Source organism: Lagenorhynchus albirostris, chromosome 7 (assembly GCF_949774975.1).
Source record: "Lagenorhynchus albirostris chromosome 7, mLagAlb1.1, whole genome shotgun sequence".
In the NCBI taxonomy this organism is placed as follows: Eukaryota; Metazoa; Chordata; class Mammalia; order Artiodactyla; family Delphinidae; genus Lagenorhynchus; species Lagenorhynchus albirostris.
The window spans coordinates 28456209-28600387 of NC_083101.1; the positions used below are offsets into that span (position 1 = coordinate 28456209).

General features: G+C 37.3%; 1 pseudogene; it reads left to right on the forward strand.

The window, feature by feature from the left end:
• The first annotated feature begins 8966 nt into the window (after positions 1-8966).
• LOC132522602 (WD repeat domain phosphoinositide-interacting protein 3-like) lies at positions 8967-105115 on the forward strand (annotated as a pseudogene).
• The last annotated feature ends 39064 nt before the right edge of the window (positions 105116-144179 follow it).

The window sequence follows — 144179 nt, forward strand, 5'->3', positions numbered from 1 at the left end:
TTTTTAATCACAGTTTTAATTTCAGTGCTTGTGATTGGTCTATTTATATTTTCTATTTCTTCTTGATTCCATCAGAAGGTTGTTCTTTTCTAAGAATTTGTCCATTTCTTCCAGGTTGTCCATTTTATTGGCATATAGTTGCTTGTAGTAATCTCTCATGATCCTCTGTATTTCTGCAGTTTTGGTTGTTACTTCTTTTTCATTTCAAATTCTATTGATTTGAGTCTTCTCCCTTTTTTTCTTGATGAGTCTGGCTAATGGTTTATCAATTTTATTTATCTTCTCAAAGAACCAGCTTTTAGTTTCATTGATCTTTGCTATTGTTTCCTTCATTTCTTTTTCATTTATTTCTGATCTGATCTTTATGATTTGTTTCCTTCTGCTAACTTTAGGGGGTTTTTTGTTCTTATTTCTCTAATTGCTTTAGTTGTAAGGTTAGGTTGTTCATTTGAGATGTTTCTTGTTTCTTGAGGTAGGATTGTATTGCTATAAACTTCCCTCTTAGAACTGCTTTTGCTGCATCCCATAGGTTTTGAGTCGTCGTGTTTTCATTGTCATTTGTTTCTAGGTATTTTTTGATTTCCTCTTTGATTTCTTCAGTGATCTCTTAGCTATTTAGTAGTTTATTGTTTAGCCTGCATGTGTTTGTATTTTTTATAGATTTTTTCCTGTAATTGATATCTAGTCTCATAGTGTTGTGGTCGGAAAAGACACTTGATATGATTTCAATTTTCTTAAATTTACCAAGGCTTGATTTGTGACCCAAGATATGATCTAGCCTGGAGAATGTTCCATGAGCACTTGAGAAGAAAGTGTATTCTGTTGTTTTGGGATGGAATGTCCTATAAACATCAATTAAGTCTCATTCAGTTTTAAGTAAAAATAAGACACATTTTTCATTTTCACCAAGAATTTTATTGAGCAATGTATTCACTAACCAAATCAACTTTTTGGCCAATGCAATATGTTGTTGCAAATGGCAAATTTTCATTGTTTTTTATGGCTGAATAGTATTCCATTGTATAGATATACCACTGCTTCTCAATCCATTCATCTGTTGATGGATACTTAGGTTGCTTCTATATCTTGGCAATTGTAGATAATGCTGCTATGAACATTGGAGTGGTGGGGGCCTGTATCTTTTTGAATTAGTGTTTCTGTTTTTTTCAGATATATATCCAGGAGTGGAATTGCTGGGTCATATGGTAGTTCTGTTTTTTAGTTTTTTGAGAAACCTTCGTATTGTTTTCTACAGTGGCTTCCCCAATTTGCATTCCCACCAACATTGTGTGAGGGTTCCTTTTTCTCCACATCCTCTCCAACATTGTTATTTGTGTTCTTTTTGATGATAGCCATTCCAACAAGTGTGAGGTCATATATCATTGTGGTTTTAATTTTCATTTCTCTGATGATTAACAATGTTGAGCATCTTTTCATGTGTCTGTTGGCCATCTGTATGTCTTCTTTGAAAAAATGTCTACTCAGGTCTTCTGCCCATTTTTTAGTTGGGTTGTTTGGTTTTTTGATGTTAAGTTAAATGAGCTGTTTATATATGTTGGATATTAACCCCTTATCAGTCATATCATTTGCACATATTTCTTCCATTCAGTAGGTTGTCTTTTTGTTTGGTCAGTGGTTTCCTTTGGTTTTATCTCCTATCATATGCACTCATGGAATGTGGAAAATTTTATTAGAACATTTAGCAGTAAGGTTTCTTCGAAGATTTGATGTTGGTTATGTGTGCTTTCATTCAATAAATGCCTTTTGATGACCCTGCTAAGTATAATCCAATGTAATTCCTGTTGGCAATAAAAGGATGAATCAAGTTATCTTTAATTTACTCATATTCTAATTGTAGAGGCACACAAGCAACCAGGAAAATACAATAGAGGGCATGAAGATAGATATGCACAGACAGAGGATGGCAGTAGGGAGTGAGAGCTTTAACCCAAGTTGAAGAGGGGAATTTCTCAGAGCAAATTAAGCCAAATCTTGAAAAATGATTACATAGCTAAGATAACTTGGAGTTGTCTATAAGAGCATATTTCATTCAGAATTGATCTGGTAAAAAGGTCATGAAACAGCTGGGGTAACCACGAGTACTTAATATATCACTTTTTAGTATACTTGTGGATATACTTAATTAGTACCAATTAAATATAGTAATTAAGTATACACAGAGTAATAGTTGTGGAAGAAGTGCAAATAATGGAAAGGAGCAGATCATGACAGTCCTGTTCAGTAAAATTAGAAATTTAAATTTTATCCTGTAAACAAAGAACTACTGAAGGATTTTTAAAAACCAAAGTGAAAAGACCAGATTTGCATATTTGAAAGCCCCTTCTGCCGTTCTGATCAAATTATGAAGGAGATTAAAGGTGCAGTAATGCAATTGAGGTCTGAGAAAATATTACGGTAATCTGGGCAAATGACAGTGATAGAGTTGGGAATGGATATGAAAGATATTAAAAAGACAATAAACAGAACTTGCAGACTTAATGTGAGTCGATTGTGAGTAAATAAATGCATGCAAAATCAACATTTGATCTGCAGAAATACTTCACTGCTGAATGTTTTAATAAAATACCCATTCCCCATAAAATGTGGGATTTGGAGAGAAAACTAAAGTGGACTTGATGCTCTTGGAATCCAGAAACACTGCCCTGTCCTCTGAGGTATGGGGGTGGCAAGAACTGTGGAATTTGATAGACATGTCTTGTTTATTGTCTTCTTAATATTTTCTTAATTGGAAAATGACCTGGTAAGTGTTTTAAAAATACTAAATTTAGATCAATAGGAGATCAATAATCAAAATACTAAATTTAGATCAATACTAAATTTAGATATATAGGTTTTCTCTTAATCAATATTTTAAATATTCTGGTGTTAAGGTGGTTAACCTAGGGTCAACAGCATCTGTCGAGCACTCAACAATATTTTTGTTTAATTTAAAAAAATTTTTCCAGTTTTACTGAGATGTAATTGACTCGGGTATATTTAATAGTCCGAATCATCAGGGTTTGCTTATGGATGGGGGTAAAGTGAAAGGAGAGAGTCTGGGGTGGTAAGTGGATGAATGGCAACACCATCAACTCAAGTAGTGGAGAGAGACAGGTGTTTGGGGAGGATCATGATCTCCGTTCAGCTACGTGGATTTGAGGGGACCATGGGACATCCAAATGCAGGTACTGGACAAGCTGTTGTACAGGTGGTGCTGAAGCTCAGGGAATGAGTCTGGGCTGGTGAAAGGAATTCGGAAATCATCACTTATTATAATGGAATCAAGAGAGGACGTGTGATGAGCATTCAAAAATATTAATTACGCAATTAATATTAAGCAGCTACTGTATTCCATGAACTTAGGAGATTGAGTGAAGGACTCTGTTCTTAGGGCGTATATTGTAGTGTCAATGTAGGACACAACAAATCATGGTCTACACGCCAGATCTTTTCAGGAGTGTTGTGTGAGATGGAGGGAAGAGTAGTCACCTGGGACACATCATGGTATGGATGAGACTCAAATTTGCTTTAAAAAAATATGGTATTTTTGCTTTCCACAATGGCACAGAAAGACACCAGGCAGAAACATATTCATGAAGTAAAAGTGTAGATACATTTAAAGGAATTAATAACATTTACTTTTCTGATTAATTGTAAGAAGAAGAGGAAAGGAAGGGGAAGAGAAGAAAGAGGAGGAGGAGGAGAAAAAAGAGGAAGAAAGAAAATGAGAAGAAAACTATTGAAAAAAATTACCTGTGGGGCTTCCTTCGTGGCACAGTGGTTGAGAGTCCGCCTGCCGATGCAGGGGACACGGGTTCGTGCCCTGGTCCAGGAGGATCCCACATGCCACGGAGCGGCTGGGCCCGTGAGCCATGGCCGTTGAGCCTGCGCATCCGGAGCCTGTGCTCCGCAACAGGAGAGGCCACAACAGTGAGAGGCCCACATACCGAAAAAAAAGAAAAATTACCTGTAACACTTCCATCCAGAGATAAGCTTCATTAACAGTTTTCTGAATAACATTAAAGTCTGTTTTAAAAGTACATATTGCACAGTTGTTGCAGCTGTTTTTTGCTTTAACTTGTTATCATTTTACATAAAGTAATTATGAGACAAATACATAAAAAGATATAAGAATTAGATGAGAATACTAATCATAGCACTGTTTACGCTTGTCTGCCCAGCTCTTTACATTTAGTCTTTTAGTGTCATTATATTTATTGTTTTAGAATGCTAACAAACACAATAGCAAACAAAATTCTGCTATGATAAAATAGTAGCATTAATATTTTGGTATTTTTTATATCTCTGTATATTTCTTTAATAAATATTTGAACCACACTATATAGACAATTTAATATTCTTCTTTTCCTCCTTACAGTTTAACTTTATCCTAAGCTCTTTAAATATTTATTTAAAAACTTATTCAAAATGACTGCATGGTATTTTATCATATGAGCCATATTTTTAAAAAATATTATTAAACGTTCTGGTTATACATAAATATATACGTGTATATGTATTTTCTTAGTACACCCTGGCAATATGGTAATAAGAAATAGGTTTTATTTTACTGGTTCATGCTTCACCTGCTAGTGCAGAATCCCGCCTTCCCTTTGTTCCATCATCATTTCTGTAACCTCCTGGACATATGTATCAGATGTGCTTATTGCCAAGTCTGGCCTGCTGTCACATGGCATCTGTCATTTTCCTTGTTCTCTTGCCTGCCTGGACTCCAATGGTCCTGCCTCTGCCCCCTAAGCCAGGCTAGTTTGCTTTCTCTCACCCTCCAGTACTCACAGGTGAGCTATGTCCCCTCTGGTGCCATACTAATGTTGGGTACCACCTAACTTTTTGTCTCTTTCTTCTGGCTATGAGCTCACTTCCACAATGTGCTACCTCTTCTGGAGGGACACTGTAATTACTGCCTCAAGCCTTCTGCACTGCTGGTCTTTTCTTGGGGGATTCTCCTACTATGGTGAGGTCAAGGTGACAAAACAGCTTTGGGTACTCTGAGCAAAAAAAAAAAAAAAAAAAAAACCCAAAAAGCAAACAACAAAGTAAGAGAGGATGTTCCCCCTTCAGAAGCAAAAGCTTTCATAAAAGTACATTTTCAAGTTCATAAAGTGTAACATGTGCCCTAATTATTTACAGGGATTTTTATAAACTAGCTCTTTCAGCTTTTATTTATTGCTTTCTCATGGAATTTAGATTTACTTACAGTAGGAACTGGGCTAGAAAATACATTTAGAATGGGAAATGTTATATTTGGAATCTCTCTGCCTTTTCAGTGACTGTGGCTTTATTAAGTCAACCTCCTTGTGCGTTTTTTTTTAATCTTTATAATTCTTTGGGCATATATACTTTTTTCACATCTTTATTGGAATATAAATGCTTTACAATGTTGTGTTAGTTTCTACTGTACAGCAGGCGTATATACTTTCAAGAAAGGATGATTAGGTTTAAACTGGTACTTCTGCTTACTTTTTATTTAGTTAAGTTCTCAAAATTCTTTGAAAAGATCCTTACTAATATTCAATAATCCATTCGGGATGTAGCATGGGATAGAAATATTTTTAGTAGAGTCACCCTGTCTCTTCCCTTTGGGCAGGCTATTAGAGATGAAGATTTGCCAACCATTGCTAAAAGGTGAATGAAATTCCCAATCTAGACCTATGTCAGCGAATTTTGGCACTAGTCATTTTTCTCTGGCTTTGTCTTGGGAATCTCAACCTCTAACTAGGCCTTTTCCATCCTTGGGTTTTCTCTTAGGCGTGCTTGCCATTTTCTCAGGCAGGATGACCTATTGGTGGAAGGCTATTTCATACCTAGTGTGGTGTAGGAACTGATGCAGAATCCTTGTCTCAAAGACAATAGAGCTGGATTTGGCAAGCCTCATAACCCTCCTCTCTTCCCTTGCAGACTTTCTCTAGCTTCTGCTTCAGACTCTGCTGGCAATCAACCAATTATCAGAGATCTGAATGATCTACCTCTGAGAACCATGAAATACTCTATATGCTTCTGTATAGGTTGGCATGGTGCCTGCTATTGGCCCCTTTCTCTGCCCTCATTCTTTTCTCTAGTGTTCTTTTCTAATACATCAGCAAAGTAAAAGAAGAATTGCTCATAAGCTTCTGATTTCTGAAATTAATCCATCTGGGTCAAACATAAAAGTCAGAAAAGGGTATAGTCGACAAGAACAGAAGGCACCAATAAACATATGAAAAGCTGTTTGACCTTTTCATATAAAAAGAAATGCAATACATTAAAACAACTATAGAATCTCATTTTTTTTCATGTTGACAAAAATTACAAGGTTTGATAATATCTTGAGCTGGTGAGGACAGAATTATGCAGAAGCATGTATTGGTGCTAAGAGGATAGACATGGACCTCATTAGTATCAACTTGGTAACACACATATAAATTAAAACTGCCCATACCTTTTGTTGTGGGAATTATACCACCTAAAATATACCTCCTAGATACCCTCACACAATTGTGCCAAGATATATGTATAGGAATATTCATTTAATGTTGTGATATAGAAAAATAATCAATAACCACAAACAGAGAAATAAAAAGACATCCAAAAGATCTGGATACAACCAGAACCTCAATCAACAGAGAACTGAACAACATGTTATTGAAGAGAATAAGGTATATACTGAAAAGGAAGGATTTCTAATATATACTACAGGAAAACAACAATGTAAAGAACACAATGTATAGTGTAATTCTGGTCTGTGGAAATAAAAATGAATCTATCCATGTGGTATTAAAATTTTTCTAGAAGATAAAAGTAAATACTAATAGTTATTACCTTTGGGAAGATAAATCAGTTGGAGAAGAGCAGCTTTCACATTTCATTTGGAATCCTCTGTGTCTTATAATGCAACTTTTATTTATTAATTATAAATGTATATGGGAGATATGTGGACTGAGTTTTTAGATGAAGATTTTTTTATATAAAAGATTTTATTTATACATTTTGACACAAAACCAAATGTGTATGTCTATACGTATTTAAATTTTTGTAATTTAAATTTTTAATTTTGAGATCATTGTATGTCTGCATGCCATTGCAAGAAATAACATAGGAAGTGTTTTTTAGCATCTCTTTGTATAGCCTTTTAGTGTTGCTAAATGAGTAGTAAAGCTGTTTTAATGTTTAAATGCTTACTGATTACAGAGATGAAGTTTTAAAAGTATTACTGTGTTAAAGCATGACTGGAGTGGGAAAAAGACTCTCAAACATGGCAGCACATAAGAATCACCTGGGAGCTTTTACAAACTAGTAAAGCTCAGACCTCATAGCATACTAATTAGATTAGAATCTTTTGCGAAGGCAAGGATTGGACACATAAATTTTTACAAGTTCTCCAATTTTTACAAGTAAGTCTAATGTGCAGCCAGAGTAGAGAACTATTGGCTATACCAATGCTTCTCACACTTTAATGTACCTAAGAATCACTTGGGAGTCCTGTTAAAATGCAGATCTGGTTCCATGTGTCTGGGGTGGGATCTGAGATTCTGCATATCTAACAAGCTTCAGGGCAGCTTGACAAGGCAGATCATTCATGGACTGCACCTGGAGTAGCAAGGGACTGTAGTATTTGTTGTAGTATTTGCTGAGACCTTGGATTTTGAAATTCATAGAGCTCTATGTGTGAATATAGAGGCTGCAGACATAGAAAAAAATGTGAGTAGGGGAATAGAGGGTAGAAGGAAGGAAGAGAGGGTAAGTGTGATGGGAAAGAAGAGAAAGTGCAGGTGAATAGATAATGGGTAGATGGATGGTTTCGGGGGTAGCACCTTTCCTTCTGTCTTTCCCTTATAAGAAAATCATTGTTCTTTGGAGGAATTTTGTCTAAATTTCACCATTATCTTAAGCAGTCCTTGTACCCATGAATAGTTACAATTTTGAAGAAGAGTTTTGGATTTGTTCCTTGGAAAAATATGAACGCCTCAGTGAATTTATAGCTCAGTTCAGCCTTGTCTGAGTAAGGACTTTAATGTTATAATGGCTCTAAATATGTCAGAAGCAATGTTAAGGGCAATGAGAGCTCACAACTAAATGGTAACAAATATTTATTGAGCACTCGATGTATGCCTGGAACTTTCACTTATACTATCTAATTTAATTTCAAAACAACTCTATGAGCTAAGTACATGTTTGTAATTTTATTTTTGATGTCAGAAAACTGAATCTAAGGCATTGAAGCATTTAAGATATTTCCCAAGGTCACATAAATATAAAATAACAGAACTAATATCTATACTCAGATGCTTTTACTCCAAGTTCAGTGTTCTTTCCATTTAAAGTAGAAGAGTTTAAAAATACAGAAATAGTAGATAGATTGAAAAATAAAGAAAAGTTTTATTGCATAATATATAGGTCATCAAAAGATGGAGACTAGTCTGTAGATTATAGAAACAGTTATGAAGAGAGCACTGAATCTATAGAACATAATAAAAAAAGTTCAGAATATAGTCTTGAAAATTGTGAATGGTTTTGCTATTGGACTACTCCAGTAAAAGACTGAACTATTAAGAAGTAAATGTAAGAGTCATTTAGGAACCCAATACTATGTTTAGTAAGTTCTTTGCTCTAATGATTCTCTAATAGTAAAAATAATCCTTAGTTTTTCTCAGCTCATTTGCTCAGAACTGCATGATACATCGATGCTCTTGTGCAAAGCTGTAAGTACGTCTATGAGAGAACTGTACATAATACTACCCTAGGAGTAGAGAAGATATATGCGTGTGTGTGTATGTTAGAAGAAACTTGTTTAAAAAAGTAATGAAGACATTTTACCATCAAGGATGTTATAGGCTCAAGACCACCATCATCTATAGCAGTGGTCCCCAACCTTTTTGGCACCAGGGACTGATTTTGTCGAAGACAGTTTTTCCACAGTGGGAGGGTGGGGGTGGGCGCAGGGGGTGGTTCAGGTGGTAGTGCAAGTGATGGGGAGCGAAGGAGAACGGCAGATGAAGCTTTCCTCGCTCACCCGCTGCTCACCTCCTGCTGTGCGGTCTGGTACCTAAACAGACCGTGGACCAGTACCAGTCTGTGGCCTGGGGGTTAGGGACCCCTGATCTATAGAGAATATGTAAAATGAGTTTTAGATTAATGCTGAGATAGATACACTCTCATGCTAAAGGCAGTTCAAAACCCTCATGCACTTACTGTATACCCACCTGTAGTATGTTAGCAGTGGCTGCCATTAGATTCTTCTCAGCCATTACCCCAGACTCTCTGCCTTTCTGTCTGATGCACAACATCACTCTCAAGTTGCTTCTCTATTTCTCCTCCTGGCTTTTGAACTTGTTGTGGCATGATAAGGACTTGATATCCCTTGCGATTAATTTTCAGCTCTGGGAAGATGCTCCTCTCTGATACAATCTCTCAGAACTTGTCCTCTAGCATCAGGTTTTAACTAGCTCTTTGTAATGTCCTCCCTTCCTTCATGAGCAAAAAGGCTCAGGTAAATGTATTGCAATTACAGTTGTGTTGAAGATATTCCCAACATACCTGATGCTGACGTGCAAAGAGCTATTAAGTGGTAAAAATATCAAGGCTAATATTCTCATCACTACTTTCCAGAAATACATACTGACAATGTGATCTAAGGAAAACAGCAGCAAAAGGAAGCCTATTCTAGCCCATTTGTAAATTTTGCTTTACAAGTAAACCTGATCAATCTTTGTTATTGTTAAATAATGAGTTATTGCTGAGGATGTGAAAAACCAAATGAGAGGGAATCTGCCAAGAAAGATTCAAGCCAAACATACGATTGCCCACTATTTAATTCTCTTGTTTCTGTACTAGTTTCAGATTCAGGCATTTCATGAAACTCTGGACAAATGCCAAGGATAAAATTCAGTATGTTGTGCCTGACTTGGAAAACTAAATTACAGGAAAAGTCCTTCTCAGGTCTATTCCTTAAATGTCAGTGATGCAAAAGCATACTAAAATAAAGTCTGCATGTATTATTATTGCAATTAGTACTTTCATTATTTAAATTTTCATTTTTATTAATTTAAAGGAAAATTCTGGCTTTATATATGTGTTCCTATATAAATAAATGTATATTAAATGAATGAAGTAGGAATGATGGTCTCTTCCATATCTTCTTATGGAGTGAATTTTAAGACTCTTATAAAGCCATAAAACATTTGTATTCTTTTTCTTAAAAAAATGAAGGCGAATCCTTATCACCTTCAGATATGTTACAGCTCTTGATAGTGTCCCACAGTTCTTGAATGTTTTATTCTGTTTTTCTTTTCTTTTCCATTATTGTCCTTTTTGAGTTTCAGGTTGGAAAATTTCTATTGACCTAACTTCAAATTCACTGATTCTTTCTTCATCTATGTTGAGTCTAATGATGAGCCTGTAGGAGGCATTCTTCATTTCTGTTACTGTTTTTAATTTTTTTTCTTATAATTTCCATTTCTCTTTTGGCATTACCCATTTTCATCTTCAGATATGACATCAAACACTTAACATAGTAGGCAAACTTTCACAAATTTTTGTCCCTTTTTGCTTCACATTTTACACTATAGGTGCACCAAATTACCTCATATATTTCGATACAAACCCTTTTCAATTCCATGTTTAGTGAAATTCTTATCTTTCAATACCAAGCTCAAATATAACTCTGTGAAACCTATCTGGTCTGACTTCACCACTCTTTGGCATGATTATTAATAGCTTCTTCCTATGTTTTGTCAGAATATTTTCTATATAACTTTATATATTCAATACATATTATACATATTGCTATTATGTTATATTATACCTATTATATTATATTGTTATTACATCTATTGCTGGATATCTATTTCCTTTATAAGACTATAGCATCCTCAACAACAGGGAAGGCATTTTATCCATATTTACAATTCCTGGCACATAGTAATTGTTCAATATTTTATTACTTATACTCTGTCTTATTCTTAAAAGCATGGGAAAGCTTAGAATAAAACATAAGCAGAAAAAAAAGAGTGATAAATTATAAATAGAAATATAGAATCCAAATAAGTAGAAGTGCATATAAAATTTAAAACTTGAAACCCTTTCATATAAATGTCCACATATTCAGACTACTTAAGGACACAACTGAGTTTTAAACCTGGCTCTGAGCTTCCTAGAAGGGAAATAAGTAAAATGAGATACATGGTATATTAGGAAGCAAATTGCCACAACAATGAGAGATAACAAAGACCCACAACATCTCAGCGGTCCATACCATTTATTTATCATGCATCTCCAGGTCAACTTGAACAATTCTGTTGATCTCAGCTGGGCTGAGAGCTGGGGATTAGATGGGTATTGGCTGATCTAGATTGCAGTGACATATATTCTGCTTCAGGGTGCAGCTATGAGGGTCTGCTCCAGTGTCTCTCAACTTTCTTGAGCCAGTGGGCTAGCCAGATCATGTTCTTAGGGAGATTTGGGGATCAAAAAGACAGGACCAATATTGAAGTCACTTTCCAAGCCTTTGGCTCTGTCATGTCCACTAGGATTCCATTGCCCAAAGTAAGTCAGATCCAATGTCAAGAGGCAGGAAAATACCCTGTTTCCAAGTAAGTGGCACCAATGAGGCACTGAATAACTCTGAATCATAATCTAATCATACATCATAAATACTGAATATATTTTAAAAGAATATTATTTAATAAGGGGAAACAAAACAAAACAAAACTTGATGTACCAGTCTAGTACACCAGTAAATATTTCTCAAGTGCTATTTTTTGTGGGAGGTCCTTAGTGATACATTATCACTGATAATATTTTCTAAGCCTATCTGGTTTTAAATTTGTATCACTGTTTCCTTAGCTTCACCTAATACAAATAGGCGTTTATGATATGGTTATTGTTTCACATGCATTATTTAATAATACCTCTATAAACATGTCAGAAAGGGAAGGCACTGTCTTTATTTCCATTTTATAGATGAGGAAACATTACTCAGGGATATTAAGTAATATTTCTAGTACCAAAGATTTAATAAATGACATAATTTAGGTATCACAAAATCCTAGTTCATTCCATAATGTCATGTCATTTTTCCAAGGACTGGAACTGCTTTACTTCTGAAATTGATAATGATAATGTAAATAGGAACTATATTCATACACAAGGCTAATAGTTGTTTGCAGTATTAAAAGGGCTTGCCACTGCCTATTTTTCTAGCCTCATCAATATTCACAGTGGTGTTTATATTCATTTTTGCACGTGGATGTCCATTTGTTCCAGCACAATTTGTTGAAAAGACTATCTTTTTCCATTGAATTACCTTTTCTCCTTTGTCAAAGATTCAGTTGGCTGTGTTTGGCCGGTCTACTTCTGGCTCTCTGTTCTGTTCTAATGATCTATTTGTCTATTCCTTCACCAAAACCACCCTGTTTCGGTTATTGTAGCTTTATTTTAAGGCTTAAAGTCATGTAGTATCAGTCTTTTCACTTTGTTCTTCTTCAATATCACTTTCTAGGTCTTTCACATATAGATCCTGAACATATTTTTATTAGATTTGTTCCTAAGTACTTCATTTTCATGACAATATAAATGGTAGTTTTTAATAGACAATTTTTTAGAGCAGCTTGAGGTTCACAGCAAAATTGAGTGGAGGGTACAGAGAGTTCCCATATACCTCCTGCCCCAAAATATATACCTCCTCCCTCATTATCAACATGCCCCACCAGAGTGGTACATTTGTTACAACTGATGAAGCTACATTGTCACATCATTATCACCCAGAGTCCATAGCTTATGCTGGGGTTCACTCTTGCTATGGTACATTCTGTAGGTTTAGATACATATATAATGATATGTATACACCATTGTACTATCATACAGAGTAGTTCCACTGCCCTAAAAATTCTCTGTGCTCTGCCTATTTGTCTCCAATTTTGCCTTTCCCAGAATGTCATACAGTAGGAATCATACTGTATGCAGCCTTTTCGGATTGGCTTCTTTCACTTAGTAATATGCATTTAAGTTTCCTCCATTTCTTTTCATGGCTCGTTTCTTTTTAGTGCTGGATAATATTTTATTTTCTGAATGTACCACAGTTTGTTTATCTGTTTACCTACTGAAGGACATCTGGTTGCTTCCAAGTTTTGACAATTATGAATAAGTTTCTATAAACATCTATGTGCAGGTTTTTGTTTAGACATAAGTTTTCAGCTCCTTTTAAATATCAAGGAGCGTGATTGTGGGATCATATAGTAAAAGTATGTTTAGTTTTATAAGAAACTGCCAATCTGTCTTCCAAAGTGACTGTACCATTTTTCGTTTCCACTAACAATGAGTAAGAGCTCCTGTTGCCGCACATCTCGCTAGCATTTAGTGTAGCCAGTGCTCTGGATTTTGGCCATTGTGTTGTGTTTTTCATTTCAAGTTTCAGTTTTCCATGGTTGATATCTAGGAAAGCAATGAACTTCTGTGTATTAACGTTGTATCTTAAACGTCGCTATAATTGCTTATATGATTTTGTTGTTGTTGACTATTTGGGATTTTCTACATAGATATCATGCCATTTGCAAGAAACGCCCCCCCAAAAAAAACCCCACAAAAAAACAGCCCCCAAATAGCCAGTTTTATTCTTAAATCCCAATTTGTATATTTTTAATTTCTATTCTTATCTTATTTCATTAGCTAGGACTTCTGGTACAATGTTGAAAAGGAGTGGTGAAAGAAACATTTCTGTGTCCTCACATGGTCTTTCCTCTGTGCACGCATATCCCTGGTATCTCTTTTGTGTGTCCTAATTTTCTCTTCTTATAAGGACACCAGTCAGATTTGATTAGGGCCAATCCATATGACTTCATTTAAACTTAATTACCTTTTTAATCGTCCCATTTCCAACATAGTCACATTATGAAATAGTGGGGGGGTGATGGCGTCAACATATCAATTTTGAGGGACAAAATTCAACCCATAAGAAACACTATAAGCATAAGTCTTGCTGAGAGCAGCCTCCAGTAAACTAAGTTTTGACCAAGAAGGACACAGCTGCTATTGCCTTCCTTCTCCCTTTGTTTTCTGTTTGACTGAAGATGTGACAGATGGAGCTAGAGCAGCCATCATGTGATCCTGAAATAAAGGCTGAGTCAAGGATATATCAGAGTGTACACTGTGGAGTCTAAAATGAATATCAGTAGCCATTTAGCTCCAGACTTCTTCTTATATAAAAATTTTTTTAAAAACCCTGATTAATTTAAGGCTTTTGAACCAAGTGTTTTATTATTTCCTGCCAGATATAATTATACTTAATATACTTTCTATGTTAGAGATGTCATAAATTTCAATGATTAAATTTTGATTATTAGCACAAACTAAAGACAATGTGTCTGTTTCAATCAGGGTCCTGTTAGGAAAACAGAATTCATCCCAAGTATTCCAAATGAAGAGACTTTAATGAAAAAGTTACATATACTGGGTAAGACGAAGAAAAGGAGCAGACTAAGATAGACTAAGAAAAGGAGCAGTGAAGAAATACTGCGGTCTTGACTTCAGAATACCTGCCTCTGCTACTAGTGTCCAAACGCAACTGGAAGACCTTTGGCAGGGGAGTCTAGTAGATAGCGTCCAGGTATGTCAGCCTCCTAGGGAAAGTGAAGGGCAGAGAAAGGCAGAGAATAAATCTTGGAGAGGTATAGGGGAAATGCAAAATAATCAGCACAGCTTCCTAGAAAATTTTAGCCTTATATTAACCATTCTTCATTTCAGTTACTCTTTGACATAATACAGTCAGTAGCTCTTCTCTAATATCAGATATCCACACTTTAACATGAATGTACAAACCTATGAATTAAATTCAACCATCTCTGGGAAATGAGATTTGACTAAAAAGTATATGAGTGAAAAATCTGTGATAATGTAAGTTGAGAAACTGCAGCTTGTAATCAGTTATAATTCATCAGAAAATAATAATAATAAAAAAGAATCCATAGCTGTATCCTAGGTATACCTTGGTTTTAATCCAATAATGATGAAAAAGTGCTGCTTAAAAGCAATTAGAAGGTTTGGGAGGAAGTCTCAGTTTCTTTATCTATAAAAGGAAAGGAAGCAATCTCATCAATTATATTACAGGTCTCTAAGAATAAGACAAAATATCAGTGATCAAGTACACATTTTTAGACTAGAGCTTGATAAATATTTTTATAATGTATATGGTAATTAGGTTAGAGGAAAGCCTATATGTTAATGATAGCCCAAATTTATTAAGCACCTCTGATGTGTGAGATGAGTTATTCTTCTTTTCTTCCTTCTTTCTTTCCTTCTTGCTTGCCTGCCTGCCTGCATTCCTCCCTTCTTAGCTACTTTTAACAAACATTTCATGCTTTATGGTAGTTATTGAGAATACAGAAAGCTATGGTATTACTAGAAGAATTACATAACCTAAGCTGGGGGCAGGATAGAACCCATTCTGAAATTTGAAGATCATACAGAAGCTAGCTGTGGGAAGAAGTAGGGAAGTATACAGACCGTGTGCAAAGACACTGAAAGCAGAACACATAATGCATAATACTACTGCATTTTCTAAGCATGCCAGGAAAATATAGGGTGGAGGGTGGAGGCAATCAAGGGTGGAAGAATGTAGGTCTCAGAGTGACTCATATGACTTGCTGAAGAGTGTGGTTTTAAAAGTGTTAGAGTTGCTATGTGTTATCATTCAAACTAGGAAAATTTTGAGAGTGAGAGTTGGTGCTATTAATAATTACCCTGGGATAAAAGTTATAAACTGAGAATGGGCAAACCAGGATTTATGGTTGCTCTAAATATTAGAGATACATTGAATGGTTTTAAGGAGAGATGTGGTGTGACAAAAATTCCCTTTGAGGTAAAACAAGTTTGGACCCTATTTAAAAAATTAGTGAGACAGATTCTGAGACCTTGGGCCAAGCCAGCAGCAGTGGGGTTGAATACAAGAAGTTATATTTTAAAAATATAAAGCAAGTAGTACAGGATTAGACATGGATGGTGAAGAAGTACAAGTATCTCTTATGTCACTTGAGCAAGACAGCTGTCTCATATTCTTCATCAATAGTAATTGTTAGATATCCATATCTGCTACAAGTAGATTTTTAAATTATAAATCAGATATTTTTCTTGCTTAAAATTCCTAAAGGATTTCCCATTGTTTTTAGAATAAAACTCAAACTCTATACAGCCCAAAGTCCCTGTGGGGTCTGCCTGTCTCTCAGCTAAACACAGTGTCTGCTCCATTGAGTCAGGAAAGTTGTCTATTTATTGCCCAGTGCTTACTTGCATGGCACATGGTAGGTGATTAATGAATATTTATTGAACAAATAGATTAACCCATGGATTCTCCACACAGAGTCTTCTTAGGCTAGGCTTTGATTGGAAGAAGGTTAAAAATTATATAACATGTTTTATAGCTAGATGAGACCAAGAGAAGTCATTAAATCACTAGCCTTCCTACAGACGGACATTTTCTGGGAAGCAGCCACAAAAATCAAGGCACCAGACATGTGTAAAGGTCCCTTCTGGGAGATACTGGTGCTGTGGAGCACAGCAAAGGGAGAATGCAAATATGGCGCCTGCCAGTCTCCTTCCCTGGACAGTGTTCCAGCAGGCTCCTAGATGTATGTGTTAAATTAGATGCCTGCCCCTCAGTTTGAGGTTTTAATATAAGCAGGTGAGCCTCTTTCACTTTAAGTCTGGGCACGACTGACTGTTCTGAGCTGGGCCCTGGGGCTGGTGAATTTGAGAGCCCTGTGAGAGGTGTTTCTTACATCACTGCCATCTTGTGGGTCTCAGGACACATTGGTTTTCAAAATTAGATGTTTTAGAGGTTCATCTCTCAAGAGCATGTCTTAAAAGTTAGAGTGCCCAATGTAAGTTTTGAATCCTCCACTCCTCAGGGAGAAGCTCCAGGTTTTGAGTTCCCTCCTAGGTTTTGAATGAGTTGCTGCTCTAGAGGTGGGATTTATGGTGAGATTGTGTCCCACTCTTTCCTACCAACTCTGATGTGGTTTTCTTCTCATTTGCCTGATGTGTAGTCACCACTTAGCCAGTTTTTAGGGGTTGTTTTTAAGAGGATGTTCCATATGTAGGTGTAGACTCGGATTCATTGTGTCCATAAAAGGAGGTGAGCTCCTCACCACTAAACCAACATTATAAGGAATGTTAAAGGGGCTTCTTTAAGCTGAACATCTCCATCTTGAACCGGAACTCAAGATAAAACCTCAGAAAAACCTTAATGAAATGGAGATAAGTAATTTACCTAATAAAGTGTTCAAAGTCATGGTAATAAAGATGTCCATTGAACTGGGGAGAAGAATGGATGAACACAGTGAGAACTTCAACAAAGAGACAGAAAATATAAGAAAGTACCAAATGGAAGTCACAGAGTTGAAGAATATTATAATTGAACTAAAAAATACACTAGAAAGGGTTCAACATCAGACTAGATGAAGCAGAAGAAAGGATCAATCAACTTGAAGACAAGGCAGTGGAACTCACCAAATCAAAGGAGCAGGAAGAAAAGAGAATGAAAACAAAGTGAAGATAGATTAAAGAACTTATGGGACAACATAAAACAAATTAACATTCACATTACAGGGCTCTCAGAAGGAGAAGAGAGAGAGAAAGGAGCAGAAATTTTATTTGAGGAAATAATGGCTGAAAACTTCCCTAACCTGGAGAAGGAAACACATGCAGATCCAGGAGACCCAGAGAGTTCTAAATAAGATGAACCCCAAAATACCCACAAAAAGCTACATTATAATTAAAATGTCAAAAGTAAAGGCAAGGAGAGAAGATTAAAAGCAACAAGAGAAAAACTTGTTATGTATAAGGAAGGCCCCATCAGGCTCTCAGAAGATCTTTAGGCACAAAATTTGCAGACCATAAGGAAGTGACACAATATAATTCAAAGTTCCAAAAGAAAAAAAAAAAAAACTTACACCAAGAATACTCTACCCAGCAAATTTACCATTCAGAATTGAAGGAGAAATAAGGAGTTTTCCAGACAAACAAAAGCTAAAGGAGCTCCTCACCACTAAACCAACATTATAAGGAATGTTAAAGGGGCTTCTTTAAGCTGAAAAAAAAAATAGTGCTAATTAGTAAATAAGAACACATATGAAAGAATAAATCTTACTGGAAAAATAAATATATAGTAAAGGTAGGGGACTAATTACTTATAAATTTAATGTGAAGGTTAAAAGAAGAAAGTAGTAAAAATAGCTATGTTTACAATAATTAAAGTAAACACAAGATGAAATATTTAAAATATCAAAAACATAAAATGTGCAGAGAGAGTAAACATGCTGAGTAGAATGGGATCAAATTAAGTTGTCATCAACTTAAAATAGGCTGTTATAGATATACATTGTTATACATAAGCCTTATGCTAACCACAAAGCAAAAACCTATAGTAAATACACAAAAGATAAAGAGAGAGGAATAGATAAGCAGATCACTAAAGACAGCTGTCAAACCACAAAGTAAGAGAGCAAGAAAAGAAGAAAGGATCAGAGAGGGAACTACAAAAACAGCTAGAAAACAATTAATAAAATGGCAATAAGCACACACCTATCAATCTTTACTTTACATGTAAGTGGACTGAATTCTCTCATCAAAAGACATAAAGTGGCTGAATGGATTAAAAAATCGAGACCCATCTATCTGTTGCCTACAAGGCACACACTTTATTTTTTTTTTAAACATCTTTATTGGGGTATAATTGCTTTACAATGGTGTGTTAGTTTCTGCTTTATAACAAAGTGAATCAGTTATACATATACATATGTTCCCATATCTCTTCCCTCTTGCGTCTCCCTCCCTTCCACCCTCCCTATCCCACCCCTCCAGGCGTCACAAAGCACCGAGCTGATCTCCCTGTGCTATGCGGCTGCTTCCCACTAGCTATCTACCTTACGTTTGGTAGTGTATATATGTCCATGCCTCTCTCTCACTTTGTCACAGCTCACCCTTCCCCGTCCCCATATCCTCAAGTCTGTTCTCCAGTAGGTCTGTGTCTTTATTCCTGTCTTACCCCTAGGTTCTTCATGACATTTTTTTTTCTTGAATTCCATATATATGTGTTAGCATACGGTATTTGTCTTTCTCTTTCTGACTTACTTCACTCTGTATGACAGACTCTAGGTCTATCCACTTCATTACAAATAGCTCAATTTCGTTTCTTCTTATCGCTGAGTAATATTCCATTGTATATATGTGCAACATCTTCTTTATCCATTCATCTGATGATGGGCACTTAAGTTGTTTCCATCTCCGAGCTATTGTAAATAGAGCTGCAATGAACATTTTGGTACATGACTCTTTTTGAACTATGGTTTCCTCAGGGTATATGCCCAGTAGTGGAATTGCTGGGTCATATGGTAGTTCTATTTGTAGTTTTTTAAGGAACCTCCATACTGTTCTCCATAGTGGCTGTACCAATTCACATTCCCACAAGCAGTGCAGGTGTGTTCCCTTTTCTCCACACCCTCTCCAGCATTTATTGTTTCTAGATTTTTTGATGATAGCCATTCTGACTGGTGTGAGATGATATCTCATTGTACTTTTGATTTGCATTTCCCTAATGATTAATGATGTTGAGCATTCTTTCATGTGTTTGTTGGCAGTCTGTATATCTTCTTTGGAGAAATGTCTATTTAGGTCTTCTGCCCATTTTTGGATTGGGTTGTTTGTTTTTTTGTTATTGAGCTGCATGAGCTGCTTGTAAATTTTGGAGATTAATCCTTTGTCAGTTGCTTCATTTGCAAATACTTTCTCCCATTCTGAGGGTTGTCTTTGGTCTTGTTTATGGTTTCCTTTGCTGTGCAAAAGCTTTGAAGTTTCATTAGGTCCCATTTGTTTATTTTTGTTTTTATTTCCATTTCTCTAGGAGGTGGGTCAAAAAGGATCTTGCTGTGATTTATGTCATAGAGTGTTCCAAGGCACACACTTTAGATGTAAGGACACACACAGACTGAAAGTGAAGGGATAGAAAAGGATATTCCATGCAAATGGAAACCAAAAGAAATATGGACTAGCTATACTTAGATCAGACAAAATAGACTTCAAAGCAAAGACTGTATGAGACAAAGAAGGACATCACATAAAGATAAAGGAATCAATTCAACAAGAGGATATAACATTCATAAATATTTATGCACCAAACATAGGAGCACCTAAATATATGAAGCAAATGTTAACAGGCCCAAAGGGAGAAACAGGCAACAATACAATAATATAGGAAATAATACAATAATAGAGGGAATTTTAATACCCCACTTACATCAATGGATAGATCATCCAGACAGAAAATCAATAAGGAATCATTGGCCTTAAATGACATGTTAGACCAGATAAACTTAATGGATAATTACAGAATATTTTATCCAAAAGTAGCAAGATAACATTCTTCTCAAGTGCACAGGGAACATTTTCCAAGACAGGTCATATGTTAGGCCACAAAAGAAGTCTTAATAAATTTAAGAAAACTGCAATCATAACAAGCATTTTCTTCTGACCACAATGGTATAGAACTAAAAATTAATTACACGAAGAAAACTGGAAAATTCACAAATATGTGGTGAGTAAACAAAATGCTACTGAATAACCAATAGGTTAAGGAAGAAATAAAAAGATAAATTAAAAAATTCCTGATACAGATGAAAATGGAAATGTAACATAACAAAACTTATGGGCTGCAGCAAAAGGAGTTTTCATGAGGAAGTTCATAGCAATAAATGCCTACCTCAAATAAACAACCTAACTTTACATCTCAAAGAATAGAAAAAGAACAGTTGAAGCCCTAAATGAGTACAAGAAAGAAAATAACAAAAGTTACAGCAGAAATAAATGAAATAGAGACTAAAAAGACGATAGAAAAGATCAATGAAATGAAGAGCTTGTTCTTTGAAGAGATGAACAAAATTGACAAATCTTTAGCTAGAGTCACCAATGAAAAAAGAGAGAGGGCTCAAATAAATAAAATCAGAAATGAAAGAGAAGTTACAACTGATATCACAGAAATACAAAATATCATAAGAGACTGCTATGAACAATTATAAGCCAGTAAATTGGACAACCTAGAAGAAAGGGATAAATTCCTAAAAACATACCACCTACCAAGACTGAATCATGATGAAATAGAAACTATGAACAGACCAATTACTAGTAAGGAGATGAATCAATAATAAAAACCTCCCCAAAGCCAGCACCTAATGGATTTGCTGGTAAATTCTACCATATATTCAAAGAAGAATTAATAAGAATCCTTCTCAAACTCTTCCAAAAAAATGGAAGAGGGGTAAACTCATCCAAACAAATTTTATGAGTCCAGCATTACCTTGATACCAAAACCAGACAAGGATGCCACAAAAAAGGAAAATTATAGGCCAATATTGCAGATGAAGATGGATGTAAAAATCTTCAACAAAGTATTAACAAATTGAATTCAGCAATACATTAAAGGAATCATAAAAAATGATCAAGTGGGATTTATTCTAGGAATGCAAGGATGTCTAATCATCTGCAAATCAGTCAATGTGATGTACCATATTAACAAAAGGATAAAAATCATGTGATCACCTTAATAGATGCAGAAAAAGCTTTTGACAAAATTCAATATTGATTTATGATAAAAACTTTCAACAAAGTGGGCACAGAGGGAACATACCTCAATGTAATAAAAGTCAGATATGACAAGCTTATAGCTAACATCATACTCAATAATGAGAAGCTGGAGGCTTTTCCTCTAAGATCAGGAACAAGACAAGGATGTTATTTTAACCACTTTTATTCAAAATAGTATTGAAAGTCCTAGCCAGAGCATTTAGGCAAGAAAAAGAAATAAAAAGAATCAAAATTGGAAAAGAAGAAGTAAAACTGTCACTATTTGTAGATGACATATTATATATAGAAAAGCCTAAAGACTCCATCAAAAGACTATTAGAACTAATAAAGGAATTCAGTAAAGTTGTAGGATACAAAATCAATACCCCTAAATCTGTTGCATTTCTTTACACTAATAACAAACTATCATAAAGAGAAATTAATAAAATAATTTCATTTACAATCACATCAAAAAGAATAAAATATCTAGGAAATAAACTAAGGAAGTGAAAGACCTGTATATTAAAAACTATGAAACAATGATAAAGAAACTGAAGAAGACCCAAATAAATGGAAAGATATTTCATGCTCATGGATTGGAAGAATTAATATTGTTAAATGTCCATACTACCCAAAGCAATATACAGATTCAATGTATTTTTCAATGGTATTTTTCACAAAAATATAACAAACAATGCTAAGTATGGAACCAAAAAAGAACCCTGAATAGCTAAATCAATAGTGAGAAAGAAGAACAAAGCCAGAGGCATCATGCTTTCTGATTTCAAACTATATTACAAAACTATTGTAATTAAAGCAATATGGTATTGGCATAAAAACAGACACATATTGTAGATCAATGGAACAGAAGAGAGAGCCCATGAATAAACCTATGCATATATGGTCAATTAATGTATGACAGAGGAATCAAGAATATACAGTTGGCCAAAGAAAGTCTCTTCAATAAATGGTGTTAAGAAAATTGAATGAAACGGGGACATTAACTTATATCATACCCCAAAATTGACTCAAATGGATTATTGAATGTAAGACCTGAAACCATAAAACTCTTAGAGGAAAACATAGGCAGTAAACTCCTTAACATAGATCTTGGTGATTTTTTGAATCTGACGCAAAAAGCAAAAGCAACAAAAGCAAAAATAAATAAGTGGGACAATATCAAACTAAAAATCTCCTGCAGAGCAAAGGAAACCATCAAGAAAATGAAAAGGCAATCTACTGAAAGAGAGAAAATATTTGCAAATCATATATCTAATAATGTGTTAATATCAAAAGTATATAAAGTACTCATAAAACTCAATAGTAAAAAACCCAACAATCCAATCAAAAAATGGGCAGAATATCTGAATAGACATTTTTCCAAAAACGACATGCAGGTGGCCAACAGGTATATGAAAAGATGTTCAACATTGTTAATCATCAGGGAAATGCAAATCAAAACCACAATAAGATCACCTCACACCTGTTAGAATGGCTATTATCAAAAAGACAAGAAATAATAAGTCATAGTGAGGTTGTGGAGAAAAGAGAACCCTTTTGCACTGTTGGTGGGAATGTAAATTGGTGCAACCACTATTGAAGACAGTATGGAATTTTCTCAGAAAATTAGTAATGTTGATCATATTTTGATGTGCTTTTTTGGCCATCTGTATGTCTTCTTTGTAGAAATGTCTGTTTTAGATCTTCTGCCCAGTTTTTGATTGGGTTTTTTTTTTTTTTGGTATTGAGCTGCATGAGCTGTTTGTATATTTTGGAGATTAATCCCTTATTAGTCACTTTGTTTGCAAATATTTTCTCCCATTCTGTGGGTTTTCTTTTCATTTTGTTTATGGTTTTCCTCTCCGTTTATTTTTTTCCTGGAAAATAGATTTAATCCTATTCAAATTAGAAATGTTCTGTGTTTTTCTTCCAAACCCCCTCCAAACAAAAGTCTCCTTTTTTTTCCCCCAGTAGTGAGTTGTTTAAATTTTTTAAAATAAAAAAATTGTATATATTTAAGGTGTACAAAGTGATGTTTTAATATATTTACTTCAGAAAGTTTGTAATTAAGTTCTTTCTCTGTCTTTTTGAGATGCATATAAGTCTTTTAAAAATGAAATAAGCCTTTTTGCAGCTTTATGGTCCAGGAAGCTCTTTTTCAAGGACCTGGAAACTCTCTCTTTGAAACATAATCATCAAGGAACATGGTGCCTCTATCTTCCACTTTCTGAGGGAGAGTAAGAGCCTAACTTCAGTCAGCCAGTCCCTTGCTCCAAGTTGCAAAACTACCTTTTGTTATAAATATATCAGAAAATTACATTCCTTTGGATGAAGCCAATTAGCTAACATAGATGGTCACCCCAATTATCAAATGAAATTAGGATAGACTATGTGACAAATGGTGCTGTCAAGTCTGCTTACTTGAGGACCAATTATTGTTTACTTTGAGAACATGTATGTAAATGGGTACTTGGCTATATATAAGGATGAGATTTATTTCTGTTTTTGCAGTCTCTTAGCAAATTGCCTGGTTTAGTGTTTACTTAATAATAAAATTGTTTCCTTTCTCTTCTACCTTTATGGAGAAGTTTTCTGGATTAGGAGGAAATTTTGTTTTTAATTCTATTTCTCCAACATATGGAAGGACTTAAGGTTAAGTAGTAAAGAGTTAAATAAATGCTTAGAATGATTTATTCAATCACAATGCTCACATCAATCTGTGCTTATATACATGACTTTTTGCTTCCAAAAGTATGTTTAATATTACTCCCTTCCCTTGTACCTGAACATTTAATGACCAGAAAGCTGCAGCTTTGTTGAAGAAAAGGTGGTGAGTTGATCCATGGAGCATAGAGTTGGTATTGATGTGTGCTAAACTAATATTTCAGGTACGCCAGCTGCTGTGTCATTGCCAAGATTCTAAATTTGAAACTAAGAATTCTGCAGTGAGGTTCTTGAAGAGATTAGTACCATGATAGATGCTTGTGAAGGGCTGAGCTCCACCTTCAACCAACTTATGTCAAGAAAACCTCATCCTACCTTTACCCCTGGAGAGTGAAGCTCTTGCCCTGGACTGGAGCATAGCCCCTGGGACCTTGAAATCTGTAGATAGACTAACTTGAGGTTGCCTGCCTGCTTGGAATTCAGACTTTGGAATATTATCCATCCATTCATTCTCTTTTACCTCTAGCTACCACTGGTCAGACCACAATACATTTCATTCTGAACTGTCCCTGAAGAGTGAAGGAATGAATCCCTGATTGGGAAGGAGCAGTCTCAGACAATAGCCAAGATTCTGGAAGCAATTGAGGGGGTGGTAGGTAAAGAAAAATGCCACATGGGAAATGCCAGCAGGGAAGAAAAGATAAAGAAGTTATTGTAACGATGCTAATACAGTGTTATACCATGCAGGTAATTCTGAAATATGTATGTGTGAGCATGTGTGTGTGTACTTATATATATCAATTCAATTACCTTTAACTATAGTAATTCAAGCCAAAAAAGTTCAGTTATTTATTATAGCTATAGTTTGTATATGGCTTTATGGGACAGTATTCATAATCTTTTTTGTTTTCAAACCAAGCTTGTGCCTTTTACATGCCTAAGCTGTCCAGATGCCAGTTAGCCAGCACACAGAAGTAGAGAGCTCTGGACAGGGCAGCCCTGTTTATAATTGAAGTCTTCCTCCTTTGCTCCCTGTTAGAGCACTTATTCTTGCCTGGCTCTTCTGTTCATCAAGCTCTTGAACTCTTGCCTTGCCTACAGTTAGGATCCTAGTGCTTTCTCTTCAGAAGTAATTGATGACAAACACACATCAACTTGTCTTCAACCCAGACTATCCTTCTGAGATATAGCCTTGTTTTCTGGTCCCTCAGAGTAGCTATCTTTCCTTATCTAGACTCCACTAAAAAATAATTTGTAATGTTTTATATGAATTGAATTATTCTAAATTGCTAGAAGGTTGGTTCTTCAGTATTTTAACAATTATTCCACCACAGACTCCAAATTTATTTATAATATCTGCTGATTGCATTTGGAAATACTGAATATGGAAAGCAACAAGAGTGTATTCTGGGCCCACATAGAATTAATGAGGTTTTATGATGTGCATTTTAGTCTCTTAATCTGTTATGTATTCATCATTAACAAAAAAGAGCCACATAACCAATGTAGGCCTAGGGAAATCTAGAGTAAAATATTAGTTCTGAAGTACAAATTAGAGGTCAGAAGAGGCAAAGGTCAACATCTAAGAAGTGTGTGTTATTAAAGAGTCATGTTCCAATTTTCACACTGCAAAAGTAGTAAAAAAGGTAAAATCAAAAGGAATGGTCCAGCATGTTGGATCAGTTGCCTAGAGAATTAATGGTCAGAAAAAGGGGATTAGGACAGTTCAAGGGGTCTGTGAGGGAACAGAGAATGAATAAGAAATATTTCCATTTCTTTTCAAGGCAAAGGTGCCATTAGCTTGACAGATGGCTAGTTCATGGTTGTGCTGTTGATCACATACATTTATAGTGTTAAAGATGTGGTGTGATGATGAGAAATAGGGTAGTTTGAAATTATGGATAGCAAAACAAAGATGAAAATAAAAGAAAAATTGTCTTAAAAGAAAAATTGTCTTAAAAGTCTCCAAGATAATGGGGAATAAAGACCCCATGAACATTTGCCATTGCCTAAAACTCCCTACCCTTTGAATATCAAAATCAAAATAATTAAATTTATCTAAAAATCCCATCAGCACCAAAAGTCATTCATTTCTAAGGGAAGTTCTGGGAACTTATATTCATTAAAAAGGTTATACCAAGGGCTTTTGATAAATACTTCCCCAGACCCAAAATATATTAACTTATGCTAGAGATTGGGGGGAATAATATAGCAGGCAAAGAAGGTTGGAGGATCCTAGAAGGAGGGAAACTGAAAGAGTGTTAGGAATGTGGCAAGATCTGAGATAGAAATGAATGTACCGACATAGGCAGATGGACCATGCATAATCTTGTAGCAAGTTTCCATGTCATTAGCATGAAACTAAAGTAGCAAAAAAAAAAAAAAAAAAAAAGAGCAAAAGGCTCCTGTGTGAGCATTGTTTGAGTACCTAACAGCTGCATAGGAACTGAGTCAGCCACAGCTGACTATCTGGTCTTTGCTGAATAGACCCAGGGTCTATGATATTTGCTGTGTCAATTTTTGATGTGGCTTATAATAACCAGCAACTAGAATCTAGCTTAGAGACCTCCTAGCAAAGACTTAATGCTCGACTATGCCCTGAGACTTGGTCTAGTCCCCATCTGACTTAAGCTATGTGGATACCCAGTACCTGTACATACAATCTCCAGTGATACCCACAAGCTCAGGAAGTGACGCAGACCCTCCCTCCTGGATAAAGTTGAGGGAAGTACTTGTTTTGGGGGAAAGGCTGAAAAAGCATCCTCATCAGTTACATTTTTTATTGAATCAAACACATGGTAGGTACTCCATACATTTCATTCAATGTATGTTATTTATCATTTTGGGGAAAATAATTTAAAAATAACTCCTTAAGGTATTATAATAGAGAAATACAAAAATAAGTTGAACTCATAGTCAACACGCTGGTGCTCAAAAACCAGTCTTCCTTAAAATGTCATACTGGAACAGGACTTGTTTCTGGCTGGCTGTTTAGCATATTATGTATCTAATATGTAAAAATTCATTTTCCTGGGCTTGATTAATATTTGCCTTGTAATTCTGAGAAACATTTTGTATAAGAGTTGGCCACAACTTATTTCTTCATATGTACTTTAGTCTCTTTTCATCTTTATGAATATAATAGTGATCTAACTGCCATATCTGTCACCCCATTTTTACCCTAAGATTGATTCAGATGATCTATCTGGCTAGCAGGAGCCCACTTTATCTTATAGCCATCCAAATGTTTCTTCCTAAAGTTGCTTTCTTAACTAAAGAGATAATCTTCTTCCTTCATTCAACTATAATATTTATTACATCCCTGGTCTCATAGAATGTAGACTCTACTGGAGGGGAGAAAGAGATTAATCAATTTATTTTTATGCAATTTAAAAATTATATAATCTAATGTAAAAAATTTTTAAATGTGATAAACTATATGAAGGAAGATTCTCAGAACTTTAAGAGGACATAATGCAGGACCTTTCATCCAGTGGTGGTGGTCTTCTTTAAATGCTTCTCTGAGAAATGGTATCTGTGCTGAGATTGAAAGGATGAGTAAGAATTTAATAGACCAGAGGAGGAGAAGGGAATGATGGGTTAGAGAAGACCATGTGAGGACAAATATTTTGCTAGACTGTAGCATGATTTGCTACCAATAAAAGGGGGAATTCCTCTACTGTTAATTTTCATTATTTCATTCAGCATAGTTTTTTTAAGCATTTATCATATGCTAGACACTTTACAATATGTTGGAAATACAGTGGTGAGTAAGTAGTTATTTACTTGGCTGTTTGTCCATGCAATAAATTATTTATTTAGCTTGTAGTCTAGTGGGGTAGAGAATTAACAAAATGATCACAAAATAAGTATAAAATTTCACATGCCACAGTGCTGTAACAGATGCTTTATGTAACAAGATGCTTTATAATCTGTAATAGGGGAAAATCTTCCCTGAAAATAATATCCTTATGTTGAGAGCTGAAAGATCAATAGATATTAAATAGAAGGAGACAGGAGAGAATTAGCTTCAACATGAAACAGTAGAAGGCCAGTGTTGTCAAAGAAGACAGTATCAGAGGACGTGCCTTACAAGATGAAGATGGAGAAATAGGCAGAGGCTAAGCTGTACAGGGCCTGTTGGAGGACAGAAGGAACAAAAAGTGCACAGTAAACTGAGAGGACATCTTTTTTTAAAATATCTTAACATTTATTTAGTATCTCATAGTTTACAATACATTTTCACATTCACTATCTAATGTAAATGAGGAGGCAAATTCTACGGAAGAACTAATGGCTTATTCCATCACAGTCATCATTTCAAGTGGAGAGAAAGTGGTAACTTTTATTATTGTGTTATTTAGTTATTTATTTTTGTTGAGGCATAGTTGATTTACAATATTATATAAGTTTCAGTTGTACAACATAGTGATTCACAATTTTTAACGGTTATACTCCATTTATGGTTATTATAAAATATTGGCTATATTCCCTGTGCTGTATAATATATCCCTGCTTATTTACTTTACACACGGTAGTTTGTACTTCGTAATCTGCTGCCCCTGTCTTGCCCTTCTCCCTTACCTCTCCCCATTGGTAACCACTAATTTGTTCTTTATATCTGTGAGTCTGGTATTTTTTTCTTATATTCAGTAGTTTGTTTCATTTTTTAGATTCCACATATAAGTGATATCATACAGTATTTGTCTTTCTCTGACTTATTTCACTAAGCATAATACCCTCCAAGGCATCTTGAGACTAAAAAACAAGGCAGATAGCTCCATATACTCAATGGATCAGTTTATTATAGGGTAACTTACTCACAGGGTGGGATTGGGATCGGGGGGACAGCCATCCAGAAGCTAGATGGTTAGTTAGACTCAAAAGGACTTGAATAGTTCGATGTATCAATTGAGGAAGGGCAGAATTTTTTCATAGACTTTCTCAAGTTTTTTAGACTTTGTAAGTTACAAAAAAAAGTGTGTAATCATTCATTTGTGTAAGACATAAAGGTGGATAAAGATACTTCTGGCAGGGGAAGTAATAGTTATGTTTTTAGATAGGTTGAATTTGAAGGGCTTGGAGGTAATCTAGGGAAGCGAGTTCAACATTTAAATCTGAAGTTCACGAGTTAGATTAGATATAAAATGTCCCTTAAGGAATCACCAACATATAGGCAATAGAAATGATAATTGAGTTTATGTGAATTGATGATTTCAAAGAGTGTATATATGGAAAAGATAAAAAGGCCAATAACAGACCCCCAGGGAACAGCAACAGGTTGAAAGATAAATAGAGTAGACTGAAAAGAAACACAAGGAGAGAGAATAAAAGCATTATGATAGTGTCGCATGATAGAAACCCAGGAAGGACAGTATTTCTAACAGCAGGAAGTGACGATTACTGTCAGATACCTCAGAGTATTTTCACAAAGTAAGGAATGAAAAGAGATCACCTATTGGAAATACAAAATTGGAAATAAGTTGGAAAACTTAGCAAGAATGTTTCAAGAGTTTTACTGATGAGTACCAAGTTCCCAGTCAGTGATTGAGCACAGGGGCTTGGAATTTTTGACTAACATTTGTCTCCTCTAATAGGCCATCTTTGCTCCAGAGCTGCCTCCTGGGTTAAGCTGCCTATTGCCTATTCAGAAACAAATCATTTCCCCCTCCCGCCAGAAAACTTAGCCCAGGAATTAGAAAAGACACTACCCTAAAGGATTTCTTATATTCTTATGTTTACTAAACTAATTTTACTACATTTCGTAGTATTAAGACTCTTTCTGCACCTTTAGTCATTTTACAATCTTTAATTCAAAGTGTTTGGGTAATAAAACCACTTCATAAGCTTGGGAAAAAATAATAAGTATCACTAAAGAACATAAAAGCAGACAAAGACCTTCATCTACAACATACTCCATTCTTGGTCTTCTTCCTGGAAGTAACCACTTTTCAATATTTAAGACAATATCTAGGAATTCTCTGCTGTTTAAAACAGTTTAGTGCGCTTGCACAACCTCTTATCTTCCTTCCCAATTCTTCTCCCATTAGAAAAAATAAATTTTGTGTGTTTGTCCTATCAGTAATCTAACTTGAAATTATATACTTAAGCTTAAATGATTGACTTTACAAGATGAGGGATTTAGGAGAAGTGCATTTTCATTTCTTTTTACCTCTGATGACCCTTTCCTTTGTCAATCTTCTATCAGATGAGCTTAAAAATTGTCATTATTTATAACATTTTCATTGAGTTCTGAAGTATAAAAACATTTTCTTTTTAGCCTATGGATTTACTCTAAAATTTGAGAAAAAAATAATGCTTATTATGACCATAAAAATATGAATCATTGTAGAACCAAATAGTGTTACTAACTTATAGAAAGAGAAATGTAATTGTAAGTTAATACCTTGTCAGCTGAAGAAGAATCAAAGTGAATAAATTCTTTTTTCACATACTTCATCAATTATTCACAATTGTGCCACATTTAGTTTTCATTCTTGTATAGCTTTTTGTCTTCTCTGTAATTTCTACTTATTTTTCTTTTTGCCATTGTTGATAGATGAGATATGTATTATCTACATTTTATCATTAAGATTTTCCAAGTTCTTATTTATATATTACTATAAATTTTGTGCATCTACTTTCTTATTAAACTTTCTGACTTCCTGTTCTAATTTAAACCATTTGTTTTCTTTGCCTGCTGTACAACAGACTGTTTATTGCATTTCTGGTTTAGTTTCATTGTTGGTGGGTTTCTATGTCTTTTTCTTTTTTTAGATGCCTTTTTTATTCTGCTGGAGTGTGTCCTGAATGAATTTTAGGGGCAGAGAAGATAAATTTCTAAACCTTTATGTGTCTGAAATGGTATCTTTAATTTGCCTTCACATTTATTTGCCAGTTTGGTGAGGTAGAGAATTAAGAGCCAAATTCATTTGATTTTCAAACTTTGAAGACATTTCCCCCAACTGCTTCACCTTCTTGTATCCAATGTTGTTGATGAGAAGTCAGGTACCTTCCATAATGGATGCTCCTTTTCTTTTATCAGTTTTCTGCTGGATGAACTTTTATTTTTATTTATTTTTTCGTATATGTCTTAAAATTTTTTTTAATTAAAAAATGTATTAGAGTATAGTTGATTTACAATGTTGTGTTAGTTTCAGATGTACGGCAAAATGATTCAGTTATACATATACATATATTCATTCTTTTTCAGATGCTTTTCCCATACAAGTTACTACAGAATATTGAGAGAGTTCCCTGTGCTATACAGTAGGTCCTTGTTGGTTATCTATTTTATGTATAGTAGTGAGTGTATGTTAATCCCAAGCTCCTAATTTATCCCTTCCCCCCACATTTCCCCTTTGGTAACCATAAGTTTGTTTTCAAAATCTGTGAGTCTATTTCTGTTTTGTAAATAAGTTCATTTATATCAATTTTTAAAATTAGATTCCACACATGAGTGATATCATATGATATTTGGCCTTCTCTGTCTGACTTACTTTGCTTAGTATGATAATAGATGAACTTTTAGATTGTCATGGTGGACTGGCCTGACCATTGCCCCACAACCAACTCTGCACTTTAAGCCTTCCACTGCTTATCCTGGAAGAGCATGTCTGTCTCCATCACTGCCTCTCCCAAGGTGTATTCAGAGCGAGTCTTCTTCATACATATGACTATGATGCTGCCCAATCTCCATCTTCTAGAAATTCATAAAAATGTATTTTATTCATGGAAATTTATATTGTCTTAAGTTGCATATATATTTAAACTTTTTTTTACAGTCATTCCAGTAGGATCTTGGGAGGTGGAAAAAATGTGTGTTCTATCTGTCACTTGGAACAGGAAACACCTCATTGTTGCTGTCTATAGATCCTCAATAAAGGAGCCTATATATTTTCTTGAACCAAGTGGACACAATTATTAGTTGTGGTTAATAGTAGACTAAATAAGGAAGATAAAATTATCATGCGTGGTCCTCTCATTTAAGAGACAGCAGGGCAAAGTTAAACTATGTCTAAGATCTGATTTGATATAAAGTATCATAGAAAAGTATCAAGGTTTTTATTCAGCTGATGACAAAGCAAACTCACTTTCACAATCATTGTTCCTTTACACTAATTTTTTATATTTGTACTAATTAAAGTGGTTCTGTTTTTTGACTGTAAGGAACAGAATTTAATCCTGATTTGCTTACTGAAAGAAGTAGAATTTTCAAATAAGATTTTGGGGTGTTAGTAAATCTAAAGAAAGGTTAAATAGTCCACAAGGAAATGGCAGAAATCAGGGAAGCTCTAGGAGCCCCAGCAGTCAGTATTCATGAACCCTCTTTCAGGGTAGGAAATCTCCAGCTTTATTGACTCCCATTCACTATACCCATTCCAAATTCTTGGTTGAGAGCTACTGATTGGCTCAAATTTGTTAGGAATCCTCCCCTCAATCAGCGCTAGAGTTACATCATATAAACAGAGCCAAAAATCAGCCCTGAAAGAAAAATGCCTGTGCTTTGAGTGGTGCTTGTGGCTCTCACTTCACTCAAAGAAACAACATTTCAGAGTACAGTGTCACAGTGAACTCATTAGCCACTGAATTCAAAGATCAAAACATCCTTACAGTAAAACTTACTGGCTGCTATCACTAAATAGGAAATTCAGTAGCTCATGTTGGCAACAAAACCAACCCTTCTTTCTATATGTCTTTCATAGTTTCAGATGCAAAAAATATTAGGGCCTCAAAAAGCAGAAGGCATTTTTACACTGTATTATTTACACATATTTATATCTCTTCCTAACAAATAAGCAAACAAAACACAACAAAACTGAGAGTGGAAAATAAAATTAGTCAAGCAATGAAAGGAAACAGAATAAATGATTAATCCTAAGGAGGCATTTCATGAATAAGTCGGTTGGCTCCAAGAATCACCATGTTGTAGCTTTCCTCTTTTAAGTTAATATACAATCCTAGATTAGAGACTATGACATCCATGCTTAAAATAATAGAAATGTAAGTCAAGAAGTTAACATAAGAAAATTGCCTCATTTTATAGACAGTAAAACAGTCTCAGAAAAAAGAATTGGTCTTCTAAGACTAAGAGCTTACTATTGCAAGAGGAAGACTCCAGTCCAGGCCCTCTCATTCTAAATTCAGGGCTCTTTGAACTAGTTTCTAAAATTGGTATTACAGTATTCCAAGAGGCTTCTATTCTGTTGGCTATTGGAATCTTTTGGTAATAATTGGGGTTATTCTACTGGGAAAACATATTACTGCATTCTATAAAAGAATGATTTTTCACCAAACTCATTCTCTATTTTATTTTTAGGGTTAGTCTTTGCCTAGAAAGGTTAAAATTGTCAGTGGTATCATTTTGGTTAGTTTCAGACTTGCATTTGAGGACAGTTTATAAAGCTAAGTGTTACAACTAAGCTTATTGCTCTGAGATATTAATGAATAATTAATTTAAACATTTTTTCTGATGACTTCTGAATATCTAGTTTCACTTGCTCAAAGTGCCTTTATGAATTTCCATATTAAATTTCTAATCCAAATGCTAATTTACACAGAAAAATGAGCTACTTTTGAATATGGAGATATACAGCTAGATAATACGTTTTCTACTTTTGAGGAATTCATAGGATAGATAACAGAGAGCTACAATAAAATAAGTATAATGCAATGTAATAGGTGACATAGAGAAAAATCAGTGTTATGAAAACATATACTATTTGTCGCAGGGAATGTGTATGTGTGAAATGTTATAGTTCCTTTCCTCAAGGATTTCACAATTCAGGACCTCCAGTAATAATATTCTCTATCCAATGAGGCAAATGCCTTATTATGACCACAATTTGCACGACCATTTTTTTTGAAAATAGATGTTAAAGGACATGGAACTTTGGTAGAATCTTTGGAGTTAAAAAAAAAATGTAAGACCCCACAGTCTTAAGCTTTTGAGTCTCAATTTTATCATTTTAAAAATGGGGATATTATCTACTGATTGTTGATAATTATTAAGTGAGAAAAGGAATGTCTTGGAACATTAGTATTTATTATGCACTCAGTAAATATTGCTTGAATAGTAGATGGTTGAGAAGTGGAACATGGAGGATAGTGACAACTAATGGCAGGCAACAAGAGGTTTTGGTGGATGGTATAAATGAAAATAAGTGAAAGGGAAAATAATGCGTTCCACCATGTTTTTAAATCTAAATTAAATGAAAAGGCAATTTCCCATGCCTCCTTGGGATTTTGCCCAGAGACAAATTCCTCTAAAACCCCCAAGTTCCTTTGCTGCATTGCTTTAATGATGTTCTTCTATTAAAATGCCTATGAAAAATTAGAAAAATAAGACAGTGCTTATTTATACTTATAAAAACAAGTAAAAAAGATAAACATTTGTAACTCCAATGCACAGTATAGTTGTCTGTCTCTCTTTCCTTCACCACAGTCTGCTGAGCAGTTTGAAGAAAATCTGTGATCTGCAGTGCACCCTGCAGAGACTTAGCATCATCCTGCTGTTTCTTCATGAGTAAACTGTAAACTCTGCTTGGGTTTCCCAAACAATTATGAGACAATTAAGCTTTGCTCTTTAAGGATGAGTTCAGGACTAGAACTGACCTCTTCTTGGCTAAATAGTGCTCTGAGGGCAAAACACTTAATTATGGAAGATCATTTTAAACACACAAACACAGAGTAATCTAAGTCCTTTGTAATAGCATCTGTAGACAATACTGCCATTTTTTTCATGGATTTAAATGTTTTGCAGACCAAAAGGTTTTCTAATTACAAATGAGCAGAAACAGAAATAAGCTTCTTGAGACATGGTGACACACATGAAACCTCTCACTGAGTAAAATCAGAACATTAGAAGCCAGCAGAAAATTTCCAAACTCTAGTCACCTTAAGAACATACAAGAAACCAGTAGTTGAAGAAAAGAAAAAGGTCTCCAGAGACCCCCAAATCATTCCATCCCTATAATCACTTCTGCTTCTTTGGCTCTGTGCTTTGGTAAACAGGAAGTAAATGGAAGAACTTGCCCTCATATACCTCTTCTAAAAGAAGTAAAATAAGATGCTCTGGATTGATGCACATGCATGACTTCTAGAAGAGATTACTTGTTAATCTCTCCTTACTTGCCTACCCTAGGGAGTTGGCTGGACTTTATAGAAAAATAAAACCTGAATTTTGTCTCCCAACCTGTTTTTTACATCTGTAAAGTGAGGCCAATATCGTTCTCATAGGAATTTGTAAGGATTAAAGACATGTATCTAAAAATGTTTATTGAATTTCTGGGGATAAAGTAAGTATTTGAAATGTGTTGAACAAATCAGTTCTATCAGTAAATTTTTAAAAATATCTGTGGAAGTTAGGATTAAGACATGGTACACATGGTCCCTGTTATATCCTGGTACTGAATCTTGAATTTTGATTCCAAGATAAATTTGAAGCTATTGAAGAGTTTCAAGTGGGGAAGAGGGGTAAGATGATTTGACTTACATTTTTTTTTTTTTTTTTTTTGCGGTATGTGGGCCTCTCGCTGTTGTGGCCTCTCCCGCCGCGGAGCACAAGCTCCGGACGCGCAGGCTCAGCGGCCATGGCTCACGGGCCCAGCCGCTCCGCGGCATGTGGGATCTTCCCAGACCGGGGCACGAGCCCGCGTCCCCCGCATCGGGAGGCGGACTCTCAACCACTGCGCCACCCGGGAAGCCCTGACTTACATTTTTAAAAGATCACCTTGATGGATCTCTGGGAAACGCTTTGGAGAACAGCAAGAAAGTGACAGGAAACAATTCAATCAGTGAGGCTTTTGCAACTGTCAGATGAGAAGTGATGATTACTTGGGCCAACTGGGATTGGAGGAGACAAAGTGACGTTTAAACAGAGTACTTAGTTATGGATTGGGTGGGAGTTTTTGGAAGGATGCTGGGTAAAAGGAAACAATTTAGAATGAAATTCTAATTTTGCCATTAGCAACTGGGAGGATACAGAAATGGCATTTTAAAACCATTAAATGGAGAAGATGAAGTAGATTCTATAAGAAATGTGCTGGCACATTATAGGAATGGCTGAGGAAAACCTGAGAACCAAATTTAATAGAATAAAATATAGATAAAATTATCTTATTTTTATTTGAGGAATGTCTTTCTAATCTCAGAAGACGTAAAGGAACAAATAAATTGGGAAAATGGAAAGATTTGACTATGAATATTTAAAAACTTTTCAACACCAAAATAAATGGTGAATAATATATGATAATAATATAATTAGCTTAAAAAATACAAATGAGAAGAGGGAAAAATTAGCAATGTAATTCTTGAAAAAGGATTGCTATTCCATATTTATCAAGGGTAAGTTGGAAGGGTAAATCAGATAATTTAAATAATGCTAAAGACTAAGTATACAGGAGGGAAGAACTAACATAAAGCCTTTTAAATAATAGCTCCAAATGAATATTGGAAGACTGCATTGACCATAAATAAGAATATTGGTTAGAATCATGCAGGAACCAGATTATTTTAAAAGGTTGTAAAAATAATGGAATATAATCACTTGGTGGAATAAGGGGTGCTATTACAAATGACTTCTAGGAAATTGTGCCATCCCTGAGATTTAATTTATACTTCATTTATATCTAGAAAGTAGTTCTGTTCTCTACATATATAGACATCTACAAAAACCTTCTCTTTTATGATACAGTTTTCAAGTTATCTGTGTCATGTTCTCCCCCTGCTCCCACCCTCTCTATATCTAGCCAAATGTCTTTCTAGCTAAAGTGCTTTAGGTTTTATGCTTCATTTTACGATTGTGAAATTAAAACTGCTGGCTTTTATAGATATTGTGCCTATATTTGATTCTAGTTGTTAAAAAATTTGGGTCAATCCTTTGACTAGAAAGCTCTTTTGTGGGACTTTATCATACTTAAATAATCCAAAAGCAGATAAAGAAGAATACCTGCAACAAGAGAATTATAAATGATTAATGAGTAATGTGCTCTATATCACAATAAAATAATATGTAGCCATTAAAAATGACTATTATAAAGACTATAGCAACAAGAATATTCTGAAGAATCTTTTTTTTTTTTTTTTCGGTTCGCGGTCCTCTCACTGCTGTGGCCTCTCCCGTTGCGGAGCACAGGCTCCGGACGCGCAGGCTCGGCGGCCATGGCTCACGGGGCCAGCCGCTCCGCGGCATGTGGGATCTTCCCGCACCGGGGCACGAACCTGTGTCCCCTGCATCGGCAGGTGGACTCTCAACCACTGTGCCACCAGGGAAGTCCTGATGAATCATTTTTAGCAGAGTATAAATGCGTATCTACACTATGGTTAAAACATTGTAAAAATGATATGTATTCGGGGGCCAGGTCTGGAAAGGAGCAATAAAAATGAAAACAGTTTGATTCACAGAGGTGATCAGATAGTGGTTCTCAAGCTATAGTGTGCAAATGAATCATCTAAAATACTTCTTAAAAATTCACATTCCAGGCCCACCCTAAGAGATTTGTACTTAATTTGTCTGAAGAGAGACTTCAGAAAAAGCATTCCAAAGTAATTCTGAGGTCATAAGTAGTTTGCTGTTGGGGGCACTGTGACAGGATCAGGGGTGATTTAAAGGATTATAACCACAGTATTAAAATCCACTAATGTGGGTATGCTGTTGCCCCATCAGTATGAAATATACTGCACTTGAGTGTATCACCCCTAGTCAAAATGTGGTAGACTAAATTTTACACGGTCAATGTATAATATTATGATATATGCATATTTCTGACCCACATTAATCATTTTTTTATTGCCTGTGTCTGTGGGACTCTATTTTCCCTATCTACTCTCTGGGAAGAGACTGGCTCCATTTGCTAACTTTCTTCTATTCAGTTCTCAGTATTGAATAGGGCAAACAATAGATTTACATAAGTTCTTTGGTTGATGAAGACCTTAAATGATAGTTCTCTAATGGTGGAGGATTGGAGTTTAGCCTGCTATCATGGATTCAGTATCCATATTTCTGGGTGAACCTACATTTGCTGTATGTTGACTATCCTCCTGCCTCCTCAATCCTGGTTTCCTTTACCGTATTGAAGCAGATCCCATCTATGACCCAATGCCCATCATGCCCCACTGTATTCTTGCTAGCACTGTCCCTAGTGTGCTGAATTGCCTCTCTTGGCAGTTACTCATTAGCTTTCTGCTTTGAAGGTACTTATCCGTAGGAAGCACATGGCTGTAGCCTACTATGATTTAATTAATGATTGCTACCTAAATGGCTACTGTACTTAGACTGTGACTGGCATATAGTTAGAAAGTATACAACAAAAGTTAGGGATTATCCACTCCATCTGTTGGTCTGCGTACCTTTAGATATCAACATTGACACTAACCCTAACCATCTCCGTGTCTATGTTGGATACTTGAATTGGACTTTAAAGAAGTTAACCACCATGGCTTCATGAATATCCCACACCTCCAACTTCTTTCCGGTACCAGTTTTGTCTTTCATTTCATGGGGATGAAGTTTCAGCAAGAGTGATGTCCAATCTTATCATATTTGTAATGATTACATTAGAAAATATATGTAATTTCTAATGTAGACAGAGACAGTCACATTAATAGTTATCTTCCCAAAGTATAATATACAAACTAACTCTGTATTGAGAAGAAGGAAAAGGATGCAATACTATGTCAAGTACTTGGCACACATAATTAAGTTCACTTCACAACAGTTCCATATTACATGAGGAAACTGAAGTTTGGAGATAATAGAGGTTTTTTGTTTTTTTTTTTCCTACATCTTTATTGGAGTATAATTGCTTTACAATGGTGTGTTAGTTTCTGCTTTATAACAAAGTGAATCAGTTATACATATACATATGTTGTCATATCTCTTCCCTCTTGCGTCTCCCTCCCTCCCACCCTCCCTATCCCACCCCTCTAGGTGGTCACAAAGCACCGAGTTGAACTCCATGTGCTATGTGGCTGCTTCCCACTAGCTATCTATTTTACATTTGGTAGTGTATATATATCCATGCCACTCTCTCACTTTGTCCCAGCTTACCCTTCCCCCGCCCCATATCCTCAAGTCCATTCTCTACTAGATTTGTGTCTTTATTCCTGTCTTACCCCTAGGTTCTTCATGACATTTTTTTTTTCTTAGATTCCATATATATGTGTTAGCATACTGTATTTGTCTTTCTCTTTCTGACTTACTTTACTCTTTATGACAGACTCTAGGTCCATCCATCTCACTAAAAATAACTCAATTTCGTTTCTTTTTATGGCTGAGTAATATTCCATTGTATGTATGTGCCAAATCTTCTTTATCCATTCATTCGATGATGGACACTTAGGTTGTTTCCATCTCCTGGCTATTGTAAATAGAGCTGCAATGAACATTTTGGTACATGACTCTTTTTGAATTATGGTTTTCTCAGGGTATATGCCCAGTAGTGGGATTGCTGGGTCATATGGTAGTTCTATTTTTAGTTTTTTGAGGAACCTCCATACTGTTCTCCATAGTGGCTGTACCAATTCACATTCCCACCAGCAGTGCAAGTGTGTTCCCTTTTCTCCACACCCTCTCCAGCATTTATTGTTTTTAGATTTTTTGATGATGGCCTTTCTGACCGGTGTGAGATGATATCTCATTGTACTTTTGATTTGCATTTCTCTACTGATTAATGATGTTGAGCATTCTTTCATGTGTTTGTTGGCAGTCTGTATATCTTCTTTGGAGAAATGTTTATTTAGGTCTTCTGCCCATTTATGGATTGGGTTGTTTTTTTTTTGTTATTGAGCTGCATGAGCTGCTTGTAAATTTTGGAGATTAATCCTTTGTCAGTTGCTTCATTTGCAAATATTTTCTTCCATTCTGAGGGTTGTCTTTTGGTCTTGTTTATGATTTCCTTTGCTGTGCAAAAGCTTTGAAGTTTCATTAGGTCCCATTTGTTTATTTTTGTTTTTATTTCCATTTCTCTAGGAGGTGGGTCAAAAAGGATCTTGCTGTGATTTATGTCATAGAGTGTTCTATGTTTTCCTCTAAGAGTTTGATAATTTCTGGCCTTACATTTAGGTCTATAATCCATTTTGAGCTTATTTTTGTGTATGGTGTTAGGGAGTGTTCTAATCTCATTCTTTTACATGTACCTGTCCAGTTTTCCCAGCACTACTTATTGAAGAGGCTGTCCGTTCTCCAAGGTACATTCCTGCATCCTTTATCAAAGATAAGGTGACCGTATGTGCGTGGGTTTATCTCTGGGCTTTCTATCCTGTTCCATTGATCTATCTTTCTGTTTTTGTGCCAGTACCATACTTTGTAGTATAGTAGCTTTGTAGTATAGTCTGAAGTCAGGGAGCCTGATTCCTCCAGCTCCGTTTTTCGTTCTCAAGATGCTTTGGCTATTCAGGGTCTTTTGTGTTTCCATACAAATTGTGAAATTTTTTGTTCTAGTTCTGTGAAAAATGACAGTGGTAGTTTGATAGAGATTGCATTGAATCTGTAGATTGCTTTGGGTAGTAGAGTCATTTTCACAATGTTGATTCTTCCAATCCAAGAACATGGTATATCTCTGCATCTATTTGTATCATCTTTAATTTCTTTCATCAATGTCATAATTTTCTGCATACAGGTCTTTTGTCTCCTTAGGTAAGTTTATTCCTAGATATTTTATTCTTTTTGTTGCAGTGATAAATGGGAGTGTTTTCTTGATTTCACTTTCAGATTTTTCATCATTAGTGTATAGGAATGTCAGAGATTTCTGTGCATTAATTTTGTATCCTGCTACTTTACCAAATTCATTGATTAGCTCTAGTAGTTCTCTGGAGCATCTTTAGGATTCTCTATGTATAGTATCATGTCATCTGTAAACAGTGACAGCTTTACTTCTTCTTTTCCGATTTGGATTCCTTTTATTTCCTTTTCTTCTCTGACTGCTGTGGCTAAAACTTCCAAAACTATGTTGAATAAGACAGGTGAGAGTGGGGAGCCTTGGCTTCTTCCTGATCTTAGTGGAAATGCTTTCAGTTTTTCACCATTGAGGACGATGTTGGCTGTGGGTTTGACATATATGGCCTTTATTATGTTGAGGAAAGTGCCCTCTATGCCAACTTTCTGGAGGGTTTTTTATCATAAATGGGTGTTGAATTTTGTCGAAAGCTTTCTCTGCATCTATTGAGAAGACCATGTGGATTTTCTTCTTCAATTTGTTAATATGGTGTATCATATTGATTGATTTGCATATATTGAAGAATCCTTGCATTCCTGGAATAAACCCCACTTGATCATGGTGTATGATCCTTTTAATGTGCTGTTGGATTCTGTTTGCTAGTATTTTGTTGAGGATTTTTGCATCTATATTCATCAGTGATATTGGCCTGTAGTTTTCTTTCTTTGTGACATCCTTGTCTGGTTTTCATATCAGGGTGATGGTGGCCTGGTAGAATGAGTTTGGGAGTGTTCCTCCCTCTGCTATAGTTTGGAAGTGTGAGAAGGATAGGTGTTAAGCTCTTCTCTAAATGTTTGATAGAATTCGCCTGTGAAGCCGTCTGGTCCTGGGCTTTTGTTTGTGGAAGATTTTTAATCACAGTTTCAATTTCAGTGCTTGTGATTGGTCTGTCCATATTTTCTATTTCTTCCTGATTCAGTCATGGCAGGTTGTGCATTTCTAAGAAGTTGTCCATTTCTTCCAGGTTGTCCATTTTATTGGCATATAGTTGCTTGTAGTAATCTCTCATGGTCTTTTGTATTTCTGCAGTGTCAGTTGTTACTTCTCCATTTTCATTTCTAATTCTATTGACTTGAGTCTTCTCCCTTTTTTTCTTGATGAGTCTAGCTAATGGTTTATCAATTTTGTTTATCTTCTTAAAGAACCAGCTTTTAGTTTTATTGATCTTTGCTATCATTTCCTTCATTTCTTTTTCATTTATTTCTGATCTGATCTTTATGATTTCTTTCCTTCTACTAACTCTGTGCTTCCTGGACTTGATTGACTATTTCCTTTCCCATATTAGGGGAGTTTTTCAACTATAATCTCTTCAAATATTTTCTCAGTCCCTTTCTTTTTCTCTTCTTCTTCTGGAACCCCTATAATTCGAATATTGGTGCATTTAATGTTGTCCCAGAGGTCTCTGAGACTGTCCGCAGTTCTTTTCATTTTTTTTTCTTTATTCTGCTCTGCAGTAGTTATTTCCACTATTTTATCTTCCAGGTCTGTTATCCGTTCTTCTGCCTCAGTTATTCTGCTCTTGATCCCTTCTAGAGTATTTTTAATTTCATTTATTGTGTTGTTCATCATTGCTTGTTTCAGCTTTAGTTCTTCTAGGTCCTTGTTAACGTTTCTTGCATTTTCTCTATTCTATTTCCAAGATTTTGGATCATCTTTACTATCATCATTCTGATTTCTTTTTCAGGTAGACTGCCTATTTCCTCTTCATTTGTTAGGTCTGGTGGGTTTTTATCTTGCTCCTTCATCTGCTGTGTGTTTTTCTGTGTCTTCTCATTTTGCTTATCTTACTGTGTTTGGGGTCTCCTTTTTGCAGGCTGCAGGTTCGTAGTTCCCGTTGTTTTTGGTGTCTGTCCCCAGTGGCTTAAGTTGTTTCAGTGGGTTGTGTAGGCTTCCTGGTGGAGGGGGCTAGTGCCTGTGTTCTGGTGGATGAGGCTGGATCTTGTCTTTCTGGTGGGCAGGTCCACGTCTGGTGGTGTGTTTTGTGGTGTCTGTGGACTTATTATGATTTTAGGCAGCCTCTCTGCTAATGAGTGGGTTTGTGTTCCTGTCTTGCTAGTTGTTTGGCATAGGGTGTCCAGCACTGTAGCTTGCTGGTCGTTGAGTGAAGCTGGATGTTAGTGTTGAGATGGAGATCTCTGGGGTATTTTTGCCATTTGATATTATGTGGAGCTGGGAGGTCTCTTGTGGACCAGTGTCCTGAAGTTGGTTCTCCCACCTCAGGCACAGCACTGACTCCTGGCTGCAGCACCAAGAGACTTTCATCCACACGGCTCAGCATAAAAGGGAGAAAAAGTCGAAAGAAAGGAAAGAAAGAAAGAAAGAAAGAAAGGAGAGAGAGAAAGGAAGGAAGGAAGGAAGGGAAAGTAAGAAGATAAAGGAAAAGAAAATAAAGTAAGATAAAATAAAATAAAGTTATTAAAATAAAAAATAATTATTAAGAAAAACTTTTTTTTAAAAAAAAAACCAAAAACGGACGGATAGAACCCTAGGACAAATGGTGAAAGCAAAGCTATACAGACAGAATCTCACACAGAAGCATACACATACACACTCACAAAAAGTGGAAAAGTGGAAAAAATAATAAATCTTGCTCTCAAAGTCCACCTCCTCAATTTGGGATGATTGGTTGTCTATTCATGTATTCCACAGATGCAGGGTACATCAAGTTGATTGTGGAGATTTATTCCGCTGCTCCTGAGTCTGCTGGGAGAGATTTCCCTTTCTCTTCTTTGCACAGCTCCCGGGGCTCAGCTTTGGATTTGGCCCTGCCTCTGCGTGTAGATTGCAGGAGGGCGTCTGTTCTTTGCTCAGACAGGACGGGGTTAAAGGAGCCGCTGATTCGGGGGCTCTGGCTCCCTCAGGCCGGAGGGAGGGAGGGGTACGGAGTGTGGGGCGAGCCTGCGGCAACAGAGGCCGTCGTGACGTTGCACCAGCCTGAGGCGCGCCGTGCGTTCTCCCGGGGAAGTTGTCCCTGGATCCCGGGACCCTGGCAGTGGCGGGCTGCACAGGCTCCCCGGAAGGGAGGTGTGGAGAGTGGCCTGTGCTCGCACACAGGCTTCTTGGTGGCGGCAGCAGCAGCCTTAGCGTCTCATGCCCGTCTCTGGGGTCCACGCTGGTAGCCGCGGCTCGCGCCCGTCTCTGGAGCTCCTTTAAGCAGCGCTCTTAATCCCCTCTCCTCGCGCAGCAGGAAGCAAAGAGGGAAGAAAAAGTCTCATGCCTCTTCGACAGGTCTAGACTTTTCCCCGGACTCCCTCCCGGCTAGCCGTGGTGCACTAATCCCCTGCAGGCTGTGTTCACACCTCCAACCCCAGTCCTCTCCCTGCGCTCTGACTGAAGCCCAAGCCTCAGCTCCCAGTCCCACCCGCCCCGGCAGGTGAGCGGACAAGCCTCTCGGGCTGGTGAGTGCCAGTCAGCACTGATCCTCTGTGCGGGAATCTCTCTGCTTTGCCTTCCGCACCCCTGTTGCTGCACTCTCCTCCGCGGCTCTGAAGCTTCCCCCCTCCACCACCCGCAGTCTCTGCCCGCGAAGGGGCTTCCTAGTGTGTGGAAACCTTTCTTCCTTCACAGCTCCCTCCCATTGGTGCAGGTCCCGTCCCTATTCTTTTGTCTCTGTTTATTCTTTTTTCTTTTGCCCTACCCAGGTACGTGGGGGAGTTTCTTGCCTTTTGGGAGGTCTGAGGTCTTCTGCCAGCGTTCAGTAGGTGTTCTGTAGGAGTTGTTCCACGTGTAGATGTATTTCTGATGTATCTGTGGGGAGGAAGGTGATCGCCGCGTCGTACTCTTCCGCCATCTTCCCCCTCTCTCTGATAATAGAGGTTTAAATGAAGTGACAGAGGCAAGATTTCAACTTATATCTATCCGGCTCCCATGCATGTTTTTTTGCTACTATGCTACAATGCTAGTCAATCTGTCTGGTTTGTTGAATTTAGTTTAGGATGTAAAAACAAATCATGTAGAAGGAAAAGTTTATTGCTAGCTGCATGATGTCAGACAAGCCAAGCTGCTGAATTAAGGTTTTTAGCTTGTGTGTTTTAAAATTTTTCTAGAACTGCTTATCTCAAGTATTTGACTATTGTGTAACTTTAGATTTTGATCAAGTCTGAAAACAATGAAAGAAGAAAAATGAGGTTTTAAGTGTATATACTATGGACAAATTCTCGACATAAAATTAATGTGCAGGGCAAACGGGTAGCTGAGCAAAAATGATTAATTGCTCATTAAAATTTACCTTGGTATTAAAGTGTGTCAAGGGCATATAGTTGTGAAGGCTATCAGAGGAGACTAATAGTGTGAGAAAAATAAGAAGTGGCCATGAGGTCATTCTTTTGTTCTGTTCTGTGAACTTAATAGCATGAGAACCATTGCATAATGACTGACACGATAATACAGATCAAAAATGAACAATGTAGCAATGCAAATTAAGAGGCAGTATTGGTTTGACTTGGATAGGAATAATGAATAAGCAAGGTTAGGTCATGTGAGAATTTTTCTTCTATTTAAGAGCTCTAATAAGAGTTTTAAACAGAAATTAGGGACTTCTCTGGTGGTCCAGTGGTAAAGAATCCACCTTCCAATGCAGCTAAGCCCACGCGCCACAACTACTGAGCTCGCGCACCTCAACAAGAGAACCTGCGTGCCGCTAACTACAGAGCCCACGTGCCCTGGAGCCCGTGCACCACAACTAGAGAGAGAAAACTGCACTCCACTCCACAACTGGAGAGAATCCTGTGTGACGCAATGAAGATCCCACGTGCTGCAACTAAGACCCAACGCAGCCAAAAAAAAAAAAAAAACAAAACAGAAGTTAAATTGTAGTTTGTATTTTAAAGATGTCAGTACCTTTTTCATTAAAATGTTCACGGAGACAAAGGTAACACATACAAATCATTCTGAGAACTAAGGATATGTATCAACAATTGGAAAGGGACCCACCCAGAGGAGTTTGCATGAACCACTAGAAGTTGATAAAACTGGATTGAGAAATACAATTATAACCTATGTATTGATTCCTGGTGGGAGGAAGTGGAGATTGAGGAGAAGAGGAAATCAGTATAAAATACAGTTTTATTCCTTCCAACTTAAGTTGGAGACTTTGGATTAAAACAACCTGAACAACTACAGATTTACCTATGGGTATGCTTTCTTTACAGCTAGGACCAGGGCCACATGCCACCCTCCTCTATCCCTCATCAATATCTCTCCTTTTGCATCCATTCAAAGAAACAAACTCTCAGGGTATAATATAGCAGGTAGAAAAAGGAAAAGACTAATAGTGTATTGTATCAATATTTCTTCATGTGTTTTTTCACTTATATTCAGTGATGTATGCACAGAGACAACATAATATTGAGGTAAATAATGCGGAAGATTGTAGGCTTTTATGTACTCAAATGGGAAAAGAGCCACAGACACATTTTTTTTTTTTTTTTTTTTTTTTTGCGGTATGCGGGCCTCTCACTGTTGTGGCCTCTCCCGTTGTGGAGCACAGGCTCCGGATGCGCAGGCTCAGCGGCCATGGTTCACGGGCCCAGCCGCTCCACGGCATGTGGGGTCTTCCCGGTCCGAGGCACGAACCCGTGTCCCCTGCATCGGCAGGAGGATGCTCAACCACTGCGCCACCAGGGAAACCCCCACAGACACATTTTTATCTCATATTTATTTGTTGATGTACCGAAATTGAGACAGTCTTCATTTATATCAAGATCAATTCAGTTTTTGTCAATTTAATGGGCTTTTAACTCTTTAATTCTTCACACTACCTGATATTTATAATATTTATTTTTATTTCCATTATTTTCTCTATATAATTTTAAATTTATGTTATTTATCCTTTTTCAATTCACTTCTCTTTTTCTGACTGTTGGTTTTTGTTTTGGCAGCTACTTTTTTAGGATTACATATTTATAATGTTTTAAAGTATTTGGTAGTGCAAGTCTCACTTATTAGTCTCTCAGAAATGTTGGCTTGCCTATTCAAGTCTGCTTTTCCTCTCAGAATTATTTTAGCTATTCTCAAATATATCTGTATGCAATTTTGGATATTGATACTGTGATAAAACAGAAATTACTTATGGAAGAATTGTGACCTTTATGAAATTCATTCTTCATGTATAGGGACTCCCTGAAATACTTTATAACTTTAATGAGAATTTTGACATTCCTTACACAGAATTACTATACATTTCATGCTTATTTATTTTTAATTGTATATAAAATATTTTATTTCTTTGTAATTATCAAGCTGGTATTGTTACTATGGAGGAAATGTATTAGCATTTAAATTAGAAAACCATGGTGAGAATTTGAAATAGAATAGAGAATTGATTAATAAACTAGATGATTCAATCAAATAGTGCCTTTACCTGAGTAGGAGCTAAAATTCTAATGGCTTGAAAATTAGGTAATGATATGACTCAAATCTAAAGACAAAGGCTTTGTGACCACTTCCTTCTATAAGTTACAAGATTCCTATTGCTAATTTTAGTTTGAATTAAGTATACCCCATTATTGTCACAGACAAGAATGGTCATGTCACAGCCAATATTCCTATTCATTAGGAGACCTCAGCAAAATCCAAAAAGGCAAACCCAAAATTACTTGCAAACTTCATTTCAAAATTTGAATGACACAAGTATTCCTAAGTGAGTAAATATGTGATCATCCATGGAATCTAGAAGAATATAATAGTTTGAGGAAATCAAATTAGTTAAGAAATAAACTAGTCTTCCAGGTTGCCATAGACAATGAAGTCAGTGTATTAAACAACCTTCCAAGATCTCTTCCCCCAAATATTTAAAGTAGCTTCACATGACACAAGGTTATTCCCTAAGCAGTACTTAAAGACAGAGGAAGCTGAAATTTCTAGATAACTGTGAGGAAATGGAAAAAATCAACATATACTAGCACCTTGGTCTCACTGGTGTCTGCCTCACCCCTGCCTATGATAGGGCTTTAGGGAAAGCAAAGATAGACCAAGAAAAGTGTTAGATACTGAGAGTGAGTTGGAACTATCACTAGAAAACTTAAACCCACCCTAAATCTAAAAATACTAAAGATAGAAACAAGGCAAAAAAAAAAAGCAATTATGAGCATGATTGAAACAAAATAATAGAAAGTACCAGAAAAGAAATAGAAAATCTCTGCAAAGTGATTAAAGATATAAAGAAGACCAAATGGAGATTTTAAAACTGAAAATTTTAACATTGCAATATAAAAACTCAGTGGATGAGTTTAACAGCACTGTGGAGGGGGACGAGGGGGAAAAAAATCAATGAACTGAGTGATATAACAATAGAAATTACCCAGTCTGACTAACAGAGAGAAAATAGACTGGGGGTATAAAAAGAACAGAGGCTGAGGGACCTGTGGCTCTTTAGTCAAAACTCTAACAGGTGTATCATCAGAGTCCAAAAAGGAGATGAGAAAGAGGGCAGGGTAGGAAAAGTACTCAGAGGAATAATGGCTTTAAACTTTCCAATTTGGCAAAAGACATAACCTATAGATTCAAGAGCTGAATGAACTCCAAATAGAATAAACTCAAACAATTTGCACTAAATGCATCATAGTCAGTCATCTGAAAACTAAAGAAAAAGCTTAAAAGCAGTGAGAAAGGAAAGACACCAAGTTCTGAAAGAAAAGAATTGTCAACCCATTATATTATATCCCATGAAAAATCTTACAGAAATGAAGAGGAAATCAAGACATTCTCAGATAAAGGAAAACTAAGAGAATTTATCACCAGCAGACCCATCTTAAAGAATGACTAAAAAAAATTCTGTTCTATGAACAGAAAGAAATGATAAAAGGGACCCTTGGAGCATCAGGAAAAGGAAAAAGAACAGAGTAAGCAAAAATACGGGTAAATGCTCTAGACTTTCCTTCTCTTGAGTTTTCTAAGTTATGTTTGACCAGAGAAGTAGACAGTATCATGTCTTATGTGATTCTAAATGTATGTAGAGGAAATATTTAAGACAATTATATCATAAGCAGAAGAAGATAAAGAGATGTAAAAGGAGGTAAGATTTTTATATATTACTTGAGAGGTGAAATGATGATACTAGTAGACTGTGATAAATTGTATATGTAATATAATATCTAGAGCAATAACCAAAATAGCTATACAAAGAGACACACTATAAAACACTACAGATAAATAAAAATGGAAAATTGTTCAATTTAAATTCAAAAAATCATTCAATTATCCTACAGAAAGGCAGGATAAAAGAAACAGAGAAATTTAAAACAAACAAAAGTAAAATGGCCAACTTAAGCCTCAACATATCAGTAAGTACATTAAATGCAAATGGTCTAAATACACCAATTAAAAAACTGAGATTGGCAGAGTGAATTAAGTAACATGTCCCAACAATATGCTCTCTACAAGGCATTCACTTCAAATATAACATCATAGATAGGTTGAAAATAAAAGGATGGAAAAAGATGTATCATGCAAACATCAAACAAAGGAAAGCAGGAATGTCTGTGTTAACTGACTTCAGAGCAAAGGAAATTACCAGAGACAGAGAGGGATATTGTATAATAAAAAGATTAATCCACTAAGAAGATTTAGCAACCCTAAATGCATCAAACAACAGAGGTGCAAAATATGTCAAGAAATAATTGATAGAACAGAAAGGAAAAATCAGCAAACCCACAATTATAGTTGGAGATTTCAACATCCCTCTATCAACCATTGATAGAACATATAAAGAGAAAATCAAGAAGGATATAGAAGAACCAAATAACAAAATTAACCAACAGTATGTAATTGACACTGATAGGATGCTTCATTCAACAAAGCTGAATATGTGTTCTTTTTCACCAAATTTTTAAAAAATTAAAAATACAGAGTATATTCACGGACTACATGGAAGCAAACTGAAATCCATTATAGAGGATAACAGGAAAATCTCCAAACAGTTGGAAACCAAACAATATATTTCTAAATAATCCATGGGCCGAAGAGGAAATCTGAAGGTAAATTTAAAAATTACATTAAATGGACTTAAAATGAAAATATAATAGCTTAAAATTTGTGAAACAAACTCAATGACAGCAAAAACCCTAAACAACCCAATTTAAAAATCAGCAAATGACTTGGATAGCCATTTCTCAAAGAAGGTATATAAATAGCCAACAAGCACATGAAAAGATGCTCAGTATCACCAACCATTAGGGAAATGCAAATCAAAAAGCACCATAAGATACTGCTTCACACTCATTAAGATGACTATTATCAGACAAATAGAAAATAACAATTCCTGGCAAGCTTGTAAAGAAATTGGAATGCCTGTGCATTGCTGGTGGGAATGTAAAATGGTACAGCTGCTGTATAAAACGGTATGGTTGTTCCTCAAGAAATTAAACGTAGAATTACTGTATAATCCAGCAATTCTACTTTTGGGTACATACCCAAAAGAAGTAAAAGTAGGGACTCCAACAGATATTTGTATACCCATGTTCATAGCTGCATTATTCCCCATAGCCAAAAGGTGGAAGCAATCCAGGTGTCCATTGACAGATGAATGGATAAATTGTGGTATATACATACAACAGAATGTTATTCAGCCTTAAAAGGGAAGAAAATTCTGACACTTGCTACAACATGGATGAACCTTGAAGACATTATGCTAAGTGAAATAAGTCAGTCAGAAAAGGACAAATATTGTACGATTCCACTTATATGAGGAATCCAGAATAGTCAAATTCATGGAAACAGAAAGTAGAATGGTGATTTTTAGGGACTGCAGGGAATGAGGAATGGAGTTATTGTTTAATGGGTACAAAGTTTCAGTTTGGGGAAAAAAAAATTTCTGGAGATAGATGGTGGTGATGGTTGCAGAACAATGTGAATAATGCCATGGAATTGCACTCCTAAAAATGGTTAAAGTGATAAATTTTATGATATGTATATTTCATCAAAACTAAAAAATGTGGGGCATAGCTAAAGCAGTGCTGAGAGGAAAATTTATAGCACTAATTGCACACATTAGAAAGGAGGAAATGTCTCAAATCATTAGTGTAAGATTCTGCCTCAGTCAGTAATCTAGAAAAAGAAGAGCAAAATAAACCCAGAGCAAGCAGAGGGAGGGAAGTAATAAAGATAAAAGCAGGAATCAATGAAATTGAAAAAAGAAAAAAAAAAGAGATATTTAACAAACAAAGAGCTGGTTCTTTGAAGAGTTCAATATTATTGGCAAACCTCCACTAAGACTGACAAAGGAAAAAAAAAAGAGAGAGAGAGAAGACTCAAATCACCAATATGAAGAATGAAACATGGTATATCACTACCAACTTGCCATAATGTATATCAGGTGTTCTGTTTGAGACATATTGAGTTTGACACGTACCATGAAACTTCCAAGCCATAAAGTAGGCACAAGAATTTAGGTGCCTTGGGGCACAGGACTCTTGTTGAAACCTGCCTCGGCAGGTTTTGGTCATTTGCCATGTGACAGTGCATCTTTCACCTGAGAACAGATACATCTGATTAAACTATTATGCGGAGTACATTGCATAGCCAGGCTTAGTTTATTTCATTCCACGGAGATAATTTATTTAAGTCATAACAAGAAATAAAATGAAAGCATGTCAGTTTCCTTATATATTTTTCATTATGTCATGAATATTTTTGCATGATTGCTACTTTATAATAGCTCCAATAGAGAAAGAATCAGCCACCTCTACATCCCAAATGATGTCACTGTCATCAGTGGGTGTAAATGAAGGAAGGTCACACATAGAAGAAAGGAATGAAAGGCTGTGTCTATGTAGCTTAATTGCCAATGAACCTTGTTTATCCACCCCCTTGCAAGATATATCTGGGGGCTGGATGATTGATCAGGAAGTGTGTTCTCCAGTGCTGCTCAGACTTTTGAAACTTGAGGCAGAAAACCTTCATCATCATAATGCAGAGAAATTAGAGTGGGTGATAGCTGATTGCTACTTACTGTCTAGCGGAAAATGGGGTTTTGTTGGAAAACTTCTCAGACTGATGTCTGTCTCTAAGTTCTGAACATTTCACTCTCTGATTATAAAAAGAACCTACTATATAATTAGACCCTTGAGAGGGAGAAAGTATCTCTACTTATTTTTGGCCACAACTTCCACTAAAACAACAGGGAGACCATCATGTACATCCTTTAAAGTCACGGGAATTTCTACAATTACGTGGAACAGTGTTTCTAAAAATTTTGGCAATTTTAGGTCTCCATTAGAAAGTATATTTTAAAAAGACTTATCAAAGTTTAAAACAATAGTACAAATAAAACAGAATATTTTAAAATTGACAATTATGATGATGATTCCAGATCAGTGAGGGAGATGAAATTATCTGAAATCTTTCAACAAGCTTCTGTATCTGGTTTAATAACGAATGGCTGTAGTTGACAACTGGGGCCATGTTCAGTTGATACATTCTTTTTAATCCCTTTTTCTATTAGACAGTTCTAACTTCTATTTTAGTCACCAGGAATGCACAACAGTGTTCAGTGTATGTTTAATGGTTCTGGAGATTCAGATTCAAAATGGACTTAAAATTTATAGACAGATTTTTTCAGTGACTACATACACTGTAATATCAGTTCAAAAGCTGAAAAGTTAAATGTGTCAACATGAAAGATAATGGTGAATGGGTCTTTATCCACTCTTTGTTTCATTCATCTCTGTAGAGCATTCCTTCAGGTTTTTATTACATATGCCCACATTATATACCTACAGTTTCATTCTCCAGCAGGTGAAAAAGTTATCAGGTGTTGTGAAAGAGTGAAACTCAGCAATCAAGCAATCTGCAACATGGTTTAGTTTTCTTTTGAAACCTCAATATTTTATCCTTAACTTGAAAAATTGTAGTATTTTAGCATGGTGTCATAGATTCAAACTGTTCAAGATTCTGCCCATTTCAATGAGAAACACAATTTAAGGAAATACTTAAAATCTTGTAAATGATCTGACATTATCAGAAATGTTTCATCTAATGTCTCATTTCACTCACTTGCATGCCTTTATAACAATCTGCATTCTTATGTGTGTAAAGGCATTTTGTTGCATAGCATGTTAAGAATACTGCTCGATTTGATCATATTCACAATTATCCTCTTTTCTTTTTGACCCTGAATTGAGATCAGGAGTGGGCTCTAGAGCTGGAATGCCTGGGTTGGAATCCCAGCTCCACTACTTACTAGTTGTGTGACCATGAACAACTTACTTAACCTCTCAGTTTCTTCATTGATAAACTGAGGATCATACTAGGTAGTGACAACCTCATAGGTCATAGCGGTCATTAAATGAGCTAATTCATCTAGAGGTTTTAGAGCAGTGATTGATATATAATAAGTACTGAGTACATGTTATTTGTTATTATATATGAATAGCAGAAAAAATAAGAATTTATGCAAATATCAGAGATTTTATCTCCTTGTAGTATATGCAGTACATGTGGTTTTCATTACTTTTCTAAGTGATTATGCTTTGTTAGTCAGAACTCTTTCTGTCATGAGTTGAAAGAAGAAAATGTTGAACCTGGCTTGAATGGAAAAAAGGAATACATTGGCTCACATAAACTGGGAAATCTAGAGGAGCTTTCTCGTTAAGCTTGGCTGAATTACATCAGACAGTGTTATCAATAATAAATCAATCTCTTTTTCTCTCTCTCTTCAATCGCTTGGTTCTGCTTTCTGCAATTTTGCTTTATTCTCAAGAAAGAAGTGGCTTTCAGCCACCCTGTGCTTATAGTTCTTAACTATCACAGTCTCAAAAAAGACTTTCCGTCTCACAACATCCTTGTGAATCCCCAGGTAAAATAAATATATAAAAATGGCTTATGGGAAAATCAGTCTCTTTTTAATTGCCCCTTGCACCTTCTCTCTAGAAGCATTTCTCCTTATCCCTGGATAAAATCTCAGGCTTGTTCCATATCTTTTAGTTAATGACAAATAGTTTTCTTTCTCAATGTTAAAAAACCCAGGCTGATATTAAAGCTTTAGTGTTTAATCCACTTTAAAGCTTCTTTCATTCCCCAGCTTAGCCCTTCTTCAGACTGGAAATTCTGCAGTGGGAACACACAGGTGGTGTTGGTTTCCTCACCTTTTTCTGTTCTCGTTCCTCTACTCCTCTCCCACTCACTATGCCTCTTTTGCATCCTCTAGTCTTGGAATAGGGGAATAAGGGGAAGAAAGGACAGAAAAGGTTTGCTCATATTATGCAGTCATAATCTGGCACTGGTGCCTCCGAGGGTGGCAGATGTCCAAAGGCTTACTCTTCATCTAATTTAGCCCTTTTGTGGGTTTCTTGGGGACTTGCTGGGAACCTCTTACTGGCAGTTCCCTGATGCTCACAGAAGTCTCTCGTGGCTAACTTATTTCAGTTTCTAGGTTCTGAAAGGCATTCTAAGAGTCGCTCTGGAGAGTCTACTCACCACTTCAGGTGGTGCTCTTGATTGGGAATCCTTTAAAACATGCAAGTCCAGCCGTCTTCCACAGGGTCCATATCTGGTTCTTCCATGCCTCACATCTTGCCCCCAGACTCTGGAAGTCCAGGACACTTCTGTTGCAGCTCTTTTTGCTGGGCTTGAGCCTGACTATAGGCAGCATGAGTTATCCTTTTACCCTGAACTTATCTTGTCAGGCTTTCCTGCTGCCCTGGTGCTGCCTTGACTAGATAAATTTTTCTGATTTTTTGTTTGTCTTGGTAGGTGTGTGTGGCTCTTCCATAAAGTGCATTTTTCAACTTAGCTTCATCAATAATATAGGTGATATTTTGGCCTCTGATTTTATTGTTTTATTTCTCACATTTTTCAGAATCTAGGTAGGAAAAGTGTTTTTTATTAGACGGAAGGAAAATCTCAGAGATCTACAGACCACCATACTGAGAAACACTAATCTATTGGGGAAAATATAGAATGAAATGGAGAAGGCCTAGGACATGGCCTCTGCCTTCAGATTTTTAGTTTAATTAGGGAAATAGGTAAGTAAACAAAATGTACAGTTCAAATAACTTGCCCCAGGTTAGGAAGAGTCAGAGCTTGAATCTGAACCCAGGTCTGATTTCAACTTCTTAATCCTTCTTAAGGCCTTACTCTGGCTTTTAGAAGCTTGGAGTTTAAGAGAGAAAGACATGCAATCTTCATTTCAGGATAGCATAGTAAGAAAAACCTTACTTCTATCAAGTGTTTTGATGTAGTAAAATATTATGATAGAAGGTCTTTCTTCAGATGCCAATGTCATTACTTGGCAATGACAGAGTGACTGTCTTGGTCAGTTCAGGCTGCTGTAACTAAGTACTGTACACTGGGTGACTTATTAACAGCAGACATTGATTTCTCACAGTTCTGGAGGCTGGAGGTCTGAGATCAGGATGCCAGCATGGTCAGGTTCTGGTGCAGAATCTTGGTCCAGGTTGCAAATGACTGATTACTTCTTGTATTCTCACATGGAGGAAAGAGCGTGAGCTAGTTGTCTGGCCTCTTCTTATAAGGGCACTAGTCTCATTCATGAGGCCTCTACCCTCGTGACCTAATTACCTCACCAAGGCCCCACCCCCAAATACCATCACATTTAGGATTAGATTTCAACATATGAATTTGGGGGGAGCACAAGAATTTAGTCTGTAATAATGTCCTGGGTATAAGTGCACGTATCTGCATGAATCTTGAAGTTCATCTCTAGTACCCAACCGGTTTAGTCACTCTCCACTTGTGTATACTGATCATGTGTGTATGCTCACCAAAACCCAATGCATTTTTAACATATTCTGAAACATTAGAAAACTATTCAGAATCAGAAAATCTCACAATTTCTGAGATTTCAAACGGTTTATTTTTACTGTACTTTGTTACATATTTAAAGAAGTATAATATTCAATTTCACAAAAATAACATTCATATTCTGATTTCATTTAAGTGATTTTTATACATCCACTCATTTGATACTTATACTGATGTTATGGAATATGTTATCATTATTATTATTATCAACACTATAATTATTATTATGTCATAAGAAACCTAAGTCTCAGAGTTGTAAAGAGGCTTGCCAAGTAACAGTTAGCAGCTGTCTGGGTTCTCTTCTGATTGAAACCTTTCGGCTCGACCTCAGTGCCTCAGATACTGCCAGCAGTCACTCTAGCTTTTCCTTGGCTAGCTCCTCCAGAATGATGGATATCTTCAGAAAGTTGCCAGTGTGACTGCAAGAGCTGATGATTGGCTGGCTAGAAATAAAACATATATCAGACACTGTGGTAAAGCACAAACACATTTATAGACGCATTGTTTTTAATCATGAAAAGCTGGTATGACAGGTAATTTTGAAATATTAAATTGTGTTTTGCTTTTCTACCTATAAAAAAATTTAAAAAAAGAATGAGCAGTATTAATGGTTTTTTGTTTTTTGGTTTTTTCTTTGCGGTACGCGGGCCTCCCACCGCTGTGGCCTTTCCCGTCGTGGAGCACAGGCTCCGGGCGTGCAGGCTCAGCGGCCATGGCTCACAGGCCCAGCCACTCCGCGGCACGTGGGATCCTCCCGGACCTGGGCATGAACTCGTGTCCCCTGCATCAGCAGGCAGACTCTCAACCACCGTACCACCAGGGAAGCCCAGTATTTATGTTTTATACTTTGTATTTTTCTCCCCTTATTCCAAGAAGGCAACCAGGACTTTGTATTCCCTTCCCTTGGGTATAATTTCTAAGAAGACAAAATTTCTGGTAGAAAAATCACTTTTTATGGACTTCTTGAAAGCTTAAATTCCTGGCAGGTATCATGAAAAAGAGGAAAGAGAAGCCAGTCTCTTCCAGGATGAGAAGTAGATAAAAGCAATGAAAGAACTGAGGTATAGTACAACATTTAAAAGGGGATGGAAATCTGCTAATTTTTGGTGTATTTGGAATGTGAAGTCTGATCCATTAAAATATCCACGGAAACGGGCTATTTCAAAGGAATGACTGCTTGATAAAGCTCAGAAGGCTGGACCCTAGACACTATGGCTGGAACATAGGCAAACGTTCAGGTGCCTGACTGCTACAGAAGCTCCAGAGCTACAGGACTTCGAAGTTCAGTATAGGATGAATGTTAGGTGTATCAGCTCTTCCAGAATGTCTCAAAGGCAGGTGAGGCCTCTGTGGACACATAGTTTTACAGAAGCCTCCATTATCATCTTTGTATGAAGGCAGGGAAAGAAAGGATTCACCAAAAGATTGCTTTTCTAGACACCTACTAGCTAGAAACTGGAAGACAAATTTAATTTTATTTAAAAACAATAAAGTATATACATGCATATGTGTGAGGTGGAGATGGATAGTTGAAGTGAGCTTGGCAAACGTGGATCATTTTTGACATTGAGTGATGGGTATATGGGGTCTCATGATACCATCCTCTTTTTGTATATGTTAAAAAAATTTTATAATAAAACATTTTTAAGAAGTCAATCATGTAACAATTCTTGCACTCCTATTTTGTAGAAAAAAATTCATCCTGGCCATGCTGGAAAGAGCCTATGAAGTACAAAATAAAGGGAGTGAGTAGCTCAGTAGCAATGCCTGCCATGCGTTTAGAATGGAGAAGTGGCAATATACATGACCTGTATTTTCCATCCTTGATTAAGATTCTCCAACTTCTGTGTTTTATACAGAGTCATCAGAAATCAAAATATTCTATTTTAGTCATCTTCACACAGAAATAGAACAAATATGTCATGCTTTAGTGGAGATAGATTAATAATTTGAATCAATAGCCATGTCTTTTATTATAAATAAGGTTATTGCCCAATATTTGATTCTGTAGCCTTTTTTTAATTGAAGTATAGTTGCTTTCCACTGCTGTGTCAGTTCCTGCTGTACAGCAAAGTGAATCAGCCATATGTATACACATATCCCCTCTTTTTTGGATTTCCTTCCCATTTAGGTCACCACAGAGCACCGAATAGAGTCCCCTGAGCTATACAGTAGATTCTCATTAGTTATCTGTTTTATACATTGTAGTGTATATATGTCAATCCCAATCTCCCAGTTCATCCCACACTGCCCCCCTTTCCCCCTTGATATCCACACATTTGTTCTCTATGTCTGTGTCTCTATTTCCGCTTTGCAAATAAGATCATCGATACCATTTTTCTAGATTCCACGTATATGCGTTAATATACAATATTTGTTTTTCTCTTTCTGACTTATTTCACTCTGTATGACAGTCTCTAGGTCCATCCATGTCTCTGCAAATGACACAATTTTGTTCCTTTTTATGGCTGAGTAATATTCCATTGTATATATGTAGCACATCTTCTTTAACCATTCCTCTGTTGATGGACATTTAGGTTGCTTCCATGTCCTGGCTATTGTAAATAGTGCTGCAATGAACATTGGAGTGCATGTATCTTTTTGAATTATGGTTTTCTCTGGGTATTTGCCCAGGAGTGGGATTTCTGGGTCATATGGTAGTTCTATTTTTAGTTTTTTAAGGAACCTCCATACTGTTCTCCATAGTGTCTGTACTGATTCGATAGCCTTTTAAACCAAAACCTGAATGAAATGTTTCTGCTTGCTTTAGTTACAAGGGAAGCTCTACTAGGAACAGAGATGGGATTTAACTAGAGTCCCTGATCCACTTAAGCTGCTAGATCCAGATACCCTTGCTGGTTTTGGTCCACCAGACTAGAAGATGATGAAATAAAACCCAGCCTGTATCCTCACCAGAGTTCGGGAACTGGATTTCATTTCCAAACTCAGAAAAAAGTTCTGGTACCCAGCTCCTCCCCCACTACCAGCTGTGATGCCCCAAACCTTCTCTCCCAGCTCTGTGGGTGCTCTGGGATGACACAATCAACCATCTAGGGCACCAGGGCTCAGATTCTTGCTCTTCCTAGAGCCCTAGAGCTGTCAGGCTCAGTGAGGCTCCCGAGTCGCCAGCCTCTCTCAAATTCTGCCATAGGACCTGCAGCTCAGCAGCCCCATGAGCCTGAGCCAGAAGAGCTCCTGCTTCCAGACTGTCTTATTAACACCAGGATACACAAGATGAGATGGGTCTAGCAGAGGGAAGTCAGAGCACCACCCAAGAGGCCTGGAACAGACCTCCAAGGACTGCCTGCTCTTTAAGCCCGGGCCGCTGCAGGGAGGAGCTATGTTCCTGTGAACCTATCATGGGTGAAAGCTTCCAATAGCTCAAGATTTGACATTAGCTCCTGAGGAGCATGTACTACTAACCAGCTGTCCACGTCTAGGTCTCTGGGGAATGTCCAGCCACACTTAGGACTGGCCCAAACACAGCTACTTCCCCAGAGAAACCACTGCTTTGGAACTGCTCACCCACATTCAGGCCCCTGAGAGTTCCTTGTTTCTCAGGGCTGAAGGTGGAGTATGAAAACCTGAAAAGGTTTCAAAAACTTCCTCCCCAAGGGTCTAAAAAATGATGTGCAGGAAGAAAATATTACAACTTTTATTTATATTCACTAATGGGCTAAAAAGAAAGTACACTTAAAATATATATATATATATAATTGACAGTGACATCCCCACTTGGTCCATGTGTCGCTTAAGGTATAAGCTGTAACCTGAGGGGAGAATATAAATTACACACCTCAAAGGGGTTGACAGCTGCACCCTCACACATCCATTCAAGCACATTGAACCCTAGTGTGGCTCACATATGCTTGGCTATGTGTGTTTATGAATTTGATATCATGAAGAGTAGACTTTGTATAATGCTTAAATTATAATGACATAAGGTGTGACCGTATAAATCTGTTTTATGTGTTGTTTTTATTTTTGTTTTTTGTGCAACATAGTTCCCTTATTATCTTTTGGCAAAGAACCTAAATGAGTAACAGTTTTCTTTCACTAAATTACCAGTGTTCCAAATTTGCTGACCTTTTTTGTGATGACAAGTAGCTGTCGATAGAATGCCACCTAACAGAGATCCTCAAAAAAGATAAAGACACTTACTGTCTTCTTTCAAGGTAGAGGTGACATTCTAAAAACGAGTGAGAAAATGATTGTTTTTGCTTTGTTTTCTTTTATTTTTAATTCTGGTATGGGAAAAGAATGTTGAAAAATGGATGTTTGGAAGTGTTTATATTATTGTTGTCAAAAATGATATGTCTCAGACATAAACTCATATCTTCCACTTAATAAAAATTGAATCAGAACTCTCTAACCTATTTTAAGATCTTCCAAATAAGAGTTTCAGTGGTTTTTTAAAAACCATTTGATGAAAATATTAAAATAAAATCCCTTCTGATTCATTCCAAAAAGAATCCGATTTTGACATCAGGAAAAGGGAGAACTTATTAAATATTTACAATGCAAGTGAACAAGAAATTTTTTGAATGAAACTCAGAAATTAATACCGTGATTTAGAAAGTGTAGCCAATGATGCACCTCCTGTTGGATCCACAGATCTTTTGAGAAATACTTTGCAGCAATGTTTTGATGGTCATCAAAACCAAGTATCAAAGTAAAATAAACACAACTAGACCTTTAATTTCTGCAACATAAGGCATTAAACCCAAATTTTATTTAATTAATGAAGTATACTCCCATCATATCACAATGCTCAGAGTTATTAATAATTTAGTGAGCCCGTGAATACAGATTCTTGTTTAATTAATATATATAATTTAAATATTTAAATATGCATATTCACTTGATTGTATTCTTTGTATAATGTCTGTTTTGTTAAATGGTTTGTAGTGTGCATAATACCTAGTACTATATTACATATATGTATACACACACACATACGTACACACACGTACAAAGAAAGAGGGAGAGAGAGCCAAAAAGTATGCAAGAATGCCCCTGGGTCACACACATGAAATCCAGAATATCTGGCTATAGCTTTTGAACGACAGCTTGAAATAGGGACTCTGAGGATGGCACATTTCTATAGCCCTAGTTTTAAACTCAAAGCTCGGCTTCTAACAATGTGTTTGATGAATGAAAATTCCAGTATGGCTAGAGGTTTGAATTGTCCTCAGATAATAATAAGCATCCATGAGTTCTTTCAAAAATGTTTTAATTCAACCACGTATACACAGAGCAGTGAAATAAAATTGCAAAATATTTACCTTTATAAAAAATTTTCTATTTCTGTTAGACCTGAGGAAAGGAGCCTGATGTTTCTATTGTGAACCACTAGATGGCAATAGCTCTACATTACTCTCAACCTCACTTCCTAGGGATCCTAGTGGTCTTGGAGTTGGCATTTGGAATAAATATTGTCTCTGCAGATATTTGCCAAGAAAAGGCATATCTGCTTTAGGAACTCTGAGATTGATATTATTAACGCAAGTGCATTTCTGTGCTTGTATCTTGTTGCATATATCTATGGCTACTGCAAGTTATCCACCAATTTGATTACCCTGGAGCTGTAAATTATTATAGCAAAATCAATAAAGAATTTATTTTAAGACATAGGAGTCCATAAAGGTCTGCATATGGAAAGTTTAAGATAATTGCAATGCTTTTATGTATGCTAACCTAACCTCATGGCTTTGGAATTACTGAATAAGACTCATGCTCATGCACAGCTACAAATACAGATAAAGGTGGCAAAGGTGAGAGTTCGCTCTTGCTTCTCTTCCTGGCTATTGCTGTGTATTCACAAATAAGCCACCTAACTGTGACTGAGAGCTGTCCAGTTCCTCTTCCATGGAATATGGATCTACAAGGAGCACCTGCAAAATGCATGAGGTTTTGGACAGAAAAAATGACAGAATTGGAGACAGAGTAATGACTGGGCAGCATGGAATGCTCTTTGGCTCAATACCTTGAGGAAACTGATACTGTGTAATTTTATATTGAAATAGGAACAAAATGTAAATTAACATTTCGTGGGGCTGTTTTGTTTGAGTTTACTCATGTAGCCATAGTGGGGTGGTGGAAAGAAACCATACTCAGAGTCCTGGAGTTGGTGTAATCACTAACTAGTTTGAACTAAAGCCCCCACAGATGAGACATATGAGATCTTTTAAGATTTCTTTGTTTTCTGTGACTTTATCAACTATTAGTTCTAAATGACTCAAAAATTGGGAAAAGAAACAGGTGGAATTAAATTTTTAAAACACCTCTTGACCTTTGAATTTGTATCTTTTTATTTCTCAAATACTTTTAGCTCTGACAGTTTCAGAAATGCGATTTTGTTTTAGCATCTTTCTCTGCCCTGAAAACTGCCTCCTGTCCTCTTCCAATTTTTAAAGCTTTCTGATGGCAATAAAAAGAGAGTGAGAGAGCACTAAAATGCAGACACCCTGAATATTAATTTTTTTAATTAAATAAGTATTGGTGAGAAAGAAACAAAAAGCCACAGTTTTCTGTAATTTATCTAAGACCACATTTGGCTGTTTATATGGAATATAACACAAGTGACTAACCTCTCTCAGTCTTTTTGCATTTATTTAACTTAAATTCCATCTCAATCTGGTTCTCATGGATTTCTTCCAGAGAGAATACCAAAGGATTGTTCTGGGACTGAATCTTCTTTTGACTGCCTACAACTAATTGACCAATGTGGTGTCTCAAAACAACAGTCATTCATTCATTCAACAGGCTCACACAGAGTTTCCAAATATTGTGTTCTCACATAACTGTCTAGAGCTAGAAGGAAGAAAACGGCAAAGGGGTCTTCTTCTAGTGTGCCTTTTTTTTTTTCCAGGGAGGATAATCTTTCCAGGTATCTCATAGCTCACTTTCCTCACATCTCTTTGGCCAGAATTGGGCCTCATACCTCCTCTAGGCTCATCCCTGGGAAAAGTGCATGGGGTTTATAGGAGAAAACATTTGAACTTGGTCTTGAGAAAAACTATCGTCTTGGTATAATACATGCAGAGAATAGAAAAACATATCCATCATTTTCTTTCCAGTGAGTAATTTGTGATCCTCAAAATACATTGCACAGTTCCCTTTCATGCTACTAGGTTCCTCTGATGATTTTAGAATCAGAGAAAGAAAACAAGTTATTTCATCTGAGAAATCACCCACTGAGCCAAAGCAAATAAAATAAAGTTTGTGATGTTGTAAAGGAAGATAGGAGTGCAAGAAAACAGGGAATCAAATGGAAACTGAAAATCTTGAAAAAATCAATTGGAGTTAAAAGATCAGTCAAGAGGGCTTCCCTGGTGGCGCAGTGGTTGAGAGTCTGCCTGCCGATGTAGGGCACATGGGTTCGTGCCCCAGTCTGGGAAGATCCCACATGCCGCAGAGCGGCTGGGCCCGTGAGCCATGGCCACTGAGCCTGCGCGTCCGGAGCCTATGCTCCGCAACGGGAGAGGCCACAACAGTGAGAGGCCCGCGTACCGCAAAAAAAAAAAAAAAAAAAAAAAAAAAAAAAAAAAAAATCAGTCAAGAAAGGAAACAGTAGCGGTAGCTCTGAAGGTTAGGTATTGATAGCACAATCCGTGCTGTTCTTAATGGGTCCTTACAGACACACCAAGAGAGGTGGTAAATGTTGGTGGCAAAGTGCTTAAACTCTAATAAAGACAAGTTTCATCTCGTCACTAAGGAATCTAACTTCCATTTCAGAGAGAAGTAGAAAGGGCATTATTCCATAAATAAGTATCTAGGATATTATGTAGTGCTAACTAGGGAAGTAAAGCTAAAGAACATATCAAGTGAATTTTGGAAAATTCCTAGCTTTATGAGTTCCATAGGCTTTAACCCAGATAAATGAGCTTAATTCCAAGACTCTGCCATTTAATAGCTGGGGTACCTTAAGTCACTTATTTTAATGAGCCTCAGTGTCCTTACTTGTAAAATGGTGCCGATAACAGTATCCTGCAACAAAGAACTGCTGTGACGATCAGATGAGATAATGATGAAACACCCAGCACAGGTTCTAGTGTAGAGCAAGTGCTCAGTAAATAGAAGTTCCCTCCTTTCTCTAGAGCAGTGCCTAGCCTACACCAACCTGGCTGCATCAGTCAGGTTCCAATCAGGAGACAGAAACTACACAGCGATTTGTACAAGTTTAATAAAAAGAATATTAACAATAACAGGAGATTTGAGTAACAAGGGAGGAGCTAATAAAGAAGTAAAGAGAACTCTAAAGAACATAGGAAAGGTAGATATAAGGAGTAGTTACAACCACGCAGGGGTATGACACAGCATCCAATATATTGAGCCCCCCTTCCACCCCTCCCCCCATGGCTGAGATCCAGATCTTGTTGAAGAGGGCATGGCCATGACCCACTGGATGGCAGAAAAGTAACTGTGGCGATGCACCTGTGGAAGCCACTGGAAGTCCGTACTCTACAGTGCTGAGAAAATTATGCACAGGGAATTATCTTGCCAGAGGCATTCCACTGCCAAACCACCAGAGAGGGTGCTGGAGGAAGCTGTTGGTCATAGGTGCTGCTCGCCACCGTGCACTGTGGGAGCTGGTGTTGGAGGAGACATCTGGGCTGAAGATTCCTGTTGCTGGAGAAACCACAATGCTGCAGGAGCCGGGACTGGAGTTGTGTGCAGTGAAGGAATCAGGCACTGAAGAAGCTACACACACTGCAGGAGCCTATTAGTGGAGTTCTCTGAAACCAGAAAAAAGACCCCCTTCCTCCACCATTGATTATCTCCCCAGGACTCTCTATTGACAAACCTTAGCATTGTCCCTTATATTAAAGAAGAAATAAAGAGCCCAACTTCATTCCACAGATCAGGCAATAAAGAGTAGATTTGTAGTTGAGAGGCAATAAAATGATGAAGGCACACTGGCTAACCTAGTTTCCTCTTTGGGGTGCATCAGTGTGGAATCATTCCCTGAATTTATTCAGAGGCCTCAGTGAGACTTGAGTTTCTTTCTCTCCACATCAATCCTAGCTCCTTCACCTTCCCATGAAGAAGAAACTGCTAATCTTATTCATCAAATTCTAGGCCATAGATTCATCCATATTTGCTAATGGGCAAGAATACTGTGCCAAAAATATCAGGCATCCACATTATATTTTTTCTCTTTCACTTTTTCTCTTTCATGGTGCTCTTGGGAGGAACTCTGTTACCTCTAATTTTTTCCACAGAACCTCCTGAGGGTCCTGGTCAGTGTGTCGGGTCCCTTGTACCATGTGGTTGGTCATTAGGTGGTAATACTCCAAAATTTGAATTTAGGCTGGTTGCAGGCAAAAAGCTGCAGACCTCTAACTCAGCTTTGCCAACACTTTGCATTAGGAGTAATTAGGTACTTACCCAATAATAATGAACTAATATTTGTTTCCCATTGGCTTTGTTCCCTGTGTCTATCTCCCTATAGAATTTTCAGGGATGATATCTCCCTATAGAATTTTCAGGGATGAGTTATGATTTGCAGAACAGGATTCAGGCATTCCTACATTTTCATAAACACCTTCAAAATTCCATCTTAATTTCTAACAACTGCCATCTTGTTTTTGCAAACAAATGTCTAAAGTGGTTGGCATTTCTTAAGTATGTCTTATATACTTACAATCATAAATACAGAAATATTTATGTAGCAATTTATAGTCTTCAACAGAAATATTTATATAACAACTTTACAAACAACTTCACGTTTCCTTAGGCCATCTTCACAATTTCTTTATGACATTGTTATTTTTACTCTTATTTTATGCCTAAGAAAACTGAAGTTGAGAGGCTAAATATATTTCTTAGTATCACATCATTTTAATAAGGCAGAGTTGGGATCTAGGCACAGGTGTTCTAATTCTTAAGCCTGTGTTCTTTCAAATAAATAAATACATTTTTTAAAATTCCTGGCACTACTATTTATGGAATAGTAGGTGTTCCATAAATGTTGACTTTACAAGTCCCTGCCCTCTACTTGTGCTAGCTGCTTTCTTTGTGCAGGAAGTAGATCTGTTAAGGCAGCTTATTTTCAGCTCCCATTGCTATGGTAATGCTAATTATTTAACATCTTGTTCTAAAGGCCAAGATCCCAATGGAGATCATACACAGGGCTCCTGCTATAATGAGCATGGCTTCCGGTGGTGGGAAAGAATACATTTTGATCTCTTCCTACAGTATTACAAAGTTATTTTGCGATTTGTAATTTTTGTTTCTTGGGAAACAAGATAAATTCCCCCAAGTATGTACTCATGCTGTTTAAACCTCCACACTTGTTTTTAAAGTTCTCAGGAAATGTAACTCTAAAACAGCTTTTTGGACAGCAGGGTCAATTGTTGTAGATAGATTCATTTAGTAAAAAACAGAGAACATCTGATGCTTTTAAAAGGAGATTTTCCCAAAATACTTACTGTTGGGGATTAAGAGCTTTTGAACAATCAGTGTTTATCCACTATTATTGCCAGACTACATTTAAACAGTTCCCAATTCATTCAGGATATATGGCCCACAAAATGTACTTTCTTGGCAATGTAGGAAACTTGCATTAGTGTTCTGTAGAGAAATAGAAAATGAGGAGGCAAGATGCTCTTTTCTTCCTCTCTGTTACTTCTATCAGTGGTACAGCATCCCCAGATGCTCTTCGATTCTGGTAACACTTCTTCCCTTTTGTCCTCTAACCTTTGGGGAGGTATCTGGTTTCGCAGGTATTAATTTCTGGACAACATTCCTTCCCCTACTTTACTCTTCCAGGACTCCTACTCATTTTTGCTCTTCCAACTTTCCAGTGCTAGGGTAACCAATTCCTTCGTTCAAAGCTCCCAAAAGGTTTCTGTTTTCCTGATTGAACCTAATTGATAGAGGAAACAAATCAATATGTTGATTTTGAAATGCATCAAGGTCTTAAAAGGAGTTAAAGGGTAGAATTAGGTATTCTTTAGATATTATTATCAAAGCCTTCTTAAAAGTGAATATATGAGTTACAGTCTAAAGTATGAGAAGGAGATAATAGTAAGGAGATCTGAAGGAAGTGTGTTTCAGCCAGAGGGGACCTTCTTTGGATGATAATTAGTGGTAGTTTGGATTAGAGGGGTGGCATTGGAGGTGAAGTGGGTGGATTCAAGATGTATTTTCAAATAAAATGAAAAAGAATTGTTCATGAAAAAATTAAAAATTGGGGTAAGAGAAGAGCAATAAGAGATGATGTGGTAGGCTGAATAACAGGCCCCAAACATATTCAGGTTCTAATCCTTGGAACCTGTGAATATAACTTCATTTGACAAAAGAGAGTGCAGGTGTGATTAAGTTTAGCATCTTGAGATGGAGAGGATTAGCCTGAATTACCTGGATGGGTCCTAAATGGAATCATATGTGTCCTTATCAGAAGGAGATTTGATAGGGCAGAGAAGGAAACCATGTGACCAAAGCACGGGGAGGAAGAGTCAGGGAGAAGATGCTATACACTGGCGTTAAAGATGGAGGATGGGTCACAAGCCAGAGAATAAAGGCAGCATTTAGAAGCTGGAAAAGGCAAGGAAACAAATTCTCCCTAAAGCCTCTGGAGGAAATGCAGCCCTGCTGACACCTTGACTGTGGCCCAGCGAAATCCATTTTGGACTTCTGACTTCTAGAATGATAAGAAAATTAATCTGTGTTTTTTTAAAGCCACCATGTTTGTGGTAATTTGTTAGAGCAGCCCTGGGAAACCAATATAGATGACTCCCAGAATCTCATTTTGAGCAACAGGGTAAGTGTGATACTATTTACTCAAATGAGAAATATTGGGAAATGAGCAAACAGGTTTGAAGAGTGGGAAGTATCAAAGAAATATCAAGAGGTCATTCTGAACTTGCTAGTCTTAAGATCTACGAGTAACCCAAATGTGAAATGATTAGTTGGCTCTTCCATATTTCCTACGTGGAGCTGGCCGAATTTCCTGGGTCAGTTGATTGTGGGTTTTCATCACATTTGGGAAATAGTCAACCTTATCTCTTCAAGTGTTTGTTCTGCTCCATTATCTGGGACTTTTCTGGGACTCCCATTCCAATGTTAGACTTCTTGATATTACTTGACAAGCCACTGAAGCTCTGTTCATTTTTTTTTTCCATTTAAAAATAATCTGCGTCTGAGCTTGGAAATTTCTATTTACCTATCTTCAGTTTCACTGATACATTTCTTCTGAAAGCACTTCTTATTTTAATTTCAGATATTGTAGTTTTCAGTTCTTGGGTAGCCATTTGGTTCAATTTTAGTTTCCATATATTTTCTGAAATGTATCTTTACTCATATCCATTTTTCTTATTAACTCTTTAATATATCTATAGTAGTCATTTTAAACTTATTGTTTGCTAATTCCAATATCTGCTATGTCTGTGTCCACTTTTATTGGCTGATTTTTCTTTTGAATATAGATGTCAGTTTCCTGCCTCTTTACATTTCTAGTAATTTTATTTTACATTGAATAATATTTTGCAGAGACTTTGGATTCTGTAACTTTCCTCTGGAAAATGTTAATTTTAATTTAGCAAGCAATTAAGCTGCTGGTGGACCAACTTGATCCTAAGGTTTTGTTTTTAGTTTTGTTAGAGTGATTGTAATTGAATTTTTCGCTCAGTTCAGGGCATAGACTTTAGTCCTGGGAATGGTCTTTATTACTATAAGTTGTGGCCCTTCTGAAGTATCAATTACAAACCTGGATTTAATTCCTCTAATTAGGCAGAACTCGAATTCCAAACTGCACCTCCCTAATACCAGGCAGCTACTAAAATTCCTGTTCAGTATTTTAGCTTTCCAACTGTTGTTTTCTACTAAGTTCATTAGAATCTCATCCTACACATGTGCAGCTGAATTTTGGAAGAGTTCACACACAGATTTGGGGACCACGCCTTCTGTGGTTTAATCCTTTCATGCACTTACCTATCCTCGTCAGTTTCTAGCAGCCCCAAACTTTGACCTCAGACTTCTGTTTTCTGCTTGAACTGTATCTCCTGTGCACAGGGCAGACTGGAGAGTGCTATCATGGGAAAAGCCAGTTAAATGTGGATCTCACCCAGTGTGTTTCCAATCTGGAAAGTGTAATATCAGCTCCAGTTTCTGCCTGCTCTCAGTTGATATGAAGAGACGTAGAAATAGACATACATATGTTTCTTTGTCCAGAGTTTATAATTGTTATTGGCAGGAAACAGTCCAATATAAGCTGCCATACTATCATCAGAATCCTGGCAGTTGGTTGAATCTTGATTTCAGGAAAGAATTCTGGAGCTAATATAGTAATTTATATTTATCAATAGGAGAAACGTCTAGTAAAGTGCTTCTAATTATTGGTTTCACATTACAGTAACCTGACAGTTTTTAATCTATTTGGCCAGATACCCCAAAATCAAATAAATCAGACTTTCTGGAGGTTGGACCCAGGGGTCATTAGTTGTTAAACCTCCTCAGGTGATTAAAATATGCGTTTAGAGTTGAGAACCTCTAATCTTGAAGATAAGCAGGGTAAGAGAAGTAGATTCAGATTTGACAACCAGTATTATTCAGTAAAGGGACTGAGAAGGAACAACCAGAGGAAGGTAGTATCATGAAAGCCAAGAGAGGAGAGTGTTTCTCTAAGCAGGAGAAGTCATCAAATGTGTTAAATGCTGCTCACAGTTTCAGTTGAGGACAGAAAAGCAATAGTATTTTGCAACATGGTATTTGTTGGTGATAAACATATCAAAACAAATGCAAGAGTTTTTAATATTAATTGTGATCAAAGTAGATGAGCAGTATTGGGATATACATACTATGTTTCAGATGTGGATACGAAGAAAACCTTATTTCTGTAACTGCTCTCATCCACCTCATCGTCTATTGTTGCATAGTCATGAAAGAAAAAATTAAACTGCCCCCATAGCTCTCTCTCTTCTAGTTTGAAAGTCTCTTTCAAGTCAAGTCAGCCTCTTTGAGATTCTTAGTCATGACCACAGTTGAATCAGTTCTGCCCTTTTCCCTCTCCCTTTTCTGTATATATGTGGGAGGGGCTGGAGAGACATAAGTTCTTGGGTAGCACACATGCTATCTGCGGTGTTAGGGTTAAGAATGATGGATGTCCTATGAGTCTTCACGAGATTCCTTATGTGCATCCATCACCAACCAAGTCACTGGGTGAGATACTATGCTTGCCAGCTTCCTTATCCTTGCACCTGCTTTTGAAGTCTGGGGTCACAACTAGAATCTCTGACCTTGAAGTCTCCCAAATCTGTATTCCCTCCTCCAAGCTTCAAGCCTCTATTGCTTTACAGTTTCCTCATTGTTCCTCATTGTACATCTGAAACCAAGCTAAAGTTTTAAAATAAGGACTTATTAAAGATGAAACTGGAAGTAATGATAAAAGGGAATATAGCAAGTAACATGTAAGTTGTTAACTCATAGAACAAAATATTAAAGCATATTTATATTAGAAGTCCCAATTAAAGAAATCAAGACTTAGAGAGGTATCTGCTAGGAGTTATGCCTCTTTTCTATATTCTGCCTTGATAATTCATCATTTCCTGTTATCTTCCTGGTCCCTTATCTTAGGAACTGCCTGTTCCAAAGATAACTGACTCTGATAATAGCCTTTCAGGGAGATCACCCCTTAATACAATCATAATAATTGGAATCATAATAATTCCAATACCCACAACAGATGAACACAGTATCAAGTGGCTCATTTTCTTAAGTTTCAAATATCAAAATATAAAAATATTAAAGTGTTAAATTAAAAAAATGACTGGGGCTTCCCTGGTGGCGCAGTGGTTGAGAATCCGCCTGCCGATGCAGGGGACACGGGTTCGTGCCCCGGTCCAGGAAGATCCCACATGCCACGGAACGGTTGGGCCCGTGGGTCATGGCCGCTGAGCCTGCGTGTCCGGAGCCTGTGCTCCACAACGGGAGAGGCCACAACAGTGAGAGGCCCGCGTACCGCAAAAAAAAAAAAAAAAAAGACTGAAAACAAAGTTATTGACATGAAAATTTTGAATATATCAATATGTTTAAAAGCAAAACATACATTATAATTTTAATAGTATAATTCATTAGTTTGAAAACACAATGCACATTTTTTCAAGGATTCAGAGAATGTTTGTAAAAATTATCTCTTGCTTCAAAGGAAACACATAGAGAATCTGGGACTCTAAGTGATCTGTCTCAGCATTCACTGTTGCTGAATGTCTACTTCTTGTCCCTATTTTTGGGGACTCTATTTGCAGATAGGTTTTTATAAGGCTGATAGGTGTGGGTACTCCAGGTGCTAACTGTGGAGCTGAGATAAACAATACAAGCCATAGTTGACTACATGGCCCAAGGTCTACACCTGAGAAAACTTCTTAAGTATGAGTCTAGGGGATAAGTGAATGACTGTAATAAGAGGCTAAAGAATCAAGGAATGCAGAGAAACAAGTTCAAACAATTATAGTGAATTGAAATTATCTAGAACGTTACTACTGAAAATGTCCCTAGACCAGCATCAACAACATTATCTAGGAGCATGTTAGAAATTCAAAATCTCAGACCCCATCAAAGACTTACTGAATCAGAATCTGCATTTTAATAACACCTCCAGATGATTTGAAGACACAGAGTTCAACAACTGATCTAGGATATAACTGAAAAAGCAAAGCTAAGTTATGTTGAGCCTAGGGTTATAATTCAATTCGTTTTTTATATTAATTTTTATTGGAGTATAGTTGCTTTACAATGTTGTGTTAGTTTCTGCTGTACAGCAAAGTGAATCAGTTATACGTATACATACATCCACTTTTTTTAAATTTCCTTCCCATTTATGTCACCACATAGCATTGAGTAGAGTTCTCTGTGCCGTACAGTAGGTTCTCATTTGTTATCAGTTTTATACATAGTAGTGTATATATGTCAATCCCAGTCTCCCAGTTCATCCCACCCCTCCTTCCCCACCTTGGTAACCATAAGTTTGTTCTCCACATCTGTGACTCTATTTCTGCTTTGCAAATAAGTTCATCTGTACCATATAATTCAATTCTTCATCATTATAAAGCTAACTTGGATAATATTATGATATCAAGGAGTGGGAAATAAAGCCAGAGATGGAAATTCTACTTATTTCAAGTATAAAAAAACTAATGCAATAATTTGGCCTCAGTGTGGCATGTAGGGGTTCAAGGTCAGAGGCAGTAGATGATAAATGTTTACTGGGGGAATGCAAGTCACATAGGAATGAATTTACATTAACTCTAATTCCAGTTATGGAATGTTTGACCTGAAATGCCGCTCCTCTGATGAGAGTCAGTGCTTCTCCTTTGGTTAAGATGGAAGGAAATGAAACTCATTGAGTTACAAAGGTCCAGGAATAGCAGTGATAGCTCAAAATAAACATTAAATGCTAGTTCAAATATTTGTAGGTAACGGGGATTGAAATTGAAAGCACACTTGGTTAATTATCTAGGGTCTTAAATCCTGAGTTTTATCACACCTAATAAATGAGACTTGAATGAATTGAAAGTCTAATATGACAGCTCCTAAAATCTTACCTTCAAAACAATAGTCAATGTTAAACATCAGGGAAGTTAAATTGAGGCTTGGAGTTGCTTCTCCCTACATAGCTTTTCATAGTCTGACAATTTTCTCCCACTGAATTGACCCTGGTAAAAATTTATTTGCTCATAATTCTGGCTTCTTGATTTCCATATATTCTTTCATAAGTATTTATTAAACATCTTTTATGTATCAGATAATGAGCTAGGTTCCTGGAATACAGAACTAAGGCCAGTTCCTGACCTTTGGGGAGTCAGAAGTCAGGGATGCATCTACATTAATAGGAAAATGTCCTTAATAGTGGCATAAACAGCTAATTATGGAGAAGAAGAGGGACTGGTGGAAGACTAGAGGGCCAGAGAATATAACTATAGTGAAAAAAAGATTTAATGTGTATAACCTTTATCAATGAAAAAAATGATTAACACTGAATGTCTCTTTTGATAATTTCAGGAACCATGTGAAATAGGTATTCATCTGCTTTTGCAAATGAAGAATCGGAGCCTGAAGGAAGATTAGCAACTTACTCAGGATTTTACAGGCAAGTGGGGACTCAAATGAGAAACTGGGTTTTATAACACTAGAATTCCAGGCCTTCCGCCTAACTACCCATGACCCATGACTATTCTAAGTAATAACATATCCAGGAGTAACATTTTAGGATACTTCAGAATCCTTATCCATTAGCTATGAACGTGGTCCTGCTGAAGGATATATCACCTGACTGATTGATTTGGTGTGTTTGGGTGATGTAATAATTTAGACAGGTCCCTCTCACCACCTTGCTTTTCTTTGTTTATCTCTCTGAAAGCTAGTCATTTGTTAAAAAATAACCACCTTCCAATACTCAGGTAAAGATAGCTGAGTGCTTGGATTCCACTGCTAGAATTTTAAAGTAAGCTTAGTATGTTATTTAAGGTTTATTTATAAGGCATGCCTCTACCATGTACAAAATGGTACATTGGGGCTTGTGTGAAAAAACAACATTTCTGATAACCTAGTTGCCCAGGACTACCCCAAATAAACTAAATCAGAATCCCTGGTAGTTGGACCCAATCATCAGTAGCTGTTAAACCTCCCCAGGTAATTTTAGTGTGCATATGGACAGGATGACTGACTCGAATGTAATGTAAAATGGCTACTGCAAAGACAACAGCTAATTGCTAGTCACTACTTGGCCTAAGCCAAGCAACATGCTAAACTCTTCAATGGGATGGTCTCATTTTCACAACAATCCAGTGAGGAGAGTGGTATTGTTACCCATTATCTCCATTATTTTACATGAGAGAAATGAGGCTTTCTCAGGGGCTCGTTAGTGTGTCCAAGGTCAGTGGTGAACCCCAAATTTCTGATTCCAGATTCCAGGTCCTAGCCACTAGACTATACTGACTTCCTATAATAAAGCTAAAGAGAAGAGAGATGCTTTTGAGGACTCTTTTCTAAAAACTAAATTTGGAGAGAGTTGGGGTAAATTTAGTTCAATACTTGAGCACATTATTCTTTGTCCAGTGAAGAAAAGAGAATGAGTAGAGAAAGATGAAAAATTATTTCCAAATGAATTCATATCCCTTGTTTTACTTCCTTTGAAATTGAGAGAAGTGTTTTGATGCAGACCTGTGGATTAAAAGATATACCTAAGCAGCCTGTGAGGTTAGCATAGCCCACAGCTCGTATCTGGAAGGAGGCCTCTGTAGCAGATACCAAGGCAGATACACAGGAGAGCATCTGGTGCCAGCAGAGGGGGCAGCATCTTGTAGAGGGTGGTGATGACATATTTAAGATCATTTAAAAATCAAAACGGAGTAACTATGGTTCAGGCATCCAAAATGGAGCTGGGTGGCCATTGTGGATGTGGTTTCAGACACATTCCTGCATCACTGAGAACTTGAATTTTTTCTGAACTGTATCAGACTCAAGAATACCACCAGCCAGTTTTCAAAACAATATCTGCTAGCTGCATCCTGTAGTTTCAAAGTTTCCTCTACCCTTTGCAACTATGTATCCATTTTAGAGGCCAACCAATCCTTGCTTAACAAGCAATCTTGCCAGCTCCAATCCTAATTCTTGACAAACAATTTACATAACCTTGTAGGTGTTTTTGCCTTTATAAGCTTCCCTTATTTTGTAGTCTGGTGGAACACAATTCAAGTGCTTCTTGAAGCTGTGTCTCCCAGGCTGCAATCCTAACAAACCGCGATCAGGTCTCTCTTTCTGAAATTTTGGTTAATGAGAGAGTAGGTGTATTCATTGGGGTTCTGGAATGTCAGAAAAGTATGAGACCTGAGTTGCAGAGCAATGCACATGTCCAAGTTTCATATGCTGAGGAATTATCAATGCATAAATGTAGACTGCCTGCTTAATGTTTGTTTTATATGAGGCCCTATAGCATATTGGTCACCATATATACATAGAATAGAACCTGAGCTAGGTTCAAATCTTGCCACTAAAATGGAGTATTAATACTAATATTATAGGGTTATTGTGAGAATTACAAAATACAGTGTGTGAAATTATGTTTGGTTTTCATCCCCATTTCTGACATGCAGTTCCTAAAACACTTGGAATTTCCTAAGTGGTAAGAACAATGAAGGTGTCTTTCATTAGGTTGATAAGGTGATTTTTGGAACTCCCCTAAAGACAGGAGCTGGTTGCCAGAACTAATGTGTGATTAGTAATGTGTGATTAGAGTGTTGAAACTTTCAATCCCTCCCCCACTGACCTCGAGGGGAGAAGGGCTAGAGATTGAGTCAATCAGCAATGGCCAGTGATTTGATCAGTCATGCCTGTGTAACGAAGCCTCCATAAAAACCCAACAGGAGGAGTTCTGGAGAGCTCCTGAGTTGGTGAATATCTGGAGATTTGAGGTGAGTGGCATGCTCCAAGAGGGCTTGGAAGCTCAGCACCATTTTCCCATACTTTGTCCTATGCATCATTTCCATCTGGCTGTTCCTGAGTTATATCCTTTTATAAGAAACTGGTGCTCTAGTAAGTAAAATCTTTCTGTGAGTTCTGTGACCTGGTCTAGGAAGTTAATCAAAATCAAGAAGTGGGTCATGGGGACCTCTGATTTATAGCAGTCTGTCAGAATTACAGGTAACAACCTGGACTTGTGACTGACCTCTGAAGTTGGGTAGGAAAGGGGGGACATTCTTGTAGAAATGAGCCCTTGTTACCAAAACTGAACTTGAGTTCACTTGCCTGAAGTGCAGCAAAACCAATCTACTGTCATCAGGTTGTAGTGAAGGAAAGTACAGCATTTATTTGCACATTGCCAAGCAAGGAGACTGGACAGCTAATGCTCAGGAGATCCAAACTCCCTGATGACTTACATGCAAGGGTTTTTAAAGGCAACATCAGGGGCAAGTGTCACAGGGTACATGATCAGCACATGGACATTCTTCTGATTGGTTGGTGGTGAGGTAACAAGGTGATGTTTTGGGAATCTTAATCATCAATCTGGTTCCTACCAGTCTGGCATCTATGTGCTTGTGGTTAGCAGTTTTTGTTTAGTGGGAGTCCTGGTTTCTGTAAAACAACTCAAGGATATGAATCATGTTATTATCTATATCCCTTTAGGAGGAACTAGGAGTCTGTGACTCTATTGTTCAAGCTATTATTACTTTTCTTGCTTAATTGCTTTTCCTTTGTTTCTGCATTTTTTCAAGTCTCTAGTCGTTACCAGTTTGAGAAAGCCCTAGGATACTAAAGCTTTTTCTACAGATGAGAAGTGGGGACATGGAGAGTCTTGTACCTGGGAGGGCCCTGCAGGGTCCTGCTTGGTTTCACCCTTAACCTGTGAGACCTGATGCTCTCTCCATGTAGATAGTGTCAGAATTGAGTTGAATTGTAGGACACCCAGCTAGTGTTTAAGAATTGTTTATTGGTTGGTTTGGGGAAACCACCCCCCTCAAAGTGGAATTAGGTCCAGAACCCTTTTTATACTGTGTATCTGTAATATATAAGAATATAGTAATCTTAGCTATTAGAATATTAGGCCTAAGATATAGCAAGTCTCAATATAGTTTGGTTGTTATTCCTTCTATTATTATTTCATTAAATGAAAAATCAACATAACTAATAATAATAGAATAATTTCCTGTATTTTAGTCAAACCCAGAATTTCTGAGAAAGGAGGGGAGAGATGTATCACTTGACAGTTTTCTTTGGAAAAAAATCAGGAAATTCAGGGAAAATTGCATGAGTATAGACACTACAACTAGACATAATAAGTGTGAGGAGCAGAGTTTAGCGGTTAAGAGAACAGGTGCTGAAGTCACATGATCTACCAGTTATTAGCTTTGTGAGCTTGAACAAATGACTTGATGTCTCTGAACTTCAAATGCATTATCTTTAAAGTGGGAGTAATACTATCAAATAATTTAGAATTAAATGCATTAGTATTTGTAAAGGTATGAGAACAGTGTCTAATATAGTTAGGATATAAGAGTGTATTGAACAAAATAAATATGATATAGAGATGCAAGCTTGTCAGTATGCTTCAAGGGAAGATGTGGTTAATTCTGAACTTTTGATAGAAGTGGCATTTTAGGTAGCCTTGCATATTATTACTGTAAGGTTTTTGCCTTGTACTACAGTGTTTGGTGAGTTGGGATGATCTTTTTGGATGATTCCTATTGCCTATACTAGACGTAAGCCTAAATGACCTCCAGTAAAAATGGTAAGGGACCTTGTCTCTATGACAAAGACAAGTCCAGAGCTAAATACATGATAGAAATAAACATAAGCCAACTAGAAATCATTTGCCATTTGACTGAAGAGGAGAGTATTTACCTTCCCCTGCCAACCAGTGCTCATGTCACTAACCCAGGCTCTTTCAGGATAGGAAAACTTGGCATTCTTATTCTTCCAGCTTTGTGGAAGGAAAGGAGATTCTACAAAGATACAGAATCTCATGGCCCAGGTACTATGGTCGACTGTGTATCCTAACTCATTCTTAGGGAAACAGTGACAATGGGGTACAGAGGGGAGCCTGAGCAGGCTGTAGAGCTCAACTTTCCTCTACTTTTGATTCTTGCTTTTTACTCGTCTTACCAGCTTAGTTCCAGTGGTTAGCTAGAGACATCGTTGAAACACTTAGGAGAGGAAGAAGATCAGTGGATTATCAGAAAACACCTTCATGTGGCTCCATTATTTTTAACAAGTCACATGCAGTCACACTGTTGGGAAGTCTGGGCAACTAATTTGGGCAATGCGAATGCAGTGACGAGGGCAAAACAGATGTGGGTCCTGCTCTCAGGGAGCGACTGAATAAATTAGACTTCATATTGTGCTGGAGTCAAATCAGAGAGGAGTTTAAAAAAACAAGACTGCTGCAGAAGAACAAAATTGTCTCAGTCTAAAAAGAGATTTCACCACATAATAAATAATAATGAATTAATAAAAACAAGATTAGCAAGATCACTTTACAAAGTCAGAGAGGAAATTTAAATTTTAATACAAATATAATTTTAAGTGAAGAAATATAACTTCTAATCAGATATGCTTGACAAAATTAAGTGTTTAAACTCTTACATTTAAAACATGCAGTCACACATTCATACTTCTCAGAAAGTCTTATTTTGTTGTAGTAATTATTGATAAATACAGAAAAGATCTCTTAACATTGACAAGAAACAAATCATACACAATATCATCTTTCAAAAAGCAATTTTCCATCTGGCTAGCATCTTCATTTGTATTCCTGTGGTTGTAAGATGTATATATTCTTGTTCCTTCAATTTCCTGTCTTGCTGAAAAAGAAAATTTCAACAGTGTTTGTATTCAAGTACATGTGTCCATAAATATGATTTAACCCACATTTTTGCAACTAAGGTATGTCAATGTAATTAAAATTTCCTAATTTTTATTTCCACAAAGTTTATAGTCTGGCAGGGACCAGTTAGACTGGCAGACCATCCCCTTAGGCCATCATGAAAATCCCTTTAGATATTGTCCCCCAAAACCTCTAATATGGGTCAGTACAGGAATTAATTGAGTGACACCCCAAGAGCATACTCTATATTAGAATAAATTATCCAAGTTTCTACTTCCCCTTCTCCTACCTATTCACCAGACAAGCTTATACAAGGTGTGTCAGCTAATAGCAGAGCCCAAATAACACAAAGCCACCAATTTAAAATCCCCCAATTTTGCAACCAAATTTGTACATTTTAACAATATTAACCCTTCATGTTATTATATAAACCTCTTTTTACCACAGGGAAATTTGATAGCTGAAATGAAATCTTGTCTCCCTTTTTACAGATAAATTAAAGTCCTAGCTTATGTCTAAAAGCATTTTCTCTCTTGCATTTTCTTCTTATTTTACTGAGGTTCAGTCAAAGTAGAGCTCACTTAGATGTCTTGGCAGAGAAATAGGATTTCTTCTTCATTAGTAACGCCCTGGTGAAGGCCTACATTCTCCCACTGGATGTAGTAGATGTCCAGACATGGATGTCTTCCAACTAGAAAACTTTCCTATGTTCTTGTAAAGTTCCAGAGGAACCACAAGACACATAGGAACATTATAGCACCAGTCCCACACTTTCTCCACAAATACTTAGGACCCATGTGGCATTGGAAGCCCCTAAAATCCAAGCAAATTCCCACAAATAAAAGCATTTTCCAAGCAAAAGCGATGTCTCTAAAACACAAAAGATGTTACAAGACAGACCTACATTCTATTACAAATAAAAGATAACTTCAAAGACTTTGTAATAACTGGTAGAACTGAAAAGGAAAAATAAAAAATTTTAAGAAAGAAAACTTTCTTGGATTATTTAGCTTCTCCAGAGTTTCCATCAAGTTCCTGAGTCTAGTGTCTGTGAATTTAACCTTCACATGTGAGAAATCTCTCACTTAGAGCTCATTGTAACACTCTGCCTCTTATATTCTGAGGTGAACAATGGAACAAGAAGAAAATAATAACAACAACAAATAACCCCTGCCCTGCATACATAAATTAGGAGAGGTTTATTAAAATATCCTTATCTTCTTAAATATATATATATAAGTAATACTCAAAGACTTCTCTTTTTTGTTGCTACCTTTTCTCCTTTTTATTTAGTCCATTGATCTTAATTCGTATTTCCCCTTTAGACCAGAGTTCTTGGAATCCCAAGTTTTAATTGAGTGCGGTCTCTGACTAGGGCCGGAATTTCCACTCTCTTGTGAGCTGAGAATTTCAGACTTAAAACAAAGACTGGTATAGTTTATGGCCTTACATTTCCTACTTCCCCAAATTCTTGTTTCTCTCTCTCAAATTTTCCATTCTTAGAAGAACCACCATATTCCTTAGCCATTTGCTGGCATTTATGTTAGTATGTAACAATAGCTGCATCAGCAGCCCCCAACTCCTGAATTCCTTAGACCTTGGATGCTCCCTCCCAGGAAAGATTTCTTCCTGAGTTCACATTTGTCCCTGCTAGAGAAATAGACTTATGAACTAGAGATGGAATTCCTTTTGCTTTCCAAACCTGTACCTTTGGGCCCAGTGCAAGTATTTATATATACTCCTCCCCAAACATACCTTCCGAAACCTTCTCTATCCAGTTGCAGCCGAAAGACTCCTTGCATCTTCAGTTTATTGTCTACAGAATGAAATCTGACTATACTGACTCTAGAAATCCATTTCTTTTTTACTTTGGTGTCTCTCAACACCCTTTTGAAAAGGCCAGTTGAGATTTTAATACTTCAACGTGCTTCTTAATTTGATCCATTTCTCCTTGACTGTGTCTAAAACTAACGTATGCTGAGTTTGAATGTCTTCCTTCCTTTCTTTTACTATTTCCCACAGCTCATGTTTTAACTGCAAAATCAAAACCTCTTACAAGTGGATTTCCTTGCCCCTAAGTTTCTGATAGTTTTCTTATACAATGGAAACTCAGTTTTCTGTTGCCAGCCTTCTTACCTGCTGCTTGTAGTTATCCCTTAGTCTATTAGCAATTCTGATAGCAGAGTCACTGTGTTGTTTCCTTCTTAGCAATTGAATTTCTGATAAATGCATTTTTTTTCACCTCAGTGCAAGGAGATAGTACAACTTTTATATACTAGTGATTCCCATTTCTCTTTATCTTTACAGATGAACTTCAGAAAAGAACTGTGCTAGAACTCATATTCAGGAACCTGGGTCCCCCCAAATCTATCCTATTATCAAGATTTAGTAATAAGTGAGTCCCTTAGAACTTGGCTGGAGATAGAGGGGAAAAACAAGACAAAAAGATCCTGGCATAAATACATCAATCTGAAAGGAAAAGATCTCTATACAGGGGTCCTGATAATTTTGAAGTGAATTTTCCATGATACTAGAAATGAATATGCACACTTAAACCACAATAAGCAGAAGAGTGGCAAAGAGTATGTGTTCATAAAAACCCATTTTTTCTCCTCCTGGGATTATAATAAAACTACCTTTGCTAGCCTCCTCTTCAGTTAATGAAGTCTGATCCTTGGGATATGAGTGAAAGTCACGTGTACCACATCCAGGCCTGGCTCATAAAAGCCTTCAGTATGACCCTCCACATGTGCTTGTCTCTTTGCTTATCTGCCATCCAAAGACAGAGGATTCAGTTGAGGCCTCGAAGGCCCTAGGAACAGTGGGGCACACAACAGGAAGAGCCTGGGTTCCTGAGAGACTCTGTGGAGCAGAGCACCCACCCTTCTCCTCCATCCTATTTGATTTTGAGGGAGTGAAAAATAAAATTCTATTTTACTAGTCCACTGAGATGTGGAAATTGTTTTATCAGATAGCCTGCCCTGAATAATACAATAAAGTGAAAATGAATATAAGAACTGTTTTCTGTGTGGAAAGGATGGATTTATTCAGCATTTTCTGACTCAAAACTCAAGTAGCAGTGTCCTGAAATCAAAGCCACTTTAAGATAAAGTGAGTCTCCAGAACTCTTTTTTTCTTTTATTTCCTTATTTATTAAAAAACTACCTAGTGATAACTTAGAATTCTTTTTTTTTCTTGGAAGATTTTGCCTTTCCCTTTTTTCTTGTTTACTGTATATAGTTTATCTCATTTTAACTTTATTTTCTTGCTATGCTGCACATGTAGGAGTCACCCAATCAAAACTAAAGGTATAAAATTGAATATAATAAAATGTTGAGAGCTCAGAAGCTAAAAATACTCTCCAAGCAAATATCTCTAAGAAGCTAATGGTTAAACTGGAGGTTCAGGTTTACTTGTCTCTCTGATAGTGTTCAAAGTGGTGAGGGGGTTGTAAAAATGTCAAAAAGTCACTGAATTAGAAAAGGATTATCAAATATTGCAATAGGAAAAGGAGCTTTTCCCTACTTAGGTCTTGTTCAGAAGATCTACTTTGGATCCAGACCAAAGAAGACTGTGGCTTAGCTCCCAAAGTTTAGAGTCACATAAGAAAACAATAAAATTTTGTTTTTATTTTGGTACTTTACATCTCAACATTTTGCCCTTTATTTAATGGATATTCTCATTTGTTCCACCAAAAGATATCGAGTGTAAGTTATGTGTCTTTTAGGATGCCGAAGAGAAGTAGTAGGTATCCAAGTTTTTACTGGCTACCTGTTACCAAAAGTTTGAATAGAGCACTAATATGAATGGATAACAAAACTATGTGAAGGAATGCTTTACTATTTCCTGGGGCTTTGTCCTTAAGCTCTAATATGGAGCCTAAGTTGCAATGAGATTGACTAGAGTGCAGAACTCTGATGACCCCACAGGCTGAGATTAGGGAGGCTTAATTTTTCTCCTTTCAGATAGGCTTTACTCTCTTTCTAACATGTATCTCAGTATGCCTGAGTGGGTGGATACAGGATGAACCTATTCTCTTGTGGTCCATGACTTAATGCAACCTCCCCACATATAAAGAACTAAGATGGAACCTGACATGACTCAGCTCAGAAGCAAATTACTTTATCTTCTTAACCCCAAAGGTTTACCCTCTGACACTGTAATCTAGTTAAAGAGAAGTTAATGGCCCCTCAACAGAACAACCTCTTCCTAGGAGTGGAATAAAGAAAAAAAGCAATAGTTTCCAAGTTAATTTACTTTTTGAATCAATAGACATAGTGCATAGTGATAGGAACCTTTTATCAAGTTGAGTAGCGAGCTTTTTGAGAAGAGGGGCAGATGTTGAGAGAAAAAATGACTTGAATGTTGGCAGGTAAATATTTTGATTTCATTTCCCCAAATGAAAAACTCTTCTAAACAATATTTTAATGCCACTGGATGAAATCAGGATAGAAGCTTGAAGAGGAACATAGATAAAACACAACACTTAGAACCAAAAGATCTGGGCTGCTGACTTTACTTTCCTGGGTTTTGTTTGATTTTGAGTATTTTAAAACTAATTTATAATCTTTGGTTTTCTAAGTGATCTTGCATATGTATATAGCTATGATTTTGTGGATATCAAAATAATTGGAGATCTTATTTCCAGTTGATGATATACTGGACATTATTTTCTACATTCTTAATAATATCCCACATTGCTCTAGTGGAGACTTCTGGCTATACTACATAGAATGTCACCAACAATCACAGGGAAGGAGTCCAATTTAAAATATATATATAAGATAAAAGTCTAGATGTCACAGGAATCCATGAATTATGTCTGTAGGTTTATTTTCAATCCAGGAAAATAATCAAGACTTTGAATTTCTAGATTATTCACTCACATTATACACACACACATACACACACAAACAAATTTCAGATGCATGTGATCTGTTAAGAAAACAAAATAAATGTGAGACATCCAGCTGAATACCACACACTCAGACTCCTATTTCATAGCCTAAGTTGAAGTAACCATCTAGGAATTACATTTCCCAACCTTCCTTGCCTCTAGGTAGTGCCACGTGAATGAGTTTTCTGACCAATTAAAAGTGTGCAAAACTAATACAAGCCTATAAAAACCAACCAAATCCATTCTCCCCTCTCTCTTTCCTCATCATCTGATTGAATGTCGACCCTCGGGGCAACCTTGGAAGTCAAGTGCTGAATCTGAGTGATGGGTATTCGGCTGTTCATTGTAATATTTTTAAAACGTTTTCATTTTTTAACTTTGTTCTCACCTCCAGTTTGGACCCAGTTTGGGAAGGCTATCTTCAGTGGGAAAGTAGCCATGCTTCATTCCTTCTCTAGTTCCCTAACTTATATCCCTTCTCTCCCATATTGCTAACCACGGTTTCTGACATGTCTAAGATTCACGTAGACAGGACAGGATGGGTGAGGCAGATAGAACAGAAAATTTCTTCTTGACTAGTATTATTCCAAGCTGTTACCAAATTCTCTATATGGTAGGGGAATAAGGACTACCTTTTTCTTTTTTGAAGTGTTGCATGTGGTCTTTAGTGCCCTCTTATGCATAGTTTCCTTTCAGAGGAAGTCTCATCTCCCCTCCAACTGGTTTTGGGGGCTATTTCTAAGACAAATTTATGGCAGTGCTCTCTTTAACAAACCATGTCTGGTCTGTTGAAACCTGGCCCTTAGGTCTAATGTCATTAGAAAGTATACCTCCTTCCTTACTGAATCCTCCCTTTCAATGTTATGGGTTACCTCAGGCAGCCTCTTGTATTTTAGATTTCGCAAGTGGGAGTCATACACAAGTCCACTATGTCCTCTAAATTGGTGGGGTCATATACAAATCTCTCTCAGTGCTTACCTGATGCTACTATCACTAGGCTTCAGTTGATGTCTGAGTACCTTCCCCTTCTCCACAGGAGACAGGGACTCACAGCACACAGAGGAAAATTAGCTCCATTGAAAGTTTTTTCCAACTATACTTTACTTTTGGTTTTCCAATTCCTTTTCAATATCTTGACATAGGTGAGAAAAAAAAAGGGTATATCTAACTTATGTTATATGTGGGGTGAAATACTGTATGCTGAGAGTGGGAACCAAAGGTAGAAATTAAATTTACAAAAGAGTCAAGTAATTCACTAATTAGTGCTAGGAAAAGTGACTATCCTTATATTTTTGTTTTTAAGTTATTTTTTTGATGTGGACCATTTTAAAAGTCTTTATAGAATGTGTTACAATATTGCTTCTGTTTCTATGTTTTGGTTTTTTAGCCATGAGGCATGTGGGATCTTAGCACCCCCACCAGGGATCAAACCCACACCCCCTGCATTGGAAGGCGAAGTCTTAACCACTGGACCACCAGGGAGGTCCCGCTATCCATATATTTTTTAAAATCTCTCTATAAAGTAATATTTTCCAGATGGATAAGATGTGCAAAATTAAGTTATAAAACTTTTAGAAGAAAACATAGAAAAATGTCTTCATGACACTAGAGTGTGGAAGGATTTCTTAAATGTTTCAAAAATGACAAAAATAAATAAATTTAAAAGTATCATTATTAAAAATATTTGTATTTAGCAACCCACACCACTGGGAGAAGGCATTTTTAGTAAATATAACCAGTAAAGGATTAAATGGACACACACACTTAAATATATATTTCATAAATTAGTAAGAAATATAGAATAAAACAGTATTTAGAAAGAAGGAAGCAATAACAAATCTAAGAATGTAGAGAGAAGGGAGTTCTCATACATTATTGGTGAGACTATTAATTGAAACCATCTCTTTGGTAAACAAAGTTGAAGATGTGCATATTAGCAAGTCCCCATTTAGGTATATACTTTGGCTCTTTGCAGTCTTGTTTATTGTAGCTGAAAATAGGCCTCATCTTTATTATTTACTGATGGAGGTAGATTAATTAATTATTATGAACTGACATAATGGAGTCCCATACAACTTAAAATGAATAAACTGAATATAAATTAATCAACAAGGATAATTTCCAAAAACTAAAAATGTTTAGAGAAGAAAAAAAAGATGTGTTCTTATCTTCAGTGCATGGTTTTCATCCTGGAGTACCTCTGCCACTCTATCCTCTTTCTCTCTCTTTTGAAGAGCCCCTATCATAGGATTTAGATATGTTTCAAAGAGTCTGTTTTCTGGATTCAACCATGCATAGACACTTCTTGGGATTACAGTGATCTTGAAGGCATTTGAATCTGTGAAAATCTCTGCCTTTTAAAATAATGACTTTAATTTGTTCACTGAAGGAGTCTGTCCAGTGAGCTTTCTAGGCTCATCACAGCTTTTTGTCTTACTAACTTGCCTTTGCCAATTTATCTCTACTCCTTTCCTTAGGAATGGTCTCATTTCTCTTGCCCTAACTTCAGAGATGTCCTCTGCTTTTCAACCCTTTTGTCCTACTGAACATATTTGTTTTTATCAGCAAGCTTCTTGTGACTTGAGCACTAGCTATCTCATGACCTCTTTCCTATAATTATATTAAGCCTCTTCCTTGGGAATTATTTCGAATCCTGTACCCCAGAAGGTTGAAAACAGAATAAACTAGAAGCATCAGATCTGTTGACTAAATAATTTCAGCTGCTCCTAATAATTCCCACATTGGATTACCCCTGTCTTTAAGAGAAGTAAGGTTTGGTCATCTTTCCCAGACACAATCCAATATGTCATCTGTCAGCTGGTAAACTGAGAAAATAGTAAACTAGTCTGCGTTAAGATGAGAAGAAATGTGAGTTATTTTATATCTTACAATTATCAGAGTACATGCTTAGAAAAAGTACATAAGAAGCTTTTTCTGAAGATCTTAAATGCCTTCATAGTCAACGGAAAAAAATTGTTTAGATTTTGCATTTCTGAGTGTATTCACTAAAGAGTAGAAGTTTTCCTGATTTCTAAGAACCTATTTTGCAATTTGAGAAACTTCTTTAGATTGCTCTGATTTGAGCTAAAAACTTCCTTAAGCCTTTAAGACCAGTTAAATAAGGTGAAAGGAGGCATCTGGTGACTTAATGAAACCAGACAATCAATCTGAGTTGAAAAGACTTTTCTTTCCACTCTTCTCTTTAATGCTTTCCTCTTGATTTTTGAATAACGTCTTTTCCCAAATCAAATGTCTTCATGTTCAGAAAAACTGAAAACTTCCAGCAGATATTCAAATATTTGGTTTGCATAACTGCTAAACGTTCCAAATTTTGGAAACATCTAGACAACTGTTCCTGGGTATCTTCTATTACTCCCAAATCAACGTCTATCCACATAAATATGTTTTTGTGAAATTTTTTCTGTTTCTCTATTGTATGTCAACTCCTTTGTGAGATGACTGACAGTGTCAATATTCATACATTATTTTTGAGAAAATATAAGAGCACAATGATTGTGCTGTTTTCCAACAGGAACCTGGACAAATGAACATAGAAGCATGGTGCATAAGACAATCACTGTCCTTCTTATCCACTCATAGCCATAGGCTGTACAATGTTAATCATAAGAGCATAATCATAACCTGAATTTTTAAGGACACAGAGCTTCCTGTAGCATTAAAATTAAAGTTTTGAGAAAAGATAACAATTACTTTGAATCTACCTTGATTATTTAATATTAGCAAATACAATAGTTAACAAATAATGAATTGTCCTTTACTAATAATCGCAGTGGAGTGGTTGGGAGCCTGGTAAAGCATGAGAATATATTATTTACTTACATATATTCTGACTTCTTCTCTAAGTAATTTATTGTGTTTTTATATGAGAATGTTTAGAAATATGCCATTAGCAAGTTGACTGCAGCTCTTCTCCAAATTATTTTTGTTCTGGGAACCAGACTGAAGGAAGAAATGCAATCTGGGCATACAACAAAGGGAAAATATATATATAGTGTACTGTTTACTGATTTTTAAAACTTTAGTGGAAGTGACAATCATAACTTTTGCTCTCATTTCATTGGTCAAAGAAACTGACATAGATAAGGAAAATAATCGATGGAATATGAAACATAATCCTCCTGCAGGGAGGGATACTGAAGGAAGAAGAAAAAATCCAACTCATCACACCCTTCATGAGCTTATTTTTATCAGTCTGTCAGCTAAAAGTACTCCCTGGTATCTTTCACAACTTGCTGTTTCCTAATGTGTTGTGTTTGCATGTGATCTGAAAATTTAAACCTGCCAGAATCCTTCGTTTTGATTTTCCTTCTGGCAATTTCCTACTCATTCTTTAAGAACGATAAGACCTGTAAAGGCCCTCTTAGCATCAAGAAACTATGTGGTATATTTAGAGTTACTTTTATTGAGAAATTTCTCATAGGTACATAACTCATTTCATTATAGCCACAGCTGTATATGTCAATGAATATCCAGTGCTTGTGCAGTCACAGCCTCCAAAGTTGAAGCCTCCTGAGTTGGAAATAATACCACATTTGTTTTATTATAAGTGGTGCAGGGCAATTAAAAAGACCGATAGAGAGATACCTGTCTTTGCTTCCATTTAAAGGCAGATATGTTTATTTCTTGAGTTCCCTAATGTGGGGAACAAACCCGTCACCACACCTCATCAGGCAGAAGATTTCCTCACAGGCCATGTGGGCTGAGTATCAAAAGATCACTATGTAATTAGCATATTAGTTGGTATATTGATATATTATTTGGCATATTCAAAACATATCACTTGGTATATTACTCTTTTTCTTACATGTAGTAACCCCCAAATGGTTTTTCTGTCTCCTTAATGTAATAGTTGCCCCTTATGTCCCATCTTTAGTTCAGCAGTCTTGTTCTTCCATGAAATTAGTTTGGTGGTCTCCAGACCGTCCTTCATCCCATAGCAGAGAGACCACTGTAACTGCAATAAACTTCTGCTGTTACAGAAGACTACAGGGCAAAGAGTTGGAGACACAAATGGAAATAACATTTTAAGATCAGAACACTCTTGCTCTTCTCCCATACTTCTGGGAATTTCTCAGGCTCTGTGTCTCTGGGGGCTTTAGTTAGCCCTAGAGTTTCATAAACCTGAGCCTATCTGAGGTTTATGAGGCTCTTGTGGTTTTCTATATTGTAAGAAGCGGTGAGAACTAGTAGAACTGCCAGCTGCTAGTAAAACCCATAGCTTTTTTTTTTTTTGGTTTTTCTTTTTTTTTATAAAATCACATTAATTCTCTTTATATTTATTACATGTTAAAGTGATAATATTTAGGTTATATTGGGTTAAATAAAATATATTGTTAAATTAAAAATATAGGTTTAGGGCTTCCCTGGTGGCGCAGTGGTGAGAGTCCTCCTGCCAATGCAGGGGACTAGGGTTCGTGCCCCAGTCTGGGAGGATTCCACATGCCGCAGAGCGGCTGGGCCCGTGAGCCATGGCCGCTGAGCCTGCGCGTCCAGAGCCTGTGCTCTGCAGCGGGAGAGGCCACAACAGTGAGAGGCCCGCGTACCGCAAAAAAAAAAAAAAAAAAAAAAATTATATATATATATATATATATATATATAGGTTTGTTGAATATATGATAAATGTGTTAAAGTATGAAATTTGAAAGCCGAAAAGAACTCTAGAAATGATCCAGTCTAGAGGATGCTAAACATTGCTGAACATCAGAATCACCCTGGCAGATTTTTAAATTATGGATGCTGGAGTCAAAGCTGCAGAGAAATTTTGTGGATCTGAAGTAGGGTGCAGATGACTCAGTCATCAGATCCAAGCCTCTCTTTATATTTTATCAGTCTCTTCTGTTATCTTCCCACAGTATTCAATTCAGGAAGCTACAGAAAGCAAGTGCATATAAATGTGATTGAATGACATCTAGTATACATTCAGAATCCATTTTTTGCTGACAGTACATCCCATGCTTGTCTTGTAAGAAGATAGACACCTAGGATATTCTTTCAGCATGTAACATTTAAGTCAGCTTCTTTGCTTTTGATGGGCATGTCTGATTCTTACCTACAGGTTCCCACCTAGGTTGCAGAGTTAGAGAGTAACCTGAATATCACCCCCTACCACCCCCACCAAGAAATAAAAATCTCTAAAAGGAGCTTCTGTTTAACCTGCTTAACTAAAAAATAATGCTCATGAATATCCTGGGATATTTCTCAACCCCTCATCCTAATAAAAAATTTTAATTTTCTAATTCAATGTAATAAATAATCTTGAGCACTACTATATGCCAGATACTCTGCTAGGTGATGGATTATGTGACCTTAATTGCACTGATGAGAGCATACAAGATCACAGCAGAAGACTGAGCTAGTTATTATCCTATCAGCATCCTTGCCCCTCACACTCAGCTTAATTATGTGCCCCTAACACGTTCAGGGATGCAACTTCAATGCCTCGGTACACTTTACTTGCAGAGCCTTTCTCTCTGTTAAGGTTGCATTGAACAAATACCACTTTTTACTCTGCCCTCTGATTTCTGCTTCTTTTCTTTGCTCAGGATGCAGTGTGCTTTTTCTCCCTCAGTTCTTCTTATGAAATCTAAAACACTTTTAACTAATTTCTGGATTTTTTTGTCTTTTGAAAGTAGTTACATTCAATTCTCAAATAGTTACTTAGAAGAGAATACCACCACCTCCTTTGTAAAAAGAATATGAATTAAATTTAAAGTTTCTGCCACACAGATTCAAGTAGTCATGTTGCAAACACCACTGACAATCCAAAAGCAGTCTAGTTAATTCTTAGGTGCCATACTGACTGGTTCCAGGACAAACTTGTTTTTGTTCCATACCCTTGCCATTGTTGGTGTCTTGCCTTCGCTGTTGGCCAAGAGGCATCATGCTTGATCGTATGTGAATTTGGTCAGTACTGTTTACTTTGTTGTCACATCAACATAATCAATGTATTACGTGTGTTGTTGGTACCAATCATTTTGAATTTAATTGCTTTTCACGATGTCTTCAAAAAGATTGTTACAATTTACCAATTAAATAAAAAGTGTATGTATGCACGATGTCCTGAACACAGAACAGCATGATATATGACTATAGTCTAAGTGTAAAAAAAAAAAAACTAAAAGTATTCTTTAAATGAGTAGCAAATAAATATTCTAAATGAAAAGAAAATCATGCCATAGTTTCATTGGTAGGAGATTTTTTTTCTCTTTTAGTGGTATATAAAATGATGTGTTTCACAGTCAGTTTTTTTTTTAGAGGAGGCATTGTGCCTGGCAAAACATTACATTCCCAGCTTTACTTACTGCCTGACATGGCCAAGTGATTTATTTCTACACATTGAGATATGACTACAAGTCATTGGGTTGAGATTTTGGAAAAAAAAAAAAAAAGAGAGAGAGAAATAACTCCTTTAAATGGGCAAACTTCACTGGCAGAGGCTGTCTTCCATCCTCCTCATTGGAATGAGGACTTGACACTAGAACCTGAGGACACTTCTTAAGATCATGTGACCTGGAATACATGATAAGGATGATAGAAATATAGGGGTAACCTGAGTATTTTATGAATTTACGGGACCAAGGTACCAGCCCTGGACTTCCTACCTGCAAACTCCCTGGTATATGGGAAAAATCAAATCTTGAATTTTTACTGTTTTTCAGGGATTTGTAACTCACACCTGATCACAAATTTTGTTGCTACACATAGATTCAAATGCATAACATGAAATTTATGAAACTTCAATAACATCCCAATGAAAGCATTTCTAAATAATTCAGTAAGAATCGTTTTGCAGGGTGTTTTATTTATATAAGTAATTCATATTCATTGTATTAGAATATGTAGATGAATAAAATGAAAATAAATTGTCATCATCTAAATTCCCAACATTAGATTACTAATTAACGTTTTCCAATGTAGATAATAAATATAAACAAATAAATATTAGATTCAAACTTTTACAAAGATATGTCAAAATATATATGCTGGAATCAAAGTGAATTTAAGGGTGTTCATTGTACTATTGTTCCCATTTTTAAGTAGGTTTAAAAATTTTCAGGTTAGAGATTATGTATACACATGTATAGATGTATATGTATAAAACTTCTTCATATATTTTCCAGAACATTTGGTCGCCAAATACCATACTTGGAGAAACTTTGGCACTTCCTTCAATGCTTCTTTGGGCAAACTCAGGATTCCAGCACTGAGAACCAAATATTTGAGTCTCTATTTCACTGAGCCTAGTCCCATAACTATCTTTACCCAGAGAGTTGAAGAAATTCTTTTATTTATTCCCCTTCCCCCAACCTAGAAATAATATCCCTCAAACATACACTCACTGCCCAACTTAAAAACTGAAATGAAAATTCTGACAATGCAGAGGTGTGTTATACTATAGAACTAATTAGAATCCTTTGAATTTGAAAGAAAAAGGGAACCTGCTGTATTGAAACAGAATTATCAGAAAATGCCTGCTCTGAAGCATATTCACATTTGGTAAGTGAAATAGCTTTCAATATGTTGTTCAGGAATCCCACAGCAGATCATTAATGAGCTAGTCCCCATAACTGATTACAAGTCCCTTCTAGCAAGGGATGTAATTAAAGTCTTAGATGTTTCGATTTTCATGAATAGAAGTTTGTCCTCCCTTGGTGCCTTTTATCCATGCTCAAGAGTTCTTTGCAATTATTAGCTCATTAGTCCTAGTGGATTTTTTAATTTAATTGTAAATTAGTAGACCCTACAGAGTTAAATATAAAACAAACAGAATGTTAATACCCCATTTCATGAATATATATACCAATGGCTAAACATTTATTATCTCAACATATACATTAATAATACCAGCATTGATTTCAACTCTCCTCTAAAGCACAATTCCTTGCTTCACACATATTACTACTCTGTAGAATTTATCCCAACCTGAAAGCTCCTTTTTTTCCTTTTTTTTATACACCATTCCAAAGTTTAGCTTTTTGTAGAAATTATTTTTTATTGGAGTACAGTTGCTTCACAATGTTGTGTTAGTTTCTGCTGTACAGTGAAGTGAATCAGCTGTATGTATACATATACCCCCCCCCCCGGACCTCCCTCCTGCACCACATCCCACCCATCTGGGTCATCACAGAGCACCGAGCTGAGCTCCCTGTGCTATACAGCAGGTTCACACTAGCTAGCTGTTTTACACATGGTAGTGTATTTATGTCAAACCTAATCTCTCAATTCATCCCCCCTTCCCCTTCCCTGCCCCATGTCCACACGTCCATTCTCTATGTCTGCGTTTCTATTCCTGTCCTGCAAATAGGTTCTTCTGTACCATTTTTCTAGATTCCACCTATATGCATCAATATACGATATTTGTTTTTCTCTTTCTGACTTACCTCACTCTGTATGACAGACTCTAGTTCCATCCACATCTCTGCAAATTTCATTTCTTTTTATGGCTGAGTAATCGACATATCATGGCCAAGAGGTACATGAAAAGATGCTCAACATCACTAATTATTAGAGAAATGCAAATCAAACCTACAGTGAGGTGTCACCTCACATCAGTCAGAATGGCCATCATCAAAAAATCTACAAACAATAAATGCTTGTAAAAGGCGGTGTGGAGAAAAGGGAACCCTCTTGCACTGTTTGTAGAATTTCTATATATGCTCATATCACTACTTTGGTATATTAGTATAGTAAAATCTCTCTCATACTTTATGGACAAACATTTTGATCAAATACTCTGATTACTGAAATATCATTGTAACTATTTTTCAAGGATCTTACATTGTCATTGCTTCCATTAACACCTTCAACCTGGGAAGGAAATTATGGACATTTCCAGTGTTTCTAAGGGCCTGAGAAACACTTGACCTTGTGCAGAAGAGAAAATATCAGGTGTAACTGAAAGACTGAAAGAGGAAAAATATTTATCACATCGATAAATAGAGAAGTGAACTCTGTTCCCCCTGAAATTGATAGAAGATAGGGAACTGTATCATTGACAGCTGAAATTTATTCTACCCAATTTCCATTCATCCTCCAACTCTAACATCCCCCTGAGACTCACCCCCTCCCTCAGTCTGTTCCAGTGCTGTCATTCCATTCCTGGTATGGCGGGCCTGCATGTGACTCAAGCCTGGCCAGAGTATTGCTTTCGCTTGACCGTGGTGATTGGCGCATGTATTAGTTTCCTGGTACTGACATAGCAAAGTACCACAGACTTGGTGGCTTAAGCAATAGAAAGTTATTATCTTACAGTCTTACAGTTCCAAAATGAAGGTGTCTACAGGGTTAGTTCCTTCTGGAAGCTGTGAAGGAGAATCGGTTCCATGCCTCTCAGCTGGCTTCTGGTGTTTTGCTGGCAATCTTTGGCATTTCTTGGGTTCTTCTGCATCATCCCAATCTCTGCCTTCACGTGGCATCTTCCTTGTGTGCCAGTGTATCTGCAAATTTCCCCTTTATAGGAAAATAGGACACCAGTCATTTGGATTAGGGACTTACCCTACTCCCATATGACCTCACCTTAACTAATTAAATCTGCAGTGACCCTATTTCCAAACAGGGTCACGATCACACGTCCTGGAGGTGGGGAGGGGTTAGGACTTCAACATATGAATTTGAAGGGGACAAAATTCAATCCATGAGTCCAATATAAATGCATAAGCTAATGAGATTCAGTGAAGTGCAATAAGAATTTCACTGTGAATCCTAAGAAATACTCTCAGACTTTTTCCTGCACAGAAGCATGAAGGGACAGGAGCTGCTGCAGTCACATTATAGCTGCTGGGTGGGAGTGAGGTTCTGCAGAACATGTATCTAATGTTGTAGAAGCAAAGCCAAGAAATGAAGATAGAAACGTCTATTTGCTTCTTGTTGAACACTGGGTAAAACCATATCTGAAGTCAAATACCCCCTTAACTGTTCAGTTTTATGAATGAAAATATTCCCCCCTTTTTGTTAAACCTGTCTTAGTATCACTTTCTTCCCATCGCCATAGAAATAGAGTCGTAATTAATATGACTAAAGAGTGGGATTAGAGATGGGATATTCATGTGAACTGCAAAAAGAAGGGTGAGGGAATGAATAATTCCTTTCTGCTTTTCTGTTTTTGTATTCTTTTAGATCAAACTCAACTTGATGAGTTCCTGCACAGTAATATGTAATGCCTTGAAAGCATAAGTGAATCTAATTATTCTGTTTCTATGAAATACTGAATTCCTTCACATAACAGCAATACAGAAAGGCACAATTTCCTGTAACAAGTCTCCCAGCAAAGAATCAAGGTGCATGTTCCCAGATGCTGGGTCCATGCCTTGCTGGAAATAAAGAGACAATCAAGCTGAGGGCAAGAGGATTAGCACAGATCACAGGTCAGATGCAGACAGTCAATGACGTTGAAAAGTGGTCTTCCATCAGAGACAGTGTCCAAACAGTGGAATTAGAAAGTTCGTGGGGGTGGGATGGGAACCTGACTTTCTAAGTGCATAGTGGTGATGATGGCATGTCAGGCAAAGTCGCATCATCTCTTAGAAATATTTAAGAGCAGGGACGAAGGGGAGCAAGGCCTATCTTCCAGAAGCACGGCAGACAATAACAAGTCAGGCACATGTGCTGTGTCGGGTTCTTCCACATGTATCATTCACCATGAATCTTCAAAATACTTTAAGTACTCCACCACTTACTTTACTTGTATGCCCTAAGGAACCCAAGGAGCCTGGTTTCAGAGCACCAGTAGTCTTCTTATTGTCTCTAGTGGTGTTTGATAGTGAGGTAATTCTAGTCAGGGAGGAGACTTATGCCAAAATTATCATGGAGGTGCCTGGTACCCTAACTATAATTTCCATATCTTGTTCGTTGTCTAAGGGTGTACCATACACTTGAAGCTAAATTAGCTTCTCACTGGTTACAGGTGAAATACAAAGCAATGCTCAATAGGAACAGAAAGGAGAAAGCGTGAATGGGGGGTAAGAAATTAACAGTATAAGGAGCAAGGGAGATGATACTGTACAGAGACTGCCAATGTAACGGTATGTAAGGAGCATAACTTCATGCTGTTTTTGGTAATTTGGAGAACTCTGGAACTATTTCAATGCATAAATAAGGGTACTCAGCCTTGGAACCTCACACCTCTAAGCTGCAGGCTCACGGCAGAACAGTAGCCTCCCGATACATGCATGACTGTATAGGACAACTTCTGTGCCTCGTCCTGGTCTTCCTGGCCCAAGTTTTAAGCCAGCTGTTGTTGTAACAACCAGCTTCACACACATATGGGATCTGAGAGCTCCTCAGCTTTGCCTGTCTGCATGCCTTCTGTTCTGTGCTCCACGTCTTCTCTGACATTGTGGTATGGGATACTTGTAGCAACTGGGTGGCACTCACACTTGTGCAGACTGGAATGCCATAGAATAAGCATCTGATGGGGCGGTCCTTGACTACTGGGAGATGGGAGCTGGTACATGAATGGCTTTCTCTTTTTTCCTTCCAATGAGCAATTTGGAGGCACATTCTACATTGCTCCTCAGAAGATTCCAGCATAATCTAGCCCCAGTGCCCACAGCTGTGACCAACTCAAGAACACCCCTTGTACTGTTCCCTGGCATTACACCTCACCCTCTGCCACCACCAATTACCTGCATTCAAGTTCTTATCTCAGGCTCTAATTTCTGGGTGGAACCCACACTACCAAAATGACCTTCTGGGTTCGCTGTATGTTTTACAGCTAGAATCCCATTGTGGTTCAAGGGACTTAACACTTATAAATTCCTAAATCTTTTTACAGTAGAGGATGCAAAAAAGAGTTGCTGATGTGCGAGAAGTAACAGGCCACAAAGCAAAGCTGGCAATTGAGAGTATCAAGCGTTGTGATTTGGGTTCATATTTTAAATCTTCACTGTTTTCTCTATAATGTAGGTCCTGATCAGAAGCCACCCGGTTCTGAACTGGTATCATGGTTGCAATAGCTATGGATGGTAAAAGTTCCTGTCTTTGCCTTTTCCACAGGGGCCTCCAGAGTGAACTTTGTGAACTACATGTTAAGTCAGACCAATTCAAATTCTCTAAATTTGGTACTCGGCTTCACGTTTATGTAGATTTGCTTTTTGGAGTATGTGGAAGAATGAGAGTGGGGATAGCAAGTGATGGTAGGAAGTACGTAACTATCTAAAATATTTTATTCCTAAACTTGATTACACATAAAAATAACCTGGAGAAAAAATTTTTTGAAAATATGAATTCTTGAGCTCCACCCCAAAGGTCCTGACTCCATTGATCTAGACAGAGTTCCTGAGATCTATATTCTTAAAAGCTTCCTAAGAGATTCTGATACATGGCCAAATTAGGGAAATAGTGATCTAAATAATTCATGAAGGATTTTAAGAGAATTTGTTACCTAAAACTATAAATTTTTCTACCACAGAGCTGGAAGCTTAGGCATTTTCTAAATCACATTTCCTTACTTTTTAGTGAGAAAAAGTATTAACTTCTTGATTTGGGAAGAGGAGTTTAGAATTTAATTTTCAAAATAAAAGGTCTAATTTCATATGTTTTGATCTTTCTGAAAATTAACACTTAGAGGTAACTTTTTACATACTTTCATTTAGAGGTATCTATAGACAAGCTTAGTTTTAAAGAACTCATGTATAGGTGTAACCACATAATAGAAAGTGTACACAGTTAATTATAATACTTCATCAACTAATTAGCATTAACTATACAATTAAGATTTTGATTGAAAAAGGCAATTAAGTTGAAGATAATGTCAAAACAGAAATGCACCTGAAATATGGTGCAAACTGCAAATTATAGTACGTATGTTTCACCTTTACCTTCTTTTTGTTGCAATTCATGGGGATACCAATTATACTTAGACATATACGTGGACTTATAGAAATCGTCCTGTATCTTGAGACTGCTGAGTATGTGCTGAACCATTGATATAATTTATGAAACCATCTAATCTGAACTGCCTGAATGAGAAATTTGGATATCTCACTTGGCTATTATCTGATATTCAGAAAGTCTCAATAGAATATATTTTAAAAATGTGAATATTTGACTAGTATTAAACTGCAATAAACTAGAATAAGGGTCTTTGAGAAATTGGAGTCAAGCTAGCAGTTTAATAAGACATTTACTTTTCTGAAAGCCAACTTTATACTGAGTCTGATTTAAACCTTTGGATCCCTCCAAGAGCAGTGCTTCAAGTTCAGTCTCTTTTATCTAACCTTATTTTGCCTGTGACTGCTGCTTTTACATCTGAGAATCCCTTATTATGAGTCTTAGAAATAGAACATTTGATTATGAGTCATTAGTGGAGTTTAGGGCCCTCAAGGGAGTAGACAATCTTGGATTTTGAGGTGCAGAAGCAAAGCATGGTCCAGAAAGCTTCTGTACTAATCATAGGGCATGTTGTAGGATACTCTAATACTGGTGTAAAATAAAAGAAAAGGAGAAATAAAATCCATAGTAAAAGTGCCTCTGAAACAAAGGATGAATGATGACCATGGATTTTGGCCACTGTGGAAAAAGCAGGATTTTTGACAAGCCTTTTTTCCACCCTCCTTATTTTTATTTCTTTTTCCTTCTTTTCTCCTCCACCTCCTCTGCTTCCTGCTCCTCTTCATTCTTCATCTTTGTCTTCTCCTTTGAATTAAGAGGAGGAAGGGGGTTTTCTATGCTTTGTACAGTGGGTCACTTTGGAATGCTCCTAAATGAGAAATTTGTCTTTCATTTTTCTTTGCAAGCTGCTTATGCTATTGTGTCTAGACTCTAGATCATACTGCCAGTGAGAGCCAATTAAGAACATCTATGTTAATATCAAGGCCACCAAGTGCACGATTATCAGACTGTGCTTATGCTTTAGCCATACACAGAACTCTACAAACAGTGGCAGGCTGGTCAGACAAGCCCCTGGGGCTGGGGGTGAGGCTTCTGATTTAAAGTGTGTGCTGATTTCTGTGGTTTAAAGTACTCTCCCAGTAGCTGATTTCAAGATATCAGCATGATGAATTGAATTTAGAGTTAGGGAAGAGAGCCACTTTGCACTCTGCTTGTTTTGTGAATCAGCTGTATCTTGTCTAAAGCCCAGAGTGAACTACTAGGTGATTGATGTGGGACAATTTAAGTTTAAGTGTAAAGAGCATGTGTCACTATAGGAAAGAAAAGGGAAATTCTAATGTAAAAATTGCTTGGGAAGCTTTTTATGAGAGTTAACTGAAACTAGGGGAGCTATAATAAGCTCCCTACTGAAAGAGCAGGGAAACTGGACTCAAATTTCCTGGGACTGTTATTTCTGGTCTCCAAGATGAGGCACTATCAGTGCCTTCTATTAACCAGTGTTCCTTTATGTATAACCAGTAGTTACCTGCTACATCATTTACTGTAGACTATTTTGCCGCCTTCTTTCTTCATGTTAAGGATTTATCTAGCTTTGGATGCCATCTGACTTATTGAGGAATAAATAGGGAGGTCTCCAGGTAATACATCAGTACCCAGATGTTCAGAGAGTTCATATCCATCTGGAAATATTTCAATGCTCAGCTCAGTAAAAGTTGCCTAAGATTTTCCAAGCCCAGTAGCTGTCTATTTTCTCTACATTATACCAGACTTGAAGGGGCTACAGCTTCTAAAGTGGGACAGGGGAATGGGAAGCGTTCCCATTAGAATTAGAATCACAAAAATTTGGTCAAACTCATTTGTGATCACAAGTTAGGTTTTCTATTTAAGAAGTTGATAATATTGATTATTTAGTCATAAACTCTTTTATATGAATATCCATTAGATGGATACCTTCATGAGAGCTAAAAGTAAGTTTTTTTCACCTAAACTTATGCTGCCCCTTATCACTGTTTCCCCTAGATATGATTCATTATATCATAGGACAATGGAAAATAGAATGCAATACCTCTTAACTATTTAAATGTGTCATGAGACCAAAAGCATATCTTAGGTGATTTGAAGTAGATTCATAATCTGAACAAAATAAATTAGTGCTGTGTTGATTTTAGTATCAGAAATCTTTTGGTTCAATGATGTTTCTAATTACTCAGCCATAAAAAGAAACGAAGTTGAACTATTTGTAGTGAGGTGCATAGATCTAGAGTCTGTCATACAGAGTGAAGTAAGTAAGAAAGAGAAGAGCAAATACCGTATGCTAACACATATATATGGAATAAAAAAAATGGTTCTGATGAACCTAGGGGCAGGACAGGAATAAAGATGCAGAGGTAGAGAATGGACTTGAGGACATGGAGAGGGGAAAGGGTAAGCTGGGATGAAGTGAGAGAGTAGCACTGACATATATACACTATCAAATGTAAAATAGATAACTAGTGGGAAGCAGCTGCGTCGCACGGGGAGATCAGCTCGGTGCTTTGTCACCACCTAGAGGGGTGGGATAGGGAGGTGGGAGGGAGACGCAAGAGGGAGGTGATATGGGCGTATTTGTATACGTATAGCTGATTCACTTTGTTATATAGCAGAAACTAACCCACCATTGTAAAGCAATTATACTCCAATAAAGATGTTAAAAAAAAAGCCTGTATAGTAACATGAAAATATGTGTGTTAGAATATTATAAAAAATTATAAGAATCCAAATTATATGTAATTATTCACAGACCTATGCATAGACTGTAGAAAATACACTGTATTATTAATATATAGCAAAACTATGGATAGTTAATATTATTTTTTATTTTCTAAATTGTACATAATAGCAGTACATTACATAAAAATTTTAAAATAAATTTATAAATAATCACTCAGTTCATAATTAAAACAATTACCAAAAGAAAATCAAAATCTTTAAAAATTTTGGCTTTATCTCTATATGGGAAGAGTATCTTAATTTCTTTTTATGCTCGTTAACTTTCAAATCCTAGATCAAGAATTTAAAGCCTGCCTTTAAAATTTCTCACAAAAAAAGATTTATAGAGTTTTAGAAGTGAACAGACACTACTCCCTGTGATTTTTATTCATCTTCCAAATAGAAACCTTCCAAACCTTTTTCGTCCGTGAGTCAAAGTTTCTAATGACTTAATTTTTCAGGAAAAGTAGGGCAAAGTTTGATGGTCAAAGGACATCTTCAGAAATCAAGTGAGGTCAGAGATCACTGAGCAGATCCATACCATCTGGGAGGTCAGAGCCAACAGAGACGGTTAAATCTTGAAAACGCAATTTACCAGAGGCTTTGAAAGTTCTCTGAGGGTCTCTTATTGCTTTAGGCATTTCAATTTTAATTTTATCCCAGGTTAAATGAAGTTATTGTTATTTTAAATTATAAAATATGTGCTTGTTTTGGAGGATACAAAATATGGGAAGAGAGAAAGATGAATAAAGACAACATTCTTGCCCCATGAAGGCAAAAATGGCTAACATTTGGTTGTGTTTCCTTTCAGTATTTTTCCATGAATATTTTTGCTCACAGGTAATATAAAAATATTACCGTGTGCACAATTTAAGTTCCTATTTGGCTTCTTAACAGCCTAACATAAGAATCGCTCCACATTACTTCTGGAAACACTAAATAAGTTTAAATTGTTGGATCAAAAATAGGAAATTACACAGTAGAGTAAGGTGGGGACTGAGAGTCATGGGGTTCAATCCCCAACATGTCCGTGTTTGGAAGTACAAATATGGTACCAGTTTCCGTGGCTGGCAGGGAGGATGGAATAGGTGGACCAGAATGAGTTGGTGCAAACACATCACCTAATAAGGGTGTTAAATACAGGTTTCCTAACTCTAGATACACATATTCTGATTCAGCAACCTTAAGGTAAGACTCAGGGTCCGCATTTTTAATAAGGACCTTGGGTGATTGTATTGTGGGAGATTCTGGGACCACCCATTGAAAAGCAATGGATTAGATCACATTTTGTTTTCAAAAATTGTTATGGAGGAGTTGGAAAAGTCCATAGACAATAGAGGACATGCAGGAAAAATACTAAAGTGACCAGCACTGCCTCTCTTGAGTCCAGGAAACCCAGAATAAGTAGCTCCCTAGGCGTAGCTGGTCAAAGGGCTACAGCCACACTCCTCAAGGCCCGCAGTCTTTTCCAAGCTGTGTCAAGCATTCTTTACTTTCATAGCATCCTTGCTTTTCCTGTCTCTTCCCTTCATGAATGCTTCCCGTGACCTTTCAAGTCTCAAGTTTAGTTAATGGTAGAGTTCATACTGGAATGTAGGTCTCTTGACTCTTTTCCAGGGATGTTCCTGCTTGCACCATCCTTCAAATCCTAAATTTCAGGGTTCCCAGGCAATATCTCTTTCAGGAAGCCTTTCCCAGTTCTTCAGTCTTTTCTGTGTTTCTACAGTAACTCCCCACACTCCTGTGAGCTTACTTCTTTCATTATGTTTATAATACAATTAGTTCACTTACCATCCTTCCCTACTAGACTGAGTTATCCTAGTGCCAAGCATAGTCCTTGGCACAGAATATATACACAATAATGTTTAATTAATTAACAAATTTTAAGGCATTTATGGTTAAAAGGACATAGCAAATCTACATGGTATGTTTTCCTCTCCTTGGTTAAGCTCTGTGTTTTTTCAGTTGCCAATATTTTGAAGTTTCATCTCTTGTTTAGGCAGCATTTATAGTAATTCATCTTTTCTGAAATAGCAGGAGTGTATCATTTCACTCTATTGTACATACATCTTGAGGTAGGATTTCTTTTTAAATTTATTTATTTCGATCGGTTGGCCTGATTTCCATCAGAGGTTTCATTTTAAGTTGTTATTTTATCCTCTGATCAGAATTACTACTCTGTAAAGGAAAGGAGTAAAGTGTTCAAAGAAGATAGTTATGTCTATTGGCACTATATTAAAATGCAAATGCAAAGCAAACTGGAAGAAGTCAAGCTGCCAAATAATCTGGATCATTTCTGAGTCCAGGAGAAAAATTCAAATTACTCCTTTTGTCTATAGCAAGCCATTGCAAGCCTCTACATGCTTATTCTTTGAAAGAAAAACAAAACTAACTGCAGAAGTGAACTGGAGGATATTCATTCTTCACGCTAGGTTACCCAATAAGAGCACCCACTGACACTTTCTAACATATTTTCAAAAATAAACTTTTATTTGAAAATATATTTATAATGCAAATTATTTCTGAATCATTTTGGGTTTCAAGGAAACCCCAGCCCCACCTTCTTAGCCCCCAAACTGTCTCCAGATACCTTTCACAGCTGTCAATAGACCTAAATACTGACCCTGTTTTGTTTACCTGTTGGCAGTCATTACCTTTGGGGATTCCCTTCACCTAAGACTCTCTGAGAGTTGTACAGAATCCGTCCAGCTCCTTGCTTTCTTGTAAAACTTGGACATAAGGCTGCATAATTGAAGAATTTCCTTGCTAACCCTCATCTCAATATGTTGTCTGACTCTCTATTACCTCTCTAATTTTATCCCTTCCATTCTGCCTTTGCCTTACTCTGTTCTAGCTTCTTTGATCTCCTTGCTGGTCCAAAGCCACCGAACACTCCTGACCCAGGGCCATCATCCTGTCATCTTTGCTTGCAATGCTACTCCTTTTCCCCTGGAACTCAGCTTAGCCTACCTCCTCACTTCCTTTGGGGTCTTTATTCAAATGTCAGCTAAGCAAAGAGGCTGCATTCTCTATTTCTTCACTCTGCTTCATTATTTTTTTTCACAGCATTTATCACTCATTGACACATTAGGCTGTTTAAAGTCAGTTACTGTGAACCTGACTATGCTAACATGAGAACAATGACTGTTTTCTTTATGGCTCATGCACCAGCACCTAAAAAAGTGCCTGGCACATAATAGGTGCTTAAAAATATTTATTAAATAAATGAGTGATTACTATGGGGAAATAGTGAGGCAATTTTTGAAAAGGATAAGTGACAAAAGTTCTGAGGTTTTAAAAGAGCATTTAAAATAAAGTTCCTGATCTTTATACCTTAACTCCTTTGGAGATAGTTATTAGAACTAGTGATATTTATAGACTCAGCTTTCATTTCTGAGAGGAATCCCATCATTGCTGTCTCCTTTTTCACACCCTTGACTTTAAAACAGAAATCCATTTTCTGTAGGAATGCAGGTTTGTGTCAAAAAATTATATATAAAAATGGCATCATAAGTACATTCTGTTCGTTTTTTTTTTTTTGGGGGTCTAGAATTTATTCCTTGTCCTTGTTTTCTCCAATCTTATAAATCTCTTTTCTTGGTTGTCATAAACTATCATATTTTACAATAAAAGTAAATATATGAAATTTAAAAGTAGTACATTACAAACTATTTGGAAAATTGGAAAGAGAAGAAAAATCACTCTTAATTCTACGGTACCACAACAGCCATTGGTTATATTTTGATGATTCCCTTCTAGACTTTTTTCTACCCATATATATTTTTTTGAATTTTATTTATTTTTTATATAGCATGTTCTTATTAGTTATCCATTTTATGCATATTAGTGTATTTATGTCAATCCCAATCTCCCACTTCATCATACCACCACCACCCCACCACTTTTCCCCACATTCTGTTTTATAACTTCATGTCACATAAGACTAATACAAGAGTACCCATTTCTGTCAAAAAATAACCTTCACAGTGTAGCTTTGAAGGATAAAATAATTCTCTTGATAAATCCCCAATAATGAGACATTTAAGTTATGTCTAATTATTTTTTAGCTTCCTAAACTATACTGAGATGTTCATTTGTGTAGAGAAATCTGTAAATTCATCCATAGATACTTCTATTGGCTAACTTCTAGATGTAGAATTGTAATCTCAAAAAGCATGGCTATTTTTAAAGCTTTAGAAGTACCCTCACAAATTCCCTTCCAGAAAGACTGTAGCAATTTACCAGCAGTGCAAGAGAGTGACTATTTATGGTGTCTGTGTTAGTTAGGGTTCTCCAGAGAAACAGAGCTAATAGGATATAAAAGGAGATTTATTATGAGGAATTGACTCGCACAATTATGGAGACTGAGAAGTCCCACAACCTGCCATGTATAAACTGGAAACCCAGGAAAGCCGGTGATGGGATTCCCTCTGAAACGAAGGCCTGAGAATGCGGGGAGCTCATGACATAAATCCCAGTTTGAGGGCAGAAAAAGAGATGAAATATCCCATCACAAACAATAGGCAGAAAAGGGGGCAAATTCCTCCTTCTTCAGCCTTTTTGTTCTATTCAGGCCCTCACCGAATTAGGTGATGCCCACCCACATTAGGTAGGGCAATCTACTAAGTCAACGATTCAGATGCTAATTTTATCCAGAAACACTCTCACAGACACATCCAAATATAATGTTTAATCAAATATCTTGGCATCCCCTGATCCAGACAGGTTGACATATAAACTTAACTATCACAGATCCACCCCTTGTCAACTTGGCACTCATATCCATCTCTTTAAGCCGTACTTAATTTCCATATAAAAACAGTAACAAGGTTATAATTCCGCCTAACATGGTACAACTTGCATGCAACCGAAAGCCTAACCCTTTTGCCAGAAGAGGAGCTCTTGAAAAAGAACACGCTCATTAACCTAGACTTTTCCACAGAATTCAAGGAAGCCAAATTGAGGTGAGACAGAAAATTGTCCCTTTGGACCTCGTGATTAAGGTGTTTACATGCGCACACAACCCCTACCAGTTAGTTGCATGTCTTTAAAACCTACTATAACTCTAAAGGCCTTTGTGTCTTGTGTCCCAGTAGTAACAATCCCTTCTTGGACTTCCCAGACACGTACGTGAGTCAGGTGCAGCTTGTGGACCTGGCCAGCACCAGGATGCTGCCAGTGGACATCCCCGTACAGGAAGGTATCCGGAGCTGCACTGCTCTCGACCTGTAGGGGAAAAGAATTGCAATCTGAAAAGGGGACTCATGAGAATATTTGCTGCTTCTATCAGGGCATTGAATCCAGGAACTATGAAGAACATCTCAAGCAGTAAATATTTATCATAGCATGCTTCCCTCATCTGTGTATCTAGTGACCATGGCACAGTGTACATTTTTGCTGCCAAAGATCCAAAAGAATAAACAGTCTAGTTTGGCATCAGCCAGTTTCCTTCCAAAATACTTCATTTCCAAATGGAGTTTTCCCAAATTTCAGGTTCCCTCAGCTGATCACCCCATTGAAGTGCTGGGTGTGTCTCTCAGACCCCTCTGGGGCTAACGCTGGCGCACTGTGGACCTGTGGGTAAAAGGCAGGAAGGGATTGCCCCAATGACCTTTGGCCTCAAAGCCATATGAAGTCTTTTCCTTTCCTAAGGAAGGCTTTCCATTTATTAAGAGAATAATTACCAGGGCAAAAGTAGATACTTAAGTGGCTTTGAACAACTTGTACCTGACTGTTGGTTTGTTATCTTATCACAGTTCAACTGTGAAATTTAGCTCTAGCAGTTCCACTGCATCCTTTACATTTAAAATTTGAGGGGACTCCATATAAACTTAGGAGCTGGGTTGAGAAAAGGGTGAACAAATTGAAATTTGTTTTTGGCAACAGATTCCCTCCTTTTTACTGGGCCTACAGTGAAGAAATGAGCAAATTGACAAATGTTAGTTCTTACAGTGTAACAAGATTTAAATAGGATAATAATACCAGCAACTCACCTTAGAAATGGAGAAAAATTCCTTCTCCAGTCTGAACATGAAGAAAAGAGACACATTATGCTAGAAAACACAATGTGAACATTTCCCCTTGTGTAAATTGAATGTTGGGATTTTTCTGTGCCTGTAACATTGTTTGGTTATGTGTGCACACCTGCTGCATGCCACCATCCCCTGTTTCTGTGTTGGAGTTGTTAGAATCGATGCGAAACACCAGACCCCCTGCAGTGAGAGTCCAAGCATGTTGTAGTGTCACTGTGGGGAGTAGCCATCCTTCCTAGGGGTCTTGACTGGGTCTCTTAAACAGGAAGAGTCAGCTTTATTCAGGGTTAAGACTCAATTCTCTGTTATGTGTAGGGATCAAAGCAATGCATAGACTTTAAAAATTAGTCATTTAATTTAGAGTATATGAAGGAAAATATTCTACACCTCTTTCAACAAAGTGATACAGGAGAAAGTGTCCTCTGGTGATTTCTGTCGGTGTTGAGAATAATGCTTTAGTCTGTCATTTCTACTATGTTTCCCGACATCTTTTTCTCTCCCCAACGTTTATAAGAGCTACACACTAATATTTTGAAAATGAAAGGCACATGACTTTTTTTTAACATTGGGTAACTGCAATAAGTTATGGGCTCTATATTGTTAAGTACTATTTGAAGCATATATTTAGTTTTCTTAAATTCTTGATAAAGAAATTTAATTTTGTGTTTTTGATTTCAGGTTGCAAATATTTAGAATCAGTATAGCAGCAAATTCTCAGTTTTGCAACAAACATGACAAAGAGACTAAAAAGACTAAAGCGTGAACATAATATGGTAATTATGCACTTCGTGGTCTTGATCTTAACCCAGGTGTCCTTAATAGGCTCCCACTGGCAGCATGATATAGAGTCCAGATCAACAGCTTAACCAGCTTGCTAAAAAAAAAAAAAAAAAAAGCAAGCCCAAACTCCCCCATTAGGGGCATTCCTGAGCATCCTAAAGCATCTATAATACAAAGAAAATTCCCTTCCTCCCTTAATTCAAAAGAAGGAAATTGGGCTTCCCTGGTGGCGCAGTGGTTGAGAGTCCGCCTGCCGATGCAGGGAACACGGGTTCGTGCCCCGGTCCGGGAAGATCCCACATGCCGCGGAGCGGCTGGGCCCGTGAGCCATGGCCGCTGAGCTTGCGCGTCCAGAGCCTGTGCTCCGCAAAGCAATTCACAGAATATGGTTGTCCAATAAGTATTATGAAACAAGCCTCACTTCATATATAATAAGGAAAAATAATTATTAATTATATATTATGTTTTGCCTGTCAAGCTGTGCACTTCTTAGTGCAACTACAAATTAGTAAAAACTGCGCAAAAAGTAGTTTGGCAATAAGTGGCAAAAACTTTAAAAGTGTGACTTATACTTTGATCCAACATTTCTATTCTAAGATTCTGCCCTTAGAAAGTCACCAGAGCTGTGGAGATGTGAAAAGTGATTCATGTACAAGAATGAACATTGCAGAGTTCTTAAACTATAGAAAATTAGAAGCAATGTTAATGCCCACTTGTAAGTTAATAGTTGCATAATTTATGAAATAACCTTATAGTGCAATATTATACAGCTATTAAAATATTGTTTTCAGAGGACATTGAATATTATAGGAAAACACTTATGGCATAATTTAAATGAATAGAAATAAGTGATAAATATGTAATATTATGTATGTGTGTATGAGAGGAGTGTGTGAAATATTTATGATAGTTATTTCTAGGTCTTACCTTTATGAATAATTTTTATTTTCTCCTTTATACTTTGTCAGTGTTTTACTATAAACATACAATCCATTTTTAACAGAAAAGCACTGTTTTATTTTAACACCTAATAACTTCAAGGGAAAAAAATCTGTGAAACACTATTAATGCATTTCACTTCCAAAATATATTTCATTTTGATAAAGTTTTTGTTTTGTTTTCGATTCCAAACTTGTGCTTTAAATTTACCTTTGTGGAATAAAACTCTCAGTTTTAGGAAGTGACATTTTAGCACTTGTTATTCTATTGGAAAATTTTACCAGACTAACCCTCAGTTCAAACTAGTAGTGATTGATGGGTACATATGTTGAGTAACGCACACGGAGTTTTCACAGGAACGGAAACATTTGTAGAGATTGATAGAGCAATTCTTTTCAGACAATATACACTTTACTTTTCTAGACATTCACACTAAAACAAAAAAAAGCAGTTTTCTTAGTTTGATCTTTTCACTTCTTCATTTGTTTTGTGCAGGCATGTCTTCTGAACTTTTTTTTTTTTTTTTTTTGCGGTACGCGGGCCTCTCACTGTGGGGGCCTCTCCCGTTGTGGAGCACAGGCTCCGGACGCGCAGGCTCAGTGGCCATGGCTCACGGGCCCAGACGCTCTGCGGCATGGGGGATCTTCCCGGACCGGGGCACGATCCCGTGTCCCCTGCGTCGGCAGGCGGACTCTCCACCACTGCACCACCAGGGAAGCCCTCTTCTGAACTTTTGTGTCTGTAAAATAGTGCTCTGGATGAGGCAAACATAAAATTCATAAATAAAAAGTTCTTTGATTATATGCACAATCCTGAGGAAAGCATTTAATTACATCATATCTTAGATTTTACATTTTAGAAATTGGGATAATATTTGCATTATTACTATGGTTTTAAATTTTGTGTCTCAAAGAGGATTTGCATTCTCATTATGTCCAGGAGGCCTTGCAATTGTCCCACCACAACTACCAATCTGATTATGTGCTTCTCTTCTTAGGGATCTTCAAATTCTCCCCCTGGCATTCAGGATAGTTACAGAGACGTTAGCACTGCTTTGAAGGATTTACAACCTATTTCCTCTGCCCAAACTTCTGTCCCTTCTCGCTACTCCACCTCTACCACTCTTCAAGCTGTATTCCAGCTATCAAGATTTTCCAAAAGAGCTGGCTCTTTCCAAACTCTGTGTCTTAGTTGGCTTTTCCTTTTTCATCAAATATGTGTCCCTAGCTTTTCTGGCTAGCAAGAAAAGTTTCAGCCTGTATGATTCATCACAGGTGTAATTGTCTTAGTGAAACCTTGCCTGATAAATTAGTCCTTCCATCTTTATTCCCACAGCACCCTCCAGACAGCTTCCTTTGTACCATTTATTGATATTATGCTGTTATATACATATATAATTGTTAATTTATGGCTGTGCCTGCCACTGGACTGTGGGCTTTGTGATGATGGGAATGGTGTGTTTCCCATTGCTGGATGTGTTCAAGTCCAGTGCTGGAACCAAAGGATGAGGCAGGCTATAGTAGGAACCCAGCCTTGGGTGGGTGGTTTACCTTGATGACTGTGAGTCCCCTTTTAGTTCTAAGCATATGGAATTCCCATGCCCAACTCACCATTCTCAGTGGGGAAGGGGAAGGAGAAAATTGGGGCTAGGGGCTGGGCAGAGGGTGAAGTTCCTAGTAGCAGTATATCTTTTCCAATTTTAATCAGCACGGTTAATAAATACATTCCTTTCTCCTCACCATTTCTTGAGATCCCAGGGCTCTGATAAATGAAAAGCAGCTCTCCTGACTATAAAACATTTGAGGAAACTGCTGGGCTGATAATAACTAATGTTATTAAGCATTTGCTATGTGCCAGGCATTCTTCTAAGTGCTTTACATATATTAATGCACTTAATCCTCACAATAACTCCGTGAGTGAGGTATCATTAGTGTAGATGAGGAAAGGCAGGCATAGCTCATAAACCTTGCTTAAATATATATTATGAGTAAGTGGCATAGCTATGATTCACACCCAGACAATATGATCCAGGTCCCTACAGCTTTCTGCCAGCCACGGTCAAGGGTACATTGTCCTCAGAACTATTGCCACCTTCTCCAATTGTTAGCCTCTTAACACTTAGTTATGGGACTCAAGGTAGCACTACCAGAACATAGCTGTTTTCTGAAGTAGTTACCTTCAAAGTCCAGGAAACAGCTTACCGAGTTCATGTCGCCTTGTTACCCTCTGCTCCTCTCATTCTTCTTACTCTTCTTACTCTCGTTACTCCACTTTTCTTTCCTTCACTCCCATTTACACACTGTAGCCAATTGATCTGAAAATATACAAATATGATCATGTTACTCCCCAGCAAAACAGTCCTTCAGTATCACCCACTGCTTTGGGGATGATGTCCAAACAGCTGAGCATAAAATGCAGAGCTTGGGGCTTCCCTGGTGGCACAGTGGTTAAGAATCCGCTTGCCAATGCAGGGGACACGGGTTGGAGCCTTGGTGCGGGAAGGTCCGACATGCTGTGGAGCAACTAAACCCGTGCGCCACAACTACTGAGCCTGCGCTCTAGAGCCCGCGAGCCACAACTACTGAACCCGCACACCACAACTACTGAGCCCACGCGCCTAGAGCCCACGCTCCACAAGAGAAACCACTGCAATGAGAGGCCTGCGCACCGCAGCGAAGAGTAGCCCCCCCACTCGCCACAGCTAGAGAAAGCCCGCAGGCAACAATGAATACCCAACACAGCCAAAAATAAATAAATAAAATTAAAAGAAAAAAAAGCCTTGCATGAGGTGGTCCCACTGTGCTAGTGTCAGAGCTGTGCTTGGTAGAAGCCAGAAGCAAAGTAGGGGATTAGGCCTTAAGGAGACCCTAAGGGCAACTTCAAGATGTGAGGCTCAGCACATATATATGCCCTAAATGCCCCAGAACTTCTCCAAATCCACGGGGTTCTCTCACACATTACATATGTTGTTCCCTCCCTGACCTTTGCTCCTCTTCCAGATGAATTTGTATTTACTCTAAAGTACTGAGTAAGGCCAGACCACAAAAGGCTGGTCCAGGCTGAAGGAGTAACTGCTGAGACTTGGCTTAATTTGTTTCACGGGATTGGGCAGAGGAAGAAGTTAAACTGAGATGCAGTTGCAGCAAAGGCCTTAGCTGATGCCATGCTGTATACTTTTCCCGTGGTCACTGTAACAAATTACCATAAAATGGGTGGCTTAAAACAAAGCACATATTTTCTCTCCCATTCTGGAAGCCACAGACCTTAAATCGGTATCACTGAGCCAAAATCAAGGCGTCTGCAGGGCCACGCTCCTTCTGGAGGCTCTAGGGGAAAATCCACCCCTTGCCTCTTCACGTGGCTGCTGGCATTCTTTGGCTTGCAGCCACATCACTCCAACTTCTGCCTCTGTCTTCACATCACCTTCTCCTCACGTGATTACATTTAGGGCCCACCCTGCTAATGCAAGATCCTCTCTCAATCATTAAACCCTCTGGTTAACCACATCTGTGAAGACCTGGTTTCCATACAAAATAATATTTCCGGGTTCCAGGGATTAGGACTTGATATCTTTGTGGGGCTGTTTTTCAGCCTACCACATATGGAGATCTCTGGAACTCAGATTACCCACCAGAATTACCCTCCGTCAGAGGCAATGCAGTTAAACGTTTGCATACTTGAAATGATAAATCAGGCTGCCCCCGGCAATGGAGGCATTGGGACCCCTTTGGAGGAAGGTGATTTCCAGGGGACAAAACAGCTTTGAGCCTTCAACAGATAACACTGCTGGCAGCTAGGGTTGAGGGCTTTGGTCCTAAAGGGGTGATCTGGGTGGTGCATCACTACACCTCTTCAACCTACTACCTTTTTATGGCCTGTGACTGTGCCACTGTTGCTGATTTCTGGGATTTATTCCTTACTGTGTCATGAAGCTTTCTACTGCACTGGCCATGGCCTACCACAGGGTATAATTTAAATAACACTTTGTCTGTAAACCTTCCTGTATCTTGCCTTTCTCCACCTTCTCCTCCTCTGCAGAATTAGTCTGTCTCTTTTCTGTGTTGCCATGTTACTTTATTCATACCTCTTCTGGTACTTATACCCATTGTGTAATGATTAAGATTCACCAGTACATCTTCCCTTACTAGACTGTTAGCACCTTAAGGGTGGGGTACCTGATTTGTTCCTGTTTGTAATCGTCTCAGTATCTGGCAGACAGTAGGTGCTCATAAATGTCGAATGAATGAACCATTAAATGTAGCTTAAAGCAGCCTCTCTCTGTCTCTTCATCAGTTGGTGGAGCAGACAGAACAGCCAACTATGTGAACGAAAGCCATCAAGCATGTCTAATCCAAGTGATTGAGTGCATGTCGGGAGGCAGTAAAGTAAACAATATCTCAAGGGTCACAGCTGTTTCACTCTGCCTTTCAGCCAAGAAATGCCATGATTTACTTTCTGCTCTTGCCAAGGATGAAGAAATAAAGTCATAAACAAAGAGTGAAAGAGTGAGGAATTACTCAGTTTGGATGGACAGGTCAATCTGCTTGCCCACCTGTGGCCAAGCGAGCATGATCAAAGAATAATATACTTTCACCTTCTATCCCACTTCACAGTCTTTATTCTTTAACAAAAAGGAAGAGATATTCAATGAGAAATGTAGTTCCAATCCTGATAACGCTAACAAAGTTGGTTTTATACACAGATGACAAGTGGGTATCCCCAACATTGTAGGGACTGTTCCAAAATTTCTGCCTCAGATATACCCCTTCTTGCCTCAGGTTGCTAAATTCTAAAAGCATCCCTATGTGTATCTATTTCACAGGGGCATTAGGAGGATTTAACAGATTAGGAATTAATGAATGTAGAAACTCCTACGATAGTACACATGGTGTGTACCTAATAAATGTGTTTCTTTTCTTTATTTTCCTGAAACAGTTTAAGTTCAACAACAAGTCATTTATTAATGTGGAAGGTTTGGAGGAACAAGGTCAATGTGGCAGTTAATATGTGTTTTATTTTGAAATTTTACATTTTTTGAAGTAACATAGGTACATAGTAAAAGTTCAAACAGTATTAAGCAATATTAAATGAAAAAATTTTTTTCTGTCCTCCTCCCCACAAACCTTTTGTTAGCGCATTTATTCTAAACAATATGCTGAAATCTATTTTTCTCAATATATCAGTTTTAAATAGTAGCTATAAACTTTGCCTATGAAAGATTAGGAATTTAATTTATTTATACTACTTCTTCCCTACTAATTTTATTTGTATTGCTACTTAGTTCTTCAATTGGTTTCACTTATAGCTCTAAGTAATATATAGAGAGAGATTTACATATAAATCTGTTTCTATTGTTGTCATCATGTAGATTGCTCCTTGATACCTACCATTTAAATAATAAAATTATAAATTTGCAGAACCTCATACCCAATGGTTTACAGGTAAACTGACTGGTGGGGGAAGGAAGGCTGATTTGTAGCATTTTCCTATTTCTGTGACTGATTTCAAGCTACCAACCTGACTTTACATTCCCTTTTGTAATTATAATCATTTTCAATACTTCTTCTATGGCTTGACTTTTTAACAAAATCAATAAGGTGCACTTGCAAAATTATGATAATGGAAATGTTATTCAATATACAATCAAATACTGTGTTTTCCCATAGAGAAAGAAAAGTAATCTTGATAGGAAATAAGTAGATAATCAAATAAACTAGAATTTCCAAGTTCCAATTGTATTTTAGAAAATAATTAAAACCCTCACTCTGAAGGAGAACATGGCTCTTCCAAAATTCAAAAAGAAAATACAAGGTTGCAGGAATAATAGATAACAGAAAATGGGTGCTAACATAGTTTTAATCACAGGAGCATGCTGTTTTGCAACACAATTGGAAGGATATCCAGCAGTTTTAGCATTATTAAGGGTTACCACCGAAAAGAGGACAGAGACAGAAAGTTATTTCCTAACCACATCAAATGACCCCAGAAAGGAAACAAGCAGGAATATGGACCTAGATTCCTAGCAGGGCTTTGAGTGATGTGAAACAAAGGGGAGATAGGTTTGTGATGTTTTATAAACATGTAAAATCACGCCTTCCTTCCTGAGAAATTATTAGCCACTGCAGACCTGTTGCTTCTCCAAATACATGTAAATACTGAGATGCAAAATTGCCTATCTTCTTTGACTCATTTTACCTGCTGGTCTCCATCATTTGTTGGAACAATAGAAGTTTCTGTGATGATTAAAATTTTTTATTTCTTCACTGCTCAGTTTCATTCATTCAGAAGTAGTCACTAGTTACGTGTGGCTATTGAACACTTGAAATGTGACTAGTACAACTAGAAAAGGAATACTTAACTTTATGTAATTTTAATTCCATGTAAAGCTAAAAGCCACATGTGGCTGGTGACCATACTGGTAGTACAATTCTTAAAGAAGCCATGGACTAAGGAAAGACAAAGATTTCTCCATTTCTCCACTGGAGAAATAGTTTGGCCTGGGAGTGAAATAATCTGCTCAGTTACTGCTTAGAAAGTTCTTCTTGCCCTGGAGGGTCTGGGTCACACAGTGAGGAAGAAATAAGAGTCAGCAATTTGATGACATTAAAACAGTGCTACTGGAGGCTAAATATTCTAAGCATAAAAATCAAATAGAGTCTTTCATTTCATTCTCTTCATTGCTCAAAATCACGATACATTTTTTGGTTCATATTTGGACTATGATGTTTTTGCATGTATTTCCGTAGTTATTTCTGGAGATTCTTAATGTTTTTGTTTTACCTGGTGGGCAGAAGAACTATATGCCTTCAAAAGCTTCCAATTGCTTTTTTAATGTTACATGTTTAATGCAATCCACTTTTCACAAAGACACTGTTCCCAGACCTTGTGAATTCCTCCACTAATTTAGGCCTCTTGCTTTCTTTACCTGCTGAGCAGCTAGCTGGCATCTTGAGTTTTCTTGTCATATTACTAAGTTAGTTCATTTATACATTCAATAAATATTTGCTGAACACCTACTAAACGCCAGATACTGTCATAAACACTGGGAAATCAGCAGTGAACAAAACCAAATCTCTGAACTCATAAAGTTTATATTTCAATAGGGGAAGAGAGCAGGTAAACAAATAAAACTAATATTCCAGGCAGTTAGTATAAAGAAGAGTAAGGGGGATAAAGGATGACATGAGTGGAGACAGTTATGTGACTATTTTACACAGGTTGGTCATGGAAGCTTTTTACAATAAGATGGCAGTCAGAACAAAGGTCTAAAAGAAGAAAGAACAAAGTTGTGTGAATATTAGTTAAAGAACGTACCAAGCAGTGGGAACAGCAAATGCAAATGTTCCCAGGTGTGGCTGCTCTTTGTTCATGGACAGGGTTTGTTAATCTGTCCTAATTTGTGGGAATGGGAAAGCACAGACGGAACACCTTAAAGAAGGTTCAGCTCTGGGGCAGGAACACCTTTATTAGAGATTCTAGGTTTTGCCTTTGTTTGGTTGAGATAGAAGATCATGACTGCAGCCTGATTCCGTGTGTGTGTGTGTGTGTGTGTGTGTATGTGTGTGTGTCTGTGTGTTAGGAATGGAGGTGTAAGACAACTCACCTGGCTATTGGGACAACAGATCCCTAATTGCTTAGACTTCTTCATCATGGCCCAGTTGAGTTCTCTGTCCACAACTTCTTCAACTGCAGATTTTCTTTATTTGTGTTGTGGACTATTTTCTTTCTCTGTTCTGATTTATCAAACAATCCAAACTTCTTAACATATTATAAAAATTCCTCAATATCTCTTATCACTGATGGCTCCATTCTCAGGCTGGGGCTGTATATAGATTATTCTTTACTTACTAACATTTTAATAGAATTTTGGAAGGAAAGTAAATCCATGTGCTTCCTTAAGCTTGAAGTCAGAATTCTGAGCTGATATGGCTGGAGCATGAGGGAGAGCAGCCTGTATGGGACAGTCCTGAGTGGGCCACCACAGTGAGGAGAATACTGGAGAATCAACTTTTTACTGCTATGTTCTGAGAGCCCTAGTGTATGAAGATTACAGTGACTAGACTATTACAGTTTTGTTATATACTGTATGCTAAAAATCGATGTTGTAAGACTGCAAGTCAAGGGCCTCACAGACTGAGTGACTTAGGAAGGTGAGGTGGGTGGGATATAGTTATATATATATAGGAGGGTGAGATATAGTTAAGGTCGGGGATGTAGACATCAGTATCAGTAATTCAGTGACATCAATATCAGCATGAAATGTATATGTCCCTTGAAATATATCTCAAATGAGAGAACAAGTTCTAAAGAGTCTTGGGTATGTCATTTTAAAAGATTATGTTTTAAAGTCTTCTATTCATTCTTCCAAAAATGGGAAAATCTTGAGGAGGGCTAGCCTAGTGGTTAAAATACAGACTCCAGAACCAGATTTGGGGGTGGGGGGGGTGGTTGAAATCTATCTGTTAAATGCAACAACTTGTTAAATAGGCAGTAGCCTGCAAGCCTGGAAGACTGGGAGCCAGAAGTGGTACTCAGGGATTGCAGCTCAATTAAATGAATGTGTCCTGATCATCATTAGATGGCAGTCCCAGTGCTGGTCCCTGAGACCAGAGAGACAGTAAATGTATTTTTCCTGTGTATAGGGAGCTTACAGCTGAATAGGGAGATGGCATAAAGACATGATTATTCTTGTCTAACTTTTCTAGATTAAATTCAAAATTAAAGATGTAATATTAAAAATCGCATCTTATAAATATAAGCTCACCATTAGAATATGAACTCTTTTATAGGTACATTAAACTGTGTTTTAAAATCACGTCAGAAGCTATGTATCTCAGCAAGATGCTAGCACATAGTAGAAACTAAATGGAACTGGATTGAAATGCAGGAAACTATCAAAAAAATTACTAACAAATTTGATAATAATGTGTAATGAAAATATTCTAAACACTAAAAGAGAGGACGAAATTTAGATACTTTCTAGTCTATCCTCCACACTTTTTATAAATAAAGAAACTGTGACCTGGAGACTTATCTGGGAAAGACCTAGAATTTAAGGCCAGATGCAAACTTTCAGTCAGAAGTTCTTTTTCACTGAAGTTACAAGATAAAAATCTCAGATAAGGCTCACACGGCCCACACAAAGGCACAGAAATCAATTCTATTATGTTACAGCACCCACCATAATAGCCAGTTATGCTTCTCTTGCCTTCTTTCACTTAAACAATTATTCATTCATTCAAAAATATAAAGAGAAGTATCAATTCCAGACTGTTCTAAATGCTGGAGATACAGCCCTTGCCTTCATGGAGTTCATGATCTAGTAGGGAACACAGATAAAAACAATATAATATTATTGTTATATATAACAGTTATATTAGTATTACAATCATATGTAATATGTATAAATATATACAATTATGTACATATAAAATAATGATAGTCCTTTTTCAGGAGAGAAATGGAATGGAAGGCATGATCTCAGTTACAAGCTCACTTGAAACTAAAATTTTCCTGCTGTGGTAAACTTAGGCCTATTCAAAACTAGAGTGTGATTATTTCTGAAGACAGAGAGAGAAGGGAGCATTTCATTTTAAAATGAGTATTGATTTTTTTCTTACTAGAACAGAACATACACATTGTGAACAATACAGAAAATTATAAAGAAGAAAGCAAAAATACCTAGTAATCCCATCTCCCCACGTTAGTTACATAGATAACACTGTGGAATATTCCCTTAAAGTCTTTCTCCTAATTATATGACATTATTTTTGGAAGATAAAATAATTTAAACCACTTGACATATTGCAGTATTTTAATAGAATACAGTTCTAATATTCAAAATCTTTCTTATACATTCTATTTCACATGAATAAATTACCTATGCTTCTTTGGACTTGCTGAACAATAACCAGAAGCTACTTACTTTCTCTTTCGAGTGCACTTCTGTCACTATTTTCCAACCACCTTTCTTCCCTTTTTCTCTCCCCTCTGAGACTGTGATGATCACATTATTCTGCATCTTTCAGTCTTCAGCTTCCATGTTACCTCAGCTGAGTTGAAATTCTCTCCTAGTAGAAGGTTTATTCATAAAACAGTATTAAGAATAAAATAAATAATTGATATTTGAACTTGACCCAGTTGGTCTCTCCTCAGAATATTAAAACAATTAATGAGAACAAGGATGTAAAGAACTTTTAAATCTCAATTCTACAGAGATATAAAGCACCAATTATTTAAATCTGGGATAAACTTATAATTTTTTTTCAAAGGACATGTGAATATTCAGATCTACCTCAGTGGGATACTATCTTATGAAGAAATCCAGGTAGAAAAGGAAAAATATCAAGGACTTGGAAATTCTGATGTACACATAATAGGAGAATTCCAGGAAAGCTGCAATGCTTCAAATAAAAAGTTCTCATTAACTGAGTAAAACATTATTCATGATGTTGTGATTAGGATAACCTTAAGTGTAGCACTCCTTAGAGAACTTATCTTTAACAAAATCATAATGCAGCATTGTTGTTAGCTAAAATTATCATATTCTTTATTTCTGTATGGGCCGTGTTTTTAGAACAGTGCTTAACAAAGTGTGTGTTCAACAAAGATTTGTTGAACAAATGGCAGATAAGTGAATGAATATGGATTGGTCTTGGAAATCTTGGATTGTAAAATTTAATCTGTTGGAGGCAGAATTATACTGGGCAGTGAAGTTCAGTTACAGGTTTTAGCAATAAGGTGACCCTGATTGTCATTTAAAAGCATGGGAACAAAAGTCGGGAGCAATACTAAATGGTAAACTAAAATTGGGTGACCAGGATTCTGGGAGCAGGAGTAGAGCCAACTTCTGGGGAAAAATAAGACTGTAGGCTCCACGATGTTGAGGGCCACATCAAGTGGTTACACTGTTGCATTTCTAGCAGAGCACAATGCCAGGAACAGAGTAGCAGCTCAGAAATAATATTTGTGAGATGGTTGAATAATGAACTCTAACCCAGAAGGGTTGGCAAGCAGGCACATAAGAGTGTATGAATGTGTTGGTATTTGCTCAGAAACATCAGTCACAAGACAGCAAGGAACAATTTTATATACCTAATGAGTAATTGTTGTTCCACCCATTTTCATAGGTTTAGTCATACATTCAACAGATTTCACGCTGGGGTATCTCAAATGGCCCACATATCTTCTCACAGAAGCTGACAGAATTGATTCTGGTTACTTGGGGAATATGGATAGATTTCACACAAAAGCAGAAATGGTGTATGGTCTATTTCTTAGCATAGTTTCACCTTCTAAAAGTTCAAGATTTAGGAAGGAAATGAGAGGACCTTCAAGATGCCAGAGGAGTAAGACATAGAGATCACCTTACTCCCCACAAATACATAAAAAATACGTCTACATGTGGAACAACTCCTACAGAACACCTAATGAACGCTGGCAGAAGACTTCAGACTTCCTAAGAGGGTCTTGGTGCTCCGGCCGGATTTCAGGCCTGAGCCTCTGAGGTGGGAGAGCCGAGTTCAGGACACTACACCACCAGAGACCTCCCAGGCCCATGTAATATCAGTCGGCGAGAGCTGTCCCAGAGATCTCCGTCTCAACGCTAAGACTCAACTCCACTCAACGACCAGAAAACTCCAGTGCTGGACACCCGATGCCAAACAGCTAGCAAGACAGGAACACAACCCCACCCATTAGCGGAGAGGCTGCCTAAAATCATACTAAGTTCACAGACACCCCAAAAGACACCACTGAACGCGGTCCTGCCCACCAGAAAGGCAAGATCCAGCCTCATCCACCAGAACACAGGCACCAGTCCCCTCCACCAAGAAGCCTATACAACCCACTGAACCAACCTTACCCACTGGGGGCAGAAACCAAAAACAATGGGAACTATGAACCTGCAGCCAGCAAAAAGGAGACCCCAAACACAGTAAGTTAAGCAAAATGAGAAGACAGAGAAATACACAGCAGATGAAGGAACAAAGTAAAAACCCACCAGACCAAACAAAGGAAGAGGAAATAGGCAGTCTACCTGAAAAAGAATTGAGAGTAATGATAGTAGAGATGATCCAAAATCTTAGAAATAGAATGGAGAAGATACTAGAAATGTTTAACAAGGACCTAGAAGAACTAAAGAGCAAACAATGATGAACAGCACAATAAATGAAATTGAAAATTCTCTGGAAGGAATCAATAGCAGAATAACTGAGGCAGAAGAATGGATAAGTGACCTGGAAGATAAAATAGTGGAAATAACTACCACAGAGCAGAATAAAAAAAAAAGAATGAAGAGAATTGAGGACTGTCTCAGAGACCTCTGGGACAACATTAAATGCACCAACATTCAAATTATAGGGGTCCCAGAAGAAGAAGAGAAAAAGGGACTGAAAAAATATTTGAAAAGATTATAGTTGAAGACTTCCCTAATGTGGGAAAGGAAATAGTCAATCAAGTACAAGAAGCACAGAGTCCCATACGGATAAATCCAAAGAGAAACACGCCGAGACACATATTAATCAGACTATCAAAAATTAAATACAAAGAAAAAATATTAAAAGCAGCAAGGGAAAAACAACAAATAACATATAAGGGAAACCCCATAAGGTTAAGAGCTGATCTTTCAGCAGAAACTCTGCAAGGCAGAAGGGAGTGGCAGGACATAATTTAAGTGATGAAAGGGAAAAACACTACAACCAAGATTATTCTACCCAGCAAGGATCTCATTCAGATTTGATGGAGAAATTAAAACCTTTACAGACAGGCAAAAGCTAAGAGAATTCAGCACCATCAAACCAGCTTTACAACAAATGCTATAGGAACTTCTCGAGGCAGGAAACACAAGAGAAGGAGAAGACCTACAAAAACAAACCCAAAACAATTAAGAAAATGGTAACAGGAACATACATATTAATAATTACCTTAAGTGTAAAGGGATTAAATGCTCCAACCAAAAGACATAGACTGGCTAAATGGATACAAAAACAAGACCTGTATATACGCTGTCTACAAGAGACCCACTTCAGACCTAGGGACGCAAACAGACTGAAAGTGAGGGGATGGTAAAAGATATTCCATGCAAATGGAAATCAAAAGAAAGCTGGAGAAGCAATTCTCGTATCAGACAAAATAGACTTTAAAATAAAAAGTATTACAAGAGGCAAAGAATGACACTACATACTGATCAAGGGATCAATCCAGGAAGAAGATATAACAATTGTAAATTTATGCACCTAACATAGGAGCACCTCAAAACATAAGGCAAATGCTAACAGACATAAAAGGGGAAATCAACAGTAACACAGTCGTAGTACGGGACTTTAACACCCCGCTTTCACCAATGGACAGATCATCCAAAATAAAAATAAATAAATGCAAGCTTTAAATGATACATTTAACAAGATGGGCTTAATTGATATTTATAGGACATTCCATCCAAAAACAACAGAATACACTTTCTTCTGAAGTGCTCATGGAACATTCTCCAGGATAGATCATATTTTGGGTCACAAATCAAGCCCTGGTAGATTTAAGAAAATTGAAATCATATCAAGTATCTTTTCTGACCACAATGCTATGAGACTAGATATCAATTACAGGAAAAAAACTGTAAAAAATACGAACGCATGGAGGCTAAACAATACACTACTAAGTAACGAAGAGATCACTGAAGAAATCAAAGAGGAAATCAAAAAATACCTAGAAACAAATGACAATGAAAACACAACGACCCAAAACCTATGGGATGCAGCAAGAGCAGTTCTAAGAGGGAAGTTTATAGCAATACCATTCTACCTCAAGAAAAAAGAAACATCTCAAACAACCTAACTTTACACGTAAAGCTATTAGAGAAAGAAGAACAAAAAAAACCCTAAGTTAGCAGAAGGAAAGAAATCTTAAAGATCAGATCAGAAATAAATGAAGGAAACAATAGCAAAGATCAATAAAACTAAAAGCTGGTTCTTTGAGAAGATAAAAGCAAAATTGATAAACCATTAGCCAGACTCATCAAGAAGAAAAGGGAGAAGACTCAAGTCAGCAGAATTAGAAATGAAAAAGGAGAAGTAACAACTGACATTGCAGATATACAAAGGTTCATGATAGATTACTACAAGCAACTTTATGCCAATAAAATGGACCACCTGGAAGAAATGGGCAAATTCTTAGAAATGCACAACCTTCTGTGACTGAACCAGGAATAAATAGAAAATATAAACAGACCAATCACAAGCACTGAAATTGAAACTGTGATTAAAAATCTTCCAAAAAAAAAAAAATAGCCCAGGATCAGATGGCTTCACAGGCGAATTCTATCAAACATTTAGAGAAGAGCTAACACCTATCCTTCTCAAACTCTTCCAAAATATAACAGAGGGAAGAACACTCCCAAACTCATTCTATAAGGCCATCATCACCCTGATACCAAAACCAGACAAAGATGTCACAAAAAAAGAAAACTACAGACCAATATGACTGATGAACATAGGTGCAAAAATCCTCAACAAAATACTGGCAAACAGAATCCAACAACACATTAAAAGGATCATACACCATGATCAAGTGGGGTTTATCCCAAGGATAAATGCAAGGATTCTTCAATATGCACAAATCAATCAATGTGATAAACCATATTAACAAACTGATGGAGGAAAACCACATGATCATCACAATAGATGCAGAAAAACCTTTTGACAAAATTCAACGCCCATTTATGATAAAAAAGCCTCCAGAAAGCAGGCATAGAGGGAACTTACCTCAACATAATAAAGGCCATATATGACAAACCCACAGCCAACATCATTCTCAATAGTGAAAAACTAAAACCATTTCCACTAAGTTCAGGGACAAGACAAGGTTGCCCACTCTCACCACTCTTATTCAACATAGTTTTGGAAGTTTTAGCCACAGCAATCAGAGAAGAAAAGGAAATAAAAGGAATCCAAATCAGAAAAGAAGAAGTAAAGCTGTCACTGTTTGCAGATGACATGATACTATACATAGAGAATCCTAAAGATGCTCCCAGAAAACTACTAGAGCTAATCAATGAATTTGGTAAAGTAGCAGAATACAAAATTAATGCACAGAAATCTCTTACATTCTTATACACTAATGACGAGAAATCTGAAAGATAACTTAAGGAAATACTCCCATTTACCATTGCAATAAAAAGAATGAAATACCTGGGAATAAACCTACCTAAGGAGACAAAAGACCTGTATGCATAAAACTATAAGACACTGATGAAAGAAATTAAAGACAATACAAACAGATGGAGAGATATACCATGTCCTTGGATTCGAAGAATCAACATTGTGAAAATGATTGAACTACCCAAAGCAATCTACAAATTCAATGCAATCCCCTTCAAACTACCACTGGCATTTTTCACAGAACTAGAACAAAAAATTTCACAATTTGTATGGAAACAGAAAAGACCCCGAATAGCCAAAGCAATCTTGAGAAAGAAAAACAGAGCTGTAGGAATCAGGCTCCCTGACTTCAGACTATTCTACAAAGCTACAGTAATCAAGACAGTATGGTACTGGCACAAAAACAGAAATATAGATCAATGGAACAGGATAGAAAGCCCAGAGATAAACCCATGCACATTGGTCACTTTCTCTTTGATAACCGAGGCAGGAATGTACAGTGGAGAAAGGACAGCCTCTTCAATAGTGGTGCTGCGAAAACTGGACAGCTACATGTAAAAGAATGAAATTAGAACACTCTCTAACACCATACACAAAAATAAACTCAAAATGGATTAAAGGCCTAAATGTAAGGCCAGAAACTATCAAACTCTTAGAGGAAAAGATAGGCAGAACACTCTATGACATAAATCACAGCAAGATCCTTTTGACCCAGCTCCTAGAGAAATGGAGATAAAACAAAAATAAACAAATGAGATCTAATGAAACTTAAAAGCTTTTGAACAGCAAAGGAAACCATAAAGAAGAGGAAAAGACAACCCTCAGCATGGGAGAAAATATTTGCAAATGAAGCAACTGACAAAGGGTTAATCTCCAAAATTTACAAGCAGGTCATACAGCTCAATATCAAAAAAACAAACAACCCAATCCAAAAATGGGCAGAAGACCTAAATAGACATTTCTCCAAAGAAGATATACAGATTGCCAACAAACACATGAAAGGATGCTCAACATCACTAATCACTAGAGAAGTGCAAATCAAAACTACAATGAGGTATCACCTCACACCAGTCAGAATGGCCATCTCCCAAAAATGTAGAAACAGTAAATGATGGAGAGGGTGTGGAGAAAAGGGAACCCTTTTGCACTGTTGGTGAGAATGTAAATTGATAAAGCCACTATGGAGAACAGTATGGAGGTTCCTTAAAAAACTAAAAATAGAACTACCATATGACCCATCAATCCCACTACTAGGCGTATACCCTGAGAAAACCATAATTCAAAAAGAGTCATGTACCACAATGTTCATTGCAGCTCTGTTTACAATAACCAGGACATGGAAGAAACCTGTGTCCATCGACAGATGAATGGATAAAGAAGATGTGGCACATATATACAATGGAATATTATTCGGCCATAAAAAGAAGTGAAATTGAGTTATTTGTAGTGAGCTGGATGGACCTAGAGTCTGTTATACAGAGTGAAGTAAGTCAGAAAGAGAAAAACAAATGCCATATGCTAACACATATATATGGAATCTAAAAAAAAAAAAACATGGTTCTAATGAACCTAGGGGCAGGAGAGGAATAAAGTTGCAGACGTAGAGAATGGACTTGAGGACACAGGGAAGTGGAAGGGCAAGGTGGGACAGAGTCAGAGAGTAGCATTGACATATATACACTACCAAATGTAAAATAGCTAGCTAGTGGGAAGCATCTGCATAGCACAGGAAGATCAGCTCTGTGCTGTGTGAGCACCTAGACGGGTGGGATAGGGAGGGCGGGAGGAAGACGCAAGACGGAGGGGAGATGGGGATATATGTATACATATAGCTGATTCACTTTGTTATACAACAGAAACTGACACAATATTGTAAAGCAATTATACTCCAATAAAGATGTTAAAAATTTTTTAAATAAAAAATTTTAAAAATTTAAAAATTAAAAATAAATGAATAAAAAAAGAAGGTAATGGTATAAGAAGTATTTGGTTTTTCCCTTTTTATTTTCTCTTACCTCTGTAGCATTGTTCAATGGGTTCCAGGGATACTACAAATTGGTATTACTTTCACTTTATTAATTAGTTTTAACAAAAATCTATTTGGTGTTACATCCCATTTGTTAGTTGGGAAAAGTAGAATTTAATTTATTAAGTCCATGCTTTTCAAACTTTATGTGCCTTAGAATCAAAAAATCTTGTTAAAATGCAGATTCTGGTTCAGCAGGCTGTTGGTGGGGCCTTGGAGTATGCATTCCTAACAAGCTCCCAGGTGGTGCTTTGCAGCTGGTCCACCTACCTTCCTTTAAGAAACAAATAATTAAGAGACACAATCAAGGTCACAAAGCTAAAAATGGTGGGACCAAGATTTGAACTAAGCTCTTCTTACTGTAAATCTGAGACCAGGGAGAATCGAGTTAGTACTTTATTTTCCCCAAAGATAAGAGAGCAAAGATTAGTGAGAATCTATCACTTTCTAGACAGTGTCTCACACGCTGTGGGTAGGAGAGAGAATCCTAATTACTCTGATAGGAATCAGGAGACTGTAATAGGAAACCTACTCTTCTCCCCTTGAGATGGCTTCCAGTAGAACTCCTCCTGGATTTCACTTTCTGTTATCAATAACCCGCTCTTGCCAAAGTTGGCAGTGATCTCCTTGATTATAAAAACACAGGACATTTTTACAAACTTAACAGCTCAGAAGTATTTGACACTGAGAACCATTCCTTTCTCCTCTGTCTTGCTGTCCATCCTAGTGCTTCATTTGTGTTCTACCTCTTTGGTGGCCTCTTCCCATCCTCCTATGTGGGCTCCTTTCTTCTGCTACTCCTTCATTCTTGCATCTCCTGAATATTGGTTCTTGGACCCAGCCCCCATTTCATTTTGCCCTCTTTCCCTATGTGATCAATGTTTAACCCTCTTAGGGAATTCAGTTTTCACCTGCAAGTTTTAACCTCCAGATTATATCTTTATCTTAGATGTCTATACTCTTCATGTCATATACAAGTACTTATTAAATATCTCTACTTTTGTAACACATAGACATCTCAAATTCCAAAACCAAACTGAATTAACTCATCATTTTTCCTTAAATTATTTTTTTTCCATTGGGTCATATATTTGGTAAATCCATCCACCTGGCTTCCCTCCCACATTTAATCTATCTAAACTTACAGACTGACCCTCCTAAATGGCTCTCAAAATAACTCTCATCTCTCCACCCTCACTGCCTCTGCCTTATTTCAGCTTCCTGATATTTCTCTCCTTGATCACTGACAAACCCTCCTAACTCCCTGCCTTAATTCCTTCTAATCAATTTCCCATCAATAACCATTCTAGAATACTAATATGACTGTGTCACTGTCTTGCTTAAACAACTCCCCTTGTTTTCAGTATAGTTGGTAAGTTCCCAAAGTAACATAAAAGATTCAGGATTCCCTTTTCTACCTTTCCTGCATCACGGTCCATCACTGATCTCCTTCTTCTTATGAGCAAGGCTATAAGCATCCTGGCCTACTTTTCCTTTCTCCATATGGCATGCTTTGTCATAGATCTGTGCCTTTCTACTATCAATCTTTTCAGAGCTCCTAGAACACCAAATGGCATTTGCCAAGCTAACTTCTACACTTCCTCTAAGGTATCGCCCCTTCAAGGAAAGCTTCCATAATTCTTTCAGGCTGGGTATCTATCTCTTGTATGTACTAACACAGCACCTATGTTTATATCTTAGCACTGGCAACACTGTATTATTTATTTATCTGAGTCCTTTTAGATTATGAGCCATTTGAGGACAGTGAATGTCTTAACGTCTGAATTACCAGCACCATGGACAGTGCCTAGGAAAGCCTGGAAACTCAGTCAGCAATTGCTGATGAGTGTTGTTAGGGAAGGGCCACTTTCTTTTTTTATATATATATTTTAATTTTATTTATTTATTTATTTATTTTAACATCTTTATTGGAGTATAACTGCTTTACACTGGTGTGTTCGTTTCTGCTTTATATCAAAGTGAATCAGTTATACATGTACATATATACCATGTCTCTTCCCTCTTGTGTCTCCCTCCCTCCCATCCTCCCTATCCCACCCCTCTAGGTGGTCACAAAGCACCGAACTGATCTCCCTGTGCTATGTGGCTGCTTCCCACTAGCTAGCTATTTTACTTTTGGTAGTGTATATATGTCCATGGGGAAGGGCCACTTTCTTGATGAATTAGTCAAGGGTGTCCTTTCAATGTCCCTGCCATTTTACAGGGACCATAGATTATAAATCCATAGATTATGGATTTAATTTCTGTGAACAGTGCATAACCAGACACATCTGTTAAGAACATTCTATAGTTAAGTACCTTCGTCCTAGCAAATATCATTTCATCATTTACCAAGAGGTCTAATTGTCATGCTGACAAGGAGATTAGACTGGGTCACCTGTCATCTTTGCTTTCACCCAGTAGCATACTGTTGGTAAAGGGAGTGAATGGATCTCAGACCAGTTGCTTTAACTCTTTTCTCTCTAACTTTATGTCAAGATGGGGTGATTCTCTACTCATAATAGAAAGACAAAATTAAATGCCTTAAATGGAGACATAAATGGAGGTGGTGTTCCTGTGAATTGGTGCTTATTCTTATTTTCCAGAATCTTTTTGGTTAATGTATTTTTACTTTTTGTAACATAAGCAAAATAGTTCAAATTATAAAATTATCACCTGATCATCTTAAAAGATTCAAGCAATATAAAACATTCAGAGGAGCAATATCACAAATTACATACTCCCACATTCCAGTGATAAAGAATTAAAATTTTGATGTATACCTTTCCAAAATAAATGAGATCACATTATGTATGCTATTATGTAATTTTCTTTTTTGAAATTAATTATATCATTCATTTATTTTATAACATGTATCCAAACATGTTGTCAAAATCAAAATTATTGTCATGAAAAAATGTTTTATTTCTCTCCAAGAGATTTCAAAGTGCACAGTGGTAGAGTAGAATACTAATTACTAAAATCTATGTTATTTTAAGGCATTATCAAAATTTGGAAATCACCAACCTTATGTTTTTCATATTTTTAGAACAAAACATTTTAATTATGTGAAGAGTTTTGTAGAAAATAAATGTGTTGTTCAGTATGCTAGCCACTTGCCACACATGTGGCTACTTAAATTTAAATTAATTAAAATGATATAAAATTAATAATTGAGTTCCGCAGTTGCACTAGCCATGTTTCAAGTGTCAGTAGCCACATATTGCTAATGGCTATAGCATTAGACAGCATGGGCATAAAACATTTCCATCATCACAGAAATTTCTGTTGGGGAGTGTTTGTGTAGAGTTCTAATAAATGTGTCACAGTTTAACAAACAATTTGTTGAGCACCAAGTATGTGTCAGATGTTATGTTAGGCACTTTTCCCTTTTCCCGTATGTTATTTAATACTCACAAAAAAGGCTGTGGGAAAGATATTGTTATCCAACTTTTCAGTTCCGCCCCCCCACCAAAAAAAGGAGTCTCATGGAAGGCAACTGATTTGATTGAAAGGGTTGGAAATCAGTTGTAATCTGTCTAACACCACAACATTAGTAGCTGGTCAGTTGGGGCATTGATACATAGGCTGATGATTTCCCCTGTCAGAATAGCAAGGAAACCCAGCCCTTTGCATTCCATGTTGTGAATCAGGAATTTGAGGACATGCATCTCCATCAACTTCATTCTTCTCTGTGGCCACATCCCCTCTAATTGACCTGGACTGTTGGCCTGTGATCCTCAACCACTTCCTTAAGGTCTTAAAATGCAAGCTTCTTGACATTACTTAAAAAACCCATCACAATCTTTTCTGAACCTAACTCTCCTGCATTATCTTTTCCCACTCTCTACTTCCGAGCCTGGGTGACAGCCATGGCAATTAATAATTCCCAAAGGGTCATGTTGCCCATGTCTTCACATATATTGTTCACTTGGCCCAAAAGCCTCTTTTACTCTTTTCAACCTGTTTAACCATTGATGATATTTATTACTCAGTGCAAGTCCTGCCTCTCCCAGGATGCTTTACCTTAACCATGGACTATAACTTAGGAGTCCGCCAGCATGTTCGTAAGTGCCCTGTTCTTAGCTCTTCCATAAATCACACTTACCACAGTATAATCATTGGTTAACTGTGTGTCTCTCCATTGACTATAATCTCCTTAAGAGCTAGCCCATTTCTTTTTTTTTTTTTTCTTTTTTTTTTGTGGTACACAGGCCTCTCACTGTTGTGGCCTCTACCGCTGTGGAGCACAGGCTCCGGATGCGCAGGCTCAGCGGCCATGGCTCACGGGCCCAGCCGATCCGCGGCACTTGGGATCCTCCTGGACCGGGGCACGAACCCGCGTCCCCTGCATCAGCAGGCGGACTCTCAACCACTGCGCCACCATGGAAGCCCTAGCCCATTTCTTAATCTGCCACAATACCAGATATTAAGTATAAATGTTTAACTCCAACTAATGGGACAACTTGTTTTCCAGATAAAAGAATATATTTTCCGGGCTTCCCTGGTGGCGCAGTGGTTGGGAGTCCGCCTGCCGATGCAAGGGACACGGGTTCGTGCCCTGGTCCGGGAAGATCCCACATGCCGCGGAGCGGCTGGGCCCGTGAGCCATGGCCGCTGAGCCTGCGCGTCCGGAGCCTGTGCTCCGCAAGGGGAGAGGCCACAGCAGTGAGAGGCCCGCGTAACGCAAAAAAAAAAAAAAAAAAAAGAATATATTTTCCAAAGATAGGGAAGTAGAAGGAGAGAGAATTCTCTCTCAGCAAAATTGACTTCAAAGGATCTGTGTCTCCATCTTTTATTCACATCCCATCTTCTCGAAAAACAGGTCAGGAGAGTCACCTGTCTTTGATGGCCCTGATACCAAATGGTCTCTAGGAATACCTTGGCTGCTTGCTTCAGATTGTGAGGAGAAAGAGGACAGGCCCCATAAAGAAGAGCCTGTGGCTACCCAATATGGGGGCAGCACACTTGTCTGATAACTTTGTCCCCCTCTAAGGCTGGAAGTGAACCTCTTTTCATGTGCTTGCAAGGGAGGCTTCTTCCTCCCATCTCCCAACTCCCAGCCACACTGTCTGAATCATCCGAGATGATCGCCTCCCGACTCCTTCATTAACTCTCCTCTGTGCCAAACAGAGCTGGCTTGCTGTGGCACCTGCCATAATGTGTCACAAGCTGACAGGCAATCACTTCGTGGAGGGTACTGCTCTGCTACAGAGCACACATCAGACTGACACACTGCCTCTCCTTGATGGGGAAGAGCAATTTTACATCCTTAGGTAGAAGAAACTGGTATAAAATGTCAGGCTCCCATAGCAATATGACGTGCATAGGGACATTATAAACACAGGAGTGTTTATAACTGTTATTCACCCTCCTGGCCTTGGGATGTGTGACACATGGTTATGACAATCACTTGCCCTCAGCTCAAGCATATGGATTCATTTATCTCTGCATTTATTCATTCACGTATTCAACAAATTTAGGGGATACTTTCTAAGATCCGGGTACTTGCAGGAGGTGCCAAAGGGACCCAGGGGTAAACGAAACATGGTCCCTGCCATTAAGAACATCTCATTTAAGCAGGAGACACAGGCATATAAACGAGATTCAAATGCACTGAGAACAGGGCTTGTAAGAGAGTCAGACATGATGTATGTCAGGCAGAGCACGATGGAAGGAGCCATTCATGAAGCCCAAGGGAATCAGGAAAGGTTTCACAGGGGAAACAAAATAGGAGCTGATTTTTGAAGGACAGTGACATTCTCATGGCCTGGGTGGGGACGAACTGGCAACAGCATGTGCAGAGGAGGTAAGTATAAAGGGGCACGGGCCTCACTGCCCTGTAGCTGGAGCATGAGCTAAGCAAGTGAGAGTCACAGGAGATGGCATTCAGCAGGTGAGCATAGTGTGCAAGCCTCTGACTTTCTCAGGTTGGCAATGTACAGTCGTCAGCTATTTAGGCAGGGCTGGGCACAATCAGAGATTGTAAGGTGTGTGCTTCCCAACACTGTGGAATCAGGAGCAATAATAAACTTTTGTATCTTCCCCTTGTATGTTTTTATCTTCCTCTGTCTGTGTTTTCATAATGGCTAAAACACACACAAAAAGGCCTGATGGTTTATGTTTGTGGGTAGCATGGAAAGAAGGGATCCTGGGAGACTGAGTCTCACTCTGCAGGGTAAAGCAGCATAATAAAAAAAGGAAGGAAAGCTGAGAATCTTGGGGTAAGTAGAGTAAGGAAAAGAGAGGGACCAGAGACACAAATCTGGGACAGAGAAGTGGTCAAGTGGCCTTGGAGCTAATTGTCTGATCCCTCTCCCGGGGAAGGTTGATCTGGTGTCAAGGGACTATTGCGTGACAAGGGTCCGGAGGGCACGCACACATAGAGAAAAGTAGAAAACATCCTGAATAGCAGACTTACCTGTGCAGGTGGAGGTTGGTGCTTTGCTGATTGTGCATTTGCTTAGACATGTATGTCCAGTGAAATGTGTTTATGGGGATATAGAGGCAGATGAGAAAGATATTTAGCAATAAGCTGGTCACTTGGGTCTTCCTTTTATCCTCCAAAGGATATGACTAACCCTAAAAGGCAAGGATACTGACTAAGATCACACCAGGTACTCAGCAGAAAAGGCGTTGAGATTAGACATGAACTAAGTTTAAATCTTAGCTCGACTGCCATGTCTCTGTCTCCCCATTTTTAAAATAGGCATGAAAATACCTTTCAGCATGATTGAAAGGACTAGCTGAAATAATGTACGTAGAATGCTCAGCCTGCTGCCAGGCATTCAAAAATGAAGCTATTCCTTTACACAGTTAGTATATTGTCTATGTAGCATAGTACTGGGCACTCAAGAAACTTAAAAATATCCCTTGGCATGACTTCTCTTGGTTTGCAAGTGCACTGGAAGTTTAATCTTTTGCAAGTATAAGGCACATTAAGAGTTACCACCGGTTAGTATTGAAGGAGATAGTCATTTGTCAGTAATATTGACCCAAGGAAAACCAGTCAGGTGTAAAGAAGCATCACTTTGAAATAATGTGACAAATGAGTCTCCATCATTTGAATGAGGAGACAGTAATTGGGTCAGTGGATCTTGTGGGACCGCTCTGACACATAGTTAAACAGTCACTGCAGTCCTAATAAGCAGGACTCCTTCGTCGTCTGTAGGAGCTAGGGGCTGGGAGTGTGGGTCCATAGTAAGAGTGGAGGTGAATGATTTGTGTGCCTCGGCATCAAAACCTGAGGTAGAAGGACTACTTGAGAAATAAATGTAAAGATTTGAAAAATGCAGTAAATAGGTGTCAGTGTCCCAACAAAAATATTAGTACATTTTTGAATATTTCTTTGAATATGTGTGTCACTCATTTGTTAGAATTATTCACTGATAAGCCTTAAATGTTCATCTCTGAAGGCCAGCAAAATTTATTTAAATTTAACCAAGAGCAGGCGAAATGTTGACATGCTTCTATTCTTCCTTTGGCATTCAAGCTTATGTTTAATTCAGTGTTTCATAATTTGCAATGAAATAAACTTCATGCTCTGAAAAATTTAACAAATATGAAGCAAAGGGAGTATATGTTAAGTATATAATAACATCATGAGCTGCTTAAAAAATTGTTTATGTGTCATGAACTTACACTTGTGTATTAAAAAGGGAGATAGAACTGAATATTAATATTAGATGCTATAAGAAACAAAAGTTTGTATTCAATTTCCAGATCACCATATACAAATTGGAGTTTCTCTGCCTGCCCAACATTGTTCTAGAGACTGTGTGGATGGCACAACCTCAAATCTACTGGTTTCCCTGCTTCCAGCCTTTCTCACCTGTAATCCCTCCAAAGTTATATGAGAATTGCCTTTCGGAATATGTAATTTCAACCTTCAACTTTAGTTTCTATGGTCCCCCTTTATCTCTCCCTCCCTCCCTCCCTCCCTCCCTCCCTCCCTCCTTCCTTCCTTCTTTCCTTCCTTCCTTCCTTCCTTCCTTCCTTCTCTCTCTCTCTTTAGTTTCTATGGTCTTTTTAGTTTTAGTTCTGGTTTGAGTTTGTGTTTTTTATGGTCCTTTAGTTGCTATAGTTTTTAGTTTTTATGATCTCTTTAGTTTCTATGCTCCCCCTTTATCTCTCCCTCCTCTTTAGTTTCTATGGTCTTTTTAGTTTTAGTTCTGGTTTGAGTTTGTGTTTTTTATGGTCCTTTAGTTGCTATAGTTTTTATGGTCTCTTTAGTTTCTATGCTCCCCCTTTATCCCTCCCTCCCTCCATCCCTCTTCTTTCTCTCTCTCTCCCCCCTCCTCTTTCCCTCCTCTCTCCTCTCCTCCCCCCTCCCCTGGGGCAGCAGGAAGCTATGAACTCTCTGAGAAGCAGTTGCCATAGCTGTGGTGGCCTCCACCACCCCTACTAGGGATTTGTTAACACATCTCCTCTCTGCTTCTCACAGTCCTAGGAACTTCCTGTAGTTCCTAATCTCTGTATTATCTCATGTTCCTTTTTTCTTTCTCAACTCTTCGAACACTTCTGAAACAAGTACCCTTTAGTAAAGTACATCTATTCAAAATAAATGGTGTAATTGGACGCAGTTTTTCTCATTGGACCCTGATTGACTCAAGGTGCTGCTAACCCCTTGAGTATAGGTGGGGTCAGAGTAACAGTAGCAACACAAAATTTGTTCTTCCCATCATCTCCTCACACAGAGCTGAGTCAGCTGCAACATTCCTCTCCCTCAAGTATAATGAAGGATCCATAGGAAGAGCTCCCGTGTGCCAATTCGGTTGAGCAGAGCCTCTGCGTTGCCAAGATTCTTGGGCGTCTGCCATCTCCTATCATGCATCAGTCTCCATCATTGCTCTGCTACCTTCCTGGGCACTGCCACTGGTTGCGAAAGCACTGCCGCATGCTCCTCTCCACACTTCATCTTACCTTTCCACCTGGGACCCAAAGCAGCATTATTTGTGTCAGTGGAAATCAGACTCCTCATAAAAATAACTCCATCAACTCTGCTCTAAAAGCCCCATATGGTTTAGAAATAACAAAAAGATGCCAGCACATGGTGGCTTCAGCATGATAGAATTTTATTTCTGTTGATGTATATTCTTGAAGTGAGCAGCCCAGGACTCTGTTCCCTCCTGGTTGATGGACTAGCTCTGCCATCCTCAAAACATGGCTTCTCTCTCCGTTTCCAAGATGGCTACCCCATCACTGCCATTTCCCAGACAGAGGAAAAAGAAAGAGAATATACAGGACAAAGGATTTGCTTAAGGAGATGATTGGAAGTTGTTATAGACACCACTTCTGGATACATCCCAGTAGCTGGAACTAATTACAACAGAGGCTGGGAAATTTCTCTCCAATTAGATAGCCAAATGCCCAGTTAAAACTCTGGGGTTCAGGGTACCACATGCAGGTGTGTGGGTTGAGGTCTGAACAAGAGTGCCCTGCTGAGAGGTGAGGGGAGCTGATACACAACCCATGCTCTGCTCACCAAGCCATGAGCCCCAGTCCACCTTCTTTTCACAAAAGTTTCTCTGCTTGTCAAGCCATATGTCCACAGGGCTGTCCCTGCCCAAGGGGGACCTTTTTCTAATTAGTACAGGGTGACAATTTTGACTATGGCAGTCGTGGGGATTCTTTATGAAATACGTAAGCAGTCTTACATATATATATAGAAACAGTAGGGTTTATATCTAGTCAATGGGGTGGAGGAAGGTGAGAAGAAGTTAGGAATATACACCATCCTTTGGCCTTCAGTGTTTTCTCCCTCCTTATGAACACAGTACAAAAATCTTACTGCTTCAACCCAAAATAGAAGCTCTGATAAAAATTACCTCTTGCAAATTGACTACCCCTCATATCTTCCCCACTATTTCATTTACTTCCTTTACCCTCAGAAGTCTAGGCATAGTTATTATTATTTATATGTTACATACAAGGAAACCGGGGCTCAGAGATGTTAGGTAACTTGCCCAAGGTCACCCAGCTAGTAAGCAATTAGATATGAATTTTGTCCCAGGTCTATCTGACTCCAAATCCATTGCTTATTTTATTGTATCACACTGCCTATTAAGAGACAAGCACTGGTACCTTGTGATAAAAAATGAACTATTTGTAATATGAAACGTTTTAATAGAGAAGTTCCAGGGAATAGGACATCACCAGGGCCACACTGTCATTGTGGTTTACACTTCCCATTAACTCTTTCCAATAAACATTTCATTTAAATTTAATAAAGTAGTTAATAAAGCCATAAAGGTTAATTACTAGTTAAGGGAAAATATGACTTCACATTGGTGAACATGTGAAAAATGAATCAACTTCGTTTAGCCATAACCGAGGATTATACAGGCAATAAAGCATGATTATGGATTTAACATGTTAATTCCCAGTGGATTTAATAGAGGTGCTATGAGATACATGACCAATCGCTAACCCATCTGACAAGCCTCAGGCAGCACTAATCAAGATTAAATCACTTGACCCACATGTGGATGCAATATATCTTTCAAGATGAAATGACTGTAATTTTTCATCATGGAGTTATTATAAATGCCTGGGGATCGGACAAAATGAAGAGAAGGGAAAAGTGGGGAACACAATCTGTGATCTCCAATCTGACACTTCATTTTGGTAGCTACTTTAGAAGAAAATAACCATTTACTTTTATTTTTTCATAAATTTAAGATCCTCTCCAGTTATTGCTGACTGTAATGACTCATGATTTATCTGTAATTTGTAGAACAAATCAGTGCATCCACATCCCTTACATTTTTTTTAATGGAACCTTACATTTTTTTAACCTTTTTTTCCTTGCCTTTCCAGAAATAAGCTATTGGCAGTCAGCCCTTTGTGGCACTGATATTCTGTAGTTCAACAACTGTTTCATCAGTGAGAGTTTAATTCTTAAGAAACAGAATCCTGAATATTGATAACACTGTATTTTATTTATCATGGTTTGAACCACCTGAGAACCATAAAAGAAAAGTTCTTATTACTTGAAGAACAAGGATCTGAAAATGATGGACCGTGGGCTAAATCTGGCCCACCAACTATTTTTGTAAATAAAGTTTTATTGGTACATAGTCACACCCTTTCGTGTATGTATCATCTTTGGCTGCTTTCATGCTACAATGGCAGAAGTAACTAGTGACAGAGACCATGTTCTCATAAAGGCTAAACTATTTACTATCTGGCCGAGTACAGGAAAAGTTTGCTGGCTCTTAATCAAGACTTTCATTTTTTTTCTGAATTCTAATTTAACTAAAACATGGTTATTTTTACAGCCTTCTATTTCTCCCATTCATATTATTCATTTTGGACTTTGGTTTCCAATTTTCCAAAGTCTCACATCAACACTGCTCCCTACCTCACCTCATAGTGATGAGAATTAAATATGGGAGTGTGTACTCTAATATACAATAGATACTCGAAAATATGAATTCATTGCCCCTACTGCAAGATATTGTTGTTGCTGTTGTTTTAACAGGAGAAGGTACAGTGTGATGGTTAAAAGCATGAGCACTGGCTCCACCCTGCTTGGGGTAAGAGCCCAGCTTTGCCACTCTAACCCTTGGGCAAATGACCCTGGGCAAGTTTCTTAATTCCTCTATGCCTCGGTTTCTTTATCTGTAAAATGGGATCATAATAATATACCTGCCAAGAGTTCTTGGTAAGATTAAAAGAGGTAACACAAACAGTATGTTGAGACCAGTGCTTGGCATGCAGCACACACTATACCTGTGTTAGCCGCTGCCACTGCCGTCATCATCTTCATCAAAAGAGTTTAGATCATATTGGAAAGAATCACCCCATTTCCTACTGGTTAAACAAATGGATTTACTTTAGGTAAGTGTGAGGTATAAACCAGCTAATATATATGAAGGCTGCTGGCATTGACCCTGGCACATTGTATGTGCTCAATAATTGATCCTTTCCTCTGCCTCTCTGTTCCCTTTATGGTGGCGTGACCCCCCATATGTCTCCTATTTCATGATTATTCACACTCTAATCCCCAGTCATGCTCATCACATCACAACTGCTCATTTGCCTTCCTCTATTCTCGGCTTCTTCAATTCTTACTGTGGGCCAATTCTTGTGTCCAGACCAACCTGTGTCCTCTTAAATGCCAAGTCTTTTAGTAATAATGGTGATATTAAATAATAGTTACTTGCAAATATATACACATATATTTATATTGCTCTATGTGCCAGGCACTGTTTTAAGCATTTTACATATATCGTCTCCTTATAACAACCCTTTGAGGTAGTTACTATTATTATCCTCATTTAGAGATGAGGAAATTGAGGAATGGATGTTTTAAAGAACTTGCCATAGGTCATACAGCTAGTAAACATAGAACAAGGATTTGCATCCAGACAGCCTGATTCTGGAGGTTATGCTTTTTGCCACTATGCTGTACTGCTCCTTTAAATACTTTTAAAATTCTCTCATTAAATTTGTGTTTCCTAAAGCTTTCTATGTTTGACCTGAGCTTGATTCTAAATGACTTCATAAACATACTCTGCTAATTCATTTCTGCCTGAGAATTTATGTTCATGTATGTTGTGTATGTAGAATGGTCTGTTTCTTACACATAATATGTAGAAGTTATATATTCCCTATGTATTTCCAAAGAGGAACTCATTCAAGTGATTATAAACAATGAATAATTACTTAAATTCATTAATTAGATTGTGTTTCCACTACCTCAATTTTTTTGCTTGACCTAAAATCTTGTTTATTATAGTTATAGCTGTTGACTAGTATATGATAGCAGACTTGTATTGTAGATAACAATCATAATTTCTAGTTGGAGTTCAGTCCCACAATTGTTATTTTAAAGAAGTGTTTCTCAAAATAATGTGAATATGAATCACTGGGGTTAATATTAAGATTCAGATTCAGGTTGGAGCCTGAGATTCTGAATTTCTATCAAGCAGTAAGTGTCATTTTGATATAGTACATAGAAAATTTCAGATTAACACATCGGTGATTATCTAAGGGCATCCTTCAGAATCTTTTTGGGATTTACCTTGCTTGGGCACAGCCCACTGACTTTTAGGTTATAATACAGAAAAGTGTTTGGAATGGATTACATTGGATTTTGTGGCAGGGACCCTACTTGAATCCCTGTTTCCTCATGATGGCTCTCACAACTGATATTCTGTTCAACTTATATCTAAAACTTTGTCCTGTATCCTTCATCGTTCATTCATTCATTCAGCATTCAATAAGCACCTAGTATGTGCCAGCCTAGTCCTTGTCTTAAAGAAGCTCTCATTCTTGAGACCAGAGAAGGGGAGGGTAGACTCGGACATGTAAAATAAAAAGTCAGAATAAGTATTTTTGGTGTTACGACAGAAGTTTGTATGAGGGCACAAAGAAAGTAATTATTTGCTTCTAACAGCTCGACATTTGTGAAAATGTCAGGTAAGGTTTCAAAGAGAAGGTGTCCCTTGAATAGAGTCTAGAAAGAAGAGTTTTCTAAGCAACAGTGGAGCAAAGAACACTCCAAGCTAAGAAGTCAGCATGAAGATGGACAATGGCCTGGCCTGATTGAGGAACCAATCTGCTGGTATCATTGCGTCATGGGTCTTTGGATCATTTGGGAGAAAAAAAGCAAAGAACTTGCTGCAGTTGACAGTAGAGACTGAAAAAGCATTAAAGGGTTAAGCAAGGGAGTGATTGATCATTGCCCTGTATCAGCAGTTAAGCTGCTGCATCTGTTCCTTGCTTGTTTTAACATCCAGGCACTATATTTATGCTGAAGTATACAGCACCTTAGTCTTCTGAGTAACCTGATAAATAAGTGTATATGCGGAATCTTCATATTTCAAAATGTTGTTGTATAGTATTTGGTATGTAAAATAACATTTATAACATATTTGCTATGAAGTCTAACAAAAAAGGTACCTGCTAACTCCCTAAGCAGCTTTACAACTGAACATTACTGAAACTTTTGAAGCTACCTGTGGTCAGATATTTTATGATGTACATTAATGCATGATGTATCAATGAGACAAAAGTGCACATGACAGTAATGCCAAACAATGTCCTAAAATTTTCTTTGAGTCACTTAATAATGTGATAAAATTTATCATTACGTAGCTATACAATACTTCTAGTAGTTCACTAGTCACTTTGAAGTGACTATTTAACTTAACTAATAAACCTGAAATATGATACCAATAAACTTATTTACGAAACAGGAACAGACTCACAGACATAGAGAACAGAAGTGGTTGCCAAAATGGTGGAGGGTGGGGTGGGGGGAGGGGTGAATCAGGAGTTTGGGATTAGCAGATACAAACTATTATATATATATATATATGTATAACTGAATCACTTTGCTGTGAAGTAGAAATTAACAGAACATTGTAAGTCAACTGTACTTCAATAAGATAAATTTTTAAAAAATTAAATCCCAAAATCAAAGATTTATAGAATATTAGAAATTGAAAGAAATCTAAATACTCTAGCAGAGTGTTGCCAAATCCCAATTATATTATAGGCTAAGAAACAATTTAAAATCCACTGTAAATCCCAATAATATGGTTTTTAAAAGACTAGGTGAGTGTGAAGGATGAGTCCAGTCAAAACCACTGACATGAAGCACTATGAGAAGATTCAGCTGTAAGGCAGTGCCATTGTTTTACAGAATATTAGATCAATGACTCAAAAGTGATTGCAACAATTTCATTTAACTGAGGTAAAAACTGAATTGCAGAGACATTAACTCACTTAGCCAAGATTATATAGTTCAATACTACTAGACCAATTAGACGAAATGCGTTTATTGAACAGCTACTATATGTATGGAAGACACTGAAATAAGTGTTGTGAAGGGAACCTATTTGTCTAAGGCAGGGAAGATACAATCTGTTCTATGGGTAAGAAATGATGTATGCAGATATAAAGATGTATGTATGTATGTATGTGTTTGTGTGTTTTGTCTTTCAGGACAAAAGGATATAGGAATGGATTGGGGCCAGAGGGTCCTTATATATAAGAGTAGATAATTTGGACTTTATCCTCTATGCAATGGGGAACGAATGGAGAATTTTAGGCAGGGAAATTACTCAGATAAATTTGTATATTAGAAATATACAATATAAATAAATAATTGTATAAATAAAAATTGTATAAATAATATGCAATTTTATAAAATATACAAATATACTGGGAAACCAGTTGGGAGGATATACTAATAGTTCCAGTGAGCATAGACAGAAGGCCTTTCCTAAGCAGTAGTTGTGGTTATTAATAAATATACATTAGCTAAAATATTCATCATAGAAAGCTATAAGCATTAATAACCCATTTTTTAAAAAACTATTCATATCTGACAATGACTCTCAAATATCTTCAGAAGCCTCATTTCTCCCTACCTGCCTCTCAGCGTCAGTCAAAAGAGCACTAGAGGGCTTCCCTGGTGGCGCAGTGGTTGAGAGTCCGCCTGCCGATGCAGGGGACACGAGTTCATGCCCCGGTCCGGGAAGATCCCACGTGCCGCGGAGCGGCTGGGCCCGTGAGCCATGGCCACTGAGCCTGCGGGTCCGGAGCGTGTGATCCGCAACAGGAGAGGCCACAACAGTGAGAGGCCCGCATACCGCAAAAAAAAAAAAAAAAAAAAAAAAAAAAAAAAAAAAAAACCACTAGAGTCAAGGACAGAGAGAAAAACTGGCCCCAGGCTTCAGAGTTTCCGCTGACGCCCCTGCCATAGAAGATACTGGGTGAACTGAAGCATGTGTACTGAAAATCATTCAACTGCCTCCTCCCAGCTGGCTGAGATGAACCCCATTAGCATCAAAAGGAAGATTCAGGGTGAGAGGCTCTTGGTCCTATAAATAAGTAGAAATGACCCCTTAGTGCCTCACCCTGCATGGTTATATGAGTATTTCACATTTTGAATGAATAAGGGCTCTCAGTAGCAGAGAAGACTAGGTGATTGAGGGCCGTAGGTACATTTGAGTTAGACTTGAAAAGCCCAGGCAACCATGACAAGCTATATAAACCCTAAGCATGGGCAGTTAGACCTACAGTTTGGCTCTCAGCTCTGTTCATTGTTATGATATAATCTCTTTGTAACTTGTTTTGCTCATTTGAAAACACAGGCATAATTAAACTAAATTTAGCCACTTATTGTTAAGGTAAAATGACAATGTTGGTGAGTGTGTTCACTACAGGGTGTGAAAGATAGGTGATTGAAAAAGACAGCAACAACAAAATATTAAGCAAAAAAGTTAAGCAGTGTCAAGTTGGGTTTAAGATCAGTCACTCTGGAATTAGGGCTGTCTGGGTTTGAATTCAGACTGCAATACTTACTGTGTTTGTGCTCTTTGGCAAGTAACATCATTAAGCCTCAGTTTCCTTCATCTTTTTTTTTAACATTTTTATTGGAGTATAATTGCTTTACAGTGTTGTGTTATTTTCTGCTTTATAACAAAGTGAATTAGTTATACATATACATATATCCCCATATCTCTTCCCTCTTACATCTCCCTCCCTCCCACCCTCCCTATCTCACCCTTCTAGCTGCTCACAAAGCAGCGAGCTGATCTCCCTGTGCTATGCGACTACTTCGCACTAGCTATCTATTTAACATTTGGTAGTGTATATATGTCCATAAATACACTACCACTCTCTCACTTTGTCCCAGCTTACCCTTCCCCCTCCCCGTGTCCTCAAGTCCATTCTATAGTAGGTCTGCGTCTTTATTCCCATCTTGCCTCTAGATTCTTCATGACCATTTTTTTTTTTTTTAGATTCTATATATATGTGTTAGCATACGGTATTTGTTTTTCTCTTTCTGACTTACTTCACTCTGTATGACAGACTCTAGGTCCATCCACCTCACTACAAATAACTCAATTTCATTTCTTTTTATGGCTGAGTAATATTCCATTGTATATATGTGCCACATCTTCTTTATCCATTCATCTATCGATAGACACTTAGGTTGCTTCCATGTCCTAGCTATTGTAAATAGAGCTGCAATGAACATTCTGGTACATGACTCTTTTGAATTATGGTTTTCTCAATGTATACACCCAGTAGTGGGATTGCTGGGTCATATGGTAGTTCTGTTTTTAGTTTTTTGAGGAACCTCCATACTGTTCTCCATAGTGGCTGTATCAATCAGTTTACATTCCCACCAACAGTGTATGAGGGTTCCCTTTTCTCCACACACTCTCCAGCATTTATTGTTTGTAGATTTTTTGATGATTGCCATTCTTACCAGTGTGAAATGATATCTTACTGTAGTTTTGATTTGCATTTCTCTAATGATTAATGATGTTGAGCATTCTTTCATGTGTTTGTTCTATATCTTCTTTGGAGAAATGTCTATTTATGTCTTCTGCCCATTTATGGATTGGGTTGTTTGTTTTTTGATATTGAGCTGCATAAGCTACTTGTAAATTTTGGTGATTAATCCTTTGTCAATTGCTTCATTTGCAAATATTTCCTCCCATGATGAGGGTTGTCTTTTCGTCTTCTTTATGGTTTCCTTTGCTGTGCAAAAGCTTTGAAGTTTCATTAGGTCCCATTTGTTTATTTTTGTTTTATTTCCATTTCTCTAGAGGTGGGTCAAAAAGGATCTTGCTGTGATTTATGTCATAGAGTGTTCTGCCTATGTTTTCCTCTAAGAGTTTGATAGTGTCTGACCTTACATTTAGGTCTTTAATCCATTTTGAGTTTATTTTTGTGTATGGTGTTAGGGAGTGTTCTACTTTCATTGTTCTACATGTAGCTGTCCAGTTTTCCCAGCACCACTTATTGAAGAGGCTGTCTTTTCTCCATTGTATATTCTTGCCTTCTTTATCAAAGATAAGGTGACCATACGTGCATGGGTTTATCTCTGGGAATTCTATCCTGTTCCATTGATCTATATTTCTCTTTTTGTGCCAGTACCATACTATCTTGATTACTGTAGCTTTGTAGTATAGTCTGAAGTCCAGGAGTCTGATTCCTCCAGTTCTGTTTTTCCTTCTCAAGATTGCTTTGGCTATTCAGGGTCTTCTGTGTTTCCATACAAATTGTGAACTTTTTTGTTCTAGTTCTGTGAAAAATGCCAGTGGTAGTTTGATAGGGATTTCATTAAATCTGTAGATTGCGTTGGGTAATACAGTCATTTTCACAATGTTGATTCTTCCAACGCAAGAACATGGTATATCTCTCCATCTATTTGTATCATCTTTAATTTCTTTCATCAGTGTCTTATAATTTTCTGCATACAGGTCTTTTGTCTCCTTAGGTAGGTTTATTCCTAGGTATTTTATTCTTTTTGTTGCAGTGGTAAATGGGAGTATTTTCTTAATTTCACTTTCGGATTTTTCATCGTTAGTGTATAGGAATGCAAGAGATTTCTGTGCATTAATTTTGTATCCTGCTACTTTACCAAATTCATTGATTAGCTCTAGTAGTTTTCTGGTAGCATCTTTAGGATTCTCTATGTATAGTATCATGTCATCTGCAAACAGTGACAGCTTTACTTCTTCTTTTCTGATTTGGATTCCTTTTATTTCCTTTTCTTCTCTGATTGCTGTGGCTAAAACTTCCAAAACTATGTTGAATAAGAGTGGTGAGAGTGGGCAACCTTGTCTTGTTCCTGATCTTATTGGAAATGGTTTCAGTTTTTCACCATTGAGGAAGATGTTGGCTGTGGGTTTGTCACATATGGCCTTTATTATGGTGAGGTAAGTTCCCTCTATGCCTACTTTCTGGAGGGTTTTTGTCATAAATGGGTGTTGCATTGTGTCAAAATCTTTCTCTGCATCTATTGAGATGATCATATGGTTTTCTCTTTCAATTTGTTAATATGGTGTATCACATTGATTGATTTGCATATATTGAAGAATCCTTGCATTTCTGGGATAAACCCCACTTGATCATGGTGTATGATCCTTTTAATGTGCTGTTGGATTCTGTTTGCTAGTATTTTGTTGAGAATTTTTGCATCTATGTTCATCAGTGATATTGGCTGGTAGTTTTCTTTTTTGTGTGTGACCTCTTTGTCTGGTTTAGTATCAGGGTGATGATGGCCTTATAGAATGAGTTTGGGAGTGTTCCTCCCTCTGTTATATTTTGGAAGAGTTTGAGAAGGATAGGTGTTAGCTCTTCTCTAAATGTTTGTTAGAATTTGCCTGTGAAGCCATCTGGTCCTGAGCTTTTTTTTGTTGGAAGATTTTTAATCACAGTTTCAATTTCAGTGCTTGTGATTGGCCTGTTCATATTTTCTATTTCTTCCTGGATCAGTCTCAGAAGGTTGTGCCTTTCTAAGAATTTGTCCATTTCTTCCAGGTTGTCCACTTTATTGGCATATAGTTGCTTGTAGTAATCTCTCATGATCCTTTGTATTTTTGCAGTGTCAGTTGTTACTTCTCCTTTTTCATTTCTAATTGTATTGATTTGAGTCTTCTCCCTTTTTTTCTTGATGAGTCTGGCTAATGGTTTATCAATTTTGTTTATCCTCTCAAAGAACCACCTTTTAGTTTCATTGATCTTTGCTATCGTTTCCTTCATTTCTTTTTCATTTATTTCTGATCTGATCTTTATGATTTCTTTCCTTCTACTAACCTAGGGGTTTTTTTCTTCTTCCTTCTCTAATTGCTTTAGGTGTAAGGTTAGGTTGTTCATTTGAGATGTTTCTTGTTTCTTAAGGTAGGATTGTATTGCTGTAAACTTCCCTCTTAGAA